Consider the following 144,179-nt stretch of genomic DNA (forward strand, 5'->3'; position numbering starts at 1 on the left):
ACTTGTAATTTTATGGTGTTATAGTGACTCTCAGTAGATGTCTGACACATAGTATATTCATAAAAAGTTATTATTCCCTTAGCACCGTCAGTTTCCTCAGTGATTGATGATGACATACGATGGTCCCCAATAACACTTGCTAGCCTTTTGCTTCTACACAAATCTGTCCATTTGTCCAGTGGACAAGTCCCAGGTTGTTTGTCCATAGGTATCTCAGCTTAAGCAAACCCTGCTTGAAAATCCCCTCCCCTCCCCGATTCCTACCCCAACTTTCTCCTCTGTGGGTAATCTAAGCCCCAAAGCAAGCAATCACCCTGGAATTCTCATTTTTTCTCATTCTCATTTCTCATTTTAAGTGGTTTTATGGAGAAATTCAACTAATTAGAAAGGTTTAGGGTAGGCAGGAGATCTCTAGGAAGAGTCTTGAGCTCCAAAAACTACCAGGCATAAAAGGAGATTGGGGGGGGGGGCGCCTGGGTGGCTCAGCTGGTTATGCATCTGACTCTTGATTTCAGCTGAGGTCATGATCTCATGGTCATGAGATCAAGCCCCCAAATCTCTAGGAAGACTGGAGAACGAGACTCAGAGAGGAACCAGAGGAAGATTCCTCTGCAGGAATTTTCTTTCTCACCTGGCCTCTGCAACCCTATTAATGGAACAACATTATCGCCTGCTCTTTGGACTCTACTGCAGCTTCTGTGAAGAACCTCTTATCTGAGTTCTGAATGGATATGTGCATTCACCCTTTGGGCGTTGGTGTAGGGAGAGGGTCATAACACAGGTGTTGATTTCCCCTAGCTTGGTATCGTCACAATAGGAAGAATATTTGAATACTGGGCATTCAAATTAATACATGTCGCCTACAGTCAACATTCTCTTTTCCCCATCCTTACATTTTCAAGTGCTTCTTTTTCTCTTCACAGAGTATTCCTTATAAAACCCCACACACATTCACCTCTTACCCAACTGGCAACTCGGTCCTCTTAATTATTACTTCCAGCTCCAAGTTTATGATTTCTGGATGGTATACAATCCTCTCTCAATGTCCAATAGCTTACAGAGTAAATTATAAAGTTAAACACCACTAATACACCCTATGTAAAGTAGTGAGATAGAGGGAGATAAAAGAAATGAAAAAGGGAATTATACTATACATGTTTTAAAATTAAGATACTAGGAACATTATGTTAAGTGAAATAATCCCCTTTTCTACAATTGATCATGGGGTTGTAGTTGACATATGTCTTTTTTTTTCCCACCACTGATTTCGTCTTCCTTTGCCTTCAGCCAGTACCTTAGCTGTTAGGTTTATTTACTCAGTGGGGGTGCTTCATTTCTGAGAAAATCGAGCCTTTAGAAATCCTACCTTTATTTGACTAAGTTATTTCTTTAACCTTTGCCACTGGTCAAGAGTTCCAACCATATCATTTACTGTGCTCACTACATAGGACAGCCCAGGGTTACTGTTGCAGGAGCAAATATCCTAACCTCCTTTTTTTTTTTTTTTAGGTTTATTTATTTATTTTTGAGAGAGAGAGAGAGAGAGAGAGAGAGAGAGAGAGAGAGAGAGAGAGCGCAAGCAGGGGAGGGGCAGAGAGAGAGGTAGAGAGAGAATCCCAAGCAGGCTCCATCCACACTGTCAGCATGGAGTCTGACATGGGGCTCGATCTCATGACTGTGAGATCATGACCTGAGCCAAAATCAAGAGTCAGATGCTTAACCAGCTGAGCCACCCAGGCACCCCCTAATCCCCTTTTATGCCTGGTAGTTTTCAGAGCCCAAAATGACCAGATAACAATCTCAGCTTTGAATTAAATGATTACTCACATTTGTTGAAATTAATATGGAAGGATTCTTCTATTGAATGATACATCTCCAAGCTCTCAAGGGCCACAGTGATTATTATGGGAAGAAGCAATTTTCAAGTGGATGGTCATGGAAGTACCTCTCACATCAGGTGCTTGATAACAAGATGGACACTTAGGCTCAAGTTTACCTAGTTTCTTAGGTAAAAACTAAGAAACCCTGGTGATTTCTTTTCTCTACTTCACAGTTGCATAACTAACTTTGCTTTTGTAATTTTGTATTCTTTTTCTAAAGGAAGATCCTGTCCATGAATGTTCCATCTACCTCTTAACATCTTTGCACCTCATTTCTGCTTTATTCATGCATTCTTTCCTAATATTGTCTCAATTTTTAGATATTAACATGACATTTGGTTGAATTCTGGCAATTGGTAATGGCTTTCACTATATGGTCACTGAATATACCTACAATGCCTAGGTTCCTTACATGAAATTCTGGTTCTGTTGGTGTACGATTATATTCTGGTTTTTCAGAAGATAATCTGAAAAACCACTTCAAAGTCAATTTTGGGTAGAAGCACAATTACCATTTCCCTTTCTCTGGTTTCCTAAGTTCCTCCATGATTCACAGCCCTGCCTCTCAGATGGGGCAAACTGTTCCTCCCTATTCTACAACCGTAGCCACTCAGATAGACTCATTTTATGTTCTCTGTTGTTCACAGAGAAATCATGAAGTTACAGAAATACGAGTGAAGATGTGAAGCGCTGTGCTTCGGGGGTGTAAAAGGTAGCATTATGTTAAAATGAGATGCATCTCAAGGCTTTCTGCACTTACAGTGGCGGTGTGGACAGGAGAGGTTGGTTCACTCAGGCAGGACACCAGAACCACTGCTGGTATAGAGGTTTTCTATGGGCAAGGTGGTGGGGGGTTGAGAGTGGCTTGCACATGATGATGAATAAAAAGGAAGCTACTAAAGGTCCAAGTTTTCAAAATTGTGTTTTGCAAAAGAAAGTTTTTATTTGGAAATAATTTTAAACCCGCAGAGAAGTTGTGCAAAGTTGTACAAAGCACACTTACGTACTCTTTATCTGGGTTCACCTAGGAAAATTTTGCCCCGTTTGCTTTGACATTTGCTCTCTCTCTCTCCATCTTTGTCGATATGAGAATATAATTTTCTTCCTGAACCATCTCAGAGTAAGTTGTATACATCACGGCCCATTAGCCCTAAACATCTCAGTAATTTAATACTGACACAAAACTTTTACCGTCTACCACTCATATTTCCATTTTTCAATTGGCCCAGTAATACATTCCATTCTAAAACCACACATTTCCTTTAGTTGTCTTGCCCTTCAGTCTTCTTTATTCTGGAAAGGTTCTTCAGTCTTTTATGACACAAACATTTTTGAAGACTATAACCTTCCCTCCTCCTGCCTTTCAAAAATAGAATGTTTCTCAACTTGTTATTATTTGAAATTTCTTCATGATTAGATTCTGGTTATGCATTCCTGACTGGAGTACCATATACATCTTATCGTGTGCCTCTCAGAATATCTCTCCAGAGGTATATGTGGCCATGTCCTCCTCAATAGACATCATTAGTGATGTTGATTTGATTACCCAGTCAAGGTTTTATTTGGTTTCTTCACTGGATAGCTACTATTTTTATTTCTCTTGCAACTAATAAGGAGTCAGTAGGAGATGACATTTTATACCATATAAATACCAGATTCTCATCAAAATTCTTCTCCCCTATTCTAAGATTTAGCATCAATAGATGATTCTTGCTTTAGTCAATATTAATGTGATGCTTCCACAATTATGATGTTCCAGCTCTAGCACTTTCTCTCTCTATGTCAGTTGTGCTTGGTATTCTACTGTAAGGAAGAGCCCTTCTTTATCTATCTATCTATCTATCTATCTATCTATCTATTATCTATCTATCTATCTATCTATCTATCTATCTATCTATCATTAGCATGGCTTTATAGTTTCCCTTTCCCCACACAACACACCCATTTACAACCTTTTATTCTCCCTCATTATTTTGGCATGCAAATTATCCAAATTTGACTAGTGGGAGTCTATTCAAGTTAGCAAAGGTATCTTTATAAAATGCCAACATTAAAAAAAATCTCTGTCTTAGTTTCTGATATAAAAATATATTCCAGTTTATTCCTATACCTTCCCTGTCCCATCACTTGGATGAACCATGTTTTTTTGAAGCTCTATTTTATTTTACTGGTGAAAAGTATTAAGCACAAAGATGTGGGTCTTAGGAGTACTCGTTACTTCTCAAGGGTCTTTGCTTCTATGGAAGGACACATTTTAAGACCTTCTATAGGACTGAAATCTGTTATTCTAAGGTCTGAGTATGAAGACCTGAAGAAGGGCTCAGGGTTTTTTTGTTTTTTGTTTTTTTTTTTTTTGTTTTTTGTTTTGCACAGTAGAAGCATTACTTGGACACCAATGAAATGGCGGGGGGGGGGGGATGGTTAAAGGTTGGGGAGGATATTATCTTTTACATAGACACTCAGACTTTCAGGTAGGGCATCATCTATGGTGGCAATGGTAAAATTCCTTTAGTCAGATTGAGAATAAAATAAGAGATCTGGTAGACTTTATCAGGATAGCTGAGGAGGAAGAAGAAAATACAGAGCATGTCAAATGGAGATTTTATTGGGTAGACTAACTTGTGAGTACATGGATGCACTCAAGTGGGGAATCCCAGGAGTAAAGATGGGACATAGATTTATGCCATCAAACCAGTGAGGGCCTAAGTAAAGAATTAAACTGAGAAACAAAAGGAAAAATGAATTGACTTAAAACACCCAGAATGGCAAAGCCTGAAAACACCATGGGTGTATACCCCCGCCTCCCACACCCCCACACCGACATACCCCTGTACACAAACACTTAAAATTTACAGACTAGTGAATTCTACTACCTGGAGAGTACAGATAAGTAGATAAAAGGTATACACACCTATATGTATACATATAGCTTTTTCTTTTTTTTTTTTAATTTTTTTAACCTTTATTGATTTTTGAGACAGAGAGAGAGAGCATGAATGGGGGAGGTTCAGAGAGAGATGGAGACACAGAATCTGGAACAGGCTCCAGGCTCTGAGCTGTCAGCCCAGAGCCCGATGTGGGGCTCAAACTCACAGGCTGTGAGATCATGATCTGAGCCGAAGTTGGATGCTCAACCTACTGAGCCACCCAGGCGCCCCATGCATATAGCTTTTTCTAGGATCCTTCACTTTCAACAGAGGTCAGACCTATGATATGGGATACATGGCAATACAAATACTCCACTCTCTAGTTCAAACATTAAGATTTAGATGCAAGATTATACCTTTTCATGATTAAATAAAGTAAAAATTAATTATTCACTGTTATTTGGTGAGATCTGCAAACTGTTTTAAGACTGTGTGTCTCAGGATTAAAAGAAAAACTCTCAGATACCTAAAGAAAGAAACTTATTGTCTATTTGAACTTTGGGTAACTTTGCTTGAATCCATTCCTGCCAGAGATGTGACTAATCTACAAATTAGATCCAGTGTACTCCAGGGAGTGCCTAGTTCTCTGTGCTAGTTGTACAACTATACTATTTTGTTTAAGAATGGGGAGGTGAAGGTCTAGAGGAATTATTGTTTACTTTAATCAATCTTATCATCTAGGGGAATTATTGTTTATTTCAAACAATCTTATCGAATTTAGACATCTGACACTAGCTATTAGTCTGGAAAATACTTACACACAAATTATATTAGTATCACTTTCTAAGAATAGTTCTGCAAATCATCTCAAGCTGTCCAAACCATGAGTAAATAAAAAAGAAAAAAAAACCACACCCAAACTCTGAAAATATAACCAATAGAAGAAGCGTGTTACCTAAGTAAGTTTAGCAAGCTATTATGAACAAATGTTTCCTCGGTCTTCACATGCTATACTATAGGGATTTTGAGGTCATAATTTGAAGACGTAATTTATTTTTCCCTTCTTGAAAAAATGGAGTATAGCTTGTCATTACTGCTGAAGTAGCTACTCAGGGGAGATAACTTAGTGAATATAACTCAACCTTTGGTAGCCTAATTATTTCTCAACTCAGGTGGTTACAGGTGAAATTTCCGAAGGTAAAGTCACACAAAAAAGGGGATTTTTCTAATGATGAGCCAATTACATTTTAATATATATTAATCTATTATTATCTGATATCAATCTAATACCTAAGATGTACATATATATCGTTGGACTAAATGTATTGCCAATTATTTGTTTTGTACTATACTTGACTATAATTTAATGGCTTTCTGAAACAAGTTCCCACTCTAAATATATTAAAAACATGGGGATACTTTTTAGAAAGATCAAGGGGTGGTAGTTAACATGCCAAAAAAAAAAAAGGTAGAAAATTACTAGCCTCCATTTTAACCGGATATTTTCCCCCTCCTAGACACTCTTGAAATTAACCTCTTCTTGTTTTAAATCGTTTAAATAGGGAATTTGACAACTTTAAAGTAATTCAAACCACAGGGCAATGGTGAACAATTCCGCCCAAGCTGCAGCTGTGGAACTTTGCTATGAGAATGTGAATGGATCCTGCATTAAAACCTCGTACTCACCGGGTCCTCGAGCAATTCTGTACACAGTCCTTGGTTTTGGGGCTGTGCTGGCCATGTTTGGAAACTTACTGGTTATTATTGCTATCCTTCACTTCAAACAGCTGCACACACCTACAAACTTTCTGATCGTGTCCCTGGCCTGCGCTGACTTCTTGGTGGGGGTGACTGTCATGCCCTTCAGCACAGTGAGGTCTGTGGAGAGCTGCTGGTACTTCGGGGAGAGTTACTGTAAATTTCATACATGTTTTGATACTTCCTTCTGTTTTGCCTCTTTATTTCATTTATGCTGTATCTCCGTTGATAGATACATTGCTGTAACTGATCCTCTGACTTATCCAACCAAGTTTACTGTCTTGGTATCAGGCATATGCATTGTTCTCTCTTGGTTCTTTTCCATCACCTATAGCTTTTCCATCTTCTACACTGGGGCCAATGAGGAAGGAATCGAGGACTTGGTTGTTGCTCTCACCTGTGTAGGAGGGTGTCAGGCGCCACTGAATCAAAATTGGGTTCTACTTTGTTTTCTTCTATTCTTTATACCCACTGTCGCCATGGTGTTTTTATATGGTAAGATATTTTTGGTGGCCAAACATCAGGCTAGGAAGATAGAAAGTTCAGCCAGCCATCCTCAGTCTTCCTCAGAGAGTTACAAAGAACGGGTAGCAAAGAGAGAGAGAAAAGCTGCTAAAACATTGGGTATTGCTATGACAGCATTTCTTGTCTCTTGGCTGCCATACATTATTGATGCCGTGATTGATGCTTACATGAATTTTATAACTCCTCCTTATGTTTATGAGATTTTAGTGTGGTGTGTTTATTATAACTCAGCTATGAATCCCTTGATATATGCTTTCTTTTACCCATGGTTTCGGAAGGCAATAAAACTTATCATAAGTGGTAAAGTCTTAAGGAGAGATTCGTCAACAATCAATTTGTTTTCTGAGGAAGCAGATATAGAGTGACAAGATGGCTGCAGGGATTTGGAAACTAACATGGAATTAAGGTCAAGTGTGAAATTAAGCACTTCAATCAACAGAGGCAAGTGTAATCATCTGCCAAGTGGGAGGATATTATATTCAACATTTAGTTGTTCTAAAGCATTTGTTGTCCTTATGTACTTCAGCATTTTTTTTTTTGAATTTTGTTATAGGCCAAAAAAAAAAAAATCCTGATTACTTCCTATTTAGTATTCTTAGTTTTCCTCTATGGGTTTCTAATTTCTATGGTAATTTCTAACATCTTCTCTGAATTTCCTACTTGTTTCTTCAAACAATTTGAAGCTTTGTAGTTTCTCCCACATTCATTACCAATGTTCAGTTGTCCAAAAAACAGAGAAGCAAAAGAAGAGTTTCTGCCTAACTTGTAAGTTAGATGCTTTAGGGACAAAAATCTTTTTTTTTTCTTTTAAAGTTTATTTATTATTTACTTAGAGAGAGAGCGTGCTGGGGAGGGGCAGAGATAAAAAGGAGAGAGAATCTCAATCAGGCTCCACGCTGTGAGAGGGAGCCCCATGCAGGACTCATGACCTGAGCTGAAACCAAGAGTCAGATGCTTAACCCAACTGAGCCACCCAGGCACCCTGGGGCCAAAATCCTCTTTAAAATATACTTTGTTTGAAAAGTAAATACAAGATTAAAATTCTTGGAACTTTTTTTAGTCTAAAAGGACTTTGTAGAGAGTTGAAATATGGAACTTCCTAGTCACTGAACATTGTGCAAAAAACCCTGGAACTCCTGTGTTTTCTGAACGCTGACAGTGCTTTGTCTCCATTTCACAGAGGCTGCCTTCACAAAAAGCGTGTGTGATGATTATGTGATTACACACTACATCTTACTTTTGGGTAACATAATTTACTACAATCAAAAAGCAGATGAACAAAAGATGGTTTCTGGACTTCTTGTTTAGAAATTTGGAGTAAAATATGTATAATTTTCACATTCACCAATGTGTGACTTTTGAGTCCTTTCTTTGCACCAGACACTGTATTTGACATTGGAAATATAAAGCTGAGTGACCCAAATACAACCAAGTATTATTTTGGAATAGCTAACACCCAAACTGGCCTTATACACTTTAGGAAGAGCTCCAGTTTTCTCATATGATATCTTGTCTTAGCCACATGAATTTTTAAAAATATATGTTTATTTATTTTTGAGAAAGAGAGGGAGACAGAGAGAGACAGAGACAGAGTGCGAGTGGGGGAGGGGCAGAGAGAGAGGGAGACACAGAATCCGAAGCAGGCTCCAGGCTCCGAGCTGTCAGCCCAGAGGCTGGCGGGGGACTCGGACCCACGAACAGTGAGATCATGACCTGAGCTGAGGTCGGACGCTTAACTGACTGAGCCACCCAGATGCCCCTTAGCCACATGAATTTTAATTCATTTTAACTAAAAGAATATATGTTGACTATTTTAAGGTAGAGTTAAAATTTGAAAGAAACTAATAATAGGGTGATTCGTCTTCTCAAATCTTTGATTCACAGCCTTAAATCTTTGCTTATTTTCACAGACTGTTCTTTACAAATCTGTTTTATGAAATGAAAAGAAGAGATAGCTAAGTAAACAGAGGTACATAAACTTTACATGTTACAGATTTTGTAAATAAATTTGTTTGGAAATATTTTATATGAAATTAAGCTGTTTCATATTGGTATGTTAATATCTTTCAGACAGAGCTCAGAGAATTTGGGGGGAAGTTAAAGATAACTTAAAGAGGATGAAAGGAATATGAATGAATGCCTTTGTAGCATAGTACCTGTTTGTGATTGAGACGGTAAAGTCAAGGAACAGGTGTATTGACCACCTTTCAAAGGCTCACAGCTCAGGTGCCCCGCCCTCATTCCTTCCCTTTGATGGTGAGTCAGGAATGTTGTCTTCATAGAAACGTGTCCTTCTCTCAAGTACAAGTGTAAACTTACACTGACACTCATAAGCAATAAGAAAAATCAATCAGGGAGGCTTAAAAATATATACTAGACTTCTGGTCACTCGCACTAGGTAGAGTGTAATCTTTAGATAAAATTGCAGAAATTCTGTCCAGTGATGTTTTGAAGCTGTTGTACATATCGGTAAATGGAGAATAATACTTCAAATGTGCTCTCTCTTGTTTATTTTTCTATTCTTCTTGTAGGAAGCTTTTTATAAAAAAATAATACTGGCTTATTTTCCCCCAAATGAACTAGACCATTGCTATAGCATTACTCCCCTCCTCTACACCTCAATTATTTATACAAGTAAGCTATTAATTTATTGGCTAGCTGCATACCAAACGGCATCAGGGCCATCGATCCATTTGAAACAAGACACATTGGAGATGGGAAACAGGCTTCATTCTGCAAGACTGTCCTCAGAGTAAAACCTGACCTTGACACTTGTTCCTGAGCTGCGTCTCTTAATCCTAATGAGCTCTGGTTCCCAAGTTGTCTGCTTCAGCCAACGGGAGGCAGCAGAACTCTTGCAAAGAACTAATTAGACCACTTATGCCCCATGTTGTAGGGTACATAAATACAATGTATGTACTACTATTTAAAATACGTGTTTATTTTTAATTCATAAACTAAAAATTCACATAAAAGCCTTACTGAATCCATAATAGCTTTTGTCCACATGTATTTTTCTCAATTTAGTAAATCCTGAAAGTACGGCTGCTACATTGTATAAGGTTTTGTATAATTAAAAAAAGAAAAAAGTTGAAATGGAGAGCTCAGACATTGAAAGTCACAGAACAATAGCTGCGGTTCAGATGATCATCAATTAGGACATCAGGAATAAATGAGGAAATGCTGTGACAACAGTGCCCAGTTGCACTGCTGGCTCTCTGAAAGCACCTAGTCCTGGTCTACGCTGTCTTTGTAATGTGTTATTGATGGATTATTCACAGCCCTGCCACTTACTGATAAAGTTGCCCTAAACCCACCCAACATGATATTTTCTGATTAGAAATCAGAGCTCATGCAGGAATAACTGCAGCGTTCTGTGGAATGAACCACTTAGCTGGTTCAGAAAATGACGTAAGGTCAAAATAAACCCTTCATGGAGAATAACTTCTCTAAGTGTATTCATAAGAGTCAAGGAAGGCAGAAATTTAAAAATCTGAATCAAAAACTACATATATCTACATAAATAAAAGGACATGTGTATAAACTGCTTACCTTGCTTTCCTATTATGTGGATTATGAGGAGTATTTTGTTTTTCTTGCTACTATTAGTCATAGGAATAATTAATGAGGAAACCAGCTCTGCAGAAATTATGTGCACTAAATGCTGGAGCTACGTATTTAGACCTCTGTCTGTCAGCCTTCAAAGCCATTGCTTTCCTACCATTGTGACCCAGCCAGAAAAACCAACAATATTTCTCAGAAATGAAAACGCATGAACTATCTTCCCAAGCATTGCTTGGGTGCTGACATATTTATTGTGTTCAAACATGCACACACACACACACACACACACACACACACACACCCCAAATGTAAAGATAAGCCCTCAACTATGTCTCATGCCAAAGGACAAATTTCATTAGCTTCTGAGGTCTGTACTAAGCTAAGGAGTATAGACCATTTCAAAGGTAAGAACGGATAAGATCCTTGTTATGACTCATCCTGGTTGCATTTATGGGACAGGCAAATTCCACTTGAGTCCCCAGCCTGCCCTGCCTCTACTTTCTACTATCTCCTAGGAGCTCCCTTTCACTGCTGGCTGGGAACAACTATTTGTGCTGTGTCCTTTCCCACCAGTAATTTGAGCTCCTAAGCAATAACCATTGGCTAAATTAATTTAATTGTTCATATTCGAGCATTCACAATAAAACATACTATTCTCAGAGTTTCCCTTTTGAGTGGATGAAGGCCCAAGAGACACTTTAGGGGACATTCAGAGAGAAGTACTTTAGAAAAAGAATAAAAGGCTAATGAAGAGTGAAGTTCAGGTAGAATAACTTTTTGGTGTCCTTCAATTAATGTAATTAGTCAAAACAAAAGTCTTCCTATTGAGAAGATTTTCATCCCTGGGCCAACGCAAGTCTGTAAGGCCACTGCTGTCTATTTTTGGTTTGCACCCACAGACTGAGACAGCTTATCCATAAACCATGCTAGGTCTTTTCATCCTCTTCAGTCTGCTGAAATGTGAGACGGAAGGGACACTGGTGCAACTGTGGTGGGTGACATGGGCTCCAGGCTCATGCTGTCCGGCTTTGCTCCTTCTTGGTTCCGGGTGTATAGTTTCCATTTCACCAAGAATTTGCCAGACCCACCCAACTTTATGACTCTGAAGATTCAAGAAGACCTACATAATCATGGCTAGTAAGACACAGATGATCACTTGGTATCACAATGTCAAGTGTCACATCACTATTTGGCCTCTATAGCACCCAAAGAGCCATCTTTCAAAAGGTGTTTTATCCTTCGCTGTAAATAGCATAGCCTTGCTCAGAACCCCAGAGGAGTGCATTATATTTCTCCCACTGAAAACTTCCATAAAATCTAAACTGCATTTTTTTTTTTTTTTTTACCATTATGAACACCTCTAGCACCACTAGGCCACTAAATTGCATGGCAATTAACTGTAGCCCAGACCCAGACTCCAACCCCTATACAAATCTGGGATTTTTGTTTTTGTTACTCAGTATATGGACCCGAACAGTTTTCCTAAGGGTGGAATAAGTTGTTTTGGATCCCGAAGAGGTCTACCAGGTAATGTGCTTCCTTCTTTGCCGTAGAAAACACAAAATTGTGCGCCATCCAATCCGAACCTAACCCATCATCTTTCCTCACCAAATGTCATCTTTCTTCTACACACTGTATCTTTCCTGTTGGCAAGTTAAAAATCTGGGAGTCATCCGTGTTTCCTGCCTCCATCATACATCCCTGGGGCCCTACATTCTTTCAGCCTTTCAGTTGTGTGTTTCACATTTTCGGTAAGCAGGGAGGCAAAGTTACTGAATTACAGTGGGATGGAATCAAGTCAGGTTTGAGAATATAAAGAGAAGATAAGATAGTATCACCGAGAAGAATTTGGTGGATGATCAGTTGAATAATTGTTTTCATGTCACACCTTTAATATCTGTTCTGTTCTTATTCCAATATATTTTATTTATTTATTTATCTATTTATCTATTTATTTACTTTTGAGACAGAGAGAGCAAGTGGGGGAGGGACAGAGAGAGAAGGAGAGAGAGAATCCCACAGAGGCTCTGTGCTGTCGGTGTGGAACCTGGGCTCCATCCCAACCAAGCGTGAGATCGTGACCCAGACCAAAACCGTGAGTCAAACTCTCAACAAACTGAGCCACGCAGGAGTCCCCCAATATACTATATCCTAAGTGACAGATCGTATTTGTGTTTTCCAAGTCTTAAATATATTGTTGTGGAGGACAGAAGTGTTTAGCACTTCTTATTTGCCTTATAAGATCAAAGGTAGCTTATTTCCTCAGACCCGCAATCTTTTTATGTAGCTTTCAGTATCTTCAATTTCCTACTTGAGCTCCCTAAATTCCTGTTAATATTGCAAGGGCACCATCTGTGTCAGGAAAGGCTGCTACTATTGGAACTCCCTGGCTCTCAGCTCCTGCACCTTCCCATCTGGCAGTTTCACTGTCACCCCCGTTGGATTTTCTTTGCTTCATCATTTAATTGCTATTGCAGAACTCATTTAATCTCTGAAATGAAATAGGCAGGGCCCTTCTTTGGGCTCATGAACAGCCCAGTGGCACAGAACTCTGCTATTGGGGTTTGATGCCTGTTTTTGTCATCTTGAAATGTTTAAAAATTTTATCTTTGACTTGGAGTTTGCATGTAAAGTCCTAAGACACAACAGAGCATGCATGGGGGGCTTGGAACCCTCAAAACACATTGCATGCGATTATCCTGCATTATACAACTTCCCCTGCTCCCTTGGACTAGTTCTTGGCCACCTGTCCCCCAGCCCCTCCACCACCGGCACCTTCAACTTGGTCCAGCCTCCCCTTCCTCACCCTGACCTACTAAGACTGCCCTCTTGGAGGACCGGATACAGGGCAGGGAGGGTTCAAGCAAGATGGCGCTCTATGGTCTTAGGGTAAGTCATGGCAGTTGTTATCCTATCCAGGCTGGTAGGTCCACAGCACATTAGAAGGGTGACACAGCAAGTGCAATCCTTTTACCCACCCTCAGCCCACGTTTTGAGTGGGGCCCAATGTGGAGGTTACAATCCCGAGGGTGTCAGCAATCTGCCTTTGGTTGAGGTGGCAGGCCCAGGGGAAGGGCAGATGCCTTCCTCGGCTTCCTAGACCCCCCAGTCTGGGCACGCATATTGTTTCAGCAGTTGGTGGGAGGGGAAAACTGGCAATGGGTGGGCCAGGTGTACTGAGTCCTAGGGCAGGGTCTCCAGGCATCTGTGGGGGTCTGCACTTGCCTTGCAAACACCTCCATATCTGAGGAAGTGGGACATGATAAATAAAAATCAAACATCATAGCAGCTCAAGAAAGACTGCAGAAAAAACGAAAAAGCTTTATACTCAAGGGCACTTTTGTCCATATTGTTGAAAAAAGATCTCCATGTTTTTATTTTGTCCTGGTTTCTACAAATTATGCAGCCACTCTTGTAAATAGGTAATATACTGCCAAGTACTGGATGAGGCTATTTTGGGACAGTTGAACTTAAAGAAATCTCTTGGTTACGAAAATCACGTCTTTCTGCGACATAATAGAACACCGAGTAATACATTCTGCAGAAAAACTTAACTAATTATAATTAGCAAAAGTTTCCTTTCTGGATTCACACCTTACACTGTAGGGATTCCTAGTGAGGATTTATAATGGGTGAAGTTTATTGGCTGGCTTCCTAAAACATTCTAGGTGTTAACTTCTCAGACAATGTGAAGGTGGAAGTCTATTAAAAGGCGACTTTTCAAATATGTAATTATATTATATGTGATTATTCGTTGCAAGGAAGGACCTCACAGGTATAAAGAATCAGGAATTTAAATTGCATTTCTTTAATTTTTCAGATACTATGGATTTGGGCTTGATGAAAATTCATAATAGATTAGCTTGGAATTCAGTATCTATGAGCTTTAGATGTAATTACAGAAATAATTGCATGCTTTAAAGTCAGAAAGGATGCATTTCTGAGTTTTGAAATTCTTTTAACTTCTCCTTATACTTAAAATGGGGAAAGGATAGAATAGGAGGCAATACTTAAAAGCAATTGCTCAAATATGCGATTTGATTTTTTTGTTTTTAATTCTCAGAACTGAAAAACTTTATTTCCTACTGCAAGGAAGGGCAGAAAGACAGCAGGCATCAACCTGCAGAATCCATGCCCGGCCATCTTTCCCCACCTCCTGTTGGGCAGCTTTGCTATGAGAATGTGAACGGATCGTGTGTTAAAACTCCCTACTCACTTGGATCCAGGGTGATTCTGTACGCAGTGTTTGGTTTCGCGTCTTTTCTGGCTGTGTTTGGAAACCTGCTGGTGATGACTTCCGTTCTGCATTTCAAGCAGCTGCACTCTCCTGCCAATTTCTTGATTGCGTCTCTGGCTTTTGCTGACTTTCTGGTGGGGGTGACCGTCATGCCCTTCAGCATGGTCAGGTCTGTGGAGAGCTGCTGGTACTTTGGGGCCCGATTTTGTAGCCTGCACAGTTGCTTCGATGTGGCGTTTTGTTACTCTTCTCTCTTCCACCTGTGCTTCATCTCCATCGACAGGTACATCGCTGTTACTGAGCCTCTGGTCTATCCTACCAAGTTCACGGTGTCTGTGTCGGGGACATGCATAGGCATCTCCTGGATGCTGCCCCTTGTATACAGTGGTGCCGTGTTCTATACAGGCGTCAATGACGATGGCATGAAGGACTTAGTAAGTGCCCTCAACTGTATAGGTGGTTGTCAAATTGTTGTAAATCAAGACTGGATCTTGATAAATTTTCTGTTATTCTTCATACCCACCCTTGTTATGATAATTCTTTACAGTAAGATTTTTCTAGTAGCTAAACAACAAGCTATAAAAATTGAAAATACTGGTAGCAAAGCAGAATCATCCTCAGACAGTTACAGATCCCGAGTGGCCAAGAGAGAGAGAAAAGCGGCTAAAACCCTGGGTATCACAGTGGTAGCATTTATGATCTCTTGGCTACCATATACAATTGATACAGTAATCGATGCCTATATGGGCTTCATAACCCCTGCCTATATTTATGAGATTTGCTGTTGGGGTGCTTATTATAACTCAGCCATTAACCCTTTGATTTATGCTTTATTTTATCCTTGGTTTAGGAAAGCCATCAAAGTTATTTTAAGTGGACAATTTTTAAAGGAGAGCTCATCAACCATCAGTTTATTTGTTGAATAAGTATGAACACTAAGTCGAGAAATTTAAAAATATTTTAAAAAGGATACATTTATGATGAAATTAGATATAAGAAATGAATAAAGCCTTTCAAAATTGGGGAAATAGCTATATATTTTTCAAATTAGCTAGGAACAAAATCACAAGAAGATAACTTCATTAAATCATTGCAGAAATATTACTGAATTAAACAGTAAATAATGAAGTGGTTTACATACGTAATCTGCCTGGGTGCTCTGTACGCGTCCTTGTTATATGCACTTGTCTCTTCCAATTTCATTGAATTCTGAATCTCATTTCGGTTGCGATCTCTCTAATCATTTTCTCTTTTATGGTCACCTCTCACCTCTCATTTATCTTCAAATGGTCTTTCTTTCCCTGTGTTTTGCAACACTGTATTAATTTCTAGGGCTGTCATAACAAAGTACCACAGACTAGGTGGCTTAAACCAGAGCAATTTATTCTGTTCCTAATGATTTCAAAGCTAAAATTCCAAAGTCAAGGTGTCAACAGGTCTGGTTTCATCTGAGGGCCCCCTTCTTTGGCTTATAGGTGGCTAGCTTCTCTCTGCGTCCTCATATGGTTTATGCCATATGTATGTCTGTGTCCTAATCTCCTTTATTAATACACATTTTAAATGTTTATTTATTTTGAGAGAGAGAGAGAGCATTGCACCCACACATACAAGCACGAGCAAGAGAAGGGGAAAGAGAGAGAGAGAGAGGGAGAATCCTAAGCAGGCTCATGCTGTCCGGGCAGAGCCCGACACAGGGCTCAATGACACAAAGCGTGAGATCATGAGCTGAGCCGAAATCAAGAGTCGGAGGCTTAACCGACTGAGCCACCCAGGATCCCTTTATCTCCTCTTCTTGTAAGAAGGCCAGAAATATTGGGCTGGGGATCACCCTTTAAAACTCTCTTTGATTACCTTTTAAAAGGTCTTATCTCAGCACATGGTTCCATTCTAAAGTACTAGAGGTCAGGACTTTGATATATGAATTTTGGAAGGATACCATGCAGCCCATAACAGGCACAAGACCAGAGTTGGTGACACTACCCAAGGGTCTGTTTAGCAAATGATTTGTGATACTGTCTGTACCTTCCAGGAGCTTTTGGGGCAGGAGGTAAGCCTTTCTTGCTTAATGGCTGGGCAGAATCTTGGAATATTCACCTGTAATATCCTGGGGTCAGTAATTCGGCCTTGGAATCAGGTATTAACTACGGACATTGCACAGAAGTGAAAAACTGCAAATGGAAAAAATTGCCACAAGAAAGCTGGCCCAGCGATCATTAGCAATTGGAAATTCTGCAAGGGAAAGAATGATCAATTATTGCTATCAGTGACACAAACTTTTCTCACCTGAATATACTGCATGCTTCCCTTTCCCAGAATGTTGTGGGGGTGAAAAAGTCTTTGCTGGTGCTGCAAAAACTTCTAATAAAAAGGATATAAAAAAACGATGCTCTAATTTTACATTTTGCTCTCTGGAATATTTTACATTGTTGATGTAACAAAAGTATTCTGGAATGCATATGTACAGTATTTTGTATAGTGAAGCTAAATTGTAATAGAGTACTGGTTTCAAAACCATTTTTTTTCTCTTTTTGGTTTATCTTTGGGTCACTCAGTTAAAATGGTTGAAATCTTTTTTTTTCCCATTGGCATTCACTGAGATTTTTCATTTTTTTCAAGCAAATATTGAGCATAAATTGCAGGCAAGTACCTGAGTTAGGAACAGCTAACAATAAAAAGAATGTTTTATATAGTATTTTCCTCAAGGAACATGATTTTGTAATAGGGGCTACACATTTTAAATTACATTATTGAGAATGAAAAAAGTGTCAGAGATGCTAAGTCTTGTGAACAGAGGACTCACTGTCACTATTTGTCGTAAGGATGGTGTTTGGTGTTGGGCATTTCTAGGACATTGTCTTCTCACTCACATGTGGTCTCATGAACTGAGGGCTTAAAAATTGTCAAAGACTCTACTTCCTTAGTAGGAGGACCTTTCGATGAGTCTTCAAGCATTGGACTTTCATAGGCAGACAGGAGTGTGGACATTTTTTGACAGGAGGGTTAATTTCCACAAATAGAGGATTGGCTTGGAAAACCGTATGACAATGAATACATTATAGCACAATGACCAATTCATGCTTCCACTTACTATATACTCAATAGATCAGATTGGCTGTCACAGCTTTTAAAAAGGACTTCATGTTCCTTATTTTTAGAGTATAGAGGACAAACATAGAAAAAAGTAACTGAGAGAGTAGAAGGGTCCCATTTTATAAATGTCTCATAGCATTACATTGTTGCTAAATTACAACGAATACGACAGAAGTTCAAAGGCAAATTAAGGATTTTTGAAATTTATCTTATGGGCAAGCAAAATATATTGTGGCAAATGCTACCAAGACTTCCAATACAATTCTAAATCTGAAATCTCTGGGTATGTGAAACGTCACAAAGAGAAAAGAAAGAAATTAGATTCTTCCATATATTTCATGATAGTCTTTCCTAAGAATGACTACCTGAGATATGGATTCAAAAATTCAGGATTAAATTCTTTGCTGTATTTTATCCTTAGTTTAGGAGAGAATTAACACTTAATATAACTGGCCAAGAAGTAAAGAAATGTAAAGTAAAGAAATCAACATAAATATGTTTTCAGGATAAAACTAAGTTAAGATCAAGGAAATTGTGGGATGTTGGGAATTTCCGATGTATTATGATGTAGAATACAGTGTTGATGATGATATCAAATTTGAAAAAAGGCGTTCTTCAACTTCAATTAAATATTGTTTAGAGTGAGCTTCCCCAAGCATCTACAAACAGATTGACTGACGTGGTGAACGAGGTCCTATTTCCTACTGCTGATTCTGCCCATTTCTCTGCTCTGTCACGTTTCTGCTTCCCTGTCTTTGGTGGTGGTGGTGGTGGGGGTTCGGGAGGGTGGTGAATTTCTTGGTATTTTCACTTTTTATGCTTACCTCCCTGTTAGCTTCAATGCTCATTTTCTTCTTCCTCTTCTCTATTAATGTCATGTGCTCTTGGCCTTCCCCTAGACTCTTGTTTTTTTCAGCCAACTTTCATTCCAACATTTTCTTTTGCTAGAGTTCTTTTCTTAAATCTCCTCAGCTCCCTCTGCTTCATGCTCTAGCAAGGAGTTGAGTTCCTCTTACTCCTCCTCTTCCAACAGTAAGGGAATCAGATGTCACATTCAGATCTGGCTCAGGCCTGACATTTAATGTTTAGAGGACATTGGACAATTAACCACGACAAAATGATACGTTCACCACAATAAATAGTTCTTCAACATAATTACTTTCATGTGGTATGTCACTTCATTTCTTCCTCATGACATGGGAATAATTGCCCTATCATGGCATATTATAAACATCATCTACCGCTGTCATAATTGATCATAATGCAAACTTATGATGTCACATAGTCATGAGGAAAGATGAGCCAGTCAAGAAGTTGTGTTTGAATATTTTGATATCTATTTGGGAAAAAAAAAAAGTTCTGATTCTCACTCTTCCCTTACACATGTGCCCTTACATACATATTGTTCAGGACAGATCTTAGTGTAAAATATAAAGCCAGGAAAATTTAGAAGATAATGCTGGAGATTATTTTCATAGTTTCTCGTGGAAAAGATTGCCAGGTTAACTATAGATTTAATATTTCCACATGATAAATCAAAATGTCAAAAAGATAAACTTGAAAAAAACTCCTTAGAATATTTATTTTATTCTAATGGTTTTCGTTGAAAATGGAGAAAAAAAAAGACGTTTGGGGCACCTGGGTGGCTCAGTCAGTTGAGCATCCGACTTCGGCTCAGGAAACGATCTCACAGCTCGTGAGTTCAAGCTCCACGTCGGGCTCTGTGCTGACAGCTTGGGGCCTGGAGCCTGCTTCGGATTCTGTGTCTCCCTCTCTCTCTGCCCTTAACCCACTTTCATTCTGTCTCTGTCTCTCTCAAAAATAAATAAACATCAAAAAAAATTTTTTTAAAGAAAAAAGAAAAAGATGTTTGTTTTCCTGGCCCTTGAGTCTCAAAAGTCTAGGCCCTGGGAGAAAGGAAAAAGAGCCTACCTTGAACAGATTTGGGGAAGTAAGGGCTATAGAAAAGCTTGCCTACATCCCAGAACAAGAGTAGAAAGATAATTGGAGTACAAAAATAAGTGAGAAAATAGTGAAGGTCTCTGAGGGAGGAGCACCCGATTTCTCCTGGATACGGTCTGGTTTGAGAAAAGGGGTGATAACTGATATGCAATTGTGGTGGGTTGAATAAGAACCCCACAAAGAGATCCATATCTAGACCCTGGAACCTATACCTATTAAATATTATTTGGAGAAAAAAATAAAGGTCACTGAAGGTGTGATTGAGATAAGCATCTTGAGAGGGGGAAGTTAGCCTGGATTGTCCAGGTGGGTCCAAAAGGCCATCACGAGAGTCTTTACAGGAAAGAGGCTGAGAGATATGACACACACGGAAGAGAAGGCAGTGTGATCACACAGGTAGAGACTGGAGCGACGAGACCACAGCATGTCAGCAGCCAGCAGAAGCAGGGAGAAGGATGGATTGTCCCCAAGCCCCCTCAGAGGGTGCGCCGCCTTGCTTTGATGTTGGATGTCATGCTTTCAGCCTCCAAGACTCTACAGGGATAAAATTTCTGTCGTTATAAAAGCCCCCAAGTGTGTGATGAGTTGTTACAGCAGTGACAGGAAACTAATATATCAAGTGTGTTTGCAGGGACACGCTCCAAATGCAAGGGGAAACTCATTCTCCTTTCCCTGGACAGAACTCAGTGTGTATAAAGACCACCGGGCAGAAATGGCTGCATAGGCTGAGCACGTAGCCTGAGACAGCACCACAGAGCACCTCATTGCTCTGCGTGGTACAGGGACAATAAAAGATTCCTGAGCCCCTGATTGTGCCTTGGAGTCATGACAGGTCCTAGAAACCCCTCCAAATGTTCCACCGCCCGTGATGCCACAAGTATAGCTGAATTTTTCTGAAAAGGGAAAGGAATTGGCCGCTACATGTAAGAGCTAAAGAAGCCTTACTGCCAGGTAGGAACGATGACTGCTCTGTGACAGGACTGGGCCAACGTCCAGAGACCAGGCAGGACATCTCATTGAATATCAGGGAGAGTGGATGGTCCCCCAGACCAGATCTCTAGTCTACAGAGTCATTGGTGATGTGTGGTTGACTCAGAGAAGAAAGTAGGGAAAGCCCAGATAGACGGAGAGGAAGTTTTTATCACTTGGAAGTTAGGGGCATGGCACAGACCTTAGGTTCATTTATAGTTGTACAACATAGAGGAGCAGAACACAAAACCTGGAGCTAAACTGCTTGGATACAAATCCCCAGTTACCATTTACTAGAAGTTCATGCTGGGTAAGTGATCAACTTGCAGGGTTTCAGTCCTTCATCTGCCGAATAGGGTTAGTAGCTATGCTGACCTCATTGGGTTTTGTGTGTGTGTGTCAGTTTAATAACTGAATACATGTAAACTCCCAAGATATAGCAGGTGTTCAAAAGTTGTCTGCTACTGTGAAAATGATAGTTGCCTAAACAATAAAGTAACACGTTTTGCACACCTGTGCCCTGTGTTCACAGAAAATACTTGTGGGTCTTTCTAGATTTACTACCATGTTTTAGGAAGCATTTCTGTAAAACAGACAATTAAAAGCCATAAGATAAGAGCTATTACCCAAATTATAAGAAAAAAACTTTAAGTTTATTTATTTATTTTGAGAGAGAGAGGGAGAGAGAGAGAGCTTGAGCAGGGGAGGGGCAGAGAGAGGGGCGGGGGTAGAGGGAGTCTCAAATAGGCTCTTCACCACCAGTGCAGAGTCTGACCCGGGCCTTGAACCCACGATCCGTGAGTTCATGACCTGAGCCAAAATCTAGAGTCAGACACTCAACCGACTGAGCCACCCAGGCGCCCTTCTGAGAAAACTTGTATAAAGATGTTAGGTAGGTGCTCCGCAGTTACACGTTGAGAAATACCTGGTTACTATGATGAGACAGAGTTGAAAGAGAACTTCAGAATGTTTTCAATTTCATGGACGGACACAAGGTATTAGCAGAGGCTGAGCGGAGGCGAGGGAGGGAAGGAGGGAAGGAAAGCTAGAGAGAAAATGACAGACTACTCTGATGTAACTCAAATCTCTGAGTCAAGGACACCGAAAAGGAAGGGGCTTGAGACTCAGGTTTAAGACCCTCAATTAATCACTTACTCTCAATGAAAGTGGAGCTCTTTCCTGGGGATAGAGGAAAGACTGATGAGGCTGTGAATTCTGAAAAAGCCAAAACAGCATGCCATTCACTGAGCCACACCTGGATGGACTGGAGCAGTGTAAGAGGTTGCCAGATTCATAGTCTAGAGGGGGGCTATTGATAAGCACATTATTCAGAGTTTAGGGTCCTGTGAACATATGATTTTTCATTATGAGATAGACGGCCATTTCATCCTAGAGGACACCTACAAAGACAATCCCAGTCTATGCATGCAGCATCGAGGCAGACTGCATAGGACCCTGGAATTTAGAGGAAAGCTTGGAAGAAGACAGTGGGATCCCATGGCATTGGGGCTTACAAGAGAGTTAAAGACATGTTATCAAAAAACCAAGAAGACTGCCTTCTGTGGTAGGTGAGATCTTCACGTGCTAATATGTATGTTTTCTCTACCTCCACGCACTAGTCATCAGATAAAATCTGAAATGATCATTGGGACGTACAAAGCTGTGCACAACATCTGAATCTTTCCCTGTTCTTTACATTAGTACCTTCCTTTCCTCCTCATCCTTCTATCCGGGCCCTAAATTTACACTCTCAGTGAATTCTATTTATTCACCCCAGTTCTATTAGTTGTTGATGTCATTTCTCACTACACTTTTTAAATGTGTTTATTTTATTTTATTTTATTTTTTATTGAAATCCAAGTTAGTTAACATATAGTGTAATAATGATTTCAGGATAGAATTCAGTGATTCATCACTTAACATGTAACACCCAGGGCTCATCCCAGCAAGTGCCCTCCTTAATGCCCATCTCCCATTTAGCCCTCCAGCAACCCTCAGTTTGTTCTCTGTATTTAAGAGTCTCTTATGGTTTGTCTCCCTCCCTGTTTTTATATTGTTTTTGCTTCCCTTCCCCTTTTGTTTCTTGAATGCCACATATGAGTGAAATCATACGACATTATCTTTCTCTGACTGACTTATTTCGTTTAGCAAAGTACACTCTCGTTCCATCCACGTTGATGCAAATGTCAAGATTTCATTCTTTCTGATTGCTGAGTAATATTCCATTGTATATATATACCACATCTTTATCCGTTCATCAGTGGATGGACATTTGGGCTCTTTCTGTAATGTAATTTGGCTAGTGTCGATAGGGCTGCTATAAACATTGGGGCGCATGTGCCCCTTCGAATCAGCATTTTTGTATCCTTTGGATAGACACCTAGTAGTACAGTTGCTGGGTCGTAGGGTAGTTCTGTTTTTAATTTTTTGAGGAGCCTCCATACTGTTTTTCCAGAGTTACTGCACCAGTTGGCATTCCCACCAGCAGTGCAAAAAAAAAGTTCCTCTTTCTCTGCTTCCTCCCCAACATCTGTTGTTGCCTCCTGAGTTGTTAATGTCAGCCATTCTGGCAGGTGTGAAACGGTATCTCATTGTGATTTTACACGTGTTAATTTTAGCTGGAAGCACCGTGAATTGTTATGTTATGTCTGTCTCTCACGTTAACATGGAAACTCACCCTAAGGGAAGAAGATATTTTGTGTTTATTCCTGTATGTTGAAGACCTTGCACAAATAGATGCTTCATAAATAACCAAATATAAATATTGCATTACACAAATGATTGAACCGCAGGCAGATTTATGGGCGTCTTGGGAGAACTTATGTTCCCTGAATCTTTTACTAAAGCATCTAAACCTTTTTACTCATCTTGAAGAGAATATTGTCACATTTCAGTATTGAGTGTATCATATGAGATAGGTCCTTTTTGTTTTTTTTTTTTAATTTTTTTTTTAACATTTATTCATTTTTGAGGGTGAGAGAGACAGAGCATGAGTGAGGGAGGGACAGAGAGAGAGGGAGACACAGAATCCGAAGCAGGCTCCAGGCTCCGAGCTATCAGCGCAGGGCCTGACATGGGGCTCGAACTCATGGACCTTGAGATCACGACCTGAGCCGACATCAAGAGTCGGACGCTTAACCGACTCAGCCACCCAGGCTCCCCAGAGATAGGTCCTTTTTGTACAGACCTCTACAGGTACAAAAGACCTCTGGTTTTTTAGAGTAAGCTAAGAATTTTTATTGTTAGTAATGAATACAGTTTGAAATTTATCAAATACATTTTTTCACTTCATCAGATGATTGTTAGATTTTAATCTGTTACAATGCTGATTTGTATTAATAGATTGTCTAATTTCAAAGCAAACTTTCATTCTTGGCATCAACTCGAATGATCTTTTTTATATATTTCTGGATTGAGTTTGTAACAGTTTGTGTAGGATTTTTTGCATTGTTGCTTATGAGTGAGAGTTTTCTCTCATTTTCCTTTTTCAAATTGTCTCTGGGAGTTTTAGCATTGAGGCTACAGCAAAACATAAACTTTAGTGGAGATAATTAAATATAAGTTTCTCGTCCCTGTTTACACCTTACGCTACAGGGATTCCACCTTAGCTTTTGGGTGTGGATTTGGGGTGTGAGATTCAGCAGTGCTTCTGGGGATTTTGTCATTACTCTTCAGACAGTCTTGGGGTGGGTGTAATAAAAGGTAACCGACAGATAACAAATCACACATATCTCACTAACGTTGACAAAGAGAAATATCCCTGTATCACGACCAGGTAAATAACAGATTATTGACAAATTGTAAGGCAAGAAGAAATCTTTGGGATTAGCAAATTGGTAAAAGATGTACTTGAAATTAAACAATTGCACTTAGAAAATGGATTCCAAGTATATTCTAAGGTAAGCAAAATAATGGTAACAATGAATTAAGCTAAGATTTGTTGAACATTTGAATTGAATATATTACTTCAAGTGTTCAAACATTAAAATTAATAGGAGTATGTGACAGGCCATGGAGATATTGTCCGATAACTATAACAAAGGTAGGCAGTTGCAAAGGACCTTTTCTCCGCCTTAGGAAGTAAGAAACTGCTCTGCTTGGTCCGACTGGCCAAGGGCAGAACTTCTCCACGTTTGCAAGCTGTTTGCAGCAGCACCATGAGCACCAACCCGTCCCCCGCGGCATCCGAGCAGCTCTGCTACCAGAACGTGACCGGATCCTGCGCGAAAGCCCCCTACTCGCCCGGACCCCGGCTCATTCTCTACACACTGTTCAGCTTGGCGGCTGTGCTGGCCGTTTTTGGAAACCTCCTGGTGGTGATTTCAATCCTGCATTTCAAGCAGCTGCACTCGCCAACCAATTTTCTCATCGCCTCTCTGGCCTGCGCTGACTTTCTGGTGGGGGTGACCGTCATGCCCTTCAGCATGGTCAGGTCTGTGGAGGGCTGCTGGTACTTTGGGGCCAGCTTTTGTAGCCTGCACAGTTGCTTCGATGTGGCGTTTTGTTACTCTTCTCTCTTCCATCTGTGTTTCATCTCCATCGACAGGTACATCGCTGTTACTGAGCCTCTGGTCTATCCCACCAAGTTCACGGTGTCCGTGTCGGGGACATGCATCGGCATCTCCTGGATCCTGCCCCTTGTATACAGTGGTGCCGTGTTCTTCACAGGTGTTCATGATGACGGGCTGGAGGAATTAGTGAGTGCCCTCAGCTGCGTAGGCGGTTGTCGGCCACTTATAAATCAATTTTGGATTTTGATAGATTTGCTATTATTTGTCACACCTACTTTTGTAATGATGGTGCTGTACAGTAATATTTTTCTTGTGGCTAGAAAACAGGCTATAAAGATTGAAAACATTGGTAGCAAAACAGAAGCATCAGGGACATACAAAACCAGGGTGAGTAAGAGAGAGAGAAAAGCAGCTAAAACCCTGGGTATCACGGTGGTAGCATTTTTGATCTCCTGGTTACCGTACATGATTGATTCACTCATTGATTCTTTTGGGGGGTTTGTAACACCTTCTTATGTCTATGAGATACTTTGCTGGTTCGCTTATTATAACTCTGCTGTAAATCCTTTGATCTATGCTTTATTTTATCCTTGGTTTAGGAGAGCAATAAAACTCATTATAAGTGGTCAAGCATTAAGAGTAGACAGTTCATCAACTATGAATTTGTTTTCTAAAAAACCCTAAATTTCAAATTGAGGAATTTATTGATATATTGGGAATTTAATGACCCAGTAAATTGAGGAGGAAAAATGGTACCTCAATTTCAGGGGCATAACTTTTCTGCTTCGTTTTTGTGGTGAACTAAACATCTTCAAGTATTTGACAGAAATGTGCTTACTAAACAATGGTTGACCCAGAGTTTATATTTCCCAGTTTCTCCAAATCTGTGTACTTCCCTGCTTTGTCGGTTCTTTACTTATGTTTCATGTCCAGGCCTCCCTTTCAACCTTGTCTTTAAGCCGCTTTCAAAGGTTTCCAGTGAAATCTTGCCCATCCCTGTCTTCTCTGGACTCCGTGTGCTTGGCTTCCATTTTAAGCTGTTTGTTTCTTGGGGGCCCATCTTTCTGTAGCTCCTGGAGATCTCCGAGCCATACACATCGGTCACTCCAGACTCAGAGCCAGACTCATATTTTATATCGTTGGAGACATTTTGTGGAATAATTATGAGCAGACCTTGTAAAATGCGTACCAGAGATTGTCCTTTATGTGATTGTCTCTTATCCCATGAGGTACGTTGTTTTTCCTTCCAGCCATTGTGGAGGGCCGTTTTCTGCCATTTCTTTTCTCTTTATTACACTATCCAGAGTGGTACATTGTTGGTGAACTAAATAACAATATATTATAAGTTATGGTAGAAGGATGAACTGTTCAAGAAGGGATGATATGGTATAAAGCTCTTTGGAGAATATTGTTAAACATCTCATGTCATGCCATTCACAAAAGCAAAGCAAATTTCTTTCAGATGTTAGAAGAGTCAAAGAAAATATTTTATAATTTTTCACTGGAGGAACCCTGACTGAAACCGCCTGTAGCTTTCTGCACATAATTTAAATTTTACGACTTCAAGGGCGCCTGGGTGACTCAGTCAGTTGAGCGTCCGACTTCGGCTCAGGTCATGATCTCATGGTTTGTGTGTTTGAGTCCCGGGTCAGACTCTGTACTGCTCAGAGCCTGGAATCTGCTTCCGATCCTGTGTCTTCCCTTTCTCTGCCCCTCCCTTGTTTGTGCTCTGTATGTCTCTCTCTCTCTCTCTCTCAAGTTAAAACTTCAAAAGAAAACAAATTTGGGGGGAGGGAGGCAAACTTGGGGAAATTACTGGCAGCAAACATGGTGAAGGGAAGGTTAATAGATTTAAAAACATAGAGGCCTTTTCCAAAACAGGCATAGCTTAACACCTCCCATACAAATAAATAGGCGATTTTACGGAGGAAAAAAGTATGATTAATAAATACATTAAAATGCCAAACGTACACATAATTTTAAAATGTTAAAATGTGGCAGTGGTTCATATATCAAGTGGGCAAATATTAGAAGAATAAGAAATACCTGATAACAATTAGGGTGTGGAAAATTGAGCACTCTTGAGAAAGTAGAACTTGTTCACATACATCTCACAAGAATACAACTTAGTATCAGTTTTCGGAGGGGAATTAAATTTTTTTTATAAATTTTATTTATTTTTTTTTAATTTTTTTTCAACGTTTTTATTTATTTTTGGGACAGAGAGAGACAGAGCATGAACGGGGGAGGGGCAGAGAGAGAAGGAGACACAGAATCGGAAACAGGCTCCAGGCTCCGAGCCATCAACCCAGAGCCCGACGCGGGGCTCGAACTCACGGACCGCGAGATCGTGACCTGGCTGAAGTCGGACGCTTAACCGACTGAGCCACCCAGGCGCCCCTTTTTTTATAAATTTTAAAATACACCTGTCATTTCTAGTAAGGAATCCAAAAAAAAAAAAAAAAGTCAGTCAAGGAAGCAAACATCACAAGGACATTTACTGTATAATTCTTAATTATTACTTGGAATAATCTAGGAGCAGTGTGGACTGAATTCAATAAACTATGCTCTAACCACATAATGGGATGTTTTGGTGCCATTAAAAAGCACTAACAAGGGGCGCCTGGGTGGCTCAGTTGATTAAGCATCCAACTCTTGATTTCAGCTCAAGTCATGATCGAGAGATCATGGACATGGAACCTGCTTAAGATTCTCTCTCTCCCTCTCCCTTTGCCTCTCCCCTGCTCAAGCTCTCTGTCAAGAAAAAAAAAAAAGCACTAATGAGTTCTGCATAAATTGATATATGCATACACTTCCTACATGCTTTTACAAAGTGTAACTTTATGTGTAATAGACAGTATGTATCTGGTGGGGGGTGGGGTGGGGTGGAGAATTTGCTTTGTAATTTATCTTTATCATTTTAATGTATGAAAATGAGATGAAAATATTAAAATAGATATTACAGTAAATGAATAAATAAATAAACAAACAAAAGAGATATTACCCACATGTGTCTACTTTTACCTGAGCATTGAAGTTAGGTTTATCGATGTATTTGCTTGTTTTATTTCAGGGGAAGATCTTTTGAGTATATATCTCTGCTACATTTTTCTTCCTAAAGAAATGAAATTGTAGCTGCGTTGGTATATTTCAGGGACTACATCTTAAAGTGATTCAATTATCTTAGGTATTACATCTTAATGTTGTTAAGCATTTGGTTTTTTATTTGTTTGTTTGTTTTGCAGCAGATCTCTAAGTTTCTCGAACTCTTCCCCTCTAATATTAATAATGTGCTATATTCAGGAGCTATGGGAGCTAGCAACAGTCACTTCTCAATCTGTCATTTGTATTTTATTTCTACGCTTTAGGTCCCCTCTTGAAAAGCGAAAACAGCAACAGTGCAGATGTTCAGTCCATCACCTGCTTTGAGAGACTCAGCTTCCTAGCAGGCTGGAAGGAGCACTTCTCTTCCTGAAGGGGATGCCCCGGGTCTGCTCCTTAGAGGCAGGGAGACAGATTCCTTAATAGACCTCACAGAACACCCATAGATGCTACTGTGGAGGCCAAGGCCCCTGGAGCTTTGATGTCACACCGGGGCGGGGGACGGGGGGGGGGGGGGGGGGGAGGAAGGAGTAGAATCCCTAAATTTACTGGGATCTGTTTCTTGTTCCTGGTGGGCTATGAGCCTCTAAGCAATACTTAAGAATATTGTAAAACAAGGGGCAGCTTGGTGGCTCGACTGGTTAAGCCTCTGACTCTTGGTTTCGGCTCAGATCATGATCTCATGAGTTCTGCCCCTCCCCCACTCACACTGTCTCTGTCTCTGTCAAAATAAATAAATACACTTTTTAAAACAGAGCATTACAGAAAAATAAATTGCACTGTAGCACAGCTGAGTAAATAGTAGCCAAGAAATGTACCTGTCACTGTGTATATTGTATGTCCTCTCCCCTCTCCACACCTTAGTGCACATTGTCCTCTGTGACGATATCCTCCTGGTTTTTTTTATGTTTATTTATTTTTGTGTGTGAGAGACAGCACGCATGTGAGTAGGGGAGAGGCAGAGAGAGGTGGAGACACAGAATCAGAAGCAGGCTCCAGGCTCTGAGTTGTCAGCACACAGCCCCATGCCGGGCTCAATCCCATGAACCACAAGATCATGACCTGAGCTGAAGTCGGTCACTTACCCAACTAAGCCACCCAGGAGCCTCTGGATATTCTGTTTTTACCATAAATCTCTCTTCTTAACCGACTAGACACATTTTAAGTTCATCTCCTTGGTAAATTTGCTCCCAACACACTTGGATAAAACTCAGTACTATTATTAAAGCCTTTATTTATTTGTTTCTTTAATTTTACTTTTAAACTTTATTTATTTTGAGAGAGAGAGTGTGTGCATGTGAGCAAGGACAAGCGGGTAAGGGGCAGAGAGAGGGACAGAGAGAATCCCAAGCAGGCTCCGTGCTTTCAGCGCAGAGCTCGAAGTGGGCTGGATCTCACCACTGTGAGATCATGACCTGAACCGAAATCAGGAGTTGGGCGCTTAACCGACTTACGCACCCAGGTGCCCTGATCATTAATGCCTTTATAACAAATAACTGACAACCTTAATTTTGAAGGGTAGCATAAATACCTTTCAAAATTGAATGCAAAGTAAAAATATTTTTAGATGAATAAAACCCGAGAATCTTCATTGCTGGCATACCCACGCAAAGAGAAGAACTAAAGGGAGTGTTTTATTTTAATTTTTAAAAAGTTTTTATTTATTTTTGAGACAGAGAGAGACAGAGCATGAGCAGGGCAGGGGCAGAGAGAGAAGGAGACACAGAACCCGAAGCAGGCTGCAGGCTCTGAGCTGTCAGCACAGAGCCCGATGTGGGGCTAGAACTCACCAACCGTGAGATCATGACCTAAACCGAAGTCCGACGCTTAACCGACTGACCCACCCAGGCGTCTCTAAAAGGAGTTTTCAACCTAGAAGGAAAATAATCCCAGAGGAAACACTGTAGTGTGGGAAGTAATGAAGTGTGCCACAGAGTGTCAATACCAGAAAAATAAAATGAATGCTAGAAGTAAAAATAAATGTCTTTTTGACTTAAATTATATGCAGAATTAAATGACCACGGTAGCAATAAAATGGCCAAGACAAACGGAGTTAAAGTATATATTGAAATGCCTGGCAAGCTTTTGCATTGCCCTGAATTGGCAAAATTATTAACTTATTAACTTACTGGAGAATTTAATTAATCATATTAAAACTCTAGGATTCCAACAGAACAAGTATAAGTAAGTCCAATTTATAATTTCATGGGAGAAAAAGGGTGAATACTAAAAAATAATAATTTAAAATGAGTCCAGAATAATAAAAGAACAAAGAAAAAATGTGAAGAAAAAATATATTTAGTTAGTTTAAACCCAAATACATCAACAATTATATTAAATATATGAGAATACACATTCAGATTTTCATCCAATTAAAAGATGACCAGAAGACATGAACAGACATTTCTCCAAAGCAGACACCCAGATGGCCAACAGACACATGAAAAGATACTTAACATCACTCGTCAGTAGGAAAATACAAATCAAAACTACATGAGATATCACCTCACACCTATCAGAATGACTAAAATAAAAAATACAAGAAACAACAAGTGTTAGCAAGGATGTGCACATAAAGGAACTTGCACTGTTGGTGGAAATGCAAACTGGTGCAGCCACTGCAGAACACGCTATGGAGTTTCCTCAAAAAGTTACGAACAGAACAACCCTACAATCCAGTAATCGCACTTCTGGCTACTTACCCCCAAAATACAAAAACACTAATTAACAGGGATACATGCACCCCTATGTTTATTGCAACATTATTTACAGTAGCCAAATTATGGAAGCAGCTCAAGTGTCCATCAACAAATGAATGAATAAAGCAGATATGGTATACGCACACACACCACATGCAAATACAATGTAATATCACTCAGCTATAATAAGATAGAAATCTTGCCATTTGCAACACCATGGATAGAACTAGAGTGTAATATTAAGCAAAATAAGCCAATCAGAGAAAGACAAATGCCATATGATTTCACTCATCTGTGAAATTTAAAGCACAAAAAAAAAATTAGCAAAGAAAAAAAAAAGGAGAGAAAGAAAGTCATGAAATAGACTCTTAATTGTAGAGAACAAACTGATGTTCTCTATAAATAACCGAAGGGAGGTGGGTGAGGGATGAAGGGTGAACTAGGCGATGGGGATTAAGGAGTACCCTTGTGATGAGTTCCTCCATGATGTATGGAATTGTTCAATCACTATATTGTACACATGAAACTAATATAACACCATATGTCAACTATATTGGAATAAAATCGAATAAAATAAAGTAAAATGAAATAAAATAAAATTCAATCCAAAAAATGTGTCAAATAAAACTGAAATGAAGGGCATAACATGATAATAAGACAGAACCTAGTAAGTGTATTTCATTATGACCCATAGATTTGGTTTTGGTAGAAAAGGGAAACTGATTAGCTATGCAATTAACAGTGGATGGAATAGTTATTTCGGAGATGAAGACTTATTCTTGGTAGTAAGACTGGAAGGTGTTCTACATCTCATGCACAATGCAATTAAACTACTTGATTCTGTTCTAGCTTTAGTTTTGGGGCAATCAGACACCAAGATTTCAAAATTGGGGCATCATATCTTTGGGGTAGGAATGAATACATAAAAATAATACTTGCTATTTTTCTCTAATTTCTAGAATAATGTAAATCAACATTATCTACCAGCACATCATTTCTATTATTATACAAATGCTATGAAGTGGCAAAACTTCCTGAAATAGTGTGTTATTTCTGACTATACTGTGTTTGTAAGAAACTCTTATCTTTATTGGATTTTACAGATGATTAAAGGCACCCTAGAATGTTTAGTATCATTTTACCCACAATTCTTCAGTTCCAACACTGAATATCATCAATTTCTTTTGATTCTAGTGGTTTCAGTAGAGTAACTTTTTCTCATCCTGTTCTGCAACCTAGAGAATCATCCTGCTGCCTCATTTTAAGAACAAGGAAGCTAAAACCAAAGTCTGGAGAATATCATAAAGCTTCTGGATTCAAATAAACACTTTCAACATCTAGTTTAATACATTTACACTTGTCTTTTTTTTAGTGCCTTTCAAAATTAGACAAATCATCTAATTTTACCACTTCCTTTCCTAGATCAACATATTGTTCTATTTTTGTAAGTTTCTAAAAACTTTCATTATAAAGAAACCAGCTACTTCCCTCATTATTCTCTTCTGTGAACTTATTCTGGTTGTGTGCTGCCTTTGCTATTGGCCTTTGCATCAGTGAACATTTATTAAGTGCTTCTGTCTGGTATGCAACATGTGGGCTCTGGAACTGGAAAGATATAACAATAAAGCCAATTTCAACCTAATAATGATTTATCCATGTCACGGAGTCTTCACTGGGTGCATGGGATCCCTTACCTGCACTCTCAGTCTTCTCAACAACCCTGTAAGAGGGCAAATATTATTACTTCTATTTCCTAAGTGAGGAGCCTGAGGCTTAAAGAAGTGAGTAGAAGGCCAAGGTAGCATATTTATTCAACAACAGGATCTTATTCATAGCCAGGCAGACAGAGAGTAAGTGCAGCAAACACCAACTATTCTTCCTTACAGAGGAGACTGTGGCCCCACCTCTGTATTCAGGTCATTAGGAGCCATTTGGAACATGGGACTTTCCTTCTACCAAGGGCAGTATGAGCATCATAAAGAAAAGTGCAAAGTTCTTTGGGGAGACGGGGACATCAGAAGGAGTAATTGATTTGCTCTGGTGTAACATTTTAATCTACAGTTTTTCACTCATCCATACTTCTTCATTCTGGAAATAGCATTTTACCATACAAGGTATTTCCCCCTCTCTCTGGTCTCTCGGTTATATTTTAGAAATTGTTGGGTCCAGTCAAGGGAGCTGAAGAGGTGGGGCTGGGCACCTACTTTAAGATCTTCCTCTGTTATGCCTTGGCTCAAAAAATGTAACACTCTGAATTTGTTTTGATCCTGTTGATTGTGGAAGCATTTTCTAAACCTGTCCTAAATTGGACCCTGAAAGTTGTGGGGGACAGGTGGAAAGGGGAAGAATATAAATCCTAACTGAATATCCTAAGAATTAGCTAAGAGGGAATAATTAGAAATTAGACCCGGTAGAAAACTGGAAGATGTCTAGCTCTTTGTTTTATAAACTAAGGTACGGAGATCTGGGCTTCTGTCCAGATTCTTCCTGGAACAAGCATCAGGTCTTCCCCTCATTCCTGCTTTCAGACCACAACAAGACTTTCATCCCTGTCTCTCTGCCTCTGTCTCTGTCTCTCGTCTCTCTGCCTTTTTCTTTTTTGGACATAATATTCCTTTCTTATTAAGCTACCCTCTGCTAGAAAACATCAGAAAACCCCAGCTATTGTTCTACTCTGTTCTCATTTCCTTTTCCCCCATATATATTATATTAAAATTCTGTAAATATTGAAGTAGCTTGTTTGCCTTACCCTGTTTGAAGAGACCTCTTTATCCACACCTGCCTAAGGGCTTCCTGCATCATGAGCTACTGTCTTTTACCTTTTTACTACTTTTCACAATTTGTATTCATATATCCATTTATTTGTTTACTTGCTTAAGGTTTGTTTCCGGCTCAAGATTGCAAACTTCATGAGACAGGGATCATGTGTACCCAGATTTTTTGTTCATTCCTTTGTTCATTGCTTTTCACCCAACTCCTGGCACTCAACAAATATATATTGAATTGATTAATGAATGAATGAATATATCTCAGAATATGAAGGGAGATATAAAGTTATTTCTCTGTCCTAAATGTGTGCATCATGTATCATTATTTTTTGCCTAGAATAATGTTTCTCAATAGGCAGGTCATTGAGACATTTATCTTCCAGAGGACACTTGTCAATGTCTGAAGACATTTTTGATTTATGCTCTTGGGGAAATTTTACTGAAATCTACCAGCATCTAGTAGCAGGGACGCTGCTAAATCCTGTTCAATGTACAGGACAGATCCTTGCATCAGAGTTATCTGATCTCAAATGTCAACAGTGCTGAAATTGAGAAAGCCTGGCCTAGACCTTTGCCTATGGAAACAATTATTATTATTTTACAAAACCAGATTCTCAGGAAATATTAGAAATAATATTAGAAAGAATCTAATTTTCTAGATTAGGAAGCAGATGGACAGATGGATTAATAATAATACCTGTGGCACTTTATAATTTGAAAAGCAAGTTCACACATGTGTAGGTCACAGCCCTGCAGTGGCAAGAGTCTTGAACGTTTCTTCGAGAAGTCTGAGTAATGCTCTGTGGAGTTCAACATTGCAGGGCTAGGAAATTATCAAGGAATTGTGTTCCCATTTTCCAACTTTCTGGCCATTATTCCTTATTTGAATTCATTCAGCATCGGAACCGAAGTTCTATCAGTTAGAACCACAAATGTGTGTAGTCAGAGGGCTCACTGCCCATTTATCACGTGGACAGAGACATCACAGATATGCTTCCAGTGACAATGTCTGAGCAGAGAACCGATCTCCTTTCTACCAGCACTGATAGTCATAGTACCTCAGAAGTGCTGGTGTGTCTAAATACCATGCTGTTCTTTAATGCTTGTGTGTGATGTATTTCACCAATCTCAAGCCGTCCTTAATGTATGTTATCTTTTTTGTTTCTTGGTAGCCAGTGCAGATACAAGAATGGCTCCTGCCAAGAGAGAAAAAGCCAAGCATTAACTCTCACTATTTACACCATATTGTGTCTCTGTACAAAAATCCAAAGAGGTACCTCATCAGGACTGACAATAGGGGCAAGATTCAAGTCTAAGAAAAAAGAAATCTTTGACCCAAGAAGCGTGATGACTAAGCTAATTTAATGTTAAGAGTTGTTTTATAGAATACCTTTCCTAATCATCACTATTGAAAATAATCTTCCAAGTTCACACCTTATACTATAGGGATTCCATGCAGGGATTTCCCCATTGATAGCGTCTATTTATGTGGAAGGACTGCATGTCTTAGTAACACAGGTCAGACAACACAGAGATAAAGAGGAGGTGATCCTTCAACTCCACAGTTACATCCCATATCAGCAGCAGTTGCAAAGAAGAACACTAGAGGTAAAAAGAAAACCATATTTTTTATGAATAAAAGGGAATTTTATCAAGTTAAAGAAACCAGGCATTATTTAGTTGAAATTAACACCACTAACCTTATACAATATAATTTTTAAATGTCTATTTATTTTGAGACAAAGAGCATGAGCAAGCCTGAGTGGGGAAGTAGCAGAGAGAGGGGGACCGAGAGAGAACCCCAAGTAGGGGACGCAGGGCTCAAACTTAGGAAATGCCAGACAACGACTGGACAAAAATAAGAGGTGGATGCTCAACCGACTGAGCCACCCAGGTGCCCCTACAATATAATTTTGTTCAATTTTAGTTTGTCATATAGAAAGCATTTAAGATTTATAATAATAAGTGGAAAGAGGAAAAACATTAGTAATAGTATCTGATAATTTCTTTAGACAACCTGGCGAATTTACGTCTCCACATGCACCATGAGCACCAACTCTTCCCCCTCTGCATCCGAGCAGCTCTGCTACCAGAACATGACCGGATCCTGCGCGAAAGCCCCCTACTCGCCCGGACCCCGGCTCATTCTCTACACACTGTTCAGCTTGGGGGCTGTGCTGGCCGTTTTTGGAAACCTCCTGGTGGTGATTTCAATCCTGCATTTCAAGCAGCTGCACTCGCCAACCAATTTTCTCATCGCCTCTCTGGCCTGTGCTGACTTTCTGGTGGGGGTGACCGTCATGCCCTTCAGCATGGTCAGGTCTGTGGAGGGCTGCTGGTACTTTGGGCCGAGTTTCTGTACCTTCCACACGTGCTGTGATGTGGCATTTTGTTATTCTTCCCTCTTCCACCTGTGCTTCATCTCCATCGACAGGTACATTGCTGTTACTGAGCCTCTGGTCTATCCTACCAAGTTCACGGTGTCCGTGTCGGGGACATGCATCGGCATCTCCTGGATCCTGCCCCTTGTATACAGTGGTGCTGTGTTCTACACAGGTGCCTATGATGATGGGCTGGAGGAATTATCTCGTGCCGTCAACTGCGTAGGAGGTTGTCAGACCGTTGTAAATCAAAACTGGGTGTTGATAGATTTTCTATCCTTCTTTATACCTACCCTCGTTATGATAATTCTCTATAGCAATATTTTTCTTGTGGCTAGACAACAGGCTAAAAAGATTGAAGATACTGGGGGCAAAATAGAATTGTCATCAGCTAGTTACAAATCCAGAGTGGCCAAGAGAGAACGAAAAGCAGCAAAAACCCTGGGTATCACTGTGGTAGCATTTATGATTTCATGGTTACCGTACAGTATTGACTCATTAATTGATGCTTATATGGGCTTCATAACCCCTGCCTACATCTATGAGATTTGCTGTTGGTGTGCTTATTATAATTCAGCCATGAACCCTTTGATTTATGCTTTATTTTACCCGTGGTTCAGGAAGGCCTTAAAAATTATCATGAGTGGTTGGGTTTTCGAGGACAGTTCACCCACCATGAATTTGTTCTCTGAACAAATGTAAGCATTTGGACTGACGAAGTTCAATCTTTACTATTTCCATATGACATGAGTTGGTAAAAAGCAAGTAAGACTATTAATGAAGAGAAAACCATTTACTCTTCAAATTTAACAGGATAAATCAATGCTTTCCAGTATTAACGGTGCACTTCCTTGTCATTTCTCAAAAAACAATTTGCATGACTGGTAAATGTCAAATCCCTATTTGTTAACTTCTACAGAGCTCACCATACCTCCTTTCCTGCACACACTTCTCTCCCTCCCTTTTGCTCTTTTATTTCATTGATTCTTCCCTTCGTAGCCTGAAAACACCTTTAAAAAAAAAATTCTTTCCTCTTTTCCTTAGAAAGTTTTCTGCTCACTCCCAACTTGTCAAAAATTTCTCTGTGGTTAGCTTTCACATGGTTGTTGTCCTGTGTTTGTGTTTGTTTTTGTTTTTGCTTTTGTTTGTTTTTGGCTTTGTTTTGCTGCTTTTCCCAAAGGAAAACTTGGGGCAGCAGTGAAATCTATTATGCTGGATGTCTGCCTGGTGTCTGTGTCAGGAATTTGCTTCAGCAGCTCCTGGACCCTGCCTCTTGTATACAGTGTATACAGTGGGTGCCTCTGAGGATGGGATGAAGGAATTAGTAAGTGCCGTCTGTTCCATACATGGTTGCCAGCTTGTTATAAATCAATTCTGGATAGTGATAGAATTTCTGTTATTTTTCACATTTAGCTTTCTTAATATTACATCTAGTAATGTTTTTCTTGTGGCTAGAAAACATACTAAAGAAATTGAAAATATTAGTACAAAACAAAATCATTATCAGGAACTGGCAAGGCTAAGATGGCTAAAAGAGAGAAAAACAGCTGATACCCTGGCACAGTATAGCAGTTTTGGTCTCATGATTACCACATGCAATTGACTCATTCACTGATTCTTTTTAGGGGTTTATGACACCTTCATGTGTTATGAGATATTTTGTTGGGTTGGTTATTGTAACTCTGCTCTAAATTCTTTGATATATGCTTTACTTTACCCTTGGTTTGGGAGAGCAGGAAAAACTTATTATAAGTAAAAGAGATTCATCGACCACAAATTTAATTTCTAAATTAACCTAAATTGTTAATTTGAGAAAAAAAGACATCAATCTGGTGACGTGTTACAAATTTCCTAATAATTATAAATGTGAATTATAGCACATTAAAATGACATTTTATTTTATTTATTTATTTTTTCAACGTTTTTATTTATTTTTGGGACAGAGAGAGACAGAGCATGAACGGGGGAGGGGCAGAGAGAGAGGGAGACACAGAATCGGAAACAGGCTCCAGGCTCTGAGCCATCAGCCCAGAGCCTGACGCGGGGCTCGAACTCCCGGACCGCGAGATCGTGACCTGGCTGAAGTCGGATGCTTAACCGACTGCGCCACCCAGGCGCCCTTAAAATGACATTTTAAATGATGGCTGAGAAATGGTACCTCAATTTTAGTAGCATACCCTATAGGCTTTTACCTCCTTGGTGAAATGAACATCTTTAAGCATTTGATAGAAATGTATTTACTCAATAATGGTTGGCACAAGGGTCCTTAAATCTGTGCACTTCCCTGCTTTGTCAGTTGCCGTTTTTGTCTTTCAGGACTCACGTTCCTTTCTTACCTTTCTTTCACCGTGAAAGATTTCCTGGTCCCATGTTCCCTGTTAGTGTCTTGTATTTCCTGCCTTTTATTGAACTGGATTAACTTGTTTTCATTTGAACAGCTTGTTTCTTGGAGTGGGGGGTGGGGGGTGGGGGCCAGTTTTCTGAAGCTTCTAAGATGTCTCTCAACCATATAGGTGAGCTATTTCAAACTCAGGACAAGACTCATATTTTATATGTTGGGGGCATATAATGTAAATGTGGGAATAATCATGAGCAGATGGCACAATTTCTTCAACAGTGATTATCTATTGATATGATAGTTTTCTTATCACGAGGTTTATTTTTTTATTTTCAATCACCATGGAGGAAAATTTATGTCATTTTTTTTCTATTAAACAGTATCCAAAGTTTATATGTTTTCCACGATAAAAAAAAAGTAACACTGTGTTTATGGGAAAAGGATTCAAGAAATGTTGATGTGCCTGGGTGGCTCAGTTGGTTAAGCGACCGACTTCAGCTCCGGTCATAATCTCATGGTTCGTGGGTTCGAGCCCTGCATTGGGCTCTGTGCTGACAGCTCAGAGCATGGAGCCTGCTTCGGATTCTGTCTCCCTCTCTCTCTGCCCTTCCTCTGCTTGCACTCTGTCTCTCTCTCTCTCTCAAAAATAAACACTAAAAATTATATTAAAAAAAAAAGAAATGTTGACGTGGTATTTAACTTTCTGATAAAAATATTGTTCAGCATCCTGCTTCATGTATTTCATAAAATCAAAATGGATTTCTATCAGATTTATAAAAATTAAAGAAAATAAAGCTTTTATAATTTTTCATTGGTGAAATAATAACAGAAAACCCTCAGGGATTCATGCACTACTTTAAGATTTTTTAAACTTTAAAAGAAAACAAAGTCACGTTAAGAAAAAAAAGACAACGCTGAAAAAACTATTGGCAGTTTACATGATGAAGAAGGGTTAATAGCTTTCAAAACATAAAAACCTTTACAAAACAGTAAGACATAGACAAATACTACACTAAGCATGTCAATAGACAGTTTTATAGAGGGAAAATACAAATGACTAACGAATACATTAAAATACCAAATATACAAATAATTAAAATACTAATAAAAATGTATTAGAGTTTCATATAGCAAATTGGCAAATATTAGAAGGATCCATAAAACCCAATGTTAATTAGAGTGTGGGAAATTATGCACCCTCATAAGAGTTGAACATGCTCCTATACATCTGGGAAAAATATAATTTAATTCCTCCTTTCTGAAGTGAACTAAAATATTTATATTAAATTTAAATCATGCATGTCACTTAACTCTGTAGTTCCATTTCTAGAAAGTAATCCTAAGAAAAGAGCCATGCAAGGAAATAAGCATGACCAGGGCATTCTTTGTATAACTCTTGACAGGGAAAGACAAGCACAATGTATTTTTTTATTAAAATCAAAACAAAAGCAAAACACTCTGACCCAGATTATAAAACAGTAGATGAGGGGCGCCTGGGTGGCGCAGTCGGTTAAGCGTCCGACTTCAGCCAGGTCACGATCTCGCGGTCCGTGAGTTCGAGCCCGGCGTCGGGCTCTGGGCTGATGGCTCGGAGCCTGGAGCCTGTTTCTGATTCTGCGTCTCCCTCTCTCTCTGCCCCTCCCCCGTTCATGCTCTGTCTCTCTCTGTCTCAAAAATAAATAAACGTTAAAAAAAAAAAATTAAAACAGTAGATGTAACACGGCACCCATATATGTATATTTCTATATATACATATATATAAAGCACATGTTTCTATATGCTTTTACAAAGTCCAACTTTATATCTAATGGGCAGCTTGTGAGGGGGGTTTCTTTGCATTTATCTTTATCATTTTAGTGTTTGTGATGAAATAAACATACTAAAATTGATATTCTAACACATATCTCTATTCTTTTTTTTTTTTTAATTTTTTTTCAACGTTTTTATTTTTTTTATTTTTGGGACAGAGAGAGACAGAGCATGAACGGGGGAGGGGCAGAGAGAGAGGGAGACGCAGAATCAGAAACAGGCTCCAGGCTCCGAGCCATCAGCCCAGAGCCTGACGCGGGGCTCGAACTCACTGACCGCAAGATCGTGACCTGGCTGAAGTCGGACGCTTAACCAACTGCGCCACCCAGGCGCCCCCACATATCTCTATTCTTATCTGAACATTGAAATTAGATTTGTCTGTTTGCTTCCTTGCTTTATTTTAGGAGAATATCTTTTGAAAATATATATTTGCTATATTTTTTCTTAACCTAATGAAACTAAATTGCAGCTGCCTTGGTATCTTTTAGGGACTACTTTTTTTTTTTTTATTGCTGCAGGTTCTTTAAACATCTATTTCATATACAATAATGTATTAGCAGTTACTTTTGGGCCACATTACAAAAATATTTTTTTTAACTTCTATAAACATGCCAGTAGACATTTAAATTTTCTTCTTGGATGATTTCCATGCTGAGCAAGTGTGGCTATTATAGTTGATTCCTGATGAATTTTATAACAGTGAAGATACTAGATCATTGGATCCCTCATTATCTGTTAACCATAACATTGCCATGCTGTTGAAGTTTTTTAGGGTTTTAACCAGGGGGAAAGAATGTTTGTAAATCAGATTAGCCTATTTTTTGCAGAGGGGAAAATAAAGGTTTGGGAGAACTCGGGAGTTGAGGGGATCCATGGATAGACGCCAGAAATGCCAGCTGTTCTGGCTTGGGCACACACCTCAATCTTTGCACCTAAAAGTGGGAAGGAAGAAAGTTCTGGGAACTCAAACGGCATGGCATCCCTTGGACATCGAAAAGGTTTTTCCTTCTCCCTTCAAAGTCCCAGCTGGTGACACTGATACAAAAAGATGTTGTTTAAATAAGTAACTCCTAAACCTCCATGGTTAAGCGACGTATTTCCCTTCAAACTGTAACTAATGAGGTGGAAGAGGCCCTAGGAGGCATCAGTAGCAGTCCCCAGGCAAGCGGCTGCTGAGGGGTCTCTCCTGGGTAATTCTACTTCCTCCCAGCACGGAAGTCCTGCCCTCAGTAGAGGGGGCCTTCCCACCCATACTGCCTGGTTTTGTTTTTGTTTTCAGTAAATTTATTTTGGAGTAATTTTAGGTTTACAGAAAAGTTACAAAACTAGTACAGAATTTCTGAATACTGTGCACTCAGTCTCCCCCATTGTTAACATATTGCCACAGGACCTTTGTCACGGTTGCGAAACTGCCTTTGGTAGAATACAGTTAACCGAACTCCGGCCTTTATCTGGATGCCACCAGCGTCTCCATTAATGACTTCCTGTTCCAGGATCCCATCCAGGATCGCACTTCGTTGTCGCATCTCCCCAGCCAACTCTGGTCTGGGCCTCGTTTCTCACGGCCTCGACAGTCTTGAGGGGCACACAATGGGTTAGGTCTCCTTTGCCTTTTTGGGCGCCGGGGTAGAATTACTCCGCGAGGATCTGCTGGGCTGGGAGAGCACAGAGGGGCCGCGGGGGCTGAATGTGTGGCATTTCTGCGTGAAGACACGCAGGGAGATCCCAAAGGCTGGGCCATTTCCGCACACATATGTGCATACGCATGTGCGTGCACTTGTGTGCATACGTGTCCGTTCATGCATGCACCCTTAGGGGCTGCGTCAGAAGGAGAAGCTACTGCCACGGCCACGGTACTTTCCGCCCACAAAGTTAGGGAGCATATGAGCACGTGCTTCTCCTGGCCTCTGAACAGTGGGTGATGTGGGCAGATCAGACTCTACACAGAAAAGAACTGCTTGTTTTAAGATGGCCTGAACCTGTGCCTCTGTAACCGAGAATGTCATTTGGGTTTTGCTTTTTTTTTTATACGTTTTAAAATGTTTCTTTATTTATTCTGAGAGAGAGAGACAGAGACAGAACATGAGAACGTGAGCAGAGGAGGGGCAGAGGGAGAGAGGGAGAGAGAGAATCCCAAGCAGGCTCTGTGCTCTCAGTGCAGAGCCCCACATGGAGCTCGATCCCACAAACCATGAGATCATGCCCTGAGCCTAACTCAAGAGTCAGACACTTAAGCCACCCAGGTGCCCCTGTCATTAAGTTTGGTACTCAGGCAAAGCAGAGTGAGTCTACACTGGTTGCTTATTAGTGTGTACCCTCCTCACTGGCAAGAAAGGCTTTGGAATGGAAGGGGACTCTTACGGCATGGTTTGGCTCCCTCCAGGCCCTGTGGGGAAATTTGAATGGCAAAGTTAGTGTTTCTGTGAATGCGTTTTCTAGTCTGAGAGCCAGAGGGTATCCTGTGGCTTAAAGAGAAAAAAAAAATCACCCCTTTTCATGATGCCCTAATTTGGAAACGTCTATGAGGGTGTGAGTGAGAGACTGAGGTGGGATGGAGAGGATTTCCAGGACCCCAAAGGAAGCTTAGCACATGGACCGGAACATGGACCCTGGGTCCAGTCGGTCTAGGCTAGAATCCAGTTCTCCCCAACTTCTCAGCCTTCCTGGGCCTCAGTATTCTCTGCTGTGAAGGGGGGATACCAATACTACCTTCTTCGTGGAGTTATTTTGATGATTATAGGAATTAATATTTCTTTTTTTTTTCTTTGAGATCCTGCTTTTAATTCTTTTGGGTATATATCCAGGGGAATTGCTAAATCATATGACAGTTCTATTTTTTTTTTTTTGTTTTTATGTTATTTACGAATTACTATTTCTCAAGCACTAATACAGCAAGGTATTTATGTTTTACATGTTGTATGCATTGAGAGCAGTGCTGGAGAGACTGAGAGAGTGCAGGGTATTAAACACTCACGTGAAATAAGGAAAGAGCACCCTGGGGTCCCTGCTGGACAATACTGAGGAGAGCATAGGAGATGGGTATTCAGGGAGGGTGAAGAAAGAATGTTCTAGGACCACGAGGACGAACAAAGGAGGATACCCACCTCATCACCTGCCTGCTGGGAAGCACAGTCATCAGGTGGGGGCTAGGTTTCTGGAAGGTGCAGGGACTCCACACAGAAGGAAACATGTCTCTAATGTTATTTCTCAACAGTTATGCATTTTGGTGTTGTCTTATCCGGAGATGCCAGTCTGGGAACAGCACTGGACTTTGGCAAACCTCTCACTGGGGGGAGAAAGATGAGAAAAAATAACAATGGGACATGTGTCACATGATGGAAATTTTATTCAATTTACAGGACTGTCCTTTATTCTTAGGTTATATTCTTCTTCAGCTTTTGATATTAAAACATTATTCACATGAAATTATGGCAAAGTACCTGGAAGTTGTCCCTGGTGCTATTGCTGCTTATTTATCATGACCTTAAGTTGGCAAAGTTAAAATTTGGTAATTAATCTGTTTAGTTCTCCAAATTTTTTAACCAGTTTTATTATTTCTGATCCAAATGTCTAGAAACCACTATCTTGACCCATTACTATTTAAAAAAAAATTTAAGTTTATTTATTTTTGAGAGAGAGTGAGGGGGTAGGGGTAGACCGAGTGGGAGAGAAAGAATCCCAAGCAGGTTTCACACTGTCGGCACAGAGCCTGATGCAGGACTTGAACTCACGGACCACAAGATCATGACCTGAACCAAAATCGAGAGTCGCTTGACCGACTTAGCCACTCAGGGGCTCCCCACTGATATTTTTAATAGCAAACATAGTATTTTCAGCAGGTAAGCCTTTTATTACTTCCTCAAATAAACCTGGGCAGCACTTGGTCAACTCTAAGCTAAATAAAGACAATGAAGTAATAAGGACTGTTAATAAATCTGACATGATCCAATGGAAGCAGATGTCCAAGAAATCAACCTTCTAGAGAAAGAAATATGAAGTTTCTACTAAGAAAAAGAATTCTTATGCAAGTTTCCTTTTTCTTTTTCTCTCTTCCTTCTTTCCTTCCTCCCTCCCTCCCTCCCTTCTTCCTTTTCTTTCTTTCTTTCTTTCTTTCTTTCTTTCTTTCTTTCTTTCTTTCTTTCTTTTCTTTCTTTCTTCTATATCATTGAAAGTTATTAGCAGAATCTAGGTTATTTTATACACTCATATCTGGGGTTAGTCTATAAATAGCAACTAGCCCAGAGCTGAGATGCCATGTAAATTAGAGGCATTTCCTAAATCTACAATTCTTGCACATGTATGAGTCTTCCTATCTTGCTCATTAGACCATCTTGAGGGAATGCATCAGATAACGATCAAGGGTAAGTGGCAATCAATGCTTTTCAGGGATTATATTTTCTAACATCAAGGGCAGGACTTGGAAGCAAACTTTTGATTATCTTGCATCATACAAAGTTTTCAGTCTCTTTCTGCACTCGACAATCACTTTAAAAGTTTTGAACTTCTCAGACATTCCTAACATAAAAAGTCATTAAATAAACATCTCCCCAGTGACTGAAAGTGTGAGACAATTCTCATTATCAGGAAGAAAGATGCATTAATGATCTCTGCGTTCTTTCCAGTGCTCACACTCATACATTTGTTAATGAGAGGAAGGGGAGAGAAATGTTTTGTACTCTTGTCTCTTTGGACTAGAGGCTAGAGGTAACCAAACACTAATCAGAATCAGAGGGTTAAACTGTAAATGAACAGTGGTTGGCATTGATTACAAAATCCATATGTTCAATTGCCAGTCCAAGCAATCCTTCAAGTTAATGAATAACTGAATCAGTTCTCATTTTGATTCATCACATAATTAATTTGTGTTTAACAAGTATTTCTTAGAGATGTGTCTTAATTGCTTATGGAAATCTTTGGGATGAGAAGCAGCATGAAATTAATTTTTCCCCAAATCACAGTCTCTAAAATGGGCTCTAGCAAATCTTCCCTGTTTATTCTTTCGTTAAATCTCAGGCATATCTCTACAGTCACTCGTGAGTGTTAAAAATTCAATTTTATTGAATTCAATTTCTAAAAATTAAATGACTCCAATTTTAAACTCAAGTTTAAAACTATCGTCTGTATCTAATTGAATATCCCTGCCCTCGCTATTTCCAATGCTAGCCAAGTCTGAACTTAAAAAGCCTGGTTTCAGGGATGGGACGCATCTGATGTTTCATTCCTTACCGCATCCTCCTTTTCTGCTCCACTCCATAGGGAACAGGTAGAGTAGAAGAAGAGGAGAACAATAATTTTACACCGAATTTGGTTTCCTCATCACATTTGCTTCATGCTCACGACCCTGGTGTTGTGAGCCTTCCAGTAACATCCCCCTTGTGCAGTGCGTATGTGGGTTCTTCAGGCAGCCCTGCAGGACACAGTCCAACCTTCTGCTCCCTGGCATGCATCAGTGCCACCTGAGCAGGTGACAAGACAGGCCTCTTTTCCTGCTGGCCTGGCTGCCTCACAGCCACCTTCCTCCAACTCTACTTTCCCCTACTTGACATGAAGACAGGGCAGGTCAGCAGGGCTACTGAATAAGCAGATCTAAACAGGGAATCAGTTTGAATCATCTTGCCAGTACCTGCTTCAATGGAGTGGTTCCCTGGATGGAGAGACCCTAGAAAGAAAGGTCTATAAGGTTTCCCTTCATGGACAGACTCTAAGGAGGAGTTGGAAGTTCAACTGGAGTGGCTCACCGATATCAGGGGACCAGATGGCGGGCAGGCTCCCCGGCCCCCCAAAAGAAGTCATGTATACACCTCATCACAGAGCCTCCACTTAGGTACCTGGCACATTCAGGGCATTGTCCACCAAGACAGTGACCCTACCAGGCGTGAGGACAGCTTTTGTCCCATTAGTAATATTCTCCTTATTCCATTGCTGCCCCACTCTGGAGGCAGCAGAAAAGGAGAGAGGAAGAAAGAGCGAAAAGTAGATATACACTCCTCTGTACTCTAGGGCCCAAGGGCCTGGGCCTCGACACCACTGAAAGAATATGGAACTGGGTGTGATTTTAAAATTTTAATCTGAATTAGCTAGAGTTTATAATGGGCTTATAAGTAGTGGAAGTTGAGTGGAAAGCAATAAGATTTGCTTAGAGTGTTATTAAAAATGAGTAAGGGAGAGTCAAAGGGTGTTTGCCTGCTCTAGTAGATAGAATGGTGAAGCCATTTGATGTTTGTGATGCAACCAAGCTCAGACTGTCTCAAATCTAGTAACATATTCAATGAGTCAGACTTCCAATTAAACTAGCAGGCAGGAAGGATGAATCTGATGACCAGAAACTCATTCCTTCATGCTTTTCCTGACTAATTTGAAGAATACGTCCCACCACCCTACCACACATTTTGAGAGATCGCATTCATTTCTTAGAAACAAATGATGATTAATTAAACGATCATTCGGTAATTCTGAATTCATTCTTAAATTTCCCCTATTTAAGCATTCATGACCTAAAATAAATTTATCATTGATGAAGTGCTCTTCAGCATGTGACCACTTGATTTCCAGCTCAATAGTCAGGGTTGATATTTTAACACAGTAAAAAAACTGTAAAGCAGACCGAGGAGGCAATGGCGGTCAAAATGCAAGCTATGCTGACAGGCAGAGCCAGCCCTGGAGATGTCCTCCTTAGCCTTGCATTGATCTTTCTTTCTTTCTTTTTTTTTTTTTTTAACGTTTATTTATTTTTGAGACAGAGAGAGACAGAGCATGAACGGGGGAGGGTCAGAGAGAGGGAGACAGAGAATCTGAAACAGGCTCCAGGCTCTGAGCTGTCAGCACAGAGCCCGACGCGGGGCTCGAACTCACAGACCGTGAGATCATGACCTGAGCCGAAGTCAGACGCTTAACCGACCAAGCCACCCAGGCGCCCCAGCCTTGCATTGATCTTTCAAGAGCTGGATCAGGAGGAGCCTTTGCAGTCTGGGGAGGACTTTCTAGGGAAAATAAACAGGTGGTTCATGGAGGCTCAGGGAAATAGATATTTACCAACCAGTAGTGAGCATTTCAGTGTTTTCACAACTGGAATGGTTGAATTGGTGCCTACCGTCAGAAAATCAGCCCTACAAAGATAATTAAGCACTGTACCTTACTCCTGAAATCCCAGTGAAATGTCCCCAAAAGTATTTCTGAAAGATAAAAACCAGATGAGATCAAATTGATTGAAAAACCAGAGTAAAGCACAACCCAAGATACACACAGTATAAGGTTACCAGAGAGGTAAGAGCTGTTCTTTCCAACAGAGCCTGGGAAAAATCCTAAGCTCCAGAAAGAGCAATCACAAAGAGTAAACGGAGGAAAATATTGAAAGCAATTGTAGGGGAAGCTTTTTCTGGGTAAAAGAAAGGTCCGAGGCTTCAGATTGAAAATGCGAAGAGGACAGACAAACAAAAAAGACCACACAGGCAGCAATGCAACAAATACAAAAAGAAAATCTTCAAAGCTCCTCAACAGGGACCACCAAGAAACAGCTTAAAATTAAGGGATGGCCATCATGCCGGCATCACGCTGCTCCTCAGAGTACTTGTCCTCGAAGGCCATGGAGAAATTCTTTTCCAGTTCTCAGGGACTTTCGTTTCTGAACCAGGATTCTAATTCTGGTTAAAATTGTCATTGTAGGGGCGCCTGGGTGGCGCAGTCGGTTAATCATCCGACTTCAGCCAGGTCACGATCTCGCGGTCCGTGAGTTCGAGCCCCGCGTCAGGCTCTGGGCTGATGGCTCGGAGCCTGGAGCCTGTTTCCGATTCTGTGTCTCCCTCTCTCTCTGCCCCTCCCCCGTTCATGCTCTGTCTCTCTCTGTCCCAAAAATAAATAAATGTTGAAAAAAAAATTAAAAAAAAAATTGTCATTGTACCTGAAGTCCTGTAAAATTCTTCAAAGCTAACTGAGAACCCCATGTGTCTGTGTATATATTTGAGCAGACCATGAATCTATAGAACCAGGTGAGCCAGATCGAATGGAGGAGAGTTGAGGCAACCTTCAGGAAGGGGCGGCTGTACTGTGAGCCCGTGTTGGAGGACAAGAGGGTGCATCCACTCGGGCCCTGTGCACACCTGGATGCTGCTGGAGTGTGGCCGACACTCTACACAAATTCACGAGATGACTGCAATCAGACCTTGCGCGGGTTACATAAGCCGCAGCCTGCGTCCAACAGAGGATGGTTTAATTTAGATTATTTTAAAGATAACTTTCAGTTTCAAGCCATGACGAGTCTACCTTCACAGTCTAATGTCTAGGTGGTAATGGGAGTGTAGAAAAATACATGTTTGGATTTGGAATTGTTCTGTCCCTTGAATTCAACTACCAATGCCCTATAGTTAGGGAATGAGGCTCTTGTCACAGGGTAATTCAAATAAAATTCATAACCACGAATGGTCACACTCGTATACTACAAATAAACGCGTATGTTTCTGCAGCATTGACAATGATAAGCACTGTGAGGCATAAAGAATGATCCATACAGAATCTGAAAGGTCAGATAGGATCAAACGATTGAAAAATCAAGAGTGGAGAGAAAGACAACCCCAAATACGCTTAGTATAAGGTTTTTAAAGAGGTAAGAGCCATTCCTATCAATAGAGCTTGAAGGAAATTCTATTATTTTCTCAATGTGACCAGGCACACTCTATATAAACTTATTAAAAATGTTCTATATTTAAATGAATACACATCTATTTATTCAGTAAACATTTATTGATTATCCATTATTTCCAAGTACAGTGTAAGGTCCAGCTGGGGGTATAAAGAAGAACAAGAGGGACATTCTCCTAAGTCATGAAGTTTTTTGGGATAAACAACTATGAACACCAGATCACTAGAAAGCAGAGAGTAATGTCATGGACACAATGAGCGGTTCCTGAGAAAGGAGGACATACAGAAATGTTTCTACAAGCTCTATTGTTTTCATCTTTGTACATGGAAAAACAAAGAGAGACTTTGCAAGGGACTGTTAAATACATGAGCAAACATAATCATACTGTTACTCATAATAACGTACTAACAATTGATCCGTGGAAAAAAGAAAATGAAACTTCTAATCTCAACAATGATTAGATGAGATGGGGGGATTTGTGTGGAGAAAAGGTGCAAAGGAGCCAAAGAATGAATAGTATAAAGCAACAAGATCATGGTTGTGCATGATGTGCAGGCCAACCCTGACTTAGCAGTTAAGATACAGTTTATCTGAATGGCCCTCCCTTCAGTCTCAGGGGGAAAAGCGTTGTACAGTCAAATACTATTTCCAAGGGGCCCCTGGGTGGTTCAGTCGGTTGAGCATCCGACTTCGGCTCAGGTCATGATCTCGCGGTTCGTGAGTTTGGGCCCTGCATCTGGCTCTGGGCTGACAGCTCAGAGCCTGGAGCCTGCTTTAGATTCTGTGTACCCACCCACCCCTGCCCCACCCCTGATTGTGCTCTGTCTCTCTCTGTCTTTGAAAAATGAATAAACATTAAAAAAAAATAGTATTTCCAGAATGAAGGAGTACAGATGAGTGGAAAACTATGGATTAAAATGTTACACCATAGGGGTGCCTGGCTCAGTCGGTAAAGCGTCCGACTTCAGCTCAGGTCATGATGTCGCGGTTTGTGAGTTCAAGCCCCGCGTCGGGCTCTGTGCTGACAGCTCAGCCTGAAGCCTGCTTCAGATTCTGTGTGTCCCCATCTCTCTGCCCATCCCATGCTCATGCTCCATCTGTCTCTGACTCTCAATAATAAATAAATGTTAAAAAAAATTGTGTTACACCATAGCAAATCAATTACTCCTTCCGATGTCCCCATCTCCCCAAAGAACTTTGCACTTTTCTTTATGATGCTCATACTTGCCCTTGGTAGAAGGAAAGTCCCATGTTCCAAATGGCTCCCAATGACCTGAATACAGAGGTGGGGCCACAATCTCCTCTGTAAGGAAGAATAGTTGGTGTTTGCTGCACTGGCAAAAAATAGTTGGTGTTTGCTGCACTGGTCTGTCTGCCTGGCTATGAATAAGATTCTGTTGTTGAATAAATATGCTACCTTGGCCTTCTACTCACTTCTTTAAGCCTCAGGCTCCTCACTTAGGAAATAGAAGTAATAATATTTGCCCTCTTACAGGGTTGTTGAGAAGACTGAGAGTGCAGGTAAGGGATCCCATGCACCCAGTGAGGGCTCCGTGACATGGATAAATCATTATTAGGTTGAAATTGGCTTTATTGTTATATCTTTCCAGTTCCAGAGCCCCCGTGTTGCACACCAGACAGAAGCACTTAATAAATGTTCACTGATGCAAAGGCCAATAGCAAAGGCAGCACACAACCAGAATAAGTTCACAGAAGAGAACAATGAGGGAAGTAGGTGGTGTCTTCCAAGCGAAAGTTTCAAACACTTATAAAAGTACCATAGTATGTTGGTCTAGGAAGAAAGTGATAAAAATGGAATGGTTTGTCGAATCTATTTGAGAGGCTACCCCCCAAAAAAAGAGAGAGAGAGAGACAGAGAGAGAAAAGACAAGTGTAAATGTATTAAACTAGATGTTGAAAGTGCTTGCTTGAATCCAGAAGCTTTAAGATATTCACCAGAGTTCTTAAACACTTTTGTTTTAGCTTCTTTATCTTTAAAATGAGTCCGGAGGAGGATTCTCTGGCTGTGGAACAGAATGAGAAAACGCCGTTACACTAAAACCACTGGAATCGTAAGACATTGATGATATTCAGTGTTGGAACTGAAGAGTTGTGGGTAAAATGATACTAAACATTCTAGGGTGCCTTTAATCATATATAAAATCCAATAAAGATGAGAGAGAGATAAGACAGTTTCTCATAAGCACCGTAGAATTGGAAATGATACACTATTTCAGGAAAGGTTTACCACTTCACAGCATTTGTGTAAGAACAGAAAAGTTGTGTAGTAGATACTGTTGATGTAAATTATTCTAGAAATTTGAAAAATACAGCAAGAATATTCTGATATATATTCACTCCTGCTCCCAAGATCTGATACTCAGTCTGTGAGTTCGAGCCTCGCGTCGGGCTCTGTGCTGATGTCTCAGAGCCTGGAACCCGCTTCAGATTCAGTGTCTCCCTCTCTCTCTGCTCCTCCCCCGCTCATGCTCTGTCTCTCTCTGTCTCTCAAAAATAAATAAATAAACGTTAAAAAAATATTAAAAAAAAATCTCCGTGTCTGATGGCAATAAAAGAGCTGGAACCACATCAAGTGACGTATCACATTGTTCATGGGGCATAAAGCACCCTTCAGTCTTAGTACCAAGAAAAGTCTCTGAAATAACTGGCTTGGTTTATCCACGGTGAATTGCATGACTAGTGCAGCTTTGTTTTTTCACCCGTGAACCAAGTTTGTGGGTCATATGAAACGTATTTTGCAGATTCTTTCTTGGCTTCTTTTTATGCCCTATATTTCAGTTTCCTTTCTCCTTTTGAACATACTTTTAATTTACATTTTCACCTATATCCTTGAAGGCTTCTGTAAGTAGTTTTTGGAACAAAGTTCAATTACATGAATAAAACATAAATTAATTTGAATATTAATCTTAACATGATGAATGACAATCTTAAAACCCTTTCTTTAACCATATGTTAACTGGCAAATTTCCTGAAGCCTGCTGTAATTCTATGCGGAGACTTACCCGGAGGAAGCTTACTGAATAAATGTTTTTTATGATGCCATTTATCTTTCCCATTGTAAATGCCTGCATTGATATTACAGTTAAGAGATATGTCTCTTGACTGATTTTTTTCTGGCTCTGAAATCACACGTTTGGACCCATCAATCTGAACACCAGGCAGTGCAGACCCATTCCTTTACCCTGTCAGAGCAAAGAGCCACTGCCTCCTTAAGTGTCTCTTAGTTGTATTTACAGTTTATTAAAAAAATATTACAAGGAAACAAAGAGAAGATATAGCTTGAGCAGAACTAATATAAAGTAATCAAAGGCAGGGTTAGAATAACAAAAATATACTAGGTCCTTTGTATTCTTGTCTTAATCTTTCTGAAAAATCCTACCAGGGAGTGATTAGTAAGCAGAGAAGTACAGTTAAGCTCAGAGGAAATGAAGCAGCCCAAGGTCATGGTGCTAAATGGCAAAGTTGGCATTGCAGTCCAGGCATTTCTGGCTCCAAGGCCGTGCCGTTTCCTTCCACAAATGGGTTTTGATGTTGCATTTATATGAACTTGAACTGTGAGCCTGAATTTAAGTGTTTGGGTCAAAACTGAAGCATACTGCGATTATGTCACATGAGAAGATCGTGCACAGTTATGATTCATTTTTCTTCTTCCCAATGCCATGTTCATTGTGAATCTATTCTCAATCCATCACTTACACTTACTCAGAAAATATATTTATTGTTGAGGAATTCTCTCTCAAGATCTTCTCTGCCAAGTGACCATCAGTTTGATGGCTTTTTGAAACCAAGGATAAAAGAAAGCATAAATTAAGGGGTCCATTGCTGAGTTATAGTAAGCAATCCAAACCAATATTTCATAAATATATATGGGTGTGATGAAACCCAAGAAGGCATTGATTATTGGATCAATGAAGCATGGCACCCATGAAATCAGGAAAGCTATCACTGGTAGCCTATCAGTGATAGTGAAAGCTATCACAGGAAGGCGATTCCCAGGGTAGACCAGAGGGTCAGTGACAGCCATGTATGTATCGAGAGAAATAAAACCCAAATGGTAGATAGAAGCGTGCAGAAAGACTCTTCGAAACAAGAGTGAAATTTACAGTAACTCTCCCCAAAGTACCAGCAGCTCTCCACAGACCTCACCGTGCTTAAGGGCATGACAGTGACCCCCACCAAGAAGTCAGTGCGCGCAGCCCAGGAGCACAATCAGAAAGTTTGTAGGTGTGTGCAGCTGCTTGAAATGAAGAATCGAAATCATCACCAAGAGGTTTCCAAATATGGTCAGCGTGACCCCAAAGTCAAACACTGCATAGAGAATCATGCGGGGGCCTGGTGAGTAGGCAGTTTTGACACAGGATCTATGCAGGTTCTCAAAGCACTTTTGCCCAGCTGCAGGGGGGAGCAAATCACTGCTCATGATTCATCGTTTCGATACCCGGGAAACTGTCTTCTACGGCTAAGAGTGGCATTCCAGTTTTCAAAAATCCTTAGGGGGAAAAAAAAAGATATATACAACATACCAGTAATTGCCAGTACATTCTTTCCCTATTTCTTTGTGAGTAAAATTCCCTATTTTCATGTTTAAAAAGTGATTGATTCATATCCTCACCTTATAAAATATTTCACTTTGCAATGAATAAGCAGTTAGTTTTCATCTTTACATAAGATGCTGTTTATTTTAATTAAAAAATATTTTCCCCGTATCGCCTACTAGTTCATATCTGAGAAGCATTGGTCATCAAAAGAGCTGTTATGTGATGCATGCATAATGCCACTTTTTATTAGCATTTTCCCCCTAAATTTATCAGAGCTTTATCGATGCCCAAATCACTCTGTCCCCTCAGGAAAGTAGCCAAGTAATTCCAAATACCCAGAGCCCTGAAGATTGAATCCCCATAGTGCAAGGTGTGGAAAGAAAAAAAAATCTAAATAATGATTATCTTTAGGCTAAAAATAAGTTTATACTCTTCCAATTTCCGGACGACATCTGACTTTTTCATGAAATAGAAATAGAAATAGTGCCTCTCCTTAAAAACCTTTGTATAGAACTTGAAAGCCATATTGTTCATTCCTCCCAATTACTGGAGACTGCATTATCATTTTTGTAAGAACCATTTATTTGTGATTCCTGTTTGTCACTAAAACCTTCAAATAAGCTCTTTCTCCTTTTCATTGTTGGTTTGTGTTAAAGAAATTAAATGCATAATCATTTATTAACATCTGGAATGTCTAAGGTTGAGTTTTAATAATTCTGATTTGGAAAAATGGGGGTATGGAAATATAGCGTTTTCTTCATGGAAATACATAAAGGAAGTATATGTCCACCTAAAAAGCAGGTGTCTGCTAAGGCTTTTTGTTTTTGTTTATTTGGTAGTTTGCTTCTAAATGGGAACTGTTGGGAAGATATTAAAGAAGAAAAATCTTTGGAATGTGGATATTCCTACATTATACTTTAGATTTTACCATTGACAAAGTTCTTTTTCCTCTTAGCTTTCTAGAACAGAGCTCAGCTTTAGGCTTTGAAAAAGATTTTTGTTTTTAAATAAATGAGTTCTGGTCATTTTTAAAAACCAGCTTTTTCATTATGAGGGATAATTTGTGTGTGGAAAATTTACACTTTTACAGTGTTCAGGCTGATGACTTACAATAAATAGATCCATCTTTGCCATCAAAATATAGAACATTTTCAATGCCGCAGCAACTTCCTGAGCCTTTTGTAGTAGATCTCACCCATTTCTCTTCTCCTGCCCTAGGCAACCAGTGATCTTCATTCTACTATTACAGATTAGTTTGTGAGGTCTAAAAATCACTCGGGGAATGAATCACACAATATGTACTCTTCTGTGACCTTCTTTCTCTCAGCTTAATGTCTGGGAGATTCATCCGTTTATTGGCGATATTTAGTGGTTCGTTGTTATTGCTAAATAGCAATCAATTATATGAATAAATCACAATTACTTTATCCATGTACCTGTTGATAGACATTTATTGTGTTTACTTTGGGGTTATTAGTAACAGACTCGCTATCAACATTCATGTGCAATTCTTTGCGTAGACATATGTTTTCATGTGTTTCTGGGAAATACCTAGGAGTAGAATTGCTAGATCATATCGGAACCTTATGTTTAACTGTACAAGAAACTACAAACTGTTTTGGAAAGTAATTGCACCATTTTACGTGCCCCAAAACAATCTGTGAGGATTCCACCTGCTCCAAGTTGTCTTCAATATCAGTATTCCCATTTCTTTTTGTTTTGAACAGTCCAGGCGATGTTAGCAGTATCTCGCGATGCTTTTAGTGAAATGAATGGTGATATTAAGAATCTGTTCATGTTATTATTGGCCATTGATGTATCCACTTTGGTGAACTATTCATTAACATTTTTGCCCACTTGTAATTGGGTTTTAAGAGTTCTTATTACTACTGAGTGGACTGGGTACAAGTCCTTTCTAAATATATGTTACGAATGTTGGACTTTTCGATTTCTTGCGAGTGTTTTTCTGATGAGTAAAGGTTTTACTTTTAATGAAGTTCAACTTTTTTTTTGGTTAGCGACTTCGTTTCTTACCTGAGAAGCCTCTGCCTAACTCATTGTCACAACTATTTTCTTCTATGTTCCTTCTGAAATTCTTGTAATTCTACTCCTAATGTTTACTTTTGTGATTCATGTCATATTAATTTTAAATATGTTGTGAGGAATTTTATTATTATTATTATTATTGTTTGAGGTTTAGTAGCATTAGCAGTAGTAAGATATGGGTATTTAGTACTTCCAGCAGCATTTCTTGAAATGACTATTCTTTTTCCAGTGAATGATGTTTGTTCTTTTGTCAAAAACCAGTCAACCATGTACATGTGAACCTGTTTCTGGACTCTCTATTCTAGTCTGTTGATCTTGTTTCTGTGTTTAGGTTCATACCTGATTGTCTTAACCGAAACATGATAGTAAGTATTAAAGTCAAGTTATGTAAGCTTTCCACCCTGCTGTTCTTTCCAAAATTGTTTTGGCTATTCTGTTGTCTTTATGTTTCACACAACTTTTAGAATCACCTTGTCCATTTTTAGGAAAAAAACAAAACCTGTGGTTTTGTTATTGGTGTAAAATTTCATCTATAAAAGTTACAGAAAGACATACTGAAATATTTGATCAGGACAGTGAATTTGCTCATTTCTCCTTCTAGTTTTGTCATTTATGGTTTACGAGTGTAGATATTCTACCACTAACTGTATACATATTTAAGATTGTTATATTTTCCTGGTAACATTTAAGGATTGGACATCCTAATAATATTGAATCTACTAAGTCTACATATTATATTTCTCCATGTATAAGAAGCCCAAAGAAGAAAATAATGGTAACTAAAAGTGGTTTTTCTTTTAACAAAAACTAAGGCAAGAAAGGAGCAACAGGGAAACAAAATACAAAAGTAACAAATGAGAAACAAATATCAGATAATAGAATTAACTTAAATATGTAAAATTTATATCAGATGTAAGTGGATTAAACTCTCCAATTAATAGACAAAAATTGTCAGGCTGCATAGAAATAGTAAATCTCCACTATTGCTGTCTAGAAGAGACACACTGTTTAAAGGAAAAAAGAATTTAAAAAAATATATGCTATTCACATAATGAGCATAAGAATGCTGTTATGGCTGTATAAATACTGGACAATATGAAAATCCTGACAGATCATACCTTCAGAAATAAAGACCGATTCCATAAAATGATAAAAGAACTATATTCCAGAGGAATTGAATCTTAAGATGAGTTCTCTGAATAGGTTCTGGGTTTCCTGGAATTGGTTCTTTGATGCATTCATGACCCCATTTCCAGAGGTAGAAAGAGAATTTTTAGCCCGTAGCCTACAGTGGCAAAACATTTACTCAAATTATTATTGTAGACACCTGTAATCAAGTGCCTACAGAAGACGAGACTCTGGTGACCAAGGATTTGCTGCCATACCCCATTTTAGTTAAAACAGAAGTGTAATACATTGGCTAGTTTCTTTTAACTGCTCTGGAGAACCTGGGGAAAGAAAATGATGAGCTTGAGAGTCTTTGAATTCTTTGCTCAAGGCCCATATGAAGGATTGGAACGTTCCCTGAATACTTGGAAAGAATCCCCTCTCTGCCATAGCCATAGGACTGAGTTTCTGAGAACCAAGCCCCAGGCCCAATTCCAGAGCTGGCTGAATTACCATGCAAGCTGAATTCTCAAACTCCCAGAGCATCTTTTGCTAAAATTCTGGCATTGGTTAGGAAATAAAGATTCTAAATATTAGAATGTTGACCTATGGCAGGTCCTGATAAAACTGACTACCCCTGCCCTCTAATTCTCACAAGCCTTTCTCTGCTGGAAGAGGCAGCTGGTCCACTTCTGCCTGAGGAGGGCACTCTCCTTTGTTTCAAAAAGCTATAATGGCCTTCCCTGGGGAAATTGCCTTACGGTGCACCACTGACCCTCCTCAGGACTTCCCCTAACACCTTTTCTTGCCTCCAGAACTGTAATTACACTCAATTCCAGCAGCCCCAAAGAGAGAAGTACAAAGTGTGATCCATGAAAGTGTGCAACTCAAAACAATATTAAAAATATTTTGATAACATTATGATGTAACTCTTAAGATACTTTAACCACTTTTAAGAGGTACTTCCTAAAATATACCAATGCAGCTACAATTTAGTTTCCTTATGTAAGACAAAATATGCTAGGGATATATACTCGAAGAAAATCCTCATTTGATTAAAACAAGCAAACAGACAAACCTGACTCAGTACTCAAGTAAAACAGATATTGTGAAATAGTAATGTCAATTTTGATACATTAATTTTTCATCACAAACACCGCAATGATAAAGATAAATGACACAGTAACCCCTCCATATATACACACATTGTCCACTATACATAAAGTTAGACTTTAAAAGAGCATATGGAAATATACATATGTAGGGGCCATATTACTTATAGTGTTATGTAATCTGGGGTTTTACAATCAGGGTGTTTGGGTTTTGTTTTATTTTTATTTTATTTTATTTTATTTTTAATTTTTTTTTTTTTTTTTTTTGAGACAGAGAGAGAGAGAGCATGAACGGGGGAGGGTCAGAGAGAGGGAGACACAGAATCTGAAACAGGCTCCAGGCTCTGAGCTGTCAGCACAGAGCCCGATGCGGGGCTCGAACTCACGGACCGCGAGATCATGACCTGAGCTGAAGTTGGCCTCTTAACCGACTGAGCCACCCAGGCGCCCCTGTTTTATTTTGATTTTAGTCAAAAAATATATTGTGGTTTTTTTTCCATGTCAATTTATACAGAACTCATTAGCACTTTTTAACAGTTTCATAATGTTCCATTACATAGGTGGAGCATAATTTATTTAATTTATCCCATATTGACCTTGGCTTTTCCCAGTTAATAATTAAAAGTTATACAATGAATGTTATTGTCATGTTTGCTTTCTCGGCTGGCTCTTTTCTTAAGGTTACTTTCTAGAAATGGAGCTATAGAGTCAAGTGACACGTATGTTTTAAATTTTTTAAAAAATTTTTTTAATGTTTCTTTTGAGACAGAGAGAGAGAGAGAAAGAGAGAAAGAGAGAGGGAGTGCAAGCAGGGGAGGGGCAGAGAGAGAGGGAGACACAGAATCTGAAGCAGGCGCCAGGCTCTGAGGGGTCAGCACAGAGCCCGACATGGGGCTGGAACTCATGAGCTGTGAGATCATGACCTGAGCTGAAGTTGGATGCTCAACCGACTGAGCCACCCAGGCGCCCCTTAAATTTTTAATTCCTCTCACAAAGGAGATACTAAGTTATAGTCTCCCAAGATGTATGTAATTATAATCTACTTGCATGAAAGTATCCAATTTCCCATACTCTAATTATCGGGTATTATAGAAACTTCAAATATTTGCCAATTTGGTATATTATACCATATCACACATTCATTAGCATTTAAAAGTTATTTTTAGATTTGCACTTTAATGTGTTTATTAAACATTCGTATATTTTTTCTCTGTGGAATCACCAGTCATATGCCCAGTCAGGTGTCAACCTTGTCTTACTGTTTTGTTAAAGCCTTTACATGTTTAAATCTATTAACCTTCACCATGTGTGCTGCCCAGACTTTTCCAAGTGTAACTTTTTAATTTTTCCCGAACTAGGCTTCGTTTCCTTTGAATTAAAAAAAAAAATTAAATTGAGTGCTTGAATCTATACAGATGTTCAGTCATGATTTCTACCACGAAAAATTCTAAGAACACTAGTTTTTTTTTTTTTTTAACATCTGGAAATACTAGTTTTGATTTTGTTCATGATATGAGGCAAGATGCTTAACATTCTTTTCCAAAAAGCTGTATGCCACACCATCACTTCCTAAATAATCCATTCTTTCTCCATAACTTGCAATGCATTGCTATTTTTGTCATCAACAATGTACTACTTTGGATATTTTTTTATAGAAAAAAAATGCCAGAAAAGTGCCCTCCACAACAGCAGAAAGGTAAAATAGCTCACCGCGTAGGCTGAGAAAACAGTCCCATGAAAGAACAATCACCAGTGTGGAAATTGCATCATCTGTTCAGAATTATTCCATAAAATATGCCCCAAAATATAAATCACGAGTCCATTTCGGAGTCTGAAATAAGCCTCAGAGAACTGTAGGAGCTACAGAAAAAGACCAGACCCAAGAAACAAGCTGCTTAAAATGGAAGTCAAGTGCTCAGAGTCCAGGGATGACAGGGACAGCGAGACTTTCACAGGGAACGTGGACCCAGGCAACCTTTGAAGGTGACACAAGGGTAAGCCTAACGAGAGGCCTTGAAAAGGAAAAGAATTAACAATTGACAAAGCAGGGAATGCACGGATTTGAAGACACTAGAAAATATGAACTTACGTCAGCCATTTTTTAGTCAACATATTTCTTTCAAATGCTTAAAGGTGTTCACTGAGAAAGTAAAAACATAAAATTATGCTACTGAAACTGTGGCATTATTTCTCCTCTGCAGTTTGATGGGTCATCTTCATACAGCGTGATTCATGCCACAGTTCTGGGGAAATTCGCACGCGAGCAACAGATTCCTCGATTTGAAATTTAGGATCATTAAGAAAACAGGCTTATGGTTGAGGAACTGTCTTTTAATACTTGACCACTTATAATGAGTTTTACTGCTCTCCTAAACCAAGGGTAAAATAAAGCATAGATCAAAGGATTTACAGCAGAGTTATAATAAGCGAACCAGCAAAGTATCTCATAGACATAAGAAGGTGTTACAACCCCCCCAAAAGAATCAATGAATGAATCAATCATGTACGGTAACCAGGAGATCAAAAATGCTACCACCGTGATACCCAGGGTTTTAGCTGCTTTTCTCTCTCTCTTACTCACCCTGGTTTTGTATGTCCCTGATGCTTCTGTTTTGCTACCAATGTTTTCAATCTTTATAGCCTGTTTTCTAGCCACAAGAAAAATATTACTGTACAGCACCATCATTACAAAAGTAGGTGTGACAAATAATAGCAAATCTATCAAAATCCAAAATTGATTTATAAGTGGCCGACAACCGCCTACGCAGCTGAGGGCACTTACTAATTCCTCCAGCCCGTCATCATGAACACCTGTGAAGAACACGGCACCACTGTATACAAGGGGCAGGATCCAGGAGATGCCGATGCATGTCCCCGACACGGACACCGTGAACTTGGTGGGATAGACCAGAGGCTCAGTAACAGCGATGTACCTGTCGATGGAGATGAAACACAGATGGAAGAGAGAAGAGTAACAAAACGCCACATCGAAGCAACTGTGCAGGCTACAAAAGCTGGCCCCAAAGTACCAGCAGCCCTCCACAGACCTGACCATGCTGAAGGGCATGACGGTCACCCCCACCAGAAAGTCAGCGCAGGCCAGAGAGGCGATGAGAAAATTGGTTGGCGAGTGCAGCTGCTTGAAATGCAGGATTGAAATCACCACCAGGAGGTTTCCAAAAACGGCCAGCACAGCCGCCAAGCTGAACAGTGTGTAGAGAATGAGCCGGGGTCCGGGCGAGTAGGGGGCTTTCGCGCAGGATCCGGTCACGTTCTGGTAGCAGAGCTGCTCGGATGCCGCGGGGGACGGGTTGGTGCTCATGGTGCTGCTGCAAACAGCTTGCAAACGTGGAGAAGTTCTGCCCTTGGCCAGTCGCACCAAGCAGAGCGGTTTCTTATTTCCTAAGGCGGAGAAAAGATCTTTTTAACTGAGACCCCTGTTGTAGTTATCAGATATTATCACTGTGCCCTGTCATATGCATTTTATTTTAAGCCCACAACATATAAAATAGTACTATGTTCAATTTAAATGCTCAGTAAATCTTAGCTATTAGTATCATTTTTATTTTTACTCTTTGGCATGTAGTTGAGCCAATTTTTTTAATCCAATACGAATTTTACTTCACATAAGACTGTGGCAAGTTTGCTTTTGCCACAAAAGATTTTGTTTATCTTGCAACTTATCGAACGTCTTTTATTACCTGCTTTTGATATAGGGGATATTCCTTTTTGCCAGTTAACGATAATTGCGTGACTTGTGTTTTATTAGTTACCTTTTACTGCCACCCCCCACAAAACTGTCTGTGACGTTAATGACAAAAAAGATCCCAAGAAGCACCACCAAATCCCATATCTCAAGTCATCGCAAATCAAGTGGAGTCCCTGTAGTGCAAGGTGTGAATAGAGAGCAGAAACTTAATATTCTCCACTTAAAATTCATATTTTGGCATAGAATAGCCTCCATACTAAAACCCAACAGAGACTATGTGAAAAACATAAACGAAAGGACACCTCACTCATATAAATAAATGCAAAAATCCTGAACAGAAGTTTAACAAACCAAACCTAGAAATATACGAAATGATAATGCATCATGATTGGAGTCGATACAAAGAAGGGAAGTTTGCCTTAACATTAGAAAGTAAAATAATACAATTCACCATTTTAACATATCTGAAGGAGGAAAGCAAATTATATAAAGTTCAACACTTATTCATTACTGAAAAAATTCTTAGCGGGGAGCCAGGGTGGCTCAATGGGTTAAGCATCCGACTTCAGCTCAGGTCGTGATTTCATGGTTCATGGGTTCAAGCCCCGCGTCGGGCTCTGCACTGACAGCCTGGAGCCTGGAGCCTGCTTCAGATTCTGTGTCTCCCTCTCTCTCTTTCTGCCCCTCCCCTATTTGTGCTTCTCTCTCTCTCAAAAATAAATAAATAAACATTTAAAAAATTTTAGCAAAATAAAAATACAAGAAATTTTTGTAGGTATCAAGGTCTCTACTGAAAATGCCTATTACATAAAATTTACTCCAAAGTGCGATTTGAGAGCATTCTCTTTGAGTGACAAGGCAAAGATGCTTCAGTAATCACAAGATTCAGAGGGTAAGTCCTCCCACAATACCCATAAATTCATGTGCAGTCCAGTCATTCATGCATGCATTGTTCATGCTTATTTATTTAGCATCTATTTGTATCAGAGTCTTGAAGATACAAGAATAAGCAAGGAATGTGTCCTGCACTTCAGGGGGTATCCATGTTAATATGAGAGACAGAGGTATAACAATAACAGTTCACTGTGCTCTGAGTTAAAGTTGACACATGTAAAAAGGGTAAAGTGAAAAATGACATCAGCAACTAATAGAATTGGGTGAATACATAGAATTCACTGGGGGTATAGATTGAGAGCCAGATCTAGAAGGCTCTTAATACCTTCCAGGAAGGTATTAATGTATAGAACAGGGAAAGTTTCAAAACTCTGCACAGCTTTGAACACCCCAATGATCATTTTAGATTTTATCCTATGACTAGTGCAGGCAGGTAAACAAAGCATATTTATTAGCAGGTGAAGATCTCAACTACCACAGAAGGCAATTTTCTTGATTTTTCTGTAACTTATCTTTACCTCTCTTAAAAACCCCCATGTCATGGGATGCAGTAGCCTTAAGTTCAGTCAATTTGGGTTTTCCACTCTCTTCTCCCAGAGTAGGTGTGTAGTCTGCCTCATTTCCACACGAACCGATTAGGATTGTGTCTGTAGGTGTCTTCTAGGATGAAATGGCCATCTATCTCCAAGTGGAAAAATGGATGTACACACAACCCGAAACTCTGCATAATGTGCTTAACAATAGCCGCCTCTAGACTACGGATCCGATGTCTCTTATGCGTGTTCCAGACCACCCACGTGTGGCACGGTGAGGGGCATGCTGCTTTCCTTCCCTCCTTCCAACATCTCTCCCCTCCCCTCAGCCTCTGCTAATTACTTTCAGGAAATTGAAAACATGCTGAAGTTCTCTTTCAACTCTGTCTCATCATAGCAATCAGGTATTTCTCAGCCTACTATAACTGCAGAGCACCTACCTAACATCTTTGTATGAATATTCTTACAATTCGGATAATAGCTCATTATCAGATTGTTATGGCTTTTAACAATCTGTTTTACAGAAATCCTACCTAAAACATTACAGAAATGCCGGAAAAACCCACAAGTATCTTCGTGAATCACAGGGCACAGATTCAGGTATGCAAGACATGCTACCGTATTGTTAAAGCAACTATCACTATAACAGTAGCGAACAGCTTTTGAACACTTGCTATATCTAAGTGTTTTATATGTATTAAATCATTAAATCGTCACAGCAAGAAGAACACATGAAGTCATCGTGACTATTTTACTGAAACATTACAAGTTAATCACTTGCCCAGGGTAAACGTCTAGTAAATGGTGCGCTGGGGATTTGCATTCCAAGCAATTTAGCTCCAGGTTTTGTGTTCTCTATGCTCTACAATTATAAATTTACCTCATTTCTGGGCCAAGCTCCCTAACCTCCAGGTGATAGAAACTTCCTCTCTGTCAATCTGGGTTTTCTCTACCTTCCCTACTGTGTCAGTCACCCATCAACAGTGATTCTGTGGATTAGAGATCTGATCTGGGTGGCCATCTACCTACAATGATGTCCAATAAGATGTCCTTCCTGGTCTCTGGACTTTGGTCCTCTTCTGTCACAGAGTAGTCATTCCTCATATCTGACAGCAAGGCTCCTTTAATTCTTACTTTTATCGGCCAGTTCCACTGCCTTTCTCAGAAGAATTCCCCTACGCTTGTGGCATCACAGGCAGTCAAACATTTGGTGGGGTTTCGAGGACCTGTCATGACTCCATGGCACCCTCAGGGGTCAGGAATTTTTACTGTCCTTGTACCATGCAGAGCAGTGGGGTGCTCTGTGGTGCTGTCTCAAGCTGCATGCTCAGACAGCCTATGTAGCCATTTCTGCCCCCTGAGTTCTGCACAAGGAAGGAGAATGAGTTTCCCTTGCACTTGGATCTTTTCCCCTTAAATCTACCTGACTATGTTAGTTTCCTGTGGTTACTGTAACAAATTACCACCGCCCCTGATGGTTTAACACAGCACAAATTTATTCTCTTAGAATTCTGGAGGGCAGAAACATGGAATCAGTTGTACTGAACCAAAATCAATGTGCCTACATAGCCTCACGCCCTCTGGAGGGTGTGGGGGAGAATCCATCCTGGCCTCTTCCGGCTTCCGCTGGCTGCTGGCACTCCTTTGCTTCTGGCCCCAACACTCCAATCTCTACCTGTGTGGTCACACTGCCTTCTTGGTGTGTGCCGGCTCCCTGTGCTTCTTTCTTATAAGGACACTTGAGATAGCATTTAGGGCTCTCCCAGTTAATCCAGGATGATTCCTCCACGTCAAGATTTTTAATTTAGTCACATCTGCAAAAATATTTTTTTCCAAACAGGATTAACAGTGGTAGGTTCCAAGTATTAGGATATGGATCTCTTTCAAGGGGCTATTATTCAACCAACTGCACTGGCGTGTCAATTTTTGCCCTTTCTCAACCCTGTCCCAGAGAGGGAGAGATGGGGCGCTCCTGTCTCAGAGATCCCCACTACTTTCTCCCTTATTTTGGCCATCCAATTATCTTTCCTACTCTTATTCTGGAATACAGGGAAATTTTGATAGTGTGCATAACTTCCTCAAATCCAGTGACTATCAGCTCTTTCTTTTCCGAACAGGGCTTTGGCTTTTAAGGTTAAAGTGCTTGGAAAAAAAAAAAAATCTGTCTTGCTCATTTCAACTAAATCAATTAGAGCACAATAGATGTTCCAAAGTGAGTTTTTTTCCAAGTTTATCTTTTCTAAACTTTATTATATGGAAATTTTAAGTTTATGTTAAATCTTCCAAAATTTTCCATTTGAAACTATGAAAGTATTCAGTATTTTTTTTCTAAATTTTTATGGTTTTGAATTAAAAAAAAAAACTTTTTTTAATGTTTATTTTTGAGACAGAGAGAGAGAGAGACAGAATATGTGGGGGAGGGGCAGAGAGAGAAAGAGACACAGAATCTGAAGCAGGCTCCAGGCTCTGAGCTGTCAGCACAGAGCCCAACGCGGGGCTCAAACCTACAAGCTGTGAGATCATGACCTGAGCTAAAGTTGAATGCTTAACCAACTGAGCCACCCCAGGCACCCTTATGGTTTTGTATTTTACACTCAGATCTGTCCCAGGGGAACATCTATCTATTTAGATACACATATAAATATAGACATAGATATAGATGATATAGATATAGATATTCAAGTGTTTGTAGAGGAAGGATATAACTTTTTTCCTCCAAGGTAAATGTCCAAACATAATTTGTTGAATATATCATCTTCTATAAACATATGACATTGTAAGTTTGCATTATAACCAACAGTGACAATATTTATAATATGTTATGACAGGCAACTATTCCCACATGATGTTGAAGGAGTGAAGTGAAATAAACATGTTGGAAAGATAGTTATTGTTATAAATACATCATTTTGTCAATTTCACAATGGAGAGATGTGCTAAGGAGAATGTCCCTTAAACATCAACTCTCAGGCTTGAGTCAGATCTGAACTGGATGTCTGATTCCCTTGCTGTTGGAAGAGCATTGGCGAACAAGAGGAACTCAAATCCTCGTTAGAGCATGAAACAGAGGGAGCTGAGGAGATTTAAGACAAGAACTCCAGCAAAAGAAAATGTTGGAATGAAAGTTGGTCGAAAAACACAAGAGTCTAGGGGAAGGCCAAGAGCACATGACATTAATAGAGAAGAGGAAGAAGAAAATGAGCATTGAAAGTAACGGGGAGGTAACCGTGAAAGGTGAAAATACCAAGAAATCACACCCCCAGAAGGCTGGGAAGTGGAAAAGTGACAGGACAAGAAGTCGGCAGAATCAGCAGCAGGAAGTAGGTCTGTTCACCACGTCAGTAAATCTGTCTGTGGCAGATGCTTGGAAAAGCTCACTTTAAGCAATGTTTGGTTAAATCTGAGGAAGACTTTTTTCAAATTTGATGTCATATTCACACACCGTATCCCATGTCATAAAACACGGAAAATTCCCAACATCTCACAAATACCTCAATTTTAAGTTTAGGCTGATCTTGAAAACGCATTTGTGGCGGAGAAGCTACCCTGTAGTTCCGGAGCGGTTAGGTTGTTTGACTTCTCTCCAAATCTCAGGGTAAATAAAACCAAAGATTTGGTCCTGAAGTTTGAAATCCAGGCCTAAAAGTTGGTTACCAATTTGAATGAGTCTTCTCCTATTTTATTATAATCATTGATGCATTTGGGTTTAAGTCAACTATCTTAGTATTTTTCTTCATTCTTCACATTTTGTCTTTGTTCTTTTATCATTCTGGACTCATTTTAAATTACTTTTTTTATTATTCACTCTTTCTCTTATGAAATTATAAATTGGACTAACATTATTCTGTTGGAATCCTGGAGTTTTAATATGTATCCCTGATTAAATTCTCCAATAAGTTAGTAATTTTGCCAATTCAGGGCAATGCAAAAGATTGCCAGAAATTTCAATATACACTTTAACTCCGTTTGTCTAGGCCATTTTATTGATACTGTGGTCATTTATTTTAATTTTGCATATAATTTAAATCAAAAAGACATTTATTTTTACTTTTAGCATTCATTCTATTTTTCTGATATTGACACTCTGTGGCACACTTCGTTACTTCCCACACTACAGTGTTTCCTCTGGGATTGGTTTTTTTCTGCCTTGAAAACTCCTTTAGTTTTTTCCTTTTGTGTGGGTATGCTGGCAATGAAGATTCTTGGGTTTTGTTTATCTAAAAATATTTTTATTTTGCATTCAATTTTGAAAGGTATTTATGCTAATTTCAGAATTCAAGGTTGTCAGTTATTTGTTATAAAGGCTTTAATGATCAGGGCACCTGGGTGCGTAAGTCAGTTAAGGGTCCAACTCTTGATTTAGGCTCAGGTCATGATCTCAGGGTTCGGTTCCTGAGACGGAGCCCAGCATTGGGCTCTGTGCTGACAGCGTGGAGCCTGCTTGGGATTCTCTCCCTCTCCCTCTCTCTCTGCCCCTCTCCCTCTCATGCACACACACACACACACACACACACACATACAACACACACACACACTCAAATTAATAAAGAAAACATGAAAAATAAAAGAAAAACATTCCTAAAAATCACTGTCAAAAATAACCTACCAAGTTTACACACCTTATGCTATAGGGATTCCATGCAGGGATTTTCCCGTTGATGGCATTTATTTATCTGGAAGGACTACATGTCCTAGTAAAGCAATGCTGAGATAAGGATAAGAAGAGGTGATCCTTCAGTCCCAGAGTTACATACCATATCAATGACTGTTGCAAAGAGAAATGCTAAAGGTAGAAAATAAAGATATTTATGACTAAAAGGAAATTTTATCAAATTAAGGCAACCAAATGTTTTTTAATTGACATCAACCCCTCAGTAATCTTTTATTATATAATTTTAACTTTATTATAGAAATCAAAAGATTTACCATAAAAATGGGAGATTGAAAAATATAATAAACATCCTATCTGATCATTCCTTTAGACATCCTTGTGGATTTTTTCCCAGATGTGTTGAGAAGTAAAATCCCACTTCCTCTGTGAAAATGAAGAAACACAGAATTCTCCACATGTAAACAGCAGCATCAGGAGCAGCACCTGTCCTCACCTGCAGCCCAGAGCTCTGCTACCAGAACATGACTCTGACCAGATCCTGCGTGAAAGCCCCCTACTCGCCCGGACCCCGGCTCATTCTCTACACACTGTTCAGCTTGGGGGCTGTGCTGGCCGTTTTTGGAAACCTCCTGGTGGTGATTTCAATCCTGCATTTCAAGCAGCTGCACTCGCCAACCAATTTTCTCATCGCCTCTCTGGCCTGTGCTGACTTTCCGGTGGGGGTGACCGTCATGCCCTTCGGCATGGTCAGGTCTGTGGAGGGCTGCTGGTACTTTGGGCCGAGTTTCTGTACCTTCCACACGTGCTGTGATGTGGCATTTTGTTATTGTTCTATCTTCCACTTGTGCTTCATCTCCATCGACAGGTACATCACTGTTACTGAACCTCTGGTCTATCCTACCAAGTTCACGGTGTCTGTGTCAGGGGCATGCATCGGCATCTCCTGGATCCTGCCTCTTGTATACAGTGGTGCCGTGTTCTTCACAGGTGCTTATGATGATGGGCTGGAGGAAATATCTAGTGCTCTCAACTGTGTAGGAGGTTGTCAGACCATTGTAAATCAAAACTGGGTGTTGATAGGTTTTCTATCTTGCTTCATACCTATTCATAACAACTCTTTATAGCAATATTTTTCTTATGGGTAGACAACTGGATAAAAAGGTTGAAGATACTGGGGGCAAAATAGAATTTTCATCAGCTAGTTGATTTATATCTAGAGTGGCCAAGAGAGAGTGAAAAGCAATGAAAACCCTGGGTATCACTGTGGTAGCATTTATGACTTCATGGTCACCGTATAGTATTGACTCACTGATTGATTCTTTTATAGGCCTCATAACCCCTCCCAAAACTTATGAGATTTGCTATTGGTGCGCTTGTTATAACTCAGACATGAACCCTTTGATTTATGTTTTATTTTGCCCATGGTTTCGGAAAGGCATAAAAGTTGTTGTGAATGGTTGACTTTTCAAGGACAGTTCAGCTACCGTGAATTTGCTCTCTGAACAAACGTAAACAATTGGACTGGGAAGTTAAAGAAATCTTTACAATTTCTAAATGAAACGAGTTTTAAAAATCAACTAAGGCTATTAATGAGGAGAAAACAAATTACTCTTCAAATGTAATAGGGTAAATGTATTTATGAGTAAAAGGAAATTTTTTTTTCCACTCGTTAAAATGTGAACTTCCACGTCACTTCTCCAAAAGCATGTAAGTGTTGAATTTTTATTTGCTAACTACCTCAGAGCTCAGCATATCCCACTTTCTAAAAAGACTTTTCTCCCTCATTCCTTTCAGTTCACTGACTCTTCCCTTTGTTCTGATATGTCATCTACAAACATCTTCATTCTTTGATTCACTTTCCTCTTTTCTAAAAAGCTTTTTAACTCTAGCAACCAGTCAAAACTTTCACCTGTGAATTGCATCCCAAGATTCTTGCTTTCTTTGGTTTGCTTCATTTCCGGAGGGAGCCTTCTGGGGAGCAGTTACATGTCTTGGGCTTAATGTCTGAGGAGAGAGATCTGAAATATTTATCTATAAATTGTGTGTAGACTAACACAGCCACTGTGTCTGATTTAGAATTAGTGGAGATCTCTTGGGGGTTGGGGGGCATTTGCAAGCATAGATATCGTTTTGACCAAGCTGTTGTGATGGCCAAACAGATTACTGTCATCTTGTGTAATTATTTCCTCCCCCAATGTAGGAAGCAGAAGCCACTGTACTTCTGGAAATGATGATAGGATGATTATTTCTCTGCTCTTCTCGCTACTGCTGTTACAACTCAGAACTGTGTAAATGGTTGGTATGGATAGGACTCTATGCTATGCTCTTCTGTTTAAACTCATTGAATATTACTTTCCCATTCAGGGTAATTCTTTTTTGAAAGCAGTCTTTAGTTCTTTCTTTTCTATAACAAAACTTAATTTCAACAGAAAATTTGCTAGTTTTCGGAGGTAAGTGAAATATACATCAATAAAGACATTCACATATTCACCTTGTTTTTCATTTTTGACATATGAACCACATGCCCACATTGTACCAAATCAGTGCTAGATTATGTAGAAATGGTAATACCATCTTACCTTTATGTTTCAGAATCTGTGACTCTGGCAAGAAGCAATGTTGTTAACTGTAAAAATTTTAAAAGGATAAACACTAGTTCAACTAGATCAAGATTAACATCGATAGTGACAAGTCATGTTGATAGCAGTGTGCCCTTGTCACGATGTGATGAGAATGGCATGTTATTTCAATGTTTTTTCCCCCAAAAAACCTATAACCTCAGTGGAATCATGAGAAAAATCATTACACAAACCCTCATAGAGGACTATCCTACATAATGCCTGACTAGTGCTCCTCAAAACTGTCAAGGTCATAAAAAATAAGGGATAAAAGAAACTGTCAAGGTCTAGAGGAGCCTAAGGAGACATAAAAACTAAATGTAATGTAGTGTCCTAAAGGGGAACTAGAACAGAGGAAGGACATATGGAAAACCTAAGGCAATCTGAATCATGTTGGACTTCTTACTGATACATTAATAATAATATATCAATGTTGGTTCATTAATTGTAAGAAATTTATGATACTAATCTAAATTGTTAATAGTAGGAGAAATGGGGTGTAAGGTATAGAAACTCTCTGTACTATCTTTGCAGCTTTCCTGTAAATTTAAAATATTCTAAAATAAAATGTTTATATAGAGCACACAATTATGTGAGGACAGTGAGCATTGACCCTTATACTACTGATTCATTGATCCATTTCACAAATACCTTTGAAAACTTAGCATTCTGGGTTCTGGTTCAGAGCTTTAGGAATACAAAACAAAAACCTGAGACTATCTTATAGAACAAAATGGTATATCAACAATTTTTATGGTTTGGAATGCATGGAAGTTTAAATGATAAAAGATGTGTTTGAGAAGCATGAAAGAAAGGAGAACTTGGCTTCTCGAAGGAAGATCAGGGAGACTTATTAAAGAAGTGGCACTTAAGCTGGGCCTTATGAGATTCAGAGATTTTGCAGGAGGGAAAGGATGGAAATGGATTTTCAGGCTGAAGGAATGGCATGACCAAAGAAACTGAGAAAGTGCACAGAGTATTCAGGAAATACGGAGACAAAGCAGCTAAACAACTACCAAGGGAGTCGTCACCCTTTTGACCTCCCTGAGGTTGGCATTCAAGCCCCTCCACCTCTTCCTCTCCCTCCATCTTCCCAGGCATCCCCCACTTTAATTTGGAGGCATTCTTACCTCCACTGCTCTGCTCAGGTTTTGACTCCTCTGATCCTCATTGTCTTCTGAGCCAACATTTCCCAAATGAGGTTTTATCAGACAGTCATCCTACGAAATGCTCCAGGGGAAAGAAATTCCTGCATCCCCAACGTTTTGGAATTGCTGCATACAATAGTCTGCTCTTGGAGAATAACACTAGACATGACAAAGTAAAGACTCCGAGAAGTCCTGTTTCAACAAAAACCTGTCTAACATCGTTTAAATATGCACATAAAAATTATTTATGCAGAGTTCCACCTTGTGATATAGCAGAGCGTCCTTCTAGGACAGGCAGTGCCATACTCAGTGGATTGTGAAGAGGTGTGGATTTATCTCTAAGAAGAGGAAAATGTGTTCTTAAAAATTTTTTTAAATTTATTTTTGAGAGATAGAGAGAGACAGAGAGAGAGAGAGAGAGAGAGAGAGAGAGACAAGAGTATGAGCGGGGGAGGGGCAGAAAGAGAGGAAGACACAGAATCTGAAACAGGTTCCAGACTCTGAGCTATCAGCACAGAGCCTGACATGGGGCTCGACCTCATGAACTGCAAGATTATGACCTGAGCTGAAGTCGGACACTTAACCAACTGAGCCACCCAGGTGCCCTGAAAATGTGTTTTTTAAAGTAATGACTGATTTATACCTTGCAATTTTTATTTATTCCTATATCTAAGGCACAGTGTTCCTTGATATCTCAAAATTGCATATATTAGAATAAATTGTAATTTATAATTCTTTTTAAATTTAATTATGTAATAATACCAAAAAGTTAATTGGAAAAGAAAGAATAATTACTTCGAAAGAAAAAAGAAGCATTAAAAAATACATCAAAAAATATGTTTATAATAAATAATTTTTTTGAGAGAGAAAGAGAGAGCATGAGTGGGGGAGAGGGGCAGAAGGAGAGAGAGAGAGAGAGAGAGAGAGAGAGAGAGAGGATCTTAAACAGGCTCCACGCTTAGCATGAAGTCTGACTGGAGACTCCACATGACCTTAGATGAAATCAAGAGTCAGATACTCGATCGACTGAGCAACCCAAGTGTCCCTACAATAAACAATTTTTTAGTTAAGAAAAACAATAAAGTCAATAAAAGTTATCTCTCTAGCCAGAAAGGAAGGAAGGAAGGAAGGAAGGAAGGAAGGAAGGAAGGAAGGAAGGGAAATGAATTCATTTCAGTTAACTTCCATGACAAAATAAAACATTACTTTTTTATTTATGGAGATTGATTGATTTATGTTCATATATATATTACATCTATCTATGTATATAGATACATACATACAATATGTTCATATATATATTACATCTATCTATATGTTTGTACTTTGGAGACCTCAAATTAACTTACAAATAAGTTTTCCAAATCAGCAATTATTAATTTGAAAAATAGTAAGAAATGTGGGAGTTATTAGAGACCTGTAGGAAAAGGTTTAGGAAGAAAAAAGAGGCAAAATGTACATAGAAGATGTCAGTACCTTTACTAGTAATAGGTCCTAAGAAACACTTGGTTCAGTGTTGAACAAGCATGTGGCTTAAGTACTTGTATTTCCAAAGAAAATCATATACTGGTGTCCCTGGAAAGATAGTAGATCTAACTTAGGTAATTTTTTTTTTTAAAGGAAAAATATTACAATGGCCAGATGTGGATCATTATCACTTTACAAACATTTCACCATTTCCAAGTTTTAATAATTAAAGAAAAGCGAGAAAATATTCCTTCAAGAATACAATACATTTACTCAGTGATCATCGAAATGGGCGAACGTAGTTTACAATCCTGTTTAGGGAGACAGGGATTCTAAAGAGGACATTTTGAAAAAGAAACACTCCCAACACTTGACTACAATTATGAAAAGTGATGTCAAACAGCGTTTTCCAAAGTTAAATTATTATACAATATTTGAGCTTCAGGTTACCTGAACAAACAGTACAAAACCCTAATTTTCCAGCTGCAAGTCTGAGATGGGGAGAAATTCAAAGGTTGTCAAAATAGTCTCACCCAAGCACTGCCAGGAGGCAGAACCAGTATGAGAATTCCGAAATCTCCACCTCACGCTCTTTTCTCTCCACCTCTGTATCTCAGTCTCAAGGAAGTGATAACAAAGAGCCAAATATTTTCACAGAAGTTTAACGCAGCCAATAAATACTTGGTTGATTTCATTCCCTCCTTTTCTACAGAAACATTGAATAAAGAGAGTGCTACATTCTACTACAGAAACATTGAATTAAGAGAGTACTATATTTCTTTTCGAATTAAGAGGTTGTTTTTTCTCCTCCACTTAAACCATGGTGCCCTAAAAGCATGCCCACAAACTCATGACACCGCCCCTGCCACAGAGCACTCATCCTTCCTGCAGGGACCTACCCCTCGCCTGCATTCAAAGAAGTCACTCTTGGTACAAGTCAATAGTGGGTGTCCGAGGTGAGAAGACCTCTCGACTCAGGCAGAGTTTCAGTGCCTTTCTGAACCACCGGTAGGAGAAGACATAGATGATAGGGTTGCAGGCCGAGTTGAAGTAAGCAAACCAAATAAAGATGTCAAAGACCAGTGGCGGTGTGACGAAGTTAAGGAGGCTGTCAACCAGCGTGTCAATGGTGAAGGGAAGCCAGCACAAGAGGTATATGCCCACGGCAATGCCGAGGGTCTTGGCAGCTTTTCTTTCACGTTTGGCAGCCCCAGCCAGGTTTTTGCTCAAGGTGTTGATCTGCTGAGCCTGCCTGATGGCAACCACAAAAATCTTCACGTACAAGCTGATCATGATGAGGCAGGGGAAGAAGAACATAGGAAAATTTAACCAGCCCCAAAACTTATTGAAGAGCAGTTGGCAACTGCCCACACAAGGCATCTCTTCCAGCCACTGACTGAGCGCATTCTCTACCACATCTGTGTAGAGGAAGAAGGCAGTGTAAGCTGCTGGAATCCCCCACCCTGCCAGGATGTACCTGATGGCCACCCTGACTGTGAACTTGGAGGGATAGATCAAGGGCTCACAGATGGCACAGTGGCGGTCTATGGAAATGAAACAGAGGTGGAAGATGGAGGTGAGGCAGAAGAGGGTATCCAGATAGGTATGCAGGCGGCAGAGGAAGTCTCCAAGGAACCAGCAGCTCTCCACTGAGCGAATGGTACTGAGAGGCAGCACTAACAGACCCAGAAACATGTCAGCCAGGGCCAAGGAAAGCAGCAAGAAGTTAGTGGGGGTGTGAAGCGCTTTGAAGTAGGACACAGCAAACACCACAAACAAATTTCCTAGGACCGTAATCAACATGCCTACTGCACCGGCCAGGTAGATGGCCAACCGGATGCCCAGAGGATGGACTGTCCTGGGGCAAGATCCATTCACCTGGTAGCAGAATGCTGCGGGGTGTTCTTCAGCACCTTGGTTGAGGACAGCACTCATTTATGGTTCCTACTCTTCCTTTCTCTCTGGGAACTGGCCACCTGTACCACCCAAAAAACAAACAAACAAAAAAACAACCCCCCCAAAAACCACAAAACAAAACAAACAAACAAACAAACAAAACAAAACAAAACAAAACAAAAAGATGTGGAGGAGAAACTGAAGGGCATTTTGTAACCTAGTACAATTTACTTAGGTACTGAAGCAAATATTGTCCAAAAATCAGTATAATGTGAGATTTAAGGTCTCATAAGAGTCATTTCTCTGCTGGCTCTGGTTTCTCTAACTGGGCACTTTTGAAATTAGTGTAGACTGTATCTTTAAGGGAAAAGAAGTAGAATGTAAGCTAACTGTTCCCTCAGAGACAAAGCAGGCTATGTCTCTGATTGATAAGTTGACCTATTGTCAAACATAAAGTGAGATTTCAAGTTTTCAGTCTGAAACAAGGAAGAATTAAGTCTTTGTAATAAATCATTTCTTGGGGAAAGAATAACATCTGGCTCCTCTCTTCAAGAATTAAATAAAGCAACAGTAAAATCAACAGGTTGAGATGTTTAATTACATGCCAACCAAGAAAATAATTCAAAACACAAATAATTTAAAAAAGTAGAGAATTACCAATTTCAGTTTTGCATGCGGCACAATTCCTAAAGAGAACACACATTGTTCATACATCCTGGAAGAACTATCTGTTGTGAAAAAGTATTTTTCTATCTTAACACCGGTCTGCAATTTTAAACAAGTTCCAGTAAATTGAATTCAAGGTTTCTAAACTACTTACAGAAGTGGGAATCAGGATCACTTCATCAGAAGTCCTTCTTGTAGCAGGTGAACACAGGTATGTAGAATTCTCTTCCATCAGCAAAGACGACAGATGTGCAATCAGTTAATGATTTTATACTCCAAATAGAAACTAGTCCTCAGGGTGGTATGCCATGCAAATGAGTGTTGGAAGTGCTCCAAGGGACCTAGTTTGCACTATTCACAAGTTTCAGTAGTTTGAAGCTTCTTCTCAGCACGAGATCATTTATCTTGCCAATTAATTAGAGATGAAAACTGAAGACACCAGTTTTATATATCCTTTTGTTTAATTTTATTTTTAGTGAGTTCTGTATATCCTTTCTGCTTTATTTTTTATTAAAATTTTTTTTTAATTTATTCATTTTTGAGAGGCAAAGAGAGACAGAGCATGAGTGGGGGAGGAGCAGAGAGAGAGGGAGACACAGAATCCGAAGCAGGCTCGAGGCTACTGTCAGCACAGAGCCCAATGTGGGGCCCCGGACCCATAGACCACGAGATCATGACCTGAGCCACCCAGGCACCCCACTTGCTTTAGAATTATTCGTGCACAGGGTGTCTCTGTGGCTCAGTTGGTTAAGGGTCTGACTTTGTCTCAGTTCATGATCTCACGGTTTGTGAGTTCGAGCCCTGCATCAAGCTCTGTGTTGACAGGTCAGAGCCTGGAGCCTGCTTCGGATTCTGTGTCTCTCTCTTCTCTCTGCCCCTCTCCCACTTGAATTCTGTATCTCTCTCTCTCTGTCTCAAAAATAAATAAACGTTAAATATTAAAAAAAACATTATTTGTGCACATTTCTTTCAACAAAATAGTTGAGAATAATTGATCATAAGCCCTTAGGTTCACTTCGTGTTGGTTAAAGAAGTCACAGTAGATGAAACAGTTCCCTGAATACAGCCGAGTTAGATTCTTGTTCTGTTACCCCCTCAGTCATCCCTTACCCTTTTCGTCCCTCTGCCTCCCCATTGGTAAGAGTACCTACAAGTAGACTCATATGTTCATACTTTATGTGGATACTACCAAGGAGAATAACACATTTGATCATATTCTGCTCTCTCTGATTTTTGGTACCAAACCTCCAGGGGATGGGATGCCTCTTTATGGCCTTGGAGAGATCATTCCTCAAAATAAACCGGTGTTGCAAAAACCACATAACTGTAAAGGTGACAAAAGATTACATCTGCCAATGGGGCCTGTAGTAGGAAGTATAGGGGTCGAAGGAATGAAATAAAAAAAAATGAAGGAGGTTGACAGACACCTCCACCTTCTGCACAAAGCCTGGGCCAAACCCAGTGATCGTCACTGGAAACTTGCACTGTATCTAGTCCACGTGCATAGAAATAGATTTTTTTAACTCCAGAACTTGATGATCAGACCAGGAAGGATCCTGTGTTATCACATACCGTGACACCTTTTGATTCATAAATCATAATCCACCCTGCAATCAGGCAGAGATTCCCATGGCTCCAAGTCTAATCTGACCAAGAGTTTGTGAAAAGTAAGGACAAATGTCTTCTAAATAAAAGAAGGCCTAAGAAGGAAACTCTGAAAAAGGGTCTTGTGTTTTGTTTGTTTGGGGGATATATTGCATCAAACCTGAAATGCAATATGCAAACACATGTGTGATTCCTCTGTCAGAGATTATCTAACCTTCTGTGCCCTTTTTTCTAATCTATTAATTGAATATAATACAATACCTACAACCACAAGTTTGTCATGAAGATGGATGAGTGTTAAGAATGGTTCCTGTTGCATGGCAAGCTGGACAGACAAGAGTGGGAATAGATACTAGTCCTAATTCTGTGTTAACCCTCCCAAGTTAGGGCTTTGATTCCCTCTTCCAGACTAACTTTCAGAAATACACTCCAGGTACATAACAACTGGGAGCAAAACTAATTGGGGTTTGGATCCTCTAGATTTTCTTGCTCATCTTGGGATTCATTGATGTTCCATTTGTACAGCTTTCATCAAAGAGGCTTTATATTTTAGAAACAAGACAGAAGAGAAAGTGGAATATTTATAAGGTAGTCAAAAGTGTTGTTTAGATTTAGGATCTTAACAATTAGTTTTGCTATTAAACAATGCTAAAGCTACTAGAGTAGGCTATAAGACAAGAATATTAATGTTCCCCCCTCCCCCAAAGCAATGTCTGACTCCTTTGAGATAAGCTGTGAGTGTTGGTCCAGGAGAGATAAAGGTTACTAGGAGATATTCTAGAAAAGAAAATAATCTAACTGATGATACCCAAGGGACCCATAAATGCTAGCAATATTTGAGACAGGCAGTCAGTAAGTTTTTAAGAATTGCCTCTATTCATATTTGCAATCTGAAACAGTAATCACCATTGATGACTAAGGTCTAAGAAAGTCAGGTTTTTCTTTTTTTTTTTTTAAGAGAAAGAATACTAAAAGCAATTCCCTTGAGGACACAAATAAAAAAGCAATTGCAGAACAAGATTTCCTGTTTTTCGTAGCCCCTCTGCAATCCAGTCAAGATCAATTAAATGCATATGAAAGGGAAAACCTACGTTAGCAGTAGATGAGGCAAAAAAAAAAAAATGTGGGCTTTACCAAGAGATACACCAGGTTTTGAATATTATGATCTTGGAAAAGTTGCCTAATCTCTTGAACAGGGGATTTAAGCTAGAGGTTATAGAGAGTGCTAGGAAGATTAGGTAGTTCAGTGGGAGGAAGCATCTCCTTTACTCAATGTGATGACACATTCCTTCGGCCTAAAATGCAGTCTTCCCTACACCCCAAGCCAGGCAAAATTTTCCTCCTCCATATTCTGTAACTTATTGTGCCTGGCTCTATCATAAGCTATATTACCACGCAGGGTAATTGAATGGCTATGTCTCTCCTATTAGACCATGAGCCCCTTAAGGCCAGGATTTCAGCTTTATGTGTCTCTGAACAAAAAACACTCATAGTACTTGGCACATAGTAGATGCTCAGTAAATGTTTATTGAACTGAGTGCCTTTAATATAGGCTGTCCATGGCAGCCACCATCCTCCTGGGATAATGGCTGCTCTATTCAACCTCAATACATTCTGGAAAGAAGAGCACTGGGTTTGTAATAATAATGGAATGATTCACTTTTCCTTGGACTAGCCACCTTCCACTAGGGAAGAGAAGGTGGAGCTGTTTTGAGAAACAATTGAGCTGATGTTCATGGACATCCTTTGTAAATTACAGAAGTGCTAAATGAAGGTAGGGAGTGATTATGACTGCAGCAGAAACTTCCATATGCTCTTTCATTTCTCCTCTATTTAGCTATGCTTTTAGTGGGCAAGAGAAAATGTGGCCTGTGGCCACAGATCCGAGTTCCTTGATACTAAGTCAACCATTTTGTGTAATTCTAATTTTTGTAATGTTTTGTTTATTTTTGAGAGACAGAGAGACAGAGCACGAACTGGGGAGGGGTAGAGAGAGAGGAGACACAGAATCTGAAATAAGCTCCAGGCTCTGAGCTGTCAGCACAGAGCCTGACATGGTGCTCGAACTTGTGAACTGCGAGATCATGACCTGAGCCGAAGTCAAATGCTTAATCAACTGAGCTGCCCAGGTGCCCCATCCTTATGCTATGCTGAGGGTCAAATGAGAAAATGCACATATACCGAGTAAATGGCTGTCCTTCTCATTCAGTCTCTCAGTTCTAGCAGTGCAAATGACCTTGTTGAATCCCGAAAAAGGAAGAGAGGCTCGTCATGGGAAGCAGATTGTAAAATACTCTTTCCATCATATGGTGCTCTATCTATTGACCCATCTGACCCAGGAAGGAGGTCTATGTTGGCCTAAAGACCAAGGAACTCCTCCTGTTTCTTTGAGTCTTCAAAAGGAAGGAGTACCATTAGCCTCTGGAATGTCGTGTTTGGGATTAGGGGCAGAAGAAATCTCCTCCTGAAGGATTAAATGACTGTAGTCATTAAAGAATAAACCAATACTTTACCAAGCATCTTAAAACCTAATTATGATTTTAAATACTGTCCTTTGATGATGATGATGATGATGATAATAATAATAATTTGCCAAAACATCTCAGGATCTAAATATGCTATATCTAAATGATTAAATTACAAGTACTGGCCTCAGGAAGCTATAAATATTCAACAGAACATGTAGATCCAGAGAGTATTGGGAATTCTCAACTGAATAGAGATGTTATTAAATGTATTTTGGAATAATGAGTAGTTCCTAATAGAGAGTCTAGAGTGGGGATAGAGTCAAAAAAGCAAAAAGGTTCATAAACAGCATTTAGGATTTATATATATGTATATGGACATTAGAAACTTTAAGTATTAAGATGTCCTGCATGGATGTGTGATATCATTTAGCCAGGTCAAAGAATGGAGGGTGTTTGATTAACCAAATATTCTGATATTACTATAACAATTACTGTAGGGGCACGTGAGTAGCTTAGTTAAGCGTCTGACTTTGGCTCAGGTCATAATCTCACTGTTTTGTGAGTTCAAGCCCCACATCAGCTGGGCTGTCAGCACAGAATCCACTTCAGAGCCTCTGCCCCACCCCCCCCCCAAAATAAAAGAAAATAAATTACTGCAATAAAATGCACTTAATATTAAAGCCTATGCTAATGGTAACAAGATTTCTCTTTGCAACATACCAGTGTCTGAAAGTTATGAAAAGCAACCTTACTTCCTGCAAAAATAAGCAAAAGTTATAAATAAATCGGGGCGCCTGGGTGGCGCAGTCGGTTAAGCGTCCGACTTCAGCCAGGTCACGATCTCGCGGTCTGTGAGTTCGAGCCCCGCCTCAGGCTCTGGGCTGATGGCTCGGAGCCTGGAGCCTGTTTCCAATTCTGTGTCTCCCTCTCTCTCTGCCCCTCCCCCGTTCATGCTCTGTCTCTCTCTGTCCCAAAAATAAATAAAAACGTTAAAAAAAATTTATAAATAAATCACATCAGCCACATACAAACTATTTGCAGATATAGTCTATTTGGCTGGAAGAGTCCTTCTATTGAACATCTCCATTTATGAAATTTCCCAATCTGTCAATCTATTAGATAATCAACAATATTTCTACATAACCAAAACTTTCAGTAAAATACTTCCGCCACTGAGGCATTAGGAAAGGAAGGGAAGATCTGACTTCTATTCTCGGGAATCTTACTATATGAGCATGAAAGCTTCATTTTGAGTGTTGCAAATGTTTCTGAGTCAGTAAGTCCTTTTCCACTATGTGCCTTTTCTGGCTCTGTCCCCCAGTTCCCCAGTACAATATCGTGCACATGTGACCAAAGAAAACAGGAATTAAATTCAGTTCAATTTCTACTTTACAAATAGGCTTTTTCTTCCGTCTTCTTTCCCAAGAGAAGGAGTCCCTTCTTGCCTAGAATTCTTTGCTTTGTAGTTGTTTATCTTGGTGGATTTGAGTAACTCCCATGTTCTTCAAAGTTTGTATGTTTTAGTTATCCAGTGAACATGTTCAGAGATTTTAATGGGAAAGGAACCATCCCAGGCACTGTGGGATACAAAATGGAAAATATAAAGACATAGTGTCCCACAGAAGAAGCTTACAATCTAATGAGGAACCAACACACCGGTGCATACTCAACTCTGGCACAAAGCAGGAGTCAGAGAAATGGGTTTGGGGTGGTGGGTGTGCATAGAAGGAAGATGCTGGTTACATTGAGTTTGCGATCTTGGTAGAACATTCAAAATGGCAGTCTATTGGTAGTAAGAAATGAGGGGCTTGAGTTTGGAAGAAATGATAGGCTGCAAATAAATATACTTCAGAGAAAGATATATAGACATGAATATTGAAGCTGTGAGGTTAACTAAGGTTAAAGCAGGATTTCTTAACCATGAAACTATTGAAGTCTTAGGCCAGATAATCCTTTAGTGTGGGGGATATTCTGTGCATTGTGGACTCTTTAGCAGTGTTCCTTACCTCTACCCTCTAGATGTCAGTAGCATCCCTCCCTGGTTGTAAAAACCAAAAACATCTCCAGACACTGAATGGCCACAAAGGGCAAAACTGTCCCTGATTGAGAACCACCAGATTAGAGAGACAGAGGGATGGTATGAAGGATGAAAAGAAGGTTGTAAAGGACAAAATAAGTTTATGGGGTAGGAGAAGCAAGAGCAAGACAAAAAAAAAAAGACATGAAGAGACATGTGCAGCATTAAGTATTATCTTAAAACTACGGGGTAGGGAAAGAACTTCAGTTGTGAATGAAACTCAACCTTAGTGAATAATTAGTATGTACACACAGACACCCAAAGGCATGGAAGTACCACCTATGTGTATTACACAGGCTGTAAATATATACAGCATACATAATTACGTATTGAGAGGGAGAAAGAATATATTCCTAAACTCTTATTTATTCATTCTTCTCATTCAGTAAGACAGTCCAATTTTACCAAAATATTACAAAATTCACATCAATGCTTTTAGAAGAGGTTTAAGTCAGAACCAAAAAAATTGAAACTTGCTACAACTGTCTGCTTCCTTCTCCCCTTCCAAGTCAATCACATGCTAAATAATCCAGACTCCCAATGTTCTCAAGCTCTCTCCCTGGCTCCCCTAAGATAGAACAATAGTCTCAAGAAAGATTTAGATAAACTCTGCGTGGCTGTCAATAAGTGTGAAGACCAACTCTGTCTCCTCTTCTGATGTTCATAAGAAAAAATAAGATCTCCATTTGATTTAAGTCAAAGGAGTGAAATTCTAAATCTCTAATTTTGTGAATTCAGGAATCAGCAAGCCATGGGACAGAGTTTTTTATTGGAGATGCCTTCCCCAGAACTCCAGAAATTAACCACTTTGGTAGCTCTGGTAAACCTAGAATGCTAGATCGATTGTTCCTACTTAGATAGATGTCCAAAACACCAACTGGAAGAATATGCTTATCCAGTAAGTTTATGGCCTTACCTTTGAGGAGGAGCATCCAACAAGATTCCTTACCAGGAAAGAATCTTACAGAATGGAGAGTATTGCCTAAGTATCTGCAGGATATAGGCTTAGGGTAGAAGAGTCAGGGTGGAAGATGGTTCCCGTGACAATCATCCGCAATGCCTTGCGAAACCAGGGATAAAACATGCCATATATGATGGGATTGAAAGTGGAGTTGAAATAACCCAGCCAGAGGAAGACATTGTACAAATCTTCAGGAGTTGTGAAATTAATGAAAGGGTCTGTGATTGTCAAGATGAAAAAGGGCAGCCAGCACAATACAAACACTCCCATGACTATGCTTAAAGTCTTGGTGGCCTTGCTTTCTCTTTTGGATGATACTTTCATTTTGCTTTCTGACCCAACGTGTTTCCTGGTAGGACCCATGCCAATTTGCTTAGTATGCTTCCTGGCTACGCTGAAAATGTGTATGTAAATCCCCACCATTACAGTCCCAGGTAGGAAGCAGGCTATAAAGGAAGCCAACACCCCCCAGAGCTTGTTAAATATCAATACACACAAACCTGTGCAGTCAATGGCTGCAACAAAGTCTTCTGCACCAACTATGTTTAATTCTGAGAATACCAGGCCAAAGGCAAAAAAAATTGGAATAGACCAACTGATGAGTAGAAAGACCTCTATTACAGGGATGGTAATTTTGGTGACATAATGCAAAGGGTCACAAACAGCATAGTAGCGATCCACTGAGATGAAGCAGAGGTGAAAAATAGAGGTGGTGCAGAGCATGATGTCACAGCAGCTGTGGACTTTGCAAAAGAGGTCTCCAAAATACCAGCAAGACTCAATGGACCTGACCATACTGAAGGGCATGACCACACAGCTCAACAAAAAGTCAGTTGTGGCCATGGAGAGAATCAGGAAGTTGGTTGGGGACTGGAGCTGCTTGAAGTGAGCGATGGAAATGATCACAACCAGGTTGCCCAACATGGTCATCACTATAGCACCAGTCATGACAACATACATGGCACACACACTCAGCACAGACCTCACATTTCTAGGGCATGAATTGTTGACCAAAGCAAAGCAAAATTGGACTTCCGGAGGATTCCAAAGTTCAGGTGAATTCATCGTCTTTGTCCTGTGGGTACTCTTAATCTTTTGCAAAATTACTGTGCTCCTCTCCTTTCTGTGAGAGAAAGAAGAAAAACAATAAAAATCCCTGGTGGGCAAATTTTCAGAAAGGCCCAGGTAGCCGCATTTCCAATCCTAAACTGAACTTCCTACTGACCAAGAGCATTGCTTTCCAAACTTTAATGTACATACAAATCACCCAGGGGTCTTTCTAAAATACAGATTCTGTTTCTGGGGTGGAGGTTAAGAGTCTGGTTCTCAGGAGATGCCAATGCTGTTAGTCTAAGGACTATCCCTTAAGTAGGAAGGGACGAAAGACAACTGAATGAATATCCAATGTCTAAGTAACCCAGTTAAAACCACCTAAGTAACCCAGGTAAATGCCCATGTTCTGGGCACTAATATGTAACCCTTACTTAGGATTCCAAATCTATAGGCAGATCAAGAATTTTCTCTATCCCACTTATATTAACCAATTTGATGGATAAAACCTGTCAAGAATTACTAGGACTTATGGAACTTTTATTTAATGTTTAGCTTCAAAAATAATTACAATCTAAAGATTGTGCTTCCCCCCCCCCCCTTAACTTCTCTTGTGGGTATTTGCAAATGCTTTGGATCCTGTTGATTAATACATACTATTCAGTTAAGGGAATATTTTTCTTTCCAATGTGAAGAATAAGTTTTTAGATTTTTAGAGCAATTGGTGGTCGACTAAAAATGTGCTAAAGTCTACAAAATTATACATGAATAATCTCCAAAAAGGGCAGGGGGATACTAATATGATAAATTCTGTAAATCTCGTGTGTTACCTCCTTTCATTTAGCAACTCCATCCATGAATTCAAATTTAAGTTGAGGTCTCCTGGTCCCCAGATTGCAAGACTTATATTGGGAACAAATTTGACACATGGGCGTGCTCACTGTTTAAACTGTCACGTTACATAATTTATGCTGTTGCCTTTAAAAATGTGAAAATAATGAGACTGACTCACCCAGAGTATGGCAGAGGTTGGATTTGTTTTTCCAGCGCCCGGACTGGCTGTGTAATTCTGATGACCAAAGACAAGCATTACTGAGCTCTAAGGCCCGGTGGGTAGAGTGGACTTTGGCCTGAGAAGAAATGAAAACTCACTGGTCCATTGTAAAAACAAACCCACAATCATGTCCTCATGAGATTTACTTGGAAAACACACGAAATGAGAATACAATTACCTTTGAAAATAATATTTACAGTATTTGCTACAATAGCTCAGCCATTTTTTTCCCAATGTGTATTATTTGAAATTTTAACATCATGGCACATTTTATTTGATCTGGATATAATAAGTTAATTTCTCAAATTAACATTTTTCTTTAGGTATATTTTAATTTTGTCAATCAAATATTGTGCAATGGATTTGAACTTGAGAAACCAAACACAGGTAAGAAGGACAAAGACTTATTCAAATCCTTTTTAAACTGTAGCTTATCAATTTTGGAACATACAGCACAAATTATTTGGTTACTTATCACTTTAGCCATGAAATCTTAAATAATGGAATAATGAAATCTTAAATGCTCAATTAACTTCTTTAACAAATTAACTTTATTCTGCCTTTCATCTTATTTTTGTGAATTTAATTTTTTTCTTTAATTCTTTAAAAAATCATCCTTAAAGATAGCTGACAGGTACCAAAAAATTTCTTAAGCATTTCACTGCATATCCATAGACAGACAGCATTCTCATACAAAATAGACACTCTTCAATTGTTTATGGTATAATTTTTGGAGTTTGAAGTTTCATTTTTGAAAACTTAATGCCTGAAAGAATTGATACAACTTAACCTCCTAGGTGTGTAAAGTGAATATCATTTATTTCATCTTATTTATTTATTTTTTTGTGGGAGGAAGCAGAGTATGAAACAGCTGCCCAAACTTAATAGCATTATCTCATGTTTCTGATGCATGGTTACCTATATTAGGGAAGTGTTTAAACTTATTTACTTACAAAGTCATTACGCGTGTGAATTGTGAAGGTAATGTCAAAGGTAATAGTGCTTTAAGCCCCTATCATGAACTCTTGGTCCCAAATTACAAAAGCAAGTAAGCAAATGCAAATATGGCTGCTGGTCTACTGCTTTGTTAAACAAAGAAATTGTCATGAAATCAAGTGCAGTCCGGCTTTTGTTTGTTATTTAAGAACATAACAGGGGCGCCTGGGTGGCTCAGTTGATTAAGCGTCCGACTTCAGCTCAGGTCATGATCTCAGGGTCCGTGAGTTCGAGCCCCACATAGGGCTCTGTGGTGACAGCTCAGAGCCTGGAGCCTGCTTCCGATTCTGTGTCTCCCTCTCTCTCTGACCTTCTCCTGTTCATGCTCTGTCTCTCTCTGTCTCAAAAATAAACATAAAAAAAGAACATAACAGACTAGATTCCTTTAGGTTGAAGACTCACTTCCAAAAGATATACAGTAATTTTTAATAAGATTAAATAAAGTTAAGGCCACTAAGACATCTCACTTTCAACCTAGCATATTATTATTACACTTCTTTTTCTTTTTACCAGTTACATTTCCGGGGGCCAAATGCATGACAGCACTGTAAACAATCACCCAATGCAAGCATATAAAATTGTTAGTTTTTTTTCCTAAGAAGTAAAAAGAAACATTTGCAAACAACTCTGGAGAGGAGCAAGCATTGCATTGTCTTTTAGTTCAAATTTAATTATTTAAGGGAAAAGATAACATAATAAGGTAACAAACAAGGACTGAAATAATGATTTCAAAAACACAAAAGTCCCTCAGAATTGCAAAGAAAAAATGAAAAAGGACTCACGTAATAATTTCCCCCAAGCATTAAATACCTAAAAGTCTATTAATATATATTTATTTCTCCAAAATAAGAAGGAAAATATTTATCTAGCTCAATAATGTATTACAAATACAGTGGAAATTTTAGGAAAGGACATATCAAACCTACTTACTCAGGCCTGATTTTTCTTCTCTTGCTAGTGACATAGTTCAGCTGCTTTACTTCTGAGACTATTTCTGTGGGGAAAAATGATTTTATCTTACCTTGACGTACACCACTTACGCAATAGTTTCCTAGGTAAGGGAGCTTGCTTGTGAATCAAATTCAAGAAAGAACTGCTGTGGGTTTTCCTATCATGGCCTGTTTAGAATTTCGGTGATTAAAAAAAAAAAAAAAAGTCATCTGGCTTTATTTTTTTAGACCAGTGTTTTAAATTTGATTCCTTTCAACACAAATCAGAAAAAGGATGAATGTATCTGCTCTTTTTCTTCTTTTAATATATCCTCCTCTTGTTTACCAGAACTTGTCTGGCTAATTAGGTAATTTGGAGCTAAAGTCACCGTGAGATGAAATATCTGTTGTGCCAAGGTTTCTTACCACACAACTGCTCATTGTGTCTCGCGGCTCTCCTCTCTGCTGACACCCGACCAGAAAAGGCACTTGGGCTCAAGTTCTTATAGGTGGAGCCCTGGCAGGCTATCCTGTCATCAGCGTGTACACACAAAATATGCCTCCTGAGGCTGCATTACCTCCTTCTGTCCTGCTTTTGACAGGCGTGTCCTTTAACAATCTTCCATGCGCTGCCGGCAAAGCCATGACAGCAGGTCACCAGAGAATTGGCTCTGGGAGGGTGAATCAGTGTCCTACTGTCCCTTTGGCTTCAGAGGAACAGCATGGAATAGGCTAGCACAAGGCCAAAGTGGAGACAAATGAGAAAAAGTGAAAAGAAGGGAGGAAGAGAGGGAGGGGGGGATAAGGGAGCAAAGAAGAAAGGAGAGAATTTGGTTAAAATCTAAAAAAGTGCTCACTCCACTTATTACCAAAAGACAGGTGTTTTGAAGCACTGAGTTCTTTAATCCCTAATGAAAAGTTGACTCATTTATACTGTTGCAGGATTTCTTACCTCAGTACCGGGGATTCCTTGTCTAGTCTCTTCGAAGAATGAAGAGGGGGGCACAAAATGAGCCGCAGGCAAAAGCTTATTAGAGTATGAGATCAGTAAGGAAGAATAGTTTTGTAAAGAGAGCTTTCATAGCTCTGTTTAAAGAGAGGGGACTTTGGAAAGTGAATGCCTGACGACTATAGGCAAGAGTCCTTGTAAGGTTCTGGTCGCCCCCTGCTTCCCTTCCCCCATATTTCTTCTCAGGTTCTATGCTTATTGGCTTGGTAATTAGGTGCTGGGTTGTCCATTCCTGATTGGCTCATTTCCATTGTCTGAGGGATGGTCTATGGCCATACCATTCCTTGTGAGTCGTACGTTTTATGGTCTACTTATTTTGAGTCTACTTACCTTTGCTCAAATTCCTGAGGGAAACCTGAGGGGGAGTAGGTGAGGTCTGTTACGTTCTTAAGAGGACCCTTACGCCTTGAGGGGGTTCGCTGTGGTCAGACCTGCCAGCATTGCTCCAAAAAAATGTGTTTTTCCCCACCCAGGGACCTCAGGTCCTATCCTTTCCCTCTCTCTCTGCCTATAGAATCCTATCTTTTCCTATCAGTATTTTTTCCTTATGCTACCATGCACGGGTCAGTGATATTCATACTGCAATGAAGTCCATAATTTTCCAAATGAGGATCCTAACCACGCAAAAAGCAATAAGAACCATTGCTTCAAACCAACCAAATGAAAAGCGAAAACTTCTTTCACCATGTGGGTATTTTCATGATCCCTGGGGGAAGGTGCTTCTATTAGGGCACCATAGTCCTAAACACTAAGCTTCAGGTTGTTTACATGGATAATTTTATCACCCATCAGGGACATAAAACTGTTATATCTAAATACTCAATGCTTTAGAGAGCATCAGAGTTTAGGTATTTAGAAAACATTGAATCAAGTTATTCATATTTAGAACTAGCAAAAACTAACTTTATTCCATCCTCTGGGGATTTTTCTTTATAAAATGAAAACCCTTGGTGAATGGGGACAGTTAGAAGATGTTGGGTTTTCCTTCAGTGCTCATCTGGGTTTATAAAACTTCTCTTTCCAAATGTCTTCCTAGATATAGAACTAATAACTTCATGGCATATTTTTATAAATTCTCATTCTATCGGGCAGGGTCCATTCAGGAAAGTAGAAAGGTACATTGTTGTTTTAACAGAGAGAAATCAACTGTGAAGTTGTTTTAAGAGCTAGTGGAGGACTTATGACCTATTGGTGGCTTTAAGAGTTTGTCCAGGTGAGGGGCGCCTAGGTGGCTCAGTTGGTTAAGCAGCCAACTCTTGATTTCGGCTCAGGTCATGATCTTACAGTTCGTGAGATTGAGCCTGGCTTCAGGCTCTGCACGGACAATGCAGAGCCTTCTTGAGATTCTCTCTCTTTCTCTCTCTCCTCTCTCTCTGCCCTCCCCTGATTGCTCTCTCTCTCTCTCTCTCTCTCTCAAAATAAATAAATAAACATTAAAAGAACAATAACAACAACAGTTTATCCAGGCTCAAACCAAGGCTCGAATGCTTCAATGGTGTTTGACTAAGCAAAATTATTTAGCATCAAGATTACTCCTCAGTGAGCTTCTGAGATGATGAAGCATAAAGCACACACTTAGCTGCTACAGTCAGATTCTGAGCTGTCCGATCCATCATCCCAGCTCTCCTGGGGCACAGGGACTTTTGGAGCCCCAGGACTTAATTATTACTAAGAGCTTAATTTGCAAAAGGAAAAACAATTGCATCCTTTTGACCTTAAGAAGATCTTTTCTTTCCTTGGCATTAATTTACCAGCAGCCCACTCTCAGTGGCTTATCCCCCAAGTTGAATAAAGTAATATAGGGTAAAGTATAAATAAGAATAAAGTAAGTAAAATAAAAGAAATAAGAATCAAGTTATAGAGACTAAAATAAAGATCAAAGAATAAAGTAAAAAAGAAAAAAGAATGGAAGTAAGGAAGGAAAAGACAAACCAGATCAACAGGTACCTATAAATTGCACACTTGAATTTTCAGAAGGATTTCCTTCATACACTAAATAACTAATAGATCTAAATTAAACGCAAGATTTACATGGTTCAGGTCAGGTATATTATACTTGAAAAACTCTGCAAAATATGTGTTCATCTGCCCTGTTTTCTTTTCCCTCACTAAGATTCAAATTTCCAGAGGACAGGGTTTAGTTCTAGCTTATCACTATGTTCTGTTCTGTATCCCTCTGGGTAGACACTGATAACTAAGCACTGTATTGAACCACAAAGGGAGAAGTGATATAATGCAATCATGGAAATGCAGTAAAATAAATATCAAAAAGCAAACAACTAAGGTGTTTGCTGATATACTCAATAAATAGATATGTGCTCACATGGATATTTATTGCAGCATGATTTGTTACCACAGAAATCAGAAACAGTAGAAATCCAGTTATATACATTATGATGCTTCCAAATAATGGAATATTTTTTAGAGCTTTTGAAAAATTAGGAAAAACTGTTTCCTGATAGAGAATGAATCCCTAATATTACTAAGTGAAACAATCAAGTTGCAGAACAGCATGTATAGTATTTTGCCATCTTCAAAAAAAGTACGTGGGAACAATGTGTACATATATGATTGTGGATGTGCCTGTGTATTTCTAGAAAGATACACAGGTAAGTAATTGCCTCAGAAAAAGCAGTCTGTAAGCCAAAAGGACAGACTGGAGGGAAATTTATTTTTTAGTGCACAGTTCTTCCTTCCTTTTGCATTTTTTAATATGCACGCAGTCTCTTTAAAATTTTTTCAAAAGATTTAAAAAAAAATTTTATTGTTCATTTATTTTTAAGAGAGAGAGAGAAAGAGTGCAAGCAGGGAAGGGGCAGAGAGAGAGGGAGACACAGAATCTGAAGCAGGTTCCAGGCTCTGAGCTGTCAGCACAGAGCCTGACATGGGGCCCGAACTCACAAACTGTGAGATCATGACCTGAGTCAAAGTCGGACGCTCAACCGACTGAGCCATCCAGGCGCCCCTCAAAAGATTTTTTTGAAGTTTTTCTTTATATCATTTAAATGTATTATTTATTTATTTTTATCATTTATATTTATTTATATCATTTAAATTTATTAATTAAAATTTTGCATATAAAAACCCTTATATTCATGCTTGTGAAGGATCTGTAATTCAAATTTGTAGTATTAATATAGTTTACATCCAGTTTAAAAGTAATCTTTGTATATGTGTCATTTTCAGTATTTGTAATGTTTAAAAGAATTTAGTATGTTAGGGTATTTATCACCATAGCTTTGTGATTCCCACTTAAAATGTGTTTTTATTTTTTTCTTTTTATATTCTTAAAACTTTTTATTGTAGTACAACACAAACCCAGTAAATGCACAAATATCAAGCATACAGCTTATGAGATTTTGAATACATATAGACCTGTATAGCCATAATCCAGGAGAGACCTAGAATATTTCCAGTATGTAGATGGTTCTCTTGTGCCCCTTTCTAGTCACCTCTTCCCGTATGGGTAACCACTATTCTGACTTTTTTCATCAAAAATTAGTTTTTCCTGTTCTTGCAATTTTTTTAAAAGTGTCTTTATTTATTTAGTAATCACTACACCCAATGGGGTTTGAACTCAATACCCAAGATCAAGAGTCATATGCTCCTCTGACTGAACCAGCCAGACACCCCTCCTGTTCTTGCTATTTTTATAAATGGAATCACAGTATATATAAATGCAGTGGTGCCTTGATCTCATGTCAGGTAACCAAATATATATGGAACTGGTTCTGGGCTTTCTATTCCGTTCTATCCTTTCACCGTTATAACACTGTCTTACTTACTATAGCTTTGTAGTAGTAATCAATATTTGGTAGTGGAAGGTCCTCTTTGTTCTTCTTCAAGATTGTTTTCTATATCTTATGCATTTCCACATGAACCTTTTAGAATCAGCCCTTCAACTTACACACACACACACACACACACACACACACACACACATCTTGATGGGCTTTTGATTGGGATTGCATTTAACCTATACATCGACAGGGAGCATTGTCATCTTCAATCCATATTGAGAATTTAAATCCATTAGTATGGAATATTCTCCTACTTCTTTAGGGCTTTTTCATTAAGTTTTTAAATATTAATTCAGTGTAGTCGAAATATAGTGTTATATTTGTCTCAGGTAGATAATACAGGGATTCAACAATTCCATACATTACTCAGTGCTCGTCGTGATAAGTGAACTCTTTAATCCCCATCACCTATTTTACCCATCTCCTCACCACCTACCTCCTCTCTGGTATTCACCAGTTTGTTCTCTATTGTTAACAGTCTGTTTCTTGGTTTGTCTCTCTCTTTCTTTCTCTTGTTTTGTCTTTGTTTTGTCTCTTAAATTCTTTATATGAGTGAAATTATATAGCTTTTGTATTTCTCTGACTGAATTATTTTGCTTAGCATTATACTCTGTCGCTCCACCCATGTCGTTGCAAATTAAAAAGATTTCATTCCTTTTAATGGCTGAATAATATTGATATACATGTATATTCCACCTCTTCTTTATCCATTCATGGACACTTGGGCCGCTTCCATAATTTGGCAATTATAAATAATGCTGCAATAAACAGAGATGCATGTATCCCTTTGAATTAGTGGTTTTGTATTTTTTGAGTAAATACCCAGTAGTAAGATTACTGGATCATAGAGTACTTCTGTTTTTAACTTTTTGAGGAAAAGCCATACTGTTTTCCAGACTGCCTGCACCAGTTTGCATTCCCACCAAGAGTGCAAGAGGGTTCTTTTTTCTCTACATCCTTACCAACATTTGTTCTTTCTTCTGTTTTTTTTTTTTTTTTCTTTTTGGAAAAATGTCTGTTCATGTCTTCTGCTTATTTTTTAATTGGATTATTTGTTTTTGGCTGTTGAGTCATGTAAGTTCTTTAAACATTTTTGATACTAACTTTTTATAGGATAGGTCATTTGTAAGTATAATCTCCCATTCAGTAGGTTGTCTTTTAGTTTTGTTGATTGTTTTCCTTTGCTGTGCAGAAGCCTCTTATTCTGTTGTATAAAATCTGTTATTAAATAATTAATTTAGCCATGATTTTTAAGTTGAAAGGCCCAAGAAAAGTTTGGTAAGTCTATAAATGGTATTATAATTGCTAAGAATCTTAAATTACAGATCGCTTGGGTGGCTCAGTCAATTGAACATCTGACTCTTGATTTTAACTCAGGTCATGATCCCAGGTCATGAGATCGAGCCTTGAGTCAGGCTTCATACTGAGCGTGGGACCTGCTTGGGATGCTCTCACTCTCTTTCCTTCTGCCCCTTCCCCTGCTCGTGCTCTCTCTTTCTCTTTAAAATAAAAAAATAATAAAATAAAACAAAAGAATCTTAAAATTACCGTATTTGTAAGTCATTAAGTCTACAAGAGTTTCTAAGTACTAGGAAAAGTTTTATGCATTAGTCTGACAAATTTTCAAGAGGGAAATTAAGGGTTGCTCTTGGCTAATTCAGTTGGTAGAGCATGGAACTCTTAATCTTGGGGTCATGAGTTTAAGCTCCATGTTGGGCGTGGAGACTACTTAAAATAAAATTAAATAAAATTTAAAAAATTAAAAAAATTAAAAACTACAAAAAAGAAGTTGAACATTTTAATTTGATAAATACAAATAAAAGATTAAGATAATTCAATTAAATAGGCTGTATTTGCCCCTTAAAGATGTTAGAAGTTACTAACTGTGGAAATAGAGTAACTATATTCTGTTTATAAATTATAGTTTATATGTTATCATTAAATAAAAGTTATAAGTTAAATAAGATTTTTAAGGAAGAGCTACGTTTTTCAATATTATTATTTTGTAAGTGAAAGATTAATTTTAGAAGCCAAAATTACCTCAAATAATCTTTTCTATACACAAAAAGGACACCATAAATCTCAAATTGATGACTGATCTTAAAAATAAAAAGTTTGTCAGGTAGAGGAGGAAGGCAAGTTGCCCCCAGGTAGGACTAACAGAAGAATGATTTATTGGACACCAACAATCCCTTCAGAGAAGTGACTAAATGTGAAAACACAAAGAAAGGCCAAGTTGGGTTTGGACAGACTTGATGTTTTTGAGAAGAATTTCAAAACTTTGTCTTTGAGCAATGAAAGCTACACTCACCATGTGTCTAGCAGGAAACAGATGGCACAATCAACCTGGGTGATTGAGGAGAGTTTAATAAAGGGACTATTTACAATGATGTGGGCAGCATTAAGAAAACCAGCAAGAAACAGCCTAGTATCCAGGGGCAGCAATAACATAGAGTCACCACCCTGTGGGGCCCTAAGTGACAGGGAAAGGGAGTAGCTATGGGAACTTGAGAGTGTATGGAGAGGGACTCCACATGTCCTTTCCTGTATGAAGTCAGCCAACTCCAGGGCAATGTGGCAGAGAGATTATCTACGTTACCCTGATTTCAACTTCTGTCCATCCTTCGATCTCCTGTGGTGCTTCTCATTGGTAGAATGCCATTGGACACCCCACAGCAAGGGACCCCCTTAATCCTAATCTTAATCTGTGCTCCCCACTAGTGTAAATAGAGGGAATCTAGCATAGAAACAATGGGAGATATTTAAGAAGAAAGTTGTTAACTTCAGAAAACTGTGTAGAGTAGATCAGAAAGCTGTGAAACCTGAGGCAAGAACACTAGTTAACACAGATGGGAGGGAAGGCATATGATGAGTATTTATATCCTTTATTGAGGACTCAATATCTATATCAATGAATAGAGACAGTTTTCCTATAGCCTTAGAGCTATCTATTACATGCATTGCCTAGCTGAATCTATTCCAATAGATTATTCCATTTATATTTAGAATAGATTTCTATCTACAGTCAGCAAGTCAGTTGTAAGGTCTTCATCTGTGATAATTTTTTTAAAGTAATCTTCACACTCAATATGGGGCTCAAACTCAGGATCCCGAGATCAGGAGTCATATGCTTTACCGACTGAGCCAGCCAGGCCCCCTGGTCGTCAACTGTGAGGGAAGAGGTATACTTGGATGGTGTCCACAGTCTTTTGGGACTCTCAGGAAGAAGGAGCCAGGCAGTGCTACTCATACCCAATCTCTCTCCCTCTCGTCTCAAGACGAGCAGTTGCACTGCATTAGTAAATATTTTGGCAGATATAAAAGTACTTCAGTTATGCATTTATTACACCCCTTTGCTTTTCTACCAACAAGTACAGGGAATGAAAACTGTAATGATGGTGAAGAGGAATCATCCTTATGGAATCATGTTGTCCTTCAAGGCACAAGTGGAGCCCAATGATTGTCCATAGCTGAACCTAGAACATGGATGTCAGGGTATGGGGAGAGAAGGGCTTAGAAGAGAGTCGGGAAAAAGCCAGAATTAAATTTGCCTATTCAAGGTCTGACCTAAAGCTGAACTTGGATTCAGGAGCAATCTGCCCTCCTTCTGCTCCTCCTCTTTTCCATCCCACAACTTAATCCAACGTAGGACAGGATGTGCACATGGTTGTTACACGTACGCATGTGTTTTCCAATCTATCAGATAAAAGGAAGTTTCTGTTTTTTCTTAATGTTTCACAGAAGAATCACTGGAAGGATTCTCACCAAACATTCATGATCTGACTTAAATCATAGGCATTGTGGTGTGGATGAAATGTATTTGGCAGGATGGCAGGGCAACTTACAGAGAAAATGATTTAAACGAGTACAGGGAGAGGCTTTGTGATTGCTGGCAGGTGGTGTAGACACAGCACGCAGAGGAAGAAGTTGGGGACAAAGAAACAGGAAGTCATTTCAAACATAAACCACGGAGTGAGAAATCACAAGGATAAAAGCTCAAATTGCATATGATGATTTGTAATCAACTGCTTCTCCAATGGGCAGCTCTTTGTAGTAAGCTTCGGGGTGTCAGGAAATGACTGAATAATTCATATAATGATGGTTAATAATTCTCCCAAACCAAACAATAAAGGAGACTGACTGCTAGTAGGTAGTATAGACCAACCTTATGTCATACTTTCTCCATGGGTCCGCAGGCCTCAATAATCTATTTTCTGAATTCCTAGAGTGGAGTCAGCAACCAAAACCATTAGCACTTTATTTTCTTTATTCTTACATTGATTCTTTTATGGGTTTATAATTGTCTCATGTGTGTAAGTAGAGGCCAACCTATTCTGAAATGTTTTATACTTCTTTTGTGTATTTTCCCCCAGTCAGATGGGAGTGTTGATTAGAGAGAGTTCACAGTTAATACACGGCTGATGCCTGATGGGTCAAAGATACTGAAGGTAACTGTTGGGCAGGTTAGGAGACACTTATCCAGATTACTGAAATTCAATAGTATCATTAATGCGAGGCATGAGGCCAAAATGATAAGTCTCATTTTCAATACTCTCTTCACTTTTGTAATAGCTTTTTTTTTTTTTATTAATGTGCCTCAGGAAATAGGTTCGCAGTTCCTGAGTGAGAGCTAAATATTTTGCCTGACAATATGTACTTAAGAGCTTTCCGAAACCATGGGTAAAAAAACCCATGAATGAGGGGGTTGCAAGTAGAGTTGAAGTACCCAAGCCACACTAAAAGGTCAAGTACTATTATGGGAGTGGAATAGTCTAAGTATGGGTCTATCAAGACAGCAAGAAAGCAAGGCAGCCAGCATGCTAAAAACACCCCCATTACTATTCCCAGGGTCTTAGCTGCTTTCCTGTCCTTTTTCTTAGATAAGTTTTTTTTCACTTCCACCTTTGTGTTTTCAGGCATGTTGCTGATAACTTGAGCATGTCGTTTGGAAACAAGAAAGATTTTGCCATAAATACCAACCATGATGGAGCCAGGAGTAAAGAAACATGTAGTGAACAATATCGTCCCCCAAAATTTGTTGAACGTAAGTGCACAGAAATGGAAACAAGCAACAAGAATCTCGTAGCTCTGCATGCCGGCAACGTTGGCCTCGGACAGAACTAAACTGAATGAAAAAAGAGCAGGTGCCGACCAGCAAAATGCTAACAGTCGCTTTATCATGGAGGTGGTCATTGTGGTCGCATAGTGTAAAGGGTAGCACACGGCATAAAATCGATCAATAGCAATGGAACAGAGGTGGAAAATGGAGGTTAGGCTAAGCATCATGTCAAAGCTTGCGTGGAATTTACAAAAGCCATCCCCAAAATACCAGCAGCTCTCCACTGATCGCACCATGCTGTATGGCATGATGACAAAACCCAGAAGGAAGTCGGTGGTTGCCATGGAGAGGATCAGAAAGTTTGTGGGAGAGTGAAGCTGTTTGAAATGTGATATGGAAATCATTATAACCAAGTTTCCAAAGATAGTGATAAACATGGCTGCAGTCATAATTGAATACATTATCACTCGGACATGCAAAGAACGGTTTACGGGAGGACAAGATTTATTCCCAAATTTTGGACAACCGGATAAGTCTTCAGGAATATAAATTGGATCCATAGTGCTTTATCACTTAAAAGTCCCTTTTCTAGGAAGATGAGTCTGTGTTTCCTCTCCTCTTAAAAATGATTCCAGGAAACTTCAGCTCCTAACTGCATAAAAAAAAGCATTAATTGCATAAAAAAAGACATCTGTTATGAATTCATTTCAATTTCCATTTATTTAAATATTTAAAATTATGCCAATTGTGGTTGCGCTCTGAGTTATTTGCCGCATTAGGGCAGGAAAAGTTTCAACTACTTATTCTTTCCTGTTCTATTTTATTCTATTCCACTCATCCATTTGTTCATTCGACCTGGGTTTATCTATTGATTGCTCTGTTCTTTTTAAGGTATTGAGAGCTTCTTAAGAGTTTATTCCACTTGTATAGGGATCTGTAATAGTCAAACCCATGAAGCAGAGAATACAATAGTGGTTACCAGTATGGGGGAGGTGGGGAGTTATTGTTCAATGGATACAAAGTTTTAGTTATGCTACATGAATAAATTCTAGAGGTCTGTTGTACACCAGAGTGCCTATAGCTAATAATATGGTATTGTGTACTTCAAAATATGTTAAGAGGGTAAATCTCACGTAAGTTTTCTTAACACACACGCACACACACTCACACGCACACACACGCACACAACTAAAACTAAAAAGAAAGGGCCAGAACTTGTTGGGTATGTCCATTACCTTGACTATGGTGATGGTATCACAGGTGTTTGATGTCCAAACTAATCAAATTGTGCAGTTCTTTGTCTATCAATATACCTCTCAATAAAGCTGTTTAAGAAAAAAGAATTTATGGTCAACTTTTACCTTGAGCAACCACTTTTCTAGAAACTCCTTTGAACTACAACAAGTTAACATCTCTCATCATAAAAATACTTAATACACAAAAGCTAAGTGAAATCATGGTGTTTTTCTTTAGGTATTCTTTCAATAATTTAAACTCTTCGTTTTAAAGAGTGTACAGATGTTGTAAGAGTTATAAATGGCATATAGCTGTTGAAATACAAGGAAAACCACGTACCTATGGGTCAAACCATGCACCTGGGTTAACGCTTCAAAGTTTCTCTACTCTCTACTCCCTTCCTCTCCTCTCCTCTGTCCTTCTCTTCTGCCCTTCCTTCTTTGTTCCCCTCCCCTGTATTTCTGGAGTGTTGTCATTCATCTGAAATTCTAACTACTGGACATATATGCCATCCCCGAGTGACTCAGAAGTATCACAAATTTCATATTCACAGACTTGGGTGAGTCAAATCTCACGTAACTGCTCTTGGTCACAGTGGGCTGAATAAGAGATGATGGACAAATTGCGTATGTCCAACCTCTCAGTAAGTTATTGCACCTCCCTGCTCTTTACTTTGGGACACCACCATGAAAAACCACTGGCTGGTTCTGGAGAAGCTAGACACCGTGCCTCTCACAAAGCATCAAATCTACTTAGTGAGCTACAGAAAGACAAGTCCAATCTTGTCTGAGTCAGACACAAGAGACACTCTTGCCCTACGTCAGATTCTTCCAAGCCACAGAGATTCAACCATAGTGTACATTTGGCAAGTTCATCTACTTAGGCAGACTCAACTTAGTTTTGCCTTTAGAACCCTAAGGAAGAGCAGCACGAAAGGTTCCTTACTGGTCTCAAAGTGTCAGGAGTTCCTTTCATTCCTTCTGATTCTGTCTCTCTTTCCTGATTGACAGGGAAAAGTAAAAGAACCTGGTCATGACAGAAAAACCTGTTCAATGTAGTTGGAGAAGCATCTTTTCCCAAGTCTCAGGAAGGTTTCTCTTCAGAAAGTCTTAGGGGGACCCTTCTTGAGCTGACTGCTCCATGTGGCTCTCCTGTTTGCTCTGGGTTAGGGACGTACTTACTTCCAAAGGAGAGGGGGCAAAATATCCTTGGATTAGGGGTTCTTCTTCTAGTGTGAGCGTTACCTCTCACTAGCTGTGAGCTCCCGGGAAAAGGAGGTGTGCTAGAATCGATGGCCTTTCAGAGGCTCTGAAAATCTGTGAATGATTGGTACCCGAAAGGTTCTTGGTTTTAAATTATCTTCTCCTAAAAAAAATAGAAAGTGGAGAAACAGAGAAACAAAATGAAAGGAAAACATAGAATAAAGGATGTGGCTCAATGCAGGAATTCATTGAATAGTACTTTCAGTCCTGAGGCACATCTGACCAAGATCACGGATTTGTTTCTCTCCACTGTAGACGCTCCTCCACTCCTCATTGCCTCTCTTTCTTCTTTGGATTTCACCAAGGAAAGGTTGTGAGCATCTAACCTGGGCCCCATTTTAGCATATAAGTGATAGCAGTCGATAAACAGTTGTTGAATGTATTATCTGTGTTAAAATATACATCAGCTCGCATCTTGTCTTTTCTTGCCTTTATAATCAACTCTAAGTAACAGCTAAATCTTATCAGACACAATTTTTTAATATACTACCTTGAGGCAAGGAACCTGTCGGATCTCATTCACCCCTGGATTCTCAGCACCTTGGTTAGTGCTTGTGGCAGACACTAGGTACATATTTTTGAACAAATAAAAGTAAAAATAAATGGCAAATTATGTCTGTTTTAAAAAATATCTGCATTGTTCCAATTAAAGCAGTTGCTTCAATGTGCTTGAAACTTCGCTGTAAAGGAATGGACTAGACCCGGGAGCACAGTTTGTGACCATACTTTCCAGGATTCAATTGCTTCTGATGGTGTTGTAAAATAATCCCTCATTATTTAGACAACGTTTAGACAGGCAGACAGGAGGGATTGCTGTAGACATACTTTATTGAGCCCTTAGGCTAGTGATAAGAGGATTAAAGATAGTAAGTTCAGATAAATACAAAGATGTCAGTAAAAGAAAAAAAAAAAAGCTGCTGAGTGTTTTAGTTAAATGCACCTACGAGGTGGTGGTGATGGTGGCATAAAACTCCATTGGTGTTTCATGAACACGTTAAAATGAGGTTATACTGGCCCTTTTCAGCCCCTTTTACAATGTTTAGAACCTTACCTACCACTGAGGGGAGTTGAAGATTTTCTTCCTGCCGAAACTCACAGACTTTCATAAATTAAATACGATCTGGAAAGCACAGACTCACCATTGACCTTATACAGTATGTAAGTCCATGAAGACATGAACGCTTAAGGTGTAGCGTTGCCCAAGAAACTCCCTGTCACACCTCAGTTGCCCATATGACCTTAATGATGACAGCCATGACATTGAAACAACATCATATGAGGGCTGTATATAAATACTGCTCCATTTCTTTAAGGATTGAGAGGATTCTAGGAGGTGTTTTAACATGAGATCAAATTTTCTTCTATGCACATTACTATTTATATAAGGGAAACTGCACACACTTTCAGAAGTAGAGACCTCAAATGGAATGTTTACAAAGACATATCATGTGATTTTGTGCGTTTTCCAGCTTCCTGGCTATCTTACATCCCACAAGATGACTTTGAAACCAGGTCGACCTTGTTTGATGATTGGCTGTAGCACTTACCAACCATATTACTCTGGACAACTTTTCAGTGTCCCTGAGCCTCAGTTTCCTCTTTTATAAAATGGGAGAGTTGGCTGTGAAGATATTTAAGACCATTAGCGTTATTTTTACCTTCCTCCTTGATTTTCTGCATAAGAATTATGGCAACTCCGCCAAGTTTTCTTTATTTTGTAATCTATTATGTAATCTATTTGTAATCTATTTGTAATCTATTTGTAATCTATTTGTAATCTATTATGTTGAACCACACGCCTCTATGAAATTGCCATTTTTGTAAGTTAAAATGTTAAAATATTAATACTTTTATATAATTTACATTAGGTACATTACATTAGGTGTTTTTTTTCCTTTTTTCCCCTTAGTTTTCAGTTCCAAGCACTGACTGATAACAAGGTTGGCATATCTCCAGTCACATACATGTGCAGGATGTCAGATTTTCTGTGCAAGATTATAACATGGAGTTAAAGCTTCTTGAAGAAAATCTTCATGTGAACACATGATTTTAGTAGGAGGAAAAAGTGGTCCAACACAAAATTTAGGTTCAGAATCTAATTTTCATAGCCTTAAAATATGAATATCATATAAGATGTGGTAGAAAATGGGCATTTATAATCCATGGTTCTCATAGAAGGAGACATACATTTGCATATGCTATTAACAAAGCACCAACTAACATAAGTACATAAGTATCACCATTGCTAGAAAACACATTCTCTTCTGGAACCTATTTGGTAAAGAACTTAAAATTGCTATCGCCTCCTATGTATATATGTCTGGGTACATATACGTAAATTAATCCCAATTAAGGTTTTTCTCATTTTTAATTGTTGAAAAAATACCAGGTATAAAGGATCAGCAAAGGAAGATATGAGTCCGTATTATTGTTCTGTAATACTGAGTCAAATTAAGTGTAATAAGAAGGAAATCTTAAAGTTTCTCTCTTATTTGCACACAAATGTGGATGATGATCATAAATAATGTGCTTTCTTTTTCTCCTTTGAATTCCGATCGCCCTGGAATTTAAGGCTGAAGTCTAAAGTATTTCAGCTGATCACCTAACTGCTTGAGAGAACCACATAAAATTTCAAACTAGCCTCTCAAACCATAGGCTTTTCTGAATGCCTGCTCATGGTGTGCCAGTTAAGACAGTCTCTTATCAAAACGAGCACCAATTGGAAGGCCTAGAACTGACACTAAAAATGACTATTTCATTTCTCTTGCCACAAGTTAGAAAATAACAATTTTCATATAATCTTCCAAGAAACTGATCCCAAACTGCAGAGTCTCAGATATAAATTCCATTTTTAAAGCTCCAAAATCATTCTGGGCCTAAAACCAAATTCCACCCGAAGAGCAGATTTGTGTTAATTTTCTATTAAACTTGTTACATCAAGAGAGCAGGGCGTAAATAGTGTACATAGTGTAACAGAAAAAAATAAGCCAAGGTTTGAAATTTATGAATTCACGATATTGGATCTTTTCTGGTTAATTCTTTAATATCTAACATAGACTACAATGAATATTTAAAGACTACAATCACAAAGACTCTTTGGAAGACGTTTCAGGGATGATAATAAGTAGGCTATATTCAAATGGAACACTGAAAACAAAACAAACAGAAGAAAAAGATTATTTTTTCTATAAATCGACTTTACAACTATCTCTAGCAGTTGACACATCATGACATCAAAAAGTAAAAATGGTACCTAGCGTGTAAATGACTGGTTGACCCCAAGTGGCTCACGGTTCTTAAGTAAGCCTTATAACGCCACGTAGCAGCTGGCAACGGGCAGAGATGACATCTTTTTAAAAAATTTTTTTTTCAACGTTTATTTATTTTTGGGACAGAGAGAGACAGAGCATGAACGGGGGAGGGGCAGAGAGAGAGGGAGACACAGAATCGGAAACAGGCTCCAGGCTCCGAGCCATCAGCCCAGAGCCCGACGCGGGGCTCGAACTCACGGACCGCGAGATCGTGACCTGGCTGAAGTCGGACGCTTAACCGACTGCGCCACCCAGGCGCCCCAATGATGACATCTTGAAAATGTTGTCTTCTCAAAGGCAGCTGGGATCAGGAAACATTTTAAATGACAGTAAACACACATGGAGAACAGACAGAGCACCTTTCATTTCAGAGAGCGGGGGCAGAAAGAAGAGTGAAAATTAAGAGCAAAGGAAAACATCTTTCTTATAATTAGCTATAAATGATGGCATGTTTGAAAACCAGCAGAACAGAGGAAGTTTTACTAAAACTATGCATCAGAAAATGTGTCAGAAGTAGACAGCCCAAGAGGAATTGATCTAAATACACCTTTTATCAAGATCACGTGTACATTTTTCAGTGGATACAAGGGAAAAAGTCGGAGACAACATACCTTGGCATAATCCTGCATGCCATAAATTTACGCTTTCAGCATCTGTCTGTCACCTGCCCCCCCTTCAGTCTGCAATAGCGCAGTCACTTTTGCCCACAGTTGTCTCCATGTTGCCCTACAAACGCCCACTCCGTGGCTTGGCCAACCCCGTTTCCCGATTGCCCATCCCTTCATCTCTGAGCACTTCAAGGCTCTACAAAAATATCATTTCCTTCCAGGAACCTATTTTTGATTCTCCCAGTTGGAGTTAATCTCATGAAATTCCAGACAGTTGGTATGGCCAAAGATCATAGAGATAAGTGGTTCCAATTCCTCTTCTCACAGCTGACGTCGAGTTCAAATACTTTTGTTTCCTTTTTCAGCAAAGTTCTTTTTTCTTTTAAGTTTTTAAAATATAATTTCTAGTTAGCTAACAGTGAATATTGGTTTCAGGAGTACAATTCAGTGATTCATCCCTTACATACCACACCCAGTGCTCCCAACAAGTGACACAACTGTTTTTTTTTAAATGACTTCACCCTGACTGTAAAAATTTTTCAACCCATTCCGTTAACCTTCCTACTCTTGCAATACTCAATACAGAGCTGTGTGTTTGGGGACTGTGCAGTAACAGCTTGTTGGATTAAATGCAAAGAAATTAATCCCAACACATGATGTAACCTGGTTAATAAGCATCTCCTCTCATGGTGTTAGAGACCTCTGGTTTGGGAAAGTTTAAAACATTAGGAAGACAGTAAATGTTGTTTATCCCCAAATAAACAGTATTCTAAATGAAACCTAGCTGACAATTAAAATTTGGGGTGCCTTAAAGTTTCTAAATTACTTGAAAGCCACATTCCCCTTATAACTAAGGCCTTGAGGTAGATATTGCCACTAAATGCTGAAAAACAACATTATAATCTAGGTCTTTTCTACAGCTTTGTCTGCTTATAGTTTCTCCTACTAGGCCTCACCAATCAAAATATGGTCCCCAGACCGGCCACATCATCATCTCCTGGGAATATTTTGGGAAATGAAATATCTTAAGCCATCCCAAAATGTACATCTTAGCAAGATACCTATGTTATTTGTATGCCCAACGAATTCTAGAAGAACAATTCCAGACAATAGAGAAACTGCATTTTTAGTTCGGACACTCTTTGTATCTGAAATGAGTGAATAATTTTGAGGAGCAAAGAGCAACTGAATACCTTAAGTAAATGCTGCTGGCAAGAGAAAAATACCAAAAATGAAATATGTAGTGAATTAAGCAGTAGCAGTGAATTAAGTAGTATACAACAGGATTTGCTTATTAAAATATAATATTAAAGAGGAGAAAGCATTTTAACATTATTGAAACATAGATGTACCTTACATTTATTGAATCATGCTTGGAATAATTCTAGAATTTCACAAAAACATTTTTTTATAGGCCACCACATAAAAATTTACAAAACTTGCCAGACAAAACTTAATGGAAAATGTAAGAAGTTTCGTTCACTTAAATGTCATAATAATTATCATTTTCCAGTTAGGAAAATACCTTACCTTTTTATGGCAACAATTTCTGGTTTTCCACCAAATTGAGTTCTCTCTGTTCAATTATTTTGAAAAAGCAAACAAATTAGCAATATTTAAAAAAAAACAATGGTACATTTCCAATTCTTTTTATTGACTCAGTACCTTCCATCTCCTGAAAAGTTAGTTGTGAATCATTGAGTCTTTTCTGGTGACTTGGCAGGTATGAGGTCAGGAAGTTCTAGGAAGTGTAGGGTTGAGGATTGAAATATCTGCTTCATATAAGTTTGCCTCTGCTCTCAAGAGGCTTGGAGTGGGGAGCTCAGATCCAGGAGCTCTGAGAGAGTAGCTAACTGCAGAGCCCCCGTGGAATTGCTCTTCTAACTCTCTTTCTTGGAGGATATCAAAATATTCTGTGTATTTTTAATGTCCCGAGTATTTTCAGTTTCCTTTTTTTCCAAACGAAGGACAATTTCATATCAATTTCATGGTCCTTTGGGCTTCATTCTGGCAAGATAAGGTACCAAAGATAAGGTATCCTTTCTGTATATTAAAAACACATAAATATGTGTAGGCTAAATTAAACATTAGCTGATATCCAAAGGAGGGACAATTGACTCCGAAAAGGTTGCTGTTTACAGTTTGACTCCTGAATGTAATAAGATATTGGGGTAAGAGGGAAGTATTTATTTTTGCTTTAGCAATTTATATTAGTCTGACTAAAATCTTTAATAAAAAAAAAAGAAGAAGAAGAAAAGCCAGTTAAGATGCCACAAATCTTGAAAAAATCAGTTCAGCGAACAAAGAACATTGAATGAGAAGTCAGTAGAGCTGGGTTCTAGTTCCGGTTTTCATACTTAGCTGTAAAATTCAGGGCAAATCATTTAATATCTCTGGGTTCAGTTTTCTCATTTGCCACCTACCGTCAAATCCTGGGTGTGGAAAGGAGGCTATTTTACTAACTCTGGGAAATGATGGAAGGTGGACAGTAGGTAGGAGGCTGGATCACTTTCTTCCACAGCAAACAAGTCAGGATGACTACATTCTGAAACCAACAAGTGCCATGAAAACCTATAGAGAAAATTATCTGTTTCAATGAAAGGGGACTAACTGAGCAGAACTTTACACGGGGCTATTTGATGTTTTCAAATACGAATAGGATCTAGAAGAAGGAAAGAAGTATTAGAAGGAACTATATGGGGTAGGGCTACTAACATTTTCTTGCATCTGTAAGCACTAGCATAAACAAGAACCACCATCACAAACATTATCCTTTGGCCAAAAAAAAAAAAAAAAAAAAAAAAAAAAAGAGCAATGTCTAACCCTCTCCACTGAATTTGTTGTTAAGTTTGTCGACAAACTTACATCAAGATATTTAGTTTTCTTTTCTAAAGTCATACGTTAAGGAATTGGGAGGAAATTTAATACAAATTAATTCAAGATACTTCTACTTTCCAGTAAAACTAAATTCTATTTTACTTATATATTTTTTTTAGCAACTGGTCTTTTAAATAAAAACAGAACATCTGTGTGTGTGGTGGGGGGGGGGGGGGTGTGGGTGTTCAAATACCAAAGCAGCATAAACATCAGTACAGTAAAACCTTGGATCGTAACTTGCTCTGTGAGTGATCCGCAAGATGAGCAAACATTTCTAATAAATTTTAACTTGATAAATGAGCCGATGTCTTGCAACACGAGTAATACATGATGCCGAATATGACATGGTCACAACTGAGCCGGTGGTTCGTCTCTCACAATACACACTGTAGGATTGTGGGTGATCATCTCCCATGCTCAGACGCTCGGTCTCAGGCTGTGGTGTTTGGCAGAAATCAGTGATTTTTCAGAACGTTGGAAGCTGCCCACAACTGACACTAGTGAATTTTTTGTCACTTCAAAGCACCTCTGGACAGTCCTTTGCTTTTCCATACAAGAATCAGCTTAGGAACGCTTTGCTTCATTCTAGGTCAGGTGGCCTGCAGATACAGACCCTTTCCTCTGCTGCCTTATTGTCAGTTACATTAAATACAGTATATGACAAGAGTTTATGAATACTGGATTGTGGTCAACATCCGTGCTAGCATACACAATGGCCCCCGTGCGGAAAAAGGTTAAAAAGAAAGGCAGTTATAAGGAGATGATCGCAGTGGAAGTTAAGAAGGAAATCACTGAGAAGTACAAATGACATATGCAGGTTGCCGAAATTGCAAGAGGTTATAAGAAGTCTATGTCTGCATCTTGTTTGCAGAGGAGGAGGAGACAAAGGCGGAGAAATCGTTCGCTTCAAATGAGATTAGGGAGATGTGTAAAATGTGTGAAACAGCGCAAAATTTTGTGGAAAAGCACCACCTGAACAAGTCTGTAGCAGTGCGAGGGATGAATCTGTTGAATGACCATGCAATGTCACAGTTCTCCGAAATCCTCCAAAGGAGGCAAAACCAAGTGTCACTGGATAGGTCCCTTGTTAAAGTTGCATGAAAAGAAAAAGATTGCCTTGAGCCAATAGACAGCAGTGATTCCGTTAGTGATAGTGAAAGTCGTCCTACACAATAACCCTCCTCTCTCTTGTTTCCCTCACACCAGCCATGAAGGTTTTCAGAGGTAATGCAGGCTAATTTGCTTATTTTTCTTTATATTTTGTACTTTCTTTATAATTTTGTATTATGTTACAGTATCGTAATCATTTTTATATGAATATTTTTGGGTTGTGGAACGAATCATCTGAGTTTCCATTATTTCTTTCGGGGAGACTTGCTTTGATATACAAGTGCTTTGGATTACAAGCATGTCTCTGGACGAAATTATGCTCACAAACCAAGGTTTTACTGTATTTCATTAAAAAGAATTGCCAAAAAGCCACAATAGCATCCAACACACCATATTAGCTCTCAACATTGCACCTGGCTTTAATTCCTCTCTTCTTGGAAAATCAGTGTTTCCACTTATTTTGTACTTGCAATCTCTTTCACCATCTCAAAGAATCTCCACCATTTCTCCTCTACTCTAAGGCTACGGGGAGGCACCAACCTGTCAGCACGCTAGCAGGGGTGGAAGGTCTAGCCAATATGTGGCAGGGCCGTCTTTGGGCAGGTAGACAAAACTAATATTTCAGCTGACCACAGAATGGTCACTGCTTAATTGTGATTTGTGCAATTAACTAAGATCAAAGCAAATTTACGGGCAATGATGTAAACTTTTCCATAAAGAGGAGAAATTGCTAATTTGTTCATCAATATAGTTTATCACTTTCTAAATAAAGAAATTAGGGGCACCTGGGTGGCTCAGTTGGTTGAGTGTCCAGCTTCATCTCAGGTCATGATCTCACAGTTCGTGGTTTGAGCCCCGTGTCAGGCTCTATGCTGACAGCTCAGAGCCTGGAACCTGCTTCAGATTGTGTGTCTCCCTTTCTTTCTGCCCCTCCCCCGCTTGCACTCTGTCTCTCTCAAAAATAAATAAACATTAAAAAAAAAAAGAAATGAACCACAAAAAATTTTAGTGGAATGCAGTTCACTTACACACACACTCACATAACTAAAATTAAAACATTATAAGGCATTACTTACCCTCAATGCAAGCAACGTATTCTGAGACGATTTATTTTCTTCTGTTTGGTTTTCATGAAAAATGCTGTTTGCAGCCAGTGGTGTACTGGCACCTCTCATGGCCACTGACAAGAACAGGTTAACTTTTCAGGACTTCTGAGAGCCAGTTGACATCACATTTATAGCTTGATTTCAGCTAAATGAACAATATATATTCATTCTGCTAAATAAATGTATGTGTGTATGTATATATATATATATATATATATATATATATATGTACTGGAACCATAATTTTCATACATATATATAATCTCTCTCTCTCTCTCTCTCTATATATATATATATATTGAGTTTATATGTATATTTATAGTCAAATTCTGCAAATCAAGGCTTTTTTTTCTTTGTTTTTTTCTTCTTTTTCAGAGTCAGGTGTCAAAGACTTAGCAGCACATCCCTGGTTGTAGACCACTAACTTCACTTCACAAGTTACTAATGGGCCTCAACTTATAGTTAAAAAGACGCTGAATAAAAACCTCATGGCTCATAAGTTCGAGTCCTGGGCTCTGCACTGACAGTGCAAAGCTTGCTTGGGATTCTCTCTCTCCCGCTCTCTGCCCCTCCTCTGCTCTCTCTCTCTCAAAATAAATAAACTTTACTTAAAAAAAAAAGAAAGATTTAACCTCACAATAGTAAATTCTAGTAAAGGTTTAATTCTCAGCTAACCAGTGACTGGTTCCTGACAGAATATGCATGTTTGAAATTATTTCTGTATTTATTTGCCTATAATTATTAGCTGTTGACATTTCAAACTATATCCGGTCAGACACGAAAGAACAAAAAGCGAATGGAAGAATCACATAAAGTGCTAGTGGTGGTAAGAGGCAGCAGGAGTTTTTAAGCTCAGTTTATGCTCTGATCCCTTCCAAATAGTATCAAGGTTGTGTGTTCTTTTCACACCATTCCTGGCTTTTCCTTGTCTTCTCTTTATCCTTCCAAGTTTCTTCCTCTTTTCTCCCTAGAAGTAATAGATGTATGAAGTATTCTGAAGAAGAGGGATTTTGGTTCAAAGAGAAGACTCTTTTTTTTCCCCTCAAGTCTTGGAAACTAAAAGCTTGCCTTGGTAGCCAAAATCACACACACACCTACACACACATATACACACATGCACACACATATACGCACATGCACACACATATACACATGCTTTAAGTGACTTTATTCTTCTACATTCCTGTGCTTTTGCCTCATTTCACTCATACACAAGTCTATTCAGTTTCTTTTTGAGTAAACAGATCAGTAGTATGGAAACGTGAGCTGAAAATTTTACCTAGTAAAATGCACTTCAGCGCTCTGCGAAACCAGGGATAGAAGAAACCGTATATTAAGGGATTACACGTGGAGTTAAAATAGCCAAACCATGTCAAGGCATCAAACAGAACTACAGGAGTAGAGAAGTTCAAAAAGGGATCCAATAAAATTGTGAAAAAACAGGGAAACCAACATAGTAAGAAAACGCCCATCACTATTCCTAAAGTTTTGGCCGCTTTTTTGTCTTTCCTCATTTGATTACTTTGATTTTCGGGCAAGCTATTGATTGCTCGAGCATGTTTTCTTGATACCGCAAAAATCTTGCCATAAATCCCCACCATCACAGACCCAGGAGTGAAGAACCCTGCCATGAACAAGGTGGTCCCCCATAACTTGTTGAACATCACTGGACAGGAACTGGAACAGGCCACCAGTATATCGTAGCCCTCAATCCCGTCGGCGTAGGCCTCCGAGAAGACCACCCCGAAAGCAAATGCTCCGGGAACCGACCAACAGAGAAATAGCAACCGCTTGATGAGGGGAATTGTCATTTTCGTGCAATAACGTAAAGGGTAGCAGATAGCATAAAATCTGTCAATAGCCACAGAGCAAAGATGGAAAATGGACGTTATGCTAAGCATCAGGTCAAAACTGTAATGAATCTTGCAAAATGTAAGCCCGAAATACCAGCAAGTCTCCACCGATCTGACCATACTGTAGGGCATGATGGTGAGCCCCAGGAGGAAGTCAGTGACTGCCATGGAGAGGATGAGCAAGTTGGTTGGTGTGTGAAGCTGCTTGAAGAAGGAAATGGATATTATCATGGCGAGGTTGCCAAACACCGTGATGAATATGGCTGCGGCCATAAATGAATACATAGCAGCTCGGACACCCAGTGGCCTTTCATTTTCCGGGCAAGATCCATTTCCATATCCAGAGCAATCCAATATTTCCTTCAGAAAAAGCAAGAACACATGAAATTTTGTCAGATATTAATCAAATATTCTATATTTTATGTAAGTTTTCACAGAACCACTCAAGAAAAGTATAGAAGACTCAAGGAAGATAATTAATTTATGCTGAAATATTAATTACAATCTTTCTCATTTATTTATCTTAACTTTCATTTGCAACTTCACAGAATTTTAACCTGGGTTTAAATGATTTTATTTGCTTTATACTTTCCTGGATTCAAATTATACCACCAATGTTTAGTAGGCTCTTCCTTTATTCCAGGGCCAGAAATGAAAAAGAAGGAAGAGAGGAGGAAGAGAGAGAGAACTGGGAGGTGAAAGGAGGGGAAGAGAAGAAGCAACAAGTTCATTATCTACTTTATTATAATTGATGCTCCTATGTTCATAGAAAGAATGGATATTTATTAGACAATACATTCACTTCTTCCCCAAATAAGTCCGGAACACTTAATCAGCTTTTATTTGAGTACAGTCTACTGCCTTGTGGGACCAGGATGTTGTTATTATTTGAAAATTGTTTCATTCATGTGTTGTATTATTTTCATGGTGTTTTGATTTTGTTCACGCCAAGGTTGTTTAAAAGGGGAAGAATCATTTAAGGATGTCTAATGACCGGGTAGAATCATTTTCAGCCAGTCATGGAGCCCTGACAAGCATCTCACCAGCCAGAGCAGCTGAATCAGACATGGGCAGAGGCCAAAATTGGACCACTCTCACTTCTTTGGGAAGAACAAGTACACCTCCATGGTGCTTCTCCTCAGAGCCTTGGGCAACGCGTATCACGCAAAATGAAAGCCGAATAAGTTTCAGTGTGTGAGTCGCAGAGAAAGCTACAGGAGCAGGTGGTTAGCGAGCTTCAGGACAGCTAGGCATCTCCACTCCTTCCTTGTGTTGGGCCAGTATCTTCATTTTGCATATAAAAATCTGCATGATGCCATTTCCATGTATATTTGGAAGGTAACACGTTCATGAATTAGGATAACTTTCCTTTTTTTTTAAAGTACGTTGGGGGAGAAAACACTAATACAAAAAGAATAACTGTTAATACTGCCGAGAGTCTGTGGCCATCAAGGACTTCACACATATCAGACCTGACCAGTTACTAACAGATAAACCAATAAATTCTCAGCCCCTGTGCGCACCATCAGACACTGAGCCACAACTGTTTACAGAGTGCCCACAACACGCAAGACACAATGAAAGGAACAAGAAAGCTTGAGCTAGTCCTTGGCCTCAGAGATTCTACAAAACAACTGAAGAGGCAGAACTGAAAACCTAAATGACTCTGCACCACAGATAAAAACCAACTGTGGAGATTAACTGATCTAAAAGGAGTCTAAGCAAAATGTGCAAAGATAAAAGAAACGGGTGAGGGAATTTCAGGCTGGGGTAGACAAGAATGCCCCGGTGAGGTTGGGACTTTCCATTTGGTTCTCAGTGGGTGAGTGGGATTTAAACAGAAGAAAGAAAGCCGGTTATAAGCAGAAGAAAAGGTGAAGGAAGAGCTCGAGGTTGGCTGAAGATTTTTGAAAGTCATTCTCAGGGTCTCCAGAACATAACAGAGAAAATAGAGGGTTGGGGAGAGGATAGAGTGGGAGGCGGGAGGGTGTCGAGTTTCACTGTTGCCCCCAAGCCAATGGTCTTAGCCAGTAGGCAGTCAAGGAGCTTTCCCATTTTTCTCAAAGTTAAACGTGATTTTAAAAAGAAAAAATAAAGAAAGCAATTAAGATAGCTGCAGGAGGAGAATGAGTGCAGATCTGAAATCAAAAGCTTTCTGCAACTGATGCTCTTTTTGTTGAAGAATAACTGACATACAAGACTCTATTCGTTTCAGGTGCAGTGATTTGATATTTATATATTATACAATGGTCACTACAATAAGTCTAGTTATCATCTGTCACCAGGCAAAGTTGCTACAATGTTGTTGAGTATATTTCCTATGCTGTGCATCATATCCCCATGTCTTATTTGTTTTATAACTGGAAGATTGTACGTCCTAATTCCTTTCACCGATTTTGTCCGTCCCACCCATCTCCCTTCTGATGACCATCAGTTTGTTTTCTGTATCTGTGAATCGGTTTCTGTTTTGTTTATTCGTTCACTTGTTTTGGTTTTTACGTTCCACATATAAATGAAACCATATGGCATTCGTCTGGCTCTGCCTGACTTATTTCACTTAGCATAATACCCTCAAGGTCTATCCAAATTGTTGCAAATCGCAAGATTCTTTCTCTTTTAAGGATGAATAATATTTCAATGTAAATGTAAGGACCACGTCGTTATCCATTCATCTATCAATGGACATTTAGATTGTTTTCATATCTTAACTACTGTAAATAATGCTGCGGTGAGCATAGGAGTGCATATGTCTTTACGGATTAAAGTTTTTTTTTCTTCAGGTAAATACCTGGAAGGACAATTACTAGATCATATGGTAGTTTTGTTTTTAATTTTTCGAGGAAACTCCGTACTATTTTCTGTAGTGACTACACCAGTTGACATTGCCACCAACAGTGCACAAGGGTTCCCTTCTTTCCACATCCTTGTCAACACTTGTCATTTCTTATCTTTTCGATAATAACCATTCTCACGGGCGTGAGATGGTATCTCATTGTGGTTTTGATTTGTATTTCCTTTAGTGATGGTGAGCATTTTTTCATGTGCCTGTCGGCCATCTGTATGTTGTTTTCTTGGGGGAAAACAAAAAGTCTATTCGAGTCCTCGGCCCATTTTTTTTTTATTATTTTGTTTTGTTTTTTTTTTTATTCTCTAGTTAGTTAACATACAATGTAGTCTTAGCTTCAGGAGTAGAATCCAGCGATTCATCTCTTACATATGATACCCAGTGCTCTGCCCATTTTTTTAGTTAGATTGGGCTTGTTGTTGTTGTTGTTGTTGTTTTTCTTTCTGTTTGTTTGTTTTTGTTTTTTATTTTTTTGACATTGAGTTGCATGAGTTGGCTGTTCTCCTTCCAACTGATACTCTGGATGTTAATTCTCCAACTAATTCTAAGTGTTGAATCCAAAGCAATTATATCCTACTTATCCTTCCTACTCTGGGGTTCTATCTCCCCCTAGACAGAACTAATAGCCTAACTGTGAGATGGGACACATTTTAGCAATGGAGCTAAAGTTAGAGAAGGAGGAACATGACTGTTTACAACCACAGAGGAACGCTACCAAATTGCATCTGGGGTCTCTGCCAGCTAATGCCCTAACGACTATTTACAGAAACGACAGACTTAATCTTGAAAGACAGTTTTGCCAAAACATTTTCATCCCCAAATTTTTAAAATGTGTACCACTGGTTCACAAGTTACATTCAGTTTTAGCAGCCACTGTAGCAGTTTCTATTACATATGTAACGTTCAGCCTGACATTCTCATAGGAAAGAAGGTAGAAGGAAAAAACAAGAGGCAAGGAATTTCCGCCCTCCCCTTTTGGTACCAAGTTTTTTAACCAATTACTTTAGTCACCCACGTGCTTACCAGTTAAGTATCAGCACAGAAGAAAATACTTTAACAATGCAGACTTAAACTGCACGGATGGATTTACCTATATGTGGATTGTTTTCAATAGTTAGTCTAAATGTAGTCTTTCTTTTTAATGATGTTCTTTTCTGTTTAATTTTTAATTTTTATTTTTGACAAAGAGAGAGAGAGAAGGGGGAGAGGGGCAGAGAGAGAGGGAGACACAGAATCCAAAGCAGGCTCCAGGCTCCAAGCTGGCAGCACAGAGCCCAAAGCTGGGCTCAAACTCAAGATCATGACCTGAGCTGAAGTCAGACACTTAACTGACTGAGCCACCCAGGCTCCCCTTGAATGATTTTCTTAATAGCATTTTCTTTCCTCTGGCTTACTTCATTGTAAGAATACAGCATATATACATATCACATATAAAACATGTGTTAATCAACTGTTCATGTTACCAGTAAGGCTTCCAGTCAACATAGGCTATTAGTAGTTAAGTTTTGGGGGAGTCAAAAGTTATACATGTATTCTTGAGTAGGGGTGCTTGGTGCCCATAACTCCCAAGTTGTTCAAGGGTCAACTGTACTATGAAATAGAAAGGAGGGGCACCTGGGTGGCTCAGTCGGTTAAGCGGCCGACTTTGGCTCAGGTCATGATCTCACGGTCCGTGAGTTCAAGACCCACGCCGGGCTCTGTGCTGACAGCTCAGAGCCTGGAGCCTGTTTCAGATTCTGTGTCTCCCTCTCTCTCTGCTCCTCCCCTGTTCATGCTCTGTGTCTCTCTGTCTCAAAAATAAATAAACGTTAAAAAAAAAAAAGAAATAGAAAGGAAAGTTCTATTTTATTGGCTTATTTTTAAGCCACTTTACTTCTTAGAAAGGAAAGCTAAGAGAAATAAATAATTTCATTTTAATGAAAATGGCACACACACACACACACCACAGAGTATTCTTGTGCTAAAGGCAACTCCATGACAATACATTTTAGGATTTAATTGCAAACTTTTTGTGTTCCTGGTTTAGTGACTTTCCTATTATAATCAGCTTACTGTCCATTTTTGAAAGTCATACTCAATCCTTTTAAGCTTCATATCATAGGGTGCAGAGCTTACCTCCCTTTAATATTCAGGAAACTTACATAGCCAGCAAGCTCTAGGAACCTTAATAAAGTTCTTTGAAATGCAGAGCATGATGTGTATGTTAGTATACATCATGAAGGGTGTTCCTCATACCCCTGCCACAGAGCAGAAAGGGGCACAGTGGATGACTATTTGATGACTTCATCAAATAGGACTTGAAGTAACTTCCCTCTAAGCATCATTGTCCTGTATGGTGTATTTGGCACGTTTCTTGCGTGTGACATCCATCAATAATTCAAACATTTCAATGGTCACATCTTTCACATCTTTTACAGTGATAGTCTGTGAATGCTAAATGCATAAAACAATTCTTTCAGGGCTATATTCTTCAAGTATTATTAAAATTTTTTTAAACCAGGGCACCTGGGTGGCTCAGTCAGCTGAGCGTCCAACTCTTGATTTAGGCTCAGGTCATGATCTCATGGTTCGTGGGTTCAAGCCTCATGTCGGGCTCTGTGCTGTCAGCATGGAGCCTGCTTGGGATTCTGTCTCTCCCTCTCTCCCCCTCCCCCACTGGAGCATGTTCTCTCTCTCTCTTTTTCTCTCTCTCTCAAAATGAATTAAAAAAATTTTTAAACCTGTTAATATAAGCATATATAGCTACATGGATGTTAACAGAATTAAAGCATAATCTTTTCTCCATTATTAGTATATCTACAAGAACGAAAGTTAAAGATTCAGAACACAATGAATTGCTTGCACATTCATGAATAATTAATAAATACCATGCCTAAAATTTATCCCACTGTATTGTTAAAAATAAAAGTGTTTTCTACACTCCTGAGAAAGTGATTAAATGGCAAGACCATGTCTGCAATAATAAAGTATTTTCTGATTTTTCTAATGTAATCTCTTGTCTCTTTACCTTATTAAATTGGTAAGTGCTTCCGTATTAAACATTCCTCTGCTTTAGCAACCATTTTTTCAACTTTTAACAGACTTTAAAAGTCCTTCTTCCTGCCAATCATTCTTTCTACCTTTCTGGAATTATTCTGCCCTTATCCAAGCTTTTGTTTTCTTTCAGTTTTTCAATTTCTATCAAATATTCAATGGTAATGAATCTTAACATATTAAATAACACACATGAACAGCCTTAGCCCAATGCCTGACGTACAAAGAACACTATCAAGATGACTTTCCTTTCGTCTTTCTTCCTTCTTTGTTGGGATGAACATTCAAGAATATATTTCACCAGAAAATATTTTTCCTACAAAAATAAAGGATTGGGGTTGTATGTAAAATCTGAGGTCTGCTATAATCCTCTGCTTCACTTAGGTTAATGACAGTGATAATTTACTCAGCCATTTGTGAAGAGGTAACACTTTCCAGGATTCTATATCTTCTTCCCAAGAAACGTATTATATTGCAGAGCAACATATTATCCCGTTCACATAATAAAAAGACTCTGCCTTTTATTAAAAATTCATATTGAATTGTGCATCTACTATCTTTTATATTCCTACACATTCTCTCTGCACATGACAAAAATGCAAAAAAGAAGAATCAGGTCATGAATAATGCTGTTGCATAATACGAATGACAGTTTACTTCCTAACAAAACCTCAGGAAAGAGAAAACACACAGGTCTGTCCTTAATCCCTTCTCTACATACCTGTTGTATTGTAGATGAGGCCATTGTTAATCAAACTCCTTCTAGCAGGACCTTTATTTCCTTGTTTCTTTTCTAACCACTGTGAATGTTTATATGGAACTAGAAGACCTGCACTATGTGAATGGTGCTATTCTAGAACTTATCAATTAATCTCAAGGGAATTGGGACTGAAATACTTAAGAGAGGGGGGAAAAAAGCAAAACCAAACCCTTGCTTTCTAAAGTCTAACAGCTTAATAAGCCTAAACCACTCCTCTATCCTCTCAGGAGTCTCTGCTGCCTAAGTTGTCATCATCTGAACCTTTGGTCCCTAAGTCCGCTATTACATAATGACTATAAAAATGCAGCTGACCTGTTGCATTTCAGGTGGCCCTAAGGAAGCTGATCCCAACCACACAATGATTCCAGTAGAAAAATGGACATGTGTCCTCCAACTCTTTAGGAAAATCTGAGATTGTCACAGTTTGTATTTGTCTCACATTCCAGCCACTGAGAAGAGGCCTTACCATCCATTGTTTTTCTTTTTCTTTTTTCCCTAGCAAAAATGTGATTAGAAGAACAATTCTCATCAACCCTCTTAGACCAGGAAGAATGGGGCAACTTGCTGAATTCTCTTATTATTTTAAAAGTTTCTCTGTGGATTTTTGTGGATTTTCTATGTGGTTAATAATACTATCTATAAGTAACTATGGTTTTGTTTCCTCCTTTTCAATCCTTTAGGCTTTCAGTTCCTTATTCTTAACATATTGTGCTAAGACCTCTAGAACAGTGTTGATTAAGGTACAATTACAAAATGATGAAGCAGCTTTTAAAAAAAACTCATACTTGTTATGACTGTTAAAAGCCTTCTGTTCTTTTTCTTTTTTAAGTTTTATTTAAATTCTAGTTACTTAACATATAGTGTAATATTAGTTTCAGAAGTAGGACTTAGTGATTCATCACTTACATATAAAACACCTATATAACTTCTCATCACGAGTGCCCTCCTTAATACCTATCACCCACTTAGCCCATCCCTTGCCCACTTCCCTTCCAGCAAACCTCAGTTTGTTCCCTAGAGTTAAGGTCTTTATGGTTTGCCCCTCTCTCTTTTTTTTCCCCTTTCCCCTATGTTCACCTGTTTTGTTTTTTTTTAATTCCACACATGAGTGAAATCATGTGGTATTTGTCTTTCTCTGACTGACTTATTTTGCTTATCATAATATACTCTAGCTCCATTCATGTGATTGCAAATGAAAAGATTTCATTCTTTTTGATGGCTGAGTAATATTCCATTGCATATATATATACCATATCTTCTTTATCATTCATCAGTCTATGGACATTTGGGCTCTTTTCATAGATTGGCTACTGTTGCTAATGCTCCTATAAGCATTGGGTGCATGTGCCCCTTCGAATCAGTATTTTTGTATGCTTTGAGAAACATTGAGTAGTGCAATTGCTGGGTCGTAAGGTAGTTTTATTTTTAACTTTTTGAGGAACTTCCATATTGTTTTCCAGAGTGGCTATTTCCAAGTTTTCAAACCCACCAGCAGTGCAAGAGGATTCCCCTTTCTCCACATCCTCACCAAATCTGTTGTTTCCTGTGTTGTTAATTTTAGCCATTCTAATAGTGTGAGGTGATAGCTCATCATGGTTTTGATTTGTATTTCCCTGATAATGAATGATGTTAAGCATCTTTTCATGTGCCTGTTAGCCACCTGGATGTCTTTGGAAAAATGTCTATTCATGTCTTCTGTCCATTTCTTAACTGGATTATTTGTTTTTTGGGTGTTGTTTGATAAGTTCTTTATAGATTTTGGATACTAACCCTTTATCAGATATGTCATTTGCAAATATCTTCTCCTATTCCATAGGTTGTCTTTAAACGTTGTTGATTGCTTTCTTTTGCTGTGCAGAAGATTTTTATCTTGATGAAGTCCCAATTATTCATGTCTGCTTTTGCTTCCCTTGCCTCTGGAGACATGTCTAGTAAGAAGTTGTTACTGCCAAGGTCAAAGAAGTGGCTGCCTGTGTTCTCCTCTATGATTTTGATGGTTTCCTGTCTCACATTTAGGTCTTTCATCCATTTTGAATTTATTTTTGTGTATGGTGTAAGAAAGTGGTCCAGTTTCCTTCTTTTGCACGTTGCTGTCCAGTTTTTCCAACACCATTTGTTGAAGAGGCTTTATTCCATTGGATATTCTTTTTTAGATATTCTTGGATATATCTTTTTTCCATTGGATATTCCTTTCTGCTTTGTCAAAGATTAGTTGGCCATACATTTGTGGGGGTTCTCTATTCTGTTCCATTCATCTATGTGTCTGTTTTTGTGCCAGTACCACACTGTCTTGATGATTACAGTTTTGTAATATAGATTGAAGTCCAGAATCGTGATGTCTCTTGCTTTGCTTTTCCTTTTCAAAATTGCTTTTGCTCTTTGGGGTCTTTTGTGGTTCCATACAAATTTTAGGATTGTGTGTTCTAGCTCTGTGAAAAATGCTGATGGTATTTTGATAGGCATTGCATTAAATATGTAGATTGCTTTGGGTAGTATAGACATTTTAACAATGTTTGTTCTTCTGATCCATAAGAATGGAATGCTTTATCACTTCTTTGTGCCCTTTTCAATTTCCTTCATTAACTATTCTATAGTTTTCAGAGTACAGATCTTCTACCTCTTTGGTTATTCCTAGATAACTTATGGGTTTTGGTGAAATTGTAAATGGGGTTAAATTTCTTTATTTCGCTTTCTGCTGCTTCATTATTGGTGTATAGAAATACAACAGATTTCTGTATATTGCTTTTGTATCCTGTGACTTTGTTGAATTCATGCATCAGTTCTAGCAATTTTTTTATTTGGTGGAGTCTTCCGGGTTTTCTACATAGAGATTATGTCATCAGCAAAGAGTGAATGCTTGACTTCTTCCTTGGTGATTTGGATGCCTTTTATTTCTTTTCATTGTCTGATTGCTGAAGCTAGGACTTCCAGTACGATGCTAAATAACAATGGTGAGAGTGGACATCCCTGTCACATTCCTTGACTGCAAAGAAACACCTCTCATCCTCCACTAAGGATGATATTAGCTGTGGATCCTTCATATATGGCCTTCATATATGATGTTGAGGTATGTTCCATCTATCTTTACTTTGTTGAGGGTTTTATAGAGAATGGATGCTGTACTTTGTCAAATGTTTTCTGCATCTCTTGAGGGGATCATATGGTTCTTATCCTTTCTTTTATTAATATGGCGTATCGGCTTGATTGATTTGTGAATATTGAACCACTCTGGCAGTGTGGCAACCCAGGAATAAATCCTACTTGATCATGATGAATAATTCTTTCTTTCATTTTTTAAGCTTATTGAGAGAGAGAGAGAGAGAGAGCGCCAGCAGGGAAGGGGCAGAGAGAATAAGAGACAGAATCCCAAGCAGGCTCCATGCTGGCAGCCCAGAGCCTGATACAGGGCCCAAACTCACACACTGTGAAATCATGACCTGAGCTGAGATCGAGAGTTAGACGCTTAACCAACTGAGCCACCCCGGCACTGCCTGCGTGGTAAATCATTCTTTTAATGTGCTGTTGAATTTGATTGGCTAGGATCTTGTTGAGAATTTTTGCTGCCATGTTCCTGAGAGATACTGGCTTGTATTTCTCCTTTTTAGTGGGGTCTTTGTCTGGTTTTGGAATCAAGGTAATGCTGGCTTTGTAGAACAAGTTTGGAATTCTTTCTTCCGTTTCTATTTTTTGGAACAGTTTCCGGAGAACAGGTATTAACTCTTCTTAGATGTCTGGTACAATTCCCTTGGGAAGCCATCTGGCCCTAGACTTTTGTTTATTAGGAGGTTTTTGATTACTGATTCATTTTCTTTACTGGTTATGGGTCTGTTCAAATTTTCTATTTCTTCCTGTTTAAGTTTTGGTAGTTTATATGTTCCTAGGAACTAAAAGATCTTTTAGAGATGATATGGTTCCAAACTGTTTGGGAACTCCTGCTTGTCTTTTATTCAGACACAAAAAAGTAGCCTTGGGGCGCCTGGGTGGCGCAGTTGGTTAAGCGTCCGACTTCAGCCAGGTCACAATCTCGCGGTCCGTGAGTTCGAGCCCCGCGTCAGGCTCTGGGCTGATGGCTCAGAGCCTGGAGCCTGTTTCTGATTCTGTGTCTCCCTCTCTCTCTGCCCCTCCCCCATTCATGCTCTGTCTCTCTCTGTCCCAAAAATAAATAAACGTTGGAAAAAAAATTAAAAAAAAAAGTAGCCTTATGGTAGTTAGTATTCCTTTTTAGAAAATAAATAGCATAGTTTATTACTTAGTCAAATCACTGAGACTTTGTTTTAATGGTTTCTTACTGTTTCTGAAAATCCAAATTCATATTAAAGATTTTTACAAATATATGTGTATTTAATCCGCAAAAAATAGGATTAGCTTTACTTTAGTCTGATAATGACCTCTCACTACTCTGAATTAGTAAAGCTCTCATTGTGGCAACTTGTCACTCACATGCTTTGCATTGAAAGTGTCAGTGTATATTGCACTGCTGTACTCTGTTTCCAGTTTATTTTGACCCTTATCCTTCCCCAACCCAAACATGTGCCAGCAAAGTAGATTTTAAGCAAATAATTTTTTATACGACAAAAAAGAAAGGAATTAAGGGAAGGAAGGAAGGAAGGAAGGAAGGAAGGAAGGGAGGAAGGAAGGAAGGAGAGAAGGAAGGAAGGAAGGAAGGGAGGAAGGAAGGAAAAAAGGAAGGAAGGAAGGACGAAGGAAGGGAGGAAGGAAGGAAAGAAGGAAGGAAGGGAGGAAGGAAGGAAAGAAGGAAGGAAGGAAGGGAGGAAGGAAGGAAAAAAGGAAGGAAGGAAGGGAGGAAGGAAGGAAAGAAGGAAGGAAGGAAGGGAGGAAGGAAGGAAAAAAGGAAGGAAGGAAGGGAGGAAGGAAGGAAAGAAGGAAGGAAGGAAAAGAAGAAGGAAAGAAGGAGGAAGGAAGGAAGGAAGGAAGGAAGAAGGAAGGAGGAAAGAAGGGAGGAAGGAAGGGAGGAAGGAAGGAAAGAAGGAGGAAGGAAGGGAGGAAGGAAGGAAAGAAGGAAGAAGCAAGGGAGGAAGGAAGGAGGAAGGAAGGAAGGAAGGAAGGAGGAGGAAAAGAAATGAGAGAGGCATGAAAGGAGAAAGACACCCATGATACACTCATGCTCAAAACTCCCCAGTGGTTTCCTTTCTTAGAATAACATTCAAAGACCTAATTTTAGCTTAAAAGGTCAGCCATTCTGGCCATCTATTTGGTCTCATCTTCTGTAACTTTCCTTCTTAAAAAAAAAGGATCAGATATTTGAGAAACAAATCCAACTATGAGCTGTTTTTAAAGAGATGCATTGAAAACATATGGATAGAGACATTTTGAAATTAAAACAAAAATTAGAAAAAATATTCCAAACAAATATAAATCAAAATAAAACGTGTAAACAGATGAACATAAGGGAAGGGAAACAAAAATAATCTAAAAACAGGGAGGGGGACAAAACAAAAGAGACTCATAAACATGGAGAACAAACTGAGGGTTCCTGGAGGGTTTGTGGGAGGGGGGATGGGCTAAATGGGTAAGCGGCATTAAGGAATCTACTGAAATCATTTCTTCACTATATACTAATTTGGATGTAAATTTTAAAAAATAAAAAATAAAGTTAAATCAAAAAAACACTTGTGTAGTTATATTAATATAAAACAATGTATATGTTAAGGGCAAAAGCATTACGAATGAAAAGGATACATAACAAAAAAGGGTTCCGTTTCCCAAGATGATGTAATGCATGTAAATTCAATCAGTCTACAAATCCATAAAGAAAAAAACTAACCAAACTACAAAGAAAAATAGACAAAATCCACAATCTTTGTGGGATCTTTTAACACATGTCTATCAATAAATGAAAGGATAAGTACCAGGAGCACCTGGCTGGCTCAGTTGGTCCAGCACATGACTCTTCATCTCAGGGTCAGGAGTTTGAACCAAGCGTTGAGCGTGGAGCCTACTTAAAAAAGAAAAAGAAAACAACATTGTAAGGAGAAAAAGGATAAATACAAATATCAGTAAGATTTTAAATAAGTAAATAAGTACAATACAACAAAACAACTGCAGAACACATGGTCTTCTCAGGCATACACAAAACATTTATAAAAATTGATAAAATACTGGGATATAACATAAAGTCTCGACTAATTTCAAAGGACTGACATTGTATGTGTCAGGTTGTCAAAACACAGAGCAATTAAGCCAGAAACAAGTAACTAAGAAAACCCCTTGTCTTGGGATATTAAAAACATACTTCTAAATCACTCATTGACTAAAAAGGAATCAAACATTGAAATTGGAACTTATTTTGAACTAATCAATGAAAAAAATGTATCAAGGCTTGAAAGAGTCATCTAAAAATAAAACTGAATGGGATAAATTTTCCCTTAATTGCTAATATAAAAGAAGAGAGACTGAAAATTAGCTAAATAATCATCCATATTAAGAATTTAGAAAAAGAGTAGTGGAGAGGCTCAGTTGGTTAAGCGTCTGAGTCTTGATTTGGGCTCAGGTCATGATCTCACGGTCTGTGAGTTCAAGCCCTGCGTTGGGCTCCATGCTGTCAGCGTGGAGCCTGCTTGGGATTCTCCTTCTCTCTCTCTCTTTCTCTCTCTCTCTCTCTGTCCCTCCTTTGCTCATACTCTCTCTCTCAAAAGGAATAAATAAAAACTTAAAAAGAAAGAAAAAGAGCAGTGGAATACAGAAAAAAAGGAAGGAAAAAATAATAAAGTAACAGCAGTCATTGATACAGGAAACCAACATACAATAATAGAAAGGCTAAATAAAGCCTAGCTATTTTTGGGAAAGAGAGAGAAAGAGAAAATACATAATATCAGAAATAAAAGGCATCTGAATATGTGTAACTATATATTCAGCAAATATTAAAAAAGGTCATAGGGCATCATGGACAACTTTACACCACAAATCTGAAAACCCTTGTGAAACAAACTCCTGGAAAAATATGGTTCATAAAAACTGACTCAAGGAGAAAAGGGAGACAGTCTGTTCTACAGTGTGTGTTTCCAGAATACACATTAGCTCATATCCGACTGATCCGTAGTAAGATGATGTCAGCATAATTCAGAATTATATTTTGATTCTTATGTGATCTTTCCCAACACATGAAAGTTTTGAAATAATTACGACAGGCTTCCTTGCAACTAGAAAAAAAAAAAAGTCTTAGCAATATATAGAGGTCTTAGGGATCTTCCTGAAGCGAGAGGTAGCGGTTTTGGTGGTTTTGAAAACGGCTCTCTTAGCCACAGCTGTAATCCCTCTGGGGAAGCCGAGGGTACATACGAAAAGGCGGCAGTTATTTCCTCTGATGTTAACTTTTTTTTCCTAATTAATGATCCATAGCATGCCCAAGGTTAGATTTTTAATTTTATTTTGTTATTAAACGGATCTCTATTGGAAACAAATGCGCTCACGGATCCAGAATGCAAAGGAGCGAGCAGAAGCCCCGTCAGACAAGTTCACTGTGAAGCTGAGTGCAAATTCCAGTGGAAATTTACTCTACTGATGTTTTTGTTAGGATTATATTTGCTTTTGTTAGGGCCCCCAGTTCCAGTGCTACATGGGACTTGGGTGGTCTGCCAGTAATCCTATTTTTCCCATTAGCTCTATTATTCACGGAGCACAATTTTAATAACGTTGGTTTCTCAGGTACCCACACATTGCATTAAAACAGAAACATCTGTGACTAAACAGTCTGTGACCATTAAAATGAATAGTTGGAAATGTTCTCATAAAGAATGTTTCGGGTCCAGATGGTTTTAATAGCAAGCTCTACTGAACATTCAAGGACCAAATAATTCCTGTCTTACACAAACTATCTAGAATACAGAAAACAGTCAGTTTGCGAGTTGATTTTATGAGGTTAGCATAAACTTCATATGAGGGTGCCAAATCCTCACAAGGATATGCTGGATAGGAAGATCAAAGCTTATTCTTACTCGTAAACACAAATGTAACAGTCTATAGAGTTCTGAGTTATTTTTTAAAATTTTAATGTTTATTTTTGAGAGAGAGAGAGAGAGCACAAGCGGGGGAGGGACAGACAGAGAGGGAGACACAGAATCTGAAGCAGGCTCCAGGCTCCGAGCTATCAGCACAGAACCCAACGTGGGGCCTGATGCAGGGCTCGAACTCACAAACTGCAAGATCATGACCTGAGCCAAAATCGGACCATGTAAGCATGGTTTGACGTTTTGACATTAGACATGACTTGCAGTCATTCACTACCATGTCAGAATAAGAGTGGATGATCATTTTATTATCTTAATAGACACATGATAAAATTAAAATCTACTTATTATTTAAAAAAAAAAAACTTGCAGTAGACCAGGCGGAAAAGTGATTTCCTTAACCCAATTAAGAGTATCTCTGCAAAAAATGAAAAGTTTTCAAGAGATATCTTACTGATGAGACATGATTCTCTTGAGGATGAGGCAAACCTCCTGAAAACACTCCAAAATCATTTCATTTCCTTCTTTTGCTGAAGGCTTTGGCCATGCAGAAAAGCAGAGGAAAAATGTATAAAGATTAGAAACAGGAAAAACTGTTATTATTGACAAATGATACAAATATCTCTGTAAAATATTCAAAATATATGTTTACATTTTTACAATCAATAAGAGAGGTTAACAAAGTTTGCTATATTTTTTAAAAAAGCAGTGTACAGAAATACTGCTTTCTAACATCAAAAAAGGAGTAAAAACCATAACTTTCTAAAAGCTTATCTTTACAACATAATCAAAAAATATATACAAAATACCTTGAGAAATAGATGTGAAAGTTCTTTATGGAAAAAGTTTTCAATTTTATTTAAAGGCATAAATGAAGCCCTGAATAAATGAAGAACTATACCGTATTCTGGGATTAGAAGAATTATTGTAATAAAGGTACTAATTTTCCACAAAATGATCCATAGAGTTAATACACTCTCTATTAAAATCTCAGAGGGTGTGCAAGTGCGTGTGTGTGTGTATGTGTGTGTATGCAACTTGACAAGTTGTCTCAATAATGTATAAGAAATTATGAAGGTCCTCATAAACCTAAAGTCTCCAGATGAAGAAAAAGAAAAAGCAAGAAGAGGAGAAGGAGGAAAAAAATGGGATGAAGGGAATTTTCCTTTATCTCATTCAAAGACTTAATATAAAGTTATAGTGATTAAGACAATGTGGTGTTGGTATAGGTAAATGAAGGCTTCAAAGAGCCCAAAAACATATGGCTTCCTATATATATATGGAAATGTGAGTTATGATACTGCTCACAACAGATTAATGGAGGATGGTTAGAGGACAATTAGTTACACAGAAAAGATAAATGAGTGGTGCCTGGGTGGCTCAGTTTGTTGAGACACTGACTTCGGCTCAGGTCATGATCTCACGGTTTGTGGGTTTGAGTCCTACATTTGGCTCTGTGCTGACAGCTCGGAGCCTGGAGCCTGCTTCCGATTCTGTGTCTGCCTCCCCCCACCGCCTTTCTCAAACATAAATAAACATTAAAAAAAATTTTTTTAATTTCCCAGACTTTGAAAAAGAAAAGATGAATGAAATTGGGCCTAGTCTCAACCACACACAGCAATGAATTCCAGAATTAAGGTGAATTAAAAACTTAAATATGAAAGACAAAGCTACAAAACTCTTAGAAGCCAGAGGGGCTCAGGTGTCTTAGTTGAGGGTCCAATTCTTGATTTTAGCTCAGGTAATGATCCCAGGGTCATGGGGTAGAGCCCCACGGCAGACTCCATGCTGGATGTGGAGTCTGCTTAAGACTCTTTCTCTCTCCCTCTGCCCCTCTCCACCACCCATGCTCTCTTTCTCTCTCTCTCTCAAATTAAAAAAAAAATGCTTAGAAGACATATAGGAAAATGTCTTTATGCTTTCATTGTATAAAAGGATTACCGCTGTCACCAAAAAAGGACAAAAAAATAAATGCTTAATGAATCTGACTACATGAGGATAAAGAATTTGTTCAATACGTCATCAGAAAAAAAGCTGAAAAAATAAGCTAATAATTGGGGGAAGACATTTGTCACACGTGTACCTGGCAAAGAGTTAGCAACAAGAATATGCAAAGAACTACAAATTAATGGAATTTTTAAAAATAATGTTATTTTTCCTAAAGTGAGAATTAAGCTGTGTGCATGCTCTTAGTGATTTTTATGCCTAACGTTTGTACCTTACATATACTGTGTCAAATGTTCTGTGCAATATTTATTAAAAACTAATTTGCTTGTACAGACAGATCATTACACTGCAGTGCGTTACATGTCGTCATAGAACCATGCCTGAGTGTCTTTTGGAGATCAGAGAAGAAAGTAGCACCTGGGTCTGAGGCGTTATCAGTTGAGCTTTAGCAAAAAGTTCTGCTGTGGGAAGGCCTTGAGAATGAGGACATAAACAATTTGATGAAGGGTATTCTGAATAGCAGAAATCGAGTGTTCAAAGCCTGGGTTTTGAAAAGCCTGGTTCCAAAAAGACACAGAATTTTCAGGAAATGTAGGTAACCTGGTGTGGCTGAAATATAATATGCTTATAAGAGAGGTAGGAGATACAGATAGAAAAGTAGGCGGGACAGACAACAGATGGTCTTTTATGTTAGCCAGGAACTTGGGCATTGTGGTGCAAGTAATATAAAAAGTATTACAAAACACTTAAAGATGTTCAACAGCAAAGACATTTCGACAAGGGGCCAAATATGGGTTTTAGAGGAATCGGTGGCTGCTGCGCTGAGAGGCTACTGGACTAGAGAGGTCAAGACTTGAGGAATGAAACCAGTTGTGGGATTTATCCAGAGTCCATGGAGAGAAAGTTGTGTCCGGAATTACAATGCGTGGCCCATACTTGACAGGAAGTGGGGTGTAAGGATGAGGAAGAGCCAAGGATTCCTCCCAGACTCTCAGCTTGAGCAATTGCAAGGATAGCGGGTGTCTTTCAATGGAGAACATAGGAAAAGATGGGATAATGGAACAACTTAGTTTAATTAGGCACATACAGGATTTTGGCACCTGCTGAAGGGGAGCTTCCCAATAGACAAAGACACCAGTGTGTTTTATGTAAGTTGGCCAGACAAGAACAGAAACGAGGAGGGGGCAGCGAAAGTATGATCACAATGACTTTGAGGATTTGTTATGTCAGCTAAACAGAAAGAGATCTGAGCTCAAAATGGATAGTCAGGGATATATTTTTAAATTCTCTCTGCAGCATGGACAAGGCTGACAATGCCTAAGTGAATTGGAAATCATGATCATAATCATAATAACCAACTTGTTGACTGTGTGATATGAGCCATGTACTGTATGTCATGCCAATGTGTGATAAAATACAATCTCATTTCATTTCTAAAACCTGCATTTTATCTCCACAAAAATTCCAGAGGGACAGGGAACGTGTTGGCCTTGTTCCCGTCTGTACCCTTAGCAGGCAGCTAACACAATGGGCTCTAACAGGTGCTTAATAATTCATACTTGTTGTATGAATGGATATATATAACAGGTGCTCAATAATTGGATATATATAAAACAGGGGCTCAATAATTCATACTTGTTATATGAATGGATAAGGGATTTAATGAATGGAAAAAATCTTCACAACACACTGAAAGTTACATACTACCCCTTTGTCAATAACAAAAATGAAATTTAAAGAGGCTTAGTAAATTGCTCTCTGCTGTTGAACATTGCTAAACAGTTGACAATCAACAGTATTTGAATATAAACTCAGGCTAATATGCTTCCAGTGACATCACAAACCATGATTCTGGTCTCTTTTGGTTATGGTTTTATTTGATGATGCAAACAGGAAGAGGAAGAAGAGTTTAAGGGACTCACCTACCCAGGTCATGACTGCCGTTTTTCACTTCATCTTTTTATATAGGACTAACCTGTCACATTGCTGTCCATGATCAAATTTAGCCTTGTGGTAATTCCGTATCTAGTCTACTACCTGGCAGTAAAATAAGGGTCACTGCCCTGTTTTGTTTTGTTGTGTTTTATTTTATTATTCCTTGTAATATGAACCGTGGAAGGAAAACCAATGGATGTTTTATGGGCTTTTCCTTATTCCCCAAACTTTCATAGTTTTCCATGCTTAGGACGATATACAGACAAGATGAAACCCTAAACCATTTAAAAAATAAAGCTAACGTATTTCAAGCATATGACATCACTGTTTGGAAACTCTTCTGTTTGTTCGAAGCCTTATGAGAATTGCTAATAATAGTAATTAAATGTGTTGATTGGATACTTACCAATGCCCACCGCAATTCATTTACAGTTTGACACTCTAAAGGTGCAATCTGAGTCCACGGTCCAAAGAGACAAGTGGAAGCAGCATCTCTTTTACTTCGTCTTCCTTTGCCAAACTTCCAGGTAAATAGAGACCAGAGGGCATCATTAACACATCTGCTGTTCTGCCTGGGTCATGATGGGAAATAATTTCACGCCGTAAGTCATTAGGGAAGCAGTTGTACTTAGTAGAGATAGGAAAACATTTATCAGAGAACTTTATTTGAGGAACCAAATGTTTGGGGAATTCTCAGACTATTAAGCAAAGGCAAAGTGTAAATCTGAGGAAGAAAACTTTAGTTGATGCAACAAAGCAAAACAGTGACTTCTGCCTTCGTCTATTTTCTTATTTGATGTAAATATGTTTACAGAGCTGGCATAATGAGCAAAAAAAAAAACAAAAAACAAAACAAAACAAAAAAACAAAAAACAAAAAACAAAGAATCACCGTCTGGAAGATTTCACAAGTCTCAGGAAAACCATTCAACTAACATCACACCTCAGCCAACCAGAGCTGAGGTGGGGTTAGTAACCGGGCAGAATAGTGGGTTTGGAAATTTCATAAATAAAAAGTTTTTAAAACATGGGGGTAACTGTCAGGTTATCAAATAGTCATTTAAAAAAAAACCCCATCTATTATTATCATATTTTCATAAAAGAAAAGAAACATCTTAATCCTGAACATTTAGCAAGGCCATGATCTTAGATGAAAGAAAATCTATTAAGTTGAATAAGCATTCCAAAATGAAAAACTCACTACCTTGTTATTTTCTTATTTCACAATGATCTGTAAAATGTTTGTCATATCCAGCACTAATCCACAGACTGAGAAGACTTGGGAAGTCCTGAGTCAGACTGCCAAGGCACCGTTACTTTGAGAAAATGACATTAAAATGCCTAAATTTGGGGGCATCTGGGTGGCTCAGTCGATTAAACGTCCGACTTCAGCTCAGGTCATGATCTCGCGATCTGTACTGACATCTCAGAGCCTGGTACCTGCTTTGAATTCTGTCTCCCTCTCTCTCTCTCTGCCCCTCCCTTGCTCTTGCTCTGCCCCCCCCCTCAAAAAATAAACATTAAAAAAATAATAAATAAAATAAAATGCCTAAATTTCAAGAGATAACTTGAGAAATAATCTTTCTTGCTGCTTTAAAAATGCCACATTCTAATCACTTATCTTTCTTCTCTCCTGTCCTTGAACAAACCTGCCCTGTGGCAGGTGCTGGAGATGAACACGCCAGGGTTTCTGAGCTCTTTTTTTAAACATGGTATAGTATTTATTATCTCTCTAAGTTTTCACTGTACTATATGAACTGAAAAATTCAGAATACCTTTATCTTAAGGATCCAAGTCCATGGTTGTTAGAAGAAATGTAGCTCAAAGGACCTAGGTTGCTAGTTGAAACTAAAGATTTCTCAGTCTCAGTCCAAACATGCCCCAAAACTTCCAGGGCGGTTAGGGCTTCAAACATTGCCTTAGGTAGTAGCTGTTAGCTAAACGTAGTTAGTTTCAGAATACAAGTTTTAATAACTTAACTCTTCAAATCCTTTCTATTCACAATGAATATGCATTTATTACCCAAATTAAACCCATCAAGGCACATCTGCTTAGAGTTGACTGGAGATAAAACTATGAGTCCTTGGGGCGCCTGGGTGGCTCAGTGGGTTAAGCGTCCGACTTCAACTCAGGTCATGATCTCGCGGTCTGTGGGTTCAAGCCCCGCGCCAGGCTCTGTGCTGACAGTTCAGAGCCTGGAGCCTGTTTCAGATTCTATGTCTCCCTCTTCCTCTGACCCTCCCCTGTTCATGCTCTCTCTCTCTCTGTCTCAAAAATAAATAAATGTTAAAAAAAAAATTTTTTTTAAACTATGAGTCCTTATAGTTTCCCTATAGTTGGCTCCACTTTCTGAAATAGGTTTCCTGGAAGGTGGAGTTTGTAGCCAGACTGACTGGGGCTCAAATCTGTCTCTAACTTTTATAAGCTTGATCCCCTTGGATACCTAATCATCCCGTCTTCATTTACTCCCTGTTAAAAACATGCATAAAGTGGCTTGTCTGTGCCAGGCACTGTGCTAAGCACAGGGTACAACGATGACTAAAACATACTCTCTTACTTCAGCAATTCAAAGTTCTCTGGGGCAAAGGACATCTTAACACAAGTAATAAGTGCACCAACAAGGAAGTGCGTAGGATATTTGGGAGTCCAGGGAAAAACACTTACCTGATCTGGAAGAATTAAAGATGGCTTCCTGGAGAGGTTCCCCTCAAGATGAGTCCTTTAAAATGAGTAAATGTCAGCCAGTAAAGGGAGGTGGAGTTAGGGAGGAGGCATTCCAGGCATCAGGGGCTGCAGAAGCAAAGGCACAAAGGAGAGAAAGCACAGGGACTACAAAGAGAGCTAGGATTTGAACCCAGGTTTGCCCGATTCCAAAGCCTTGAAGACACCCCCATGTGTGGGGTGCTGCAGGACTCTGTTTTACGACAATGTGCACCAGGGCTTACACAAAGCATCCATTCAAACTTATTAGATAGGCAGATAATAGTTATTTTGCAAATATCAGTATCATATATGTATATATAAATACATAGGTATGATACACACACACATTTTTATATAAATTATTTTCTAAAGAAATAAAAATCCCCATAGCCACTCAAACATACTGTATGCCCAACACCGACACGCCACAGACCAGCAATCTAAAAATGTAAACACCAGGTTCAACTTCCTTCTGTGTATAGACCTGGAAATAAATCTTCTGCTATTCTGTGGCATAATTGTAATTTTGAAATTTATTAGGAATGAGGATGATGTAATTCTGCACTACCTTAAAAAAAAAACCCACAAAACAACCTGCTATGGACTGTTTGCCTGGGTCAACTTCTCCGTGTACATTGCCTGAGCATATTCTGAGCGAGCATCACCGTAGCGTATGCCAATAAAATGACAAGGATAATACTAATAACGTATGTTTGTTGAGCATTTTCGGGAAAGGCCCCATGTTCACCCACTAATCAACAGTCAGTGGGGTGGGTGCTATCACTGGCCTCCTTTTGTAGGTGAGTGAACTAAAGCTTAGAGTTTTTAAATAACTTTGTCCAAATAATAGCTGATAAATAGGGCTCCAGAATATAAACCCACAGTGGCTGGCTTCTAAGCTTTCCCTTTCCACTGCAGATCGTTTCCTTGGCATAGGACCCGAGTATCCACACTACTTATTCTACATTATTGCTCCCTGAGCAGCAGCCAGGGTTGAGAGGCGCTACTTTTTAACACATCGCATAGTGAAGACATTGACCAATAAACAAATCTTAGAGTTTATCAGCTATCTATCATTGTTTATCTGACTTGTATATTTAGGAAGAAGACAGTTTACCATTGATAAACCATTGTGAGTGGCTTCACTTCAAGCTTCAAAGTCACTTAAGTTGATATATACGCTAAGAACTTTTAATTTGTATGAGTCAAGGATTTCTCTCTCCCAGGAAAAATCAAAGACAGAAACAAATTACATGCTGATATTTGTTATGACTTCACAGGACAACCAGCCTCAACCAAGTTAAAATGGTGTATAAAATCGCTGGGGGTGTAATGACTTGGGAAAGGGGTTTCAGGAGAAGGAGTGATACAGAAAAGATGGTCGGGACCTGGCAAAGATAAATTTATGTCCTTTGAATACTTTTTACTGCTGACCATATACTCAATAACCTGTATTGGAAAATGCACATGTACCCTATCTTAAAAAAAAAACAAAAAACACTTCGGTCTGATTCTTATGTCATCTAGATTATTTGAGTGCAGCATTCAAAATATCTCTTTGGAGAGTTATTTTATGAGTACACTTAATAGTCTGCTAAATTTAAAAACAAATCATTCTTCATACATCTTGACACACTGAAGTTAAAGTTCAAGCTCTTGTTGACAATGTTCAACTAAACAGAAACTATGACTCACCAGAATCTGCAATGGGTTAGAGTTCATACGGTTCGCCTTATGTTTTTGGCAAGTATTTATGACTCTCCGAAGACTTAATTATTGAGTTTAAGAATCAAGTTTAAATGGGAATGGGTCTTCTAGTCTATTGATCTCTTAAGATGGCTTCATTATTATCAATAATAAATAAGCTCCAACACACTTCCTTGCTAATGTGTCTATTTTTATCTCTTCCTTAGTGGTACTTTATAAAAATTCTCCTCTTTGAGAGGAGAGTGGAAAAGGAGACTGTTTTGATTGGAAATTGGCTGGACTTGAGGAAAGGAATGTTATGCCATTGCAGTCATCTTCTTGGCCTTTACCATAACACAGTATATCAAGTTAAGGTTCTTTCCGTGGATGCGACCAAGAATTATTCTCAAAGAGGATTTATCAGAAGATTATCTGGGATTCATGGAATACACGAGAGACTGGAGAAGTTAATTTGGAAATGGACAGTGAGGCAGCTCCAGGGTCTGGTAAGCAAGAACCCCAGTAAGACCAAGAACAGTCTGATCACGATTTTACCATGTAGATGTCATGGAAATCCACATGTTTTCACTGTTTTCTACTAACGATTCTGCTAAAGATCACTGTCTTTCTCACTCTGGTAAAGGTCCAAATTCCAAAGAAAGGCTTTCTGAAAATCTTAGCTTGGTTTACCAACCTGTCTATTTAGCTAGGGGGAACGGCAGGGATCTATCTTTTCCCTATAGTTCCCACAAACTATATCCAGAACTATGGATACCCATCACGATGTCGGAATGCGACATTTCTCAAAAGCTAATTGAATGCCAGTTGGGAAATGGATTCTGGACAGCTAAAAGACAAAAATGCTTTCTTCATGACAGAGTGAAAGCTGGAATAAAGCTGGAAATATAGAAAGACAAAATGAGTCTTTCTTCTTGTTTCACTGAGAGGGTGGGTTATGGGCTATCTCTTATTATGAGTATTAAAAACATAGGCTATGAGGGGCGCCTGGGTGGCGCAGTCGGTTAAGCATTCGACTTCAGCCAGGTCACGATCTTGCGGTCCGGGAGTTCGAGCCCCGCGTCAGGCTCTGGGCTGATGGCTCGGAGCCTGGAGCCTGTTTCCGATGCTGTGTCTCCCTCTCTCTCTGCCCCTCCCCCGTTCATGCTATGTTTCTCTCTGTCCCAAAAATAAATAAAAAACGTTGAAAAAAATTAAAAAAAAAAAACATAGGCTATGAGGCCATAACGTTGAGTAAAAAAGGTAGAATTACCTGAGTCATGAACTTGTCCCAAGAAAAATGTGGAATCAATATTAAAACCTGAGTATTAATTTAAAATAGATGTAAGACAAGGATGACTCTTATTACCACTATCAGTATTTCTTTGGAAATTCTGACTAATAAAGTATAACAAAGAATATAAATAAAAATCATAACTATTGGACGGGAGATAAAGTTTAGCATTGTTTGAGGATAATATGACTATAGTGTAGAAGCCCAAACAAATCAACGGAAAAGCTAAAATCAATTTTACTGCATGCCAGCAATAATGGGTACCAAAAAACATAATGGCTTAAAAAAAGATTTATTCACAATAGGCAAAACACACATACACAAAAGTACAAAATGTCTAGGAATAATTTTAAGAAGAATGTGTGGGAGCAAATGGAGAACACCACAGAAACTTGCTATAATGTACAGAAAGCTGTCTAAATGCTTTTGTTCCCTTTTTAGAATCTGACAGAATCGTCTCAGCTAAAAAAAGTCAAGGTAATTTTTGACACTAGGAGTAAATAATGACAATTTGTCTTATCATACACTCAGTGAAAAGGTAACTTGTGTTTTTTTAAATGTACCAGAACAAAACTCTAGTCAGATCATGAAACAAAACATGTAGTCTTGAAATAGACTGTGAGAGCTAGAAGGATTTAACGTATCCTCAGAGATCATCAAGTTTGTGAACACACATTTGCATGCAAGAAGGTGTGTTTTAATTTCATTTAAAATTAGCTGCCTTACCCTAACGTACTCATGAGCATAAGTCACTTTTATTAAATAAATAAATCCGAATCCCTAGGGTTACTCCCCATGCAACAGACTACTTGAAGCCTGTATGAGAAACAGTTCAACTGGAAATCAGTGCTTATAATTTAGAATGGTTGCCCACTCCTGTTAGGGAATCTCATTTGAAACTATCATTTGTTCTTTTTTTTCTTTTTTTTTCTTTTTTTTTTTTTTTAACATTTATTTATTCCTGAGAGACAAAGAGGCAGAGCATGAGTTGGGGAAGAGAGAGAGGGCAGAGAGAGAGGGAGACACAGAGCCCGACGCGGGGCTCAAACTCACAAGCTGTGAGATCATGACCTGAGCCGAAGCCAGAGGAGGCTCAACCGACTGAGCCACCCAGGCTCCCCTGTTCCTTTTTTTCTTTGTGTAGATGCCATCTTAACAGGCATGGCATGTCTATTCTGATTGTACCTTTTGTTAATCCCTCATGCTTGGCTGCGCTGATGGATGGCTGTTTCTCTTCCGATGCAGCCTGGAACCCAACAAGTGGATTTGTCTTACTTCCTAGAGCTTGTATTTTGAGCCCTGCCATACCAGGCACAACCTGGAAATACAGTGAAATCCTTTCAGACACTTTCCTAACTTTCAGTAGCAGGTAACGGACAGAAACTTGGTTTCATTTCCATTAGTAAAAAACAAAACAAAAAAAAAAGAAACTGAAGTCTAAGTGGTCAACAGAGAAATGGTCTAAAAAAATCTTTGTGCATCCATACAGTGTAACATTATACAGTTAACAAAAAATTATGTTGTCAAGAATTTTAAGTTTTTTTCAGGAGGTGAACTATGAGTGATATCTTTATCTTCATTTTGTTTCTATACGATATTTTATTTTTATTTTTTCCTTACTTTCCAAATTTCTGCAAGTATGAGAATCAAGAAAGCATATTATAAAAAGATGAAAATCAAAATATTTTAAAAGCGGAATATATATTAATAAGAATTCATGGTAAATAGCAAATTACGTATAAAAAGTATTTAATATCATTTAACGTGCACTTTATTTGATTTCACAAAAAGACGTATATATTCGAGCAAATGGATGACAAAGTAATTCTAATTTGCATATCCAATTGCGGCCCCATAATTTCCAGCATTGAACAATTGTCAATTCATCGCAGTTCAGCTAAGGGCAAGAAAGGCTCTTAACGTAGGGCCTTAAATTCTGGACTTGCAAAGCTTCTATGTAATAGTAAGCATGGCAAGGATTACATCCACTGTGTCCCAAAAAGGAAGTGAAATAAAAGCATTATATGTCACTATCCATCCTTTGGCTCAAACATTTGATGAAAGACCCCGCAGTTGGTGCATGTGGTTAATTATGTTGTGTTCAAAATTATGATCACCAGCTGTTTTGCAAAGCAGTAAACAGTAAATATAATAATTCTATGGATGTGACTCTAAAAATAGTTTATACCTACAAGAGTCTTTTTGGAAAATTTTACCACATAGAATCATCTTCAGTGCTTTTCTGAACCAGGGGTAGAAAAATGCATAAACCATTGGATTGAAAGTAGAGTTCAGGTAGCCACACCAGACCAATGCATCATTTAAGGTGGGTGGAATAGCATAGTCCAGGAAAGGGTCCATGACCATGCAGACAAAGAAAGGACACCAGCATATTAGGAAAACTCCCACCACAATCCCTAAAGTCTTTGCAGCTTTCCTTTCTTTGTTTTGTGACATTCCATTTTTCTCTTCCAATCCAATTGCATCATTAATTGATCTTGCCTGTCCTTGAGCTATGAAGTATATTCTGGAATAGACACACAACATAATAGATCCAGGTATATAGAAAGAAGTCATAAAGGCCAGTACCCCAGATGTTTTGCTAAAGAAGACAGAGCAACCTCCTATACAGTGAATGTACTTGTAATATATCTCTTCAGCTCCTTTGAAGTTGAGCTCCAGAAAGATCATTCCAAATGCAAAAAGAGCGGGGACACTCCAACTAATGAAGATCATCACAAAAATAACCAAGATACTGATCTTGGCTTTGTATCTCAGTGGGTCACACACAGCATAGTAGCGGTCAATGGAAATGAAGGACAAGTGGAAAATGGACGCCGAGCTCAGCATAATGTCAGTGCTGGTGTGAATTTTACAGAAGACTTCTCCAAAGTACCAGCTGTGCTCAACAGATCTCACCATACTATAAGGCATGACCAGGCACCCCAGCAGAAAATCCACGGTCGCCATGGAATGAATGAGCCAATTCGTTGGGGTATGAAGTTGCCTGAAGTGTGATATGGAAATAATGACTATCAGATTGCCAGTGAGTGTGGTCAGAATTATGAGCACCATTAAACTGTACAGGGAAGCACGGACATCATTTGACCAACTGCTTTTCACACAAGAAATGTTAATGACATTGTGGCAAAAGGACATCATTCCTGAGGGCTATCCACCAGCTTATTTCTTCCTTTGCGTGTTGAGGAATCTTTCTTCAAAATCCATACTCAGGTTAGAGTTTCTTCTTTGCTTTCCCAAAACCTATTCCAGAAACCTGGGAGGGGAAAAAAAAAAAGAGAGAGAGCGAATCATTGGCAACTTGATTCTTTTAACTTCTAACACATTTACCTATTACTTCTTGCTAAAAAACTAATTCTTTTTTAAAAATTTGTGTATTGTTTATTATTTTTGAGAGAGACAGAAAGCAAGCAGGGAAGGGGCAGAGAGAGAGGGAGACGCAGAATCCGAAGCAGGCTCCAGGCTCTGAGCTCTCAGGACAGAGCCCAACGCAGGGCTCGAACCCACAGACCGTGAGATCATGACCTGAGCTGTAGATGGCCGCCCAACCGACTGAACCACCCAGGTGCCCCCCCCACCAAATAGTTATTTTAGAAAGAGCTTTCATTTCTAAGCTTAATTCAATGGTTCAGTTCAATAATTTTTTTTAAACATCTACTTGATGTCGGGTACTGTGCTAGAAATGAAAAGTTGAATTATTAGGTTAAAGTATATGAAACGGCACCTTTTTGAGGCCAGAGAAGGTCAAATGATGAATTCTTTATATGCTTAATCTATGGAAATAGTCTTTGTTCAAAAGACAGTCTTGAGGGAGAGCTTTATATTCTAAAGAGTAGATACAAGTTCCCAGAAATTTTAGAATTAAAATTTTAGAAATTTTAGAAGAAAAAGTGAAATATTTTACGTGTGCCTCTTGTACACAGGTAATATCCCCTAGTGCCTCCTTTTGCACTTGATAATATATAAGTTCTTTCTTTCTTTTTTAATGTTTTTTTTTTTTTTGAGAAAGGGAGAGACAGAGCATGAATGGGGGAGGGGCACAGAGAAAGAGGGAGACACAGAATCTGAAGCAGGATCCAGGCTCTGAACTGTCAGCACAGGGCCCGATGCAGGGCTCGAACCCACCACCTGTGAGATCATGACCTGTGCCGAAGCTGGACGCTTAACCGACTGAGCCACCCAGGTGCCCCATATAAGTTATTTCTAATTACAGAATGAATTGCAAGTACATACCTTTACTTCCAGTTTGCAAAGCACTGAAATATAATATTCCGAGTGTTAACGTCATTTAACATTTCACATCTACAATATAAACACTGTTCCTTATAAGGAGGACATGGCATGTTTTGTAAGTGTAATTATACTGGCAAGAAATCGAGGCTTAGTTCACAAAACCATTAAAGCTGGAATATGATCCGAGGTCTCAATTACTCGTACAGTTTCATCGTTACCAATCCATATTTTCTTTCCACGGCAGAAAGGACCAACACAGATGAATTATTTTCAAGAATATTAAGCTTTTAGTTTTCATGTGAGAACATAGGCTGTCTTGAAAAGTGGTACCCGCCAGTGAAGTATTATGTTGTGGTCCAAAGTATTAAGGATTTTAAATATATGGACCAAAGTTATGGTAAGAAATGATGTGGCCCAGAGAAAAGACGGCTGAGGTGAGAAACCCAGGGAAACTGAGCTTCGGTGTGGGCTGTGGGCACGGCACTGGAGCCTGTTTGGGTTTTTTCTTTAAAGCTCTGAAACTGATTAAAAAAAATTTTTTTTCATGCAATCCCAATTTAAAAAACAAATAAAAGTAAAATCTTGTTAAAAACAGAGATGGCACTTTCTTCTTCCTCATGCCTCATTAAAGAACCCAAGTCTCCATGAGACCGAGTTTAAAAATGTCCCCATTGTTTCTATATGATTCTGCAATTCTCAGCTAAATTCTGGAATTTTCAATATATTTTGAAATATATATGTATATATATATATACACAAATATATGTGTGTGTGTATATGTATACACACAGATACATATACACAGAGAGAGGGAGAGAGAGAGAGAGGGAGAGAAGAATGTGAATTTCTGCTGTCAATGAACAACCTGTCACTAGGTTGAAATGCTAGAAAATAGCAACAAGACTTAAAATTCCAGGAGTCTGCCTTCCTTTCCATCTCCTGCATTTCCCTCTGGGCTGACAGTTTAGATCAAGACTACATAGAAATCTAAATGCATCCAGGGGTGCCTGGGTGGCTCAGTTGGTTAAGCACCTGACTTTGGTTCGGTTCAGATCATGATCTCGCAGTTTGCAGGTTTGAGTCCTGTGCCAAGCTCTGTGCTGACAGCTCAGAGCCTGAAGCCTGTTTCAGATTCTGTGTCTCCCTCTCTCTCTGCCCCTCCTCTCTTGTGCACACTTTCTCTCTCTCTCTCTCTCTCTCTCTCTCTCTCTCTCTCAAAACAAAATAAAAAAACCTAAATGTATCCAGAACTAGAATTGGAGGAATAAAGTATTTAGGTACTAAAATGCATATTTTAATAAATTTGAAACACCTCTCCCCAATTCCTTCCTGCTCTCTATTCCTGGAAAGAAACATATTTATGCCAAATGAATCTGTAAGATGCATTTCAAGAGACACTCAGGCCTCTTCCATGACAGAACAAATAGCAAGTTACAACTAGTTAGGTTATTTGAACTCAGTAACATTTGAATTATAATTCAGATTTCACGAAAAGAATGATGGGTTTTTACTATGTAATTTAAATGTGCATCCAAATATACTCTATCACTTAAGTTATAAATCTTCTACGTAGACTTTTTGTCTATTTCCCCCTTTTCCTTCCTTCTTTTATGTATGCTTTTGACATATTAAAGGAATCAAGCAACACACGCTAATCACTGTTTAGGAATGTTTGCTAATTAATTTCTGTCAGTCAAAATCACATCCTTACCTGATATGCTAAATTCGGATTCAGAGTCCAAAAAGAAGTAAGGGAAGGTGGGGGCGGGGCGCAGGGGGAACAAACTTGCTGTTCAGTTTTTGAATATGAAATTCATAGAGGATGGGAAAGTCATCTGACAACTCTGTATACTTAGTTCTTTGTGAATCAAAATATTCGGTTCCTAGATACAAAACGAAGGACTCAGAGGCTTTCTTCTCATAGTTGTACATACTGGTTTCAGAGAAATAGAGTGTTAAGCACAATATCTTGGAAATTGTTGATAAATTAATGACACTTGAGTAGAAAAATTTTCCTGCTGGGGCGCCTGGGTGGCTCAGTCAACGGTTAGGCGTCTGACTCTTGGTTTGGGCACAGGTCAGGATCTCACAGTTCGTGAGTTCAGGCCCCACATCAGGCTTTGCGCTGACAGTACAGATTCTCTCTCTCCCTCTCTCTACCCTTCCCCCACTCGTGCTGTCTCTGTCTCCAAATAAATGAAAAATAAAAAAATAAAAGAGCTGTGCTGACAGTTCAGAGCCTGGAGCCTGCTTCAGATTCTGTGTCTCCCTCTCCCTCTGCCCCTCCCCCACTCATGCCCCCTCTCTCTCTCACTTTCTCTCTCAAAAATAAATAAACATTGAAAAACACTTAAAACTTTTTCCTGCTTATCTTAAAGAATACTACACATAATTTATAGCAAGTATTGATTAAAGTGTTATAATTTGCCTTTAAACAGATTTAATTGCTTAAATAAATGGCATATGATGATATTACGCGTTAAATGCTTACCTAAGAACGTGACATAATAGTACTTTTGTACTATTTTAGCTAACTAGAAATAATCATAATTATTAGAAATAATTTAGCTAACTAGAAATAATCATTATTTGTATATATAAATAATGCAAGATTGTAATATGGAAAGGTAATAAATCTCTTTGGTTAGCTCGCGAAACAACCAATTCTGTACAAACGATCTGATCACCTAATGTTTGAAAATGGCATATGAATTAAAAATATACTGATAGGAGTTATAGTTTAAAATAGATCTGTCTGACATGAAAGGAACTCAGTGGTCGAGTGTTCCCACTTCCCGGTGAAAGACCATCAGCACTAATCTCACCATGCCCTTGGTCCCTGGTTCCACCTCTAACGGCTCAGTCTCTGTTCTGTACAACTCCCTAATCTGCACCTATCTGCCATTACTCACAAAACCCTTCCAAGTGTGCCTTCTGGAGCTTGGGTCATCACCCTACTCCTCAAACTCTTCTCAAATATTTCCCTCACTTTGTTCTAACCAAAACCATCTCTCCCTTGAGTACACCTCATCACCCGGAGCCTTGTCAAAGGTGGCTGTTCTCTCTCCTGCATCCTTAATCCCCTTTGTACCATACAGCTTAGAGGAAAAGTAGATTCCCCTTGCATTGACTGCCACTGCAGATCGTTGTGCCGCCATCCTTCCTAACCACCACCCCTCGAAAGTTTGAAGTTCTGTGTTCAAACTACACCTCCTTCATTTGTAGACATCTACAGACTCCCGAGTCATTTCTCTTCATTTCTTGCAGAGGTTAGCTCCTGACCTACCGCCACTCTCTCCAAGTTTACTCCTGCCAAAACTCTTGATAATTTTAATGTCACATAATGATCCAGTAATGAGCTTCAGCTCGTTGACCCTTTGTCTTCCAATAAGTATGACCCCCATTCTATTTTATCTCAAACTCCCATGGCCATGCCCTAGAATTTGTCTTCATCAGTAATGCAGCCATTCCAAAATATTAACTTCAAGCTCCACACTTTGTCTTCCTAATCCATGCCACTAGTGCTCTTCTTTTAACACTTTTTCAACCCCCTTGAAGCCCTTCATTCATTTATTTTATCATCTTTTCACTATTCCTCATTCCCTCAGGCTCATCTCATTTTTTTTTAATTTTGTTTTAATGTTTATTCATTTTTTGATAGAGAGAGACAGAACCTGAGTGCGGGAGGGGCAGAGAGAGAAGGAGACACAGAATCCGAAGCAGGCTCCAGGCTCTGAACCGACAGCACAGAGCCTGACATGGGGCTCGAACTCACAGACCGTGGGATCGTGACCTGAGCTGAAGTCAGACGCTCAACCGACTGAGCCACCCAGGCACCCCTGTTTACCCAGTTAGATTCCAATAGTTTTTGACATTATCTTACAACTCCTTCTCATTAACAAACTTTCCTAGCAAAACCTGAACCTTTGTCCAATCCAGTTCTCTTGCTCTCCTCCTGCATTCATGCAGCTGAGTGTGGTGGAGAAAAACACACAAGGGGCCTCCTGTTAAATTCATGACAAGTATTGGCCACTAGAACTGCTCAAGGATCCTACCCCTCCTTCTATTACTTTTGTTCTCCCACTCTCTGAGATGACTGTTTCACACCTGCTCCCTCCTTCTATCTCAGATACCTTCTCTCTCATCTTCATTCTCTGATGGCCTTGATCCTGTTTCACTGAAAAAACACACCCGATCAGAAGAGAATGTCCACACTGTATCTCTTCACTTACCTCCCAGCCTACATCTGTTTGTATACTTAATCCTCTGTCTTATTAATGCAAATAACCAACCATGTCTCATTGCACATGCCCAGTAAGCATCTCTTCATACCTGTTCAAGGACATAACCTACAATTCTCCTCTCTTCCCTGGCTCTTTAGTATTTCCCTTGTAAATAATTACCTGCAGTACCCAAATATGTAATACCCTTCCATAAAAAGAATAAATTCCACAAAAAGCAATTATTTTTAAATTCACTTCGGAAAACAAAACTTCTTCAAAAGAGTAATTTTCACCCCCTGTCTTCCTTTCTTCTCCTACTAACCTGTTTTTATTATTATTTGAGAGAAAGCGGGGTGGGGAGAGGGGCAGAGGAAGAGACAGAGAATCTTAAGCAGGCTCCATACTCAGTGCAGAGCCCCTGACGCTGGGATCATGACCTGAGCCGAAAATCAAGAGTCTAAAACTCAAGTAACTGAACCACCCGGGTGCCCCTCTTACTAACCCTTTGAATACACTCCAAAGAGACTTTTATTGTCAGCACTTCATTAAAAGCTTTTTTCTTCAGCTAAGACAGCAGAAGAGATGATTTATTTTACATGTGTTACATTCAGCCACAGATGAAAACAGAATGAGTCCTGGAGGTCAAGGCTCCTTGGCAAAGGATCAAAAGGGACTGTTTTGGCATGAGAAAGGTGGGTTTCTCAAAGGTGGTCATTGTGATCAAATGATGATGGATGTCTAGATCCACTGAATCAAGTTCTAGAAAGTAGGTGTGCAGTCCAACAATTTGTACAAACATCCCTGACCTCTGGCTTTCCTTATTTCTGTTCCTGTGACTTCCGTGGGTGCACAAGCTGGCAGTTTACTTGGACCTCTGCCTCATCTTTCTTCTTTTTCGCTTCAGCCTGTTCATCCACTGCTTCTTCCACTTGGCTCTGTGGCGCAGAGGTTTCCCAGAAGATGGCACTGATGCTGAGAGTGCAAAACAATTTTTAATCATGTTGTCCTGTGTTCTAAACCCAGTGATAAATGCTCAGACTTCATCTACTCATCATGCTCAGTATCCCAAGGTACTTCTTGAAACAATTTCTTTCCTTGGCTCCCAGGTCACCACTCTTAAACCTCTGATACCTCACTGGTTACTCTTTTCAGTCTTCGTTGCTAGTTCGTCCTTAAGTCACTTGCCCTAAGGCAAGTCTTTGATTCTCTTCTTTACTTAGAACAGCTCCCTAGGTGATTTCTTAGTCTCCTGGCTTTAAGCTAATCTATATGCTGATGGGTCTCAAATAAATACCTCCAGCCATGGCCTCCTGCTTGTACTCTGGACAAACATCTCCTGCTGCCTAGAGGATATAACCACTGACTATGTTTAAAGCCTCAAATCTTCACAACATATGTCCAGCTCCTCTTCCTTCCTACACATCTAGAAAATGGCAACTCATTTTTGAAAATCCTCAGTCCTAGCCCTTGAAGTTATCACTGACTACTCTTTCTTACACTCAACAATATAGCCAACCCATCAGTAGATATTTTGACACTTCATTGAAAATATATCCATAATTGGACCAGCTCTCATAGTCCGAGCCACCAAACACTGTGAAATTAGTAGCCTCCTAGCTGGCTTCCCTGATTCTTTTCTTTTTTCCCTTCCTTTCTGTTTTACTTGAATACATAGCTTCTAAGCCAAGGAGTGGATTGGTTTC

General features: G+C 39.0%; 10 protein-coding genes and 2 pseudogenes across 11 annotated transcripts in view; 5 read left to right on the forward strand and 7 right to left on the reverse strand.

Annotated features, from left to right (window-relative positions):
- The first annotated feature begins 6,043 nt into the window (after positions 1-6,043).
- TAAR9 (trace amine associated receptor 9) lies at positions 6,044-7,395 on the forward strand. Its single transcript, XM_003986587.2, has one exon. The coding sequence runs from the start codon at positions 6,349-6,351 to the stop codon at positions 7,393-7,395; it is 1,047 nt and encodes a 348-aa protein (XP_003986636.1). The 5' UTR covers positions 6,044-6,348.
- Positions 7,396-14,725: 7,330 nt separating this feature from the next.
- On the forward strand, positions 14,726-15,757 carry TAAR8 (trace amine associated receptor 8). The gene has a single exon (XM_003986562.3). The coding sequence runs from the start codon at positions 14,726-14,728 to the stop codon at positions 15,755-15,757; it is 1,032 nt and encodes a 343-aa protein (XP_003986611.3).
- Positions 15,758-24,799: 9,042 nt separating this feature from the next.
- Positions 24,800-26,559, forward strand: LOC111560604 (trace amine-associated receptor 6-like). Its single transcript, XM_023254740.2, has one exon. The coding sequence runs from the start codon at positions 25,010-25,012 to the stop codon at positions 26,045-26,047; it is 1,038 nt and encodes a 345-aa protein (XP_023110508.2). The 5' UTR covers positions 24,800-25,009; the 3' UTR covers positions 26,048-26,559.
- A 9,294-nt stretch (positions 26,560-35,853) lies between these two features.
- Positions 35,854-37,015, forward strand: LOC101095497 (trace amine-associated receptor 6). The gene has a single exon (XM_003986563.3). It carries the CDS (start codon positions 35,978-35,980, stop codon positions 37,013-37,015), a length of 1,038 nt encoding a protein of 345 aa, XP_003986612.3. The 5' UTR covers positions 35,854-35,977.
- A 5,268-nt stretch (positions 37,016-42,283) lies between these two features.
- Positions 42,284-53,576, reverse strand: LOC102901115 (annotated as a pseudogene).
- A 6,571-nt stretch (positions 53,577-60,147) lies between these two features.
- Positions 60,148-61,267, reverse strand: LOC101095743 (trace amine-associated receptor 6-like). The gene has a single exon (XM_003986564.3). The coding sequence runs from the start codon at positions 61,239-61,241 to the stop codon at positions 60,216-60,218; it is 1,026 nt and encodes a 341-aa protein (XP_003986613.2). The 5' UTR covers positions 61,242-61,267; the 3' UTR covers positions 60,148-60,215.
- Positions 61,268-68,041: 6,774 nt separating this feature from the next.
- On the forward strand, positions 68,042-69,179 carry LOC101080385 (annotated as a pseudogene).
- Positions 69,180-73,632: 4,453 nt separating this feature from the next.
- On the reverse strand, positions 73,633-75,265 carry TAAR5 (trace amine associated receptor 5). Its single transcript, XM_003986565.6, has one exon. It carries the CDS (start codon positions 74,833-74,835, stop codon positions 73,822-73,824), a length of 1,014 nt encoding a protein of 337 aa, XP_003986614.3. The 5' UTR covers positions 74,836-75,265; the 3' UTR covers positions 73,633-73,821.
- Positions 75,266-81,233: 5,968 nt separating this feature from the next.
- TAAR4 (trace amine-associated receptor 4) lies at positions 81,234-87,058 on the reverse strand. Of its 2 annotated transcripts, none has more exons than XM_023254380.2 (3): positions 86,695-87,058; positions 84,636-84,753; positions 81,234-83,696 (listed from the first exon to the last, which is right to left on the reverse strand). In XM_023254380.2, exon 3 carries the CDS (start codon positions 83,636-83,638, stop codon positions 82,595-82,597), a length of 1,044 nt encoding a protein of 347 aa, XP_023110148.1. In that variant the 5' UTR covers positions 83,639-83,696; positions 84,636-84,753; positions 86,695-87,058; the 3' UTR covers positions 81,234-82,594. The 2 variants fall into 2 exon arrangements, with proteins under 2 accessions (XP_023110148.1, XP_019686796.1); XM_019831237.3 differs by lacking the exon at positions 86,695-87,058 and adding an exon at positions 86,604-86,649.
- Positions 87,059-95,998: 8,940 nt separating this feature from the next.
- LOC101096479 (trace amine-associated receptor 3) lies at positions 95,999-97,091 on the reverse strand. Its single transcript, XM_023253559.2, has one exon. The coding sequence runs from the start codon at positions 97,028-97,030 to the stop codon at positions 95,999-96,001; it is 1,032 nt and encodes a 343-aa protein (XP_023109327.1). The 5' UTR covers positions 97,031-97,091.
- A 12,106-nt stretch (positions 97,092-109,197) lies between these two features.
- On the reverse strand, positions 109,198-110,133 carry TAAR2 (trace amine associated receptor 2). Its single transcript, XM_011282607.3, has one exon. It carries the CDS (start codon positions 110,116-110,118, stop codon positions 109,198-109,200), a length of 921 nt encoding a protein of 306 aa, XP_011280909.3. The 5' UTR covers positions 110,119-110,133.
- Positions 110,134-135,456: 25,323 nt separating this feature from the next.
- TAAR1 (trace amine associated receptor 1) overlaps positions 135,457-144,179 on the reverse strand; it is a 20,360-nt gene continuing 11,637 nt past the window's right edge. The window contains exon 2 of the mRNA XM_011282606.4: positions 135,457-137,276. Within this exon, the coding sequence (XP_011280908.2) occupies positions 136,157-137,161 (1,005 nt within the window). The 5' untranslated portion in view covers positions 137,162-137,276 and the 3' untranslated portion in view covers positions 135,457-136,156. The remainder of the gene's footprint in view (positions 137,277-144,179) is intronic.

Source organism: Felis catus, chromosome B2 (assembly GCF_018350175.1).
Source record: "Felis catus isolate Fca126 chromosome B2, F.catus_Fca126_mat1.0, whole genome shotgun sequence".
Taxonomy (NCBI): Eukaryota; Metazoa; Chordata; class Mammalia; order Carnivora; family Felidae; genus Felis; species Felis catus.

What these genes read in the sequence shown, in the direction of transcription:
- TAAR8 (XM_003986562.3), top strand. Translation starts at nt 14,726, where the DNA reads ATGCCCGGCCATCTTTCCCCACCTCCTGTTGGGCAGCTTTGCTATGAG.
- LOC101095743 (XM_003986564.3), bottom strand. Translation starts at nt 61,241, where the DNA reads ATGAGCACCAACCCGTCCCCCGCGGCATCCGAGCAGCTCTGCTACCAG.
- TAAR2 (XM_011282607.3), bottom strand. Translation starts at nt 110,118, where the DNA reads ATGTATTCATTTATGGCCGCAGCCATATTCATCACGGTGTTTGGCAAC.
- TAAR4 (XM_023254380.2), bottom strand. Translation starts at nt 83,638, where the DNA reads ATGAATTCACCTGAACTTTGGAATCCTCCGGAAGTCCAATTTTGCTTT.
- TAAR5 (XM_003986565.6), bottom strand. Translation starts at nt 74,835, where the DNA reads ATGAGTGCTGTCCTCAACCAAGGTGCTGAAGAACACCCCGCAGCATTC.
- LOC101096479 (XM_023253559.2), bottom strand. Translation starts at nt 97,030, where the DNA reads ATGGATCCAATTTATATTCCTGAAGACTTATCCGGTTGTCCAAAATTT.
- LOC101095497 (XM_003986563.3), top strand. Translation starts at nt 35,978, where the DNA reads ATGAGCACCAACTCTTCCCCCTCTGCATCCGAGCAGCTCTGCTACCAG.
- TAAR9 (XM_003986587.2), top strand. Translation starts at nt 6,349, where the DNA reads ATGGTGAACAATTCCGCCCAAGCTGCAGCTGTGGAACTTTGCTATGAG.
- LOC111560604 (XM_023254740.2), top strand. Translation starts at nt 25,010, where the DNA reads ATGAGCACCAACCCGTCCCCCGCGGCATCCGAGCAGCTCTGCTACCAG.